The sequence below is a fragment of the Pristis pectinata genome, chromosome 8 (genome assembly GCF_009764475.1).
Source record: "Pristis pectinata isolate sPriPec2 chromosome 8, sPriPec2.1.pri, whole genome shotgun sequence".
Lineage (NCBI taxonomy): Eukaryota > Metazoa > Chordata > Chondrichthyes > Rhinopristiformes > Pristidae > Pristis > Pristis pectinata.
In genome coordinates this window covers 35,561,551-35,692,214 of record NC_067412.1, presented here as the reverse complement: position 1 = coordinate 35,692,214, position 130,664 = coordinate 35,561,551, and the positions used below count along the sequence as shown (strand labels likewise).

Sequence of the window (130,664 nt, the reverse complement as noted above, 5' to 3'; positions counted from 1 at the left end):
TACACTTTCAGTCTGCTTACTTGAGGGGGATATAATATCATTGGAGGCAGTTCAGATAAGATTCCCAAGTTTGTTTCCCAGAATGAAAGGAAGAAACGAAAGACTGAGAAGAGTTTAGAAGTGAAAGAGGTGATGTTATTGATACATATGAGTTTCTGACAGGTTTGACAGTTTAAGTGCTGAAAGGGAATTTCTCCTTGTGAGATAATGTAGAATTTAAATAAGGGGTTGCCCGTGTAAGATAGAGATAAGGAACAATTTCAATATATCCAAGGCTGAGAGAGATAGATTTTTGGAAGATCAGGACTCAAAGTTTATGAGGAAAAAGCAGGCAAATGGAATTTAGGTGAAGAACAAATCAGCCATAATCATATTGAATAGTGGAGCAGGCACAAGGAGACAAATGCCTGTCTCTGGTTCCTTTTTTCTTATATTGTTGTGTTCTTATGTAAGTCCATTTAAATTAATAACAGCTTTGGGGAAAAAAGGCTCCTTAATATTAATTTTAAAAACAATACCTTAAATCACACACAGCATCCAATTCATTAATCATGCAAGTGAATAAAATGTTTTAGCAGAATCATTGCCGTTTAAAAATGAAAGCATCAGCTTGTAGCCTACAATCATCAGACTGCATCTTTCATATCAATGGGTCTAATTTCATTCTGTATCTGCTGTTTGTTCTTCCTCTTATTGGGGACTATTTCTTCGTATTTGGCTGCAGACTTAGTTTTTTTTTGTTTTTCAAACACATGTAGTCATTTCAGGCTTGTCTGGCACAATAGTTGAGACATTTTCACTCGACTAGGCACTCATTCTGTTGTTGGAGGCTTACTCGGTGAAAGGTTATAACTAAGGTCAGTGATTGAAACAACAGCACCTGGGGCCTTGCAGATTCAAAACAGGAGGCATGCTCACCCTCAAGAACCTGTGTGCTCACTCATCCTCCTCTAGTGCCGAGAATGCTTGCCCAATATGGAAATGCTTTGCCAGGCAACAAAGAATAAATGTGGAGTGAAATGACAGCTGCAGAATCATCACTTAACCCAAAAACATCAACAGCTTGTGGACTCTCACATGGAAAAACACCACCAGACACTCAGAGAGCTGTGGCCAGCCAAGGAGAAATGAAATGGCAAAATTCTCTACGTGGCACAATGCTCCAGAAAAATATCTGAAGTCATGCAGGAACTTCCTCATGACAACACAAGTAGCCAGCACTAGTGCTGGAACCACCCACAAGGAGTTGTAGCAACCAACTTGCAGAACTTGAGGTACATAGATAGGGTAAATGCACAGTTTTTTCCCCAGGGTTAGGGAATCAAGAACTAGACGGCATATGCTTAAGGTGAGAGGGGAGAGATTTAACAGGAACCTGAGGGGCAACTTTTTCACCCAGAGGGTGGTCTGTGTATGGAGTAAGCTACCAGAGGAAGTGTTTGAGGCAGGTACATTAACAGCATTTAAAGGATACTTGGACAGGTACATTGATAAGAAAGGCTTAGAGGAATAAGGGCCAAACACAGGGAAATGGGACTGGCTTAGATGGGAATTTTGATATGGACCAGTTGGGCTGAAGGGCCTGTTTCCATGCTCTTTGGCTCTATAGCTTGACAGTGGGTCAACATGAGCAATAGGGAGACTGAGCTGCTTCCTGTGGGGGCAGAGGACCACTTGGAAGACTTGTACTAGGCACTCAGGGTTTCAATTATGGCTGATCTGATCTTAGCCTTGACTCCATCTTCTTTCCTGTTCCTTGTAACCCTCGGTTTCTCTCCAGTGCAGTCAGTCTCCATTAGCCTTGAATATGTTCAATCACTCGGCCTCCACAGATCTCTGGAGTAAAGAATTCCAAAGATGAATCACTCTCCAAAAAAAGAAATTCCTCCTCACCTTCTATTTAAAAGGACTACCTGAGATCTGCATTTGGTGAGGAGCAGACCATGCAACATTTTTTGGAGCCATAGAGAGATACAGCACAGAAACAGGCCCTTTGGCCCACCAAGTCCATGCTGACCATCAAGACCCATTTACACTAAACCTACATTAATCCCACTTTATTCTCCCTATTTGGGAATAAATTTCTCATAGATTTTACCACTCACTTACACACTGGAGCCAATTTACAGTGGCCAATTTACCTACCAACCCACACATCTTTGGGATGTAGGAGGAAACTGAAGCACCCAGAGGAAACCCACATGGTCACAGGGGGAACATGAAAACTCCACACAGACAGCACTGGAGGTCAGAATTGAATCTGAGTCACTGGTGGTGTGAGGCAGCAGCTCTGCTAGCAGCACCAGTGTGCGTCCCTTTTCATCTGCTCCCCGCCTGGGGATTGGGCCATGTACTCTTCAGAATTTGCTGAGGCCAATTCACAAGCTTTGCTTTGTACCCACAGATACAGTTGTGATTTCAGACACAAGAAGTGGAAGAAGACATTTGCTGATTCATTGTTGCTGAGGCAATGATTTTCAATTGACCCAGTTCTAAACTGTAACTGGAATTGGTCCTTCCTGATTCACTGAAGCAAGATTTAACCACCTGATTTATGACCTAGAGAAACTGAAGCTTATGATCATATTGTGGTGGATAAAGGAAATGTCACAACAAGCAGGTGCCAAAACCTCTCAGTTCAGCCTCTAAACTTTCTCTGTCCATCTGTTCATGAGATTATCTGTTTTTTTCAGTCCTTCTAAACCTTTAGCTATAGTGGATTTCAGGGCTCTAAGATCACACTCTCCCAGCACTCTTCCCCACACCCACAAATTGTGAATCTTCATATATTACTACCTAAATTGAAAGGTGGGGGGGGGGGTGTTAATAATAGAAGTATTACAAAATAAATACTTGATCTCATTAAACTTTCTCTTCCTCCAGCTCACCGAAAAACACAGCCATGCTATTATCCACCTCCTGTAGGCTTCCTGTTACAATCAGAAGCAGCATTGAAAACCCAGGCAATGGAATTGATGTATGTTCTCTAATTCCAGTTATATTTCTTCAACTTATGAAACCATTCTCATCAAGGAGCCAAATTGTCCATTCAGATTGGTCAACTGGGATCCAATAATTGGTCAAATGGACCCACACTGGCCAAAGGGTCTTGCCTTACTGGGAACAAGGAGTCATAGCCCTGGTAGTGGTTAACTGAATGAGTGAAGATTGAGTTGGAACCAAGGGAAGGTACTGGCCAAGATCCTGCAGCATATTTAACACAACATTCAGGATTGTTCACAATATTGGTGACTATATCCTGCTCACACCCATGTATCACTAAAATATTTTATGCCCCATGGTTCTGCCTGTATCTCTAGAATTTGAACTTCAGGCCACAGCTGTAACTATTCCGTGCCAAAACCACAGGGATATCATGTCAAAATAGAGAAATAAAAATAATTCTTCTTTGTTTATTTTCAGTAAAATATTTCAGTTCTGCTTTGGTCAAGGCTGCTAGGAAGACTCAGATTGTGAAACCATTGTTTTCCTCTTTTCACATCCAAATATTTTAAAACCCCCTGCATATCGGTGAGCTCCAACAGACCAGTTATCAGTCAACAGAGATCTGACTAACCCTCTCAACCATTGTCTTCTTGGCTCAGTTACTCCAAGTTCTGCTGTTTCTCTGTCACCCCTGAATGTGGCTGCAGCTGCACAGCAACTCACAAACAGCAGGTGTAGAAATGACAAAGAGACATGATGTACAGATACACAGATATCAACTCTGACACATTCCCCAGCCCTAACACACTCACTATTCCAGGCAAACTCACCACTTCTGATATACTCTCTCATCCTGACATATTCACTAGTCTTGACACACTCACTGGTCCTTGTATAATGACCCAGGCACACTTACTGTTCTGCTATACTTGTTGATGTTGACACACTAGTTTGGACAATTCATCCAGCTCTCTGAAATTCTTGACGTAAACTCTGCTCCTGACATATTCGTGGATCTTGAAATTCTCAGTGTTTCTATGATGCTCAATACTCCTCACACTGGTTCTGATGAGGTTTCAAGCCTTGCATAAAAAAGCAAACAGCTGGAGGAACTTAGCAGGTCAGGTAGCACCTGTGGAGCCAGAGGGATGGTCAACGTTTTGGGTCAAGAGCCCGCACGGGATATCTGCAGTCTCTTGTGTCTCCAACTTTGCACCCTCATTAGTTCTTGCATATTCTCTTCCCGACAGACTCTCTAGTCAGAGTCACAGAAACAGCCCCTTCAGCCCATCATGCCTCCCATCAGACAGAAGATCTCTCCCATCAAGCAGAAGATCTCTTCCATCAGGCAGAAGATACAAAAGCCTGAAAGCATGTACCACCAGCCTCAAGGAGAGCTTCTATCCCACTGTTATAAGACTATTGAATGGTTCCCTAGTACAATAAGATGGACTCTTGACCTCACAGTCTATCTTGTTATGACCTTGCACTTTATTGTCTACCTGGACTGCACTTCCCCTGTAGCTGTGACACTCTGCATTCTGTATTGTTTTACCTTGTACTACCTCAATGCACTGTGTAATGAATTGTATGCAAGACAAATTTTTCACTGTAGCTCAGTAAAAGTGACAATAATAAACCAATTCCAATGTCCATGCTAACCATTTTGCCCACTTACACTAATCCCATTTGCTTGCATTAGACTATCCTTTTATGCCTTGCCTATTTAAATGCCAGTCTAAGTGCCTCTGAAACATAGTGATTGTACCTGATTCCACCACCTCCTCAGACAACATGTTCCAGATATCAATCTCTCTCTATGTAACATAAATTTCCCCTCAGGTCCCCTTTAAAACTCCTTATCACCTTAAAACTATGTCCCCTTGTTTTTGTTAGCCCCTACTATGGGGAAAAAATTGACTAACTACCCCATCTATGCTTCTCATAATCTTATATACTTCTGTGAGGTTACCCCTTGGCCTGCTTCAGTTCATGAAAAACAAGAGCTGCTATCCAATCTCTCCTCATAACTAAAGTCCTCCAATCCAGGCAACATCCTGGTGAATTTCCTTTGCATCTTGCCAGCACAATCACATCATCCCTCTCATGTGGCAACCAGAACTGCACACTATACTCCAAGTGTAGGCTAAGTAGTGCTTTGTAAAGTTGTACAATGTCCTGTCACAATCTCTGCATCTGATACTTTCACTGGTCCTAACACTCATTAGCTGAAAGACACTGCCTTGCTCTGACATGTTTGCTAGTCCTGACATACCCATAGATTCTGACAAACCTGCTGGTCCTGGCACACTCACTAGTCCTGACACAGACTAGTTCTGACACACTTATTGGTCATGGCACACACTAGGATGCCAACAACACCCATTAGTATGAATATACTGCTCCTGACATGTTTGTTGTTGCAACTTTCTCCATGGTTCTCGACACACTCTCTGCTTTTGACATGTATACTTGCCCTGATATATTCTTGCCAGTGCAAGCATGCTATTGGTCCTGAAGCTCTCTGATTATGACACACTTACTGCATCCTGACACACCCACTGGTCCTTATACTAACAATAGTCTTAACGCTCCCAATAACTGACCCACTCACTGTTGCCAGCACACTTTCTGGTTCTACTATTCATCAGCATGAAACGTGGCAAGAACTCCTGGCTCAGTCACCATGGGACAGCAAGACTTTGGGATCCTGGGAATGGCACTAAGCAAGAAGCAGAGAATTAATCTGGACACAGGGCCTGGCCTTCAGCACAGAGTACCATTTCTTAGAATGAATTGGACCGGGAAGCTATGAACAGATTACATAGCATCTTGGTGCCTGAGAAATCCTGGAGTTTGGTAGCAGTAGTAGTTGGGAGAATGAATCAGCACAGACCTTTCCATCCTGTTGGCTGTGAGTCTGAGTCCAGACTCAAATTTGGAGCTTCACTCACTATGACTCAGTCCATGGGTAAAGCTTCCATTTCTTAGTCTGACACAGCTAAGGTTTCTGCAGAATGCAGTGTGTTGACATTAGCTGGTTAGCAGGATGTTTCCAAAACTGCAACTCAATCCAAAAATTAAAATGTATTTCACAACATGTAGACGGGAATGATTAATTCCCATCTGATCCTGTACAATGCACAAGTGCCTCAATGTCATGTCCAGTACATATAAAGCCCACAGTGCGAAAACAAAACATTCATGGCCCTTGTATGTCCCAGTGCCAGCCGCTCCACGTATATAATACATTACAAAATTAGGAAAAAAACTCTCATTTCTTTTGTGCTTTTCGTGATCTAAGAACATTTTACAGCCAATTAAGTCATTTTATTATAAAGGAAACATAGCTAATAATTTGCACACACCAAGGTTCCAAGTGACCAAATGATCTGCCTTAAGTGGTGTTGATGGGACAAATATCACCCAAGAAGGCTATGATAACTCTCATTCTTCAAAATAGAATCTTTTGTATCCAGCTCAGAAAGCAGATGGAGTCATGATTTAACATCTTACCCAAAAGGCTCCTGCAACTCGCTATCAGTTGTACCTGTTTTGATTTTGTTCCCAAAAAGCTGCAAGAGGACTTGAATCCATAAGTTACTAACTTAAAAGTGAGAGTACTACCACATTCTAGATTTCTGCCTTTTCCAGGTCTTCTGTTTCCATTGTTATGCAACTTCCCTCTGAAATTCCCTTCAAAATCTTCACCATGCTACCTGTTCATGAGCAGCTGACAAGATCTTCTTTCTGAATTTATCATTAATCTGAGTTCCCTCTAATCTTCCTTGTTGTTAATGGATGTCTTTTACTGGGCGAAATTAAGGAATCTGGCTTTAGCCTCCTCTGTGATTGATGAGGAATCCAATGGCCCAGATGAAGAGTCTCAATCCAGAACGTCGACTGTCCATTTCCCCCCACAGATGACCCGCTGAGTTCCTCCAGCATCTTGTTGTTTGCTCCAGATTCCAGCCTCTGCAGTCTCTTATGTCTCCATGTTATCCAATGGCTATTGACTAAACAGACAAACTAGTGATGTCATGTCCTTCCCGATAAGATTTGAAACCAGATTCAATGAATCTAGTGATTTGTTGTCCGAAAGCAGTATAAAAGCCATTGAGTGGGTTTGAAAACACAACTGTTAGTAGCTAGCCTATCTCCTGAGATAGAGACAGAAAGACCCAGAAATGGAAGGAAAGACTCAGAGATTGACAAGATGAGGGCAGGATGGAAATTGCCAGCAAAAGTAAGGAAACAGTTGAGTTCTGCATGAGTGCAGGAGGCAGCACCAATGCAGTCATCGATGTATTGGAAGAAGAGCTGGGAGAGTGGGCCCTGGTATCCACATATGGTTCCACACATCCCACAAGATGACAGGCATAACTTGGGTCCTTGCGACTACCCATGGCTACACCTCTGATCTGGAGAAAGTGGGTGGAGGTGGAGGAGAAGTTGTTCAATGTGAGAACAAGTTCAGTCAGTTGAATGAGAGTGGATGGGATGTGGTTGGGCCTCTGCTCCAGGAAGAAGCAGAGGGCCCTCAGACTGTCCTGATGTGGGACGGAGACGTAAAGTGATTGGACGTCCATGGTAAATCTGAGTCTGTTGGTACCAGGGAACTGGAAACTGTCAAGATAGCAGGAGGCATCAGAGATGTCACAGATATAAGTGGGGAGGGACTGGATCAGAGGAAAAAGGACAGAGTTAAGGTAGGAAGAAATAAGTTCAGTAAAATTTGAAAGCCATCCTCTCACCAAATAGAGAATTGCATCTCTTGCCTTCAGCATATTTTAACTTGAAATCAGATCTACTTGCAGACTGGGGAAAACCAGAAAAACAGGTCAGCACCCAGCTCTGTACTAAACCCCTGCATTGACTTTTGAACACACAAACAATGGAAATGACAAGTGTCTTTCAATTAAATATCCTTGTTCTTAGTTTGATGATGTATCAGTCAATCTGATTCACTTAGCATCAGAGCCGAACCCATATGCTCCATTCCTGGTCACTCCGAGCAAAAGATGAGGTTCTCTGATAATGCATCCTTGCCCAAGTATTGTACTAAATAACAGACACTTGCAAAATACATTCAGGTTAGGAATGGCCTCCACAGTCCTGCACCTCAAAGAAAAATGACAGGTGCCTAAAACAGGAGGATGGTTAGGACAGAGGGAAGCCAATGTCCCATGGAGCTTTGCCCTTTTCTTTTTCAGTGCTAATGGCCATCGAGACAGACAGACAGACAGACAGAGGTGCTCCTGAAGGCACACATCTTGTTAACTTGTTACTTGTTGTCATGCATCATGTAAATTGTTGATGTTGCAGTCAGTGAACAGAGGTGTAGAGTGTGTGGGTGCGCGTGTGTCTGTGTATGTATGTGTGTGTGCGTGCATGCACATGTGTCTGTCTGAGTATGCGCGTGTACAAATGTGCACACACGTGTGTATACATGTGTGTATGTGTAGGAGTGGGAGATGGGGAGACGTGTGTGTATATGTGTGAGACAGCAGGGTAGTGTGTGTTTCTGTATGCACATGCGTCCATGTGCATGTGTATGAAACTAGAGACAAGTGTAGGCGTTTCAGTGATGACCCTACCTGCCATTAATCTCTCTTCAACAGAGAAAATGATCTCTCATCAATTTTAAAGCAGTCAGTTTGAAACTCATTTCTCCTGTGTAGGTGAAGCAAGCAATTTGAATACACTGGTGCAGGGAAATGATACGCAGAAACCTCTCTGTATTCACAGGAACTTGGAGTTCCCCTGTTAACAGAGTCTCTGTCAGGACCCAGTACAGTGAACTGGGATAAATATGTATTTTCCCACACCAGCCAGACTTGGGCTGGCTAAGCAGCTGAATTGTGGGCAGCAAAATCCATCATTTCTTTAAAACATCTCAGGATTGTGTTAAAGAAACAGAGTGGAGTTGATAGTTATCGAGAGAAGATTATTGAAAGAGCTGCAGACTGTAGGAGGAATGGGGGAGAGCGCGAGATGAAGTGTTGTGCATTTATGAGGTCACAGGAAAATGTGAATGGTGAATGGGAGACAAACATGATGAGTTGATTCCTACAGAGAGACGAGAACGTGTAGGATGAGGGTTGAAATTGAAGCTGAACAGTAACAAAAGAAGAGGGTACACAGGAGCATGACTGCAGAAGGAGTAGCCAACTAGAAAGAGACAAGGTGGCTGTTATTTCTGCAGGAGTGGCTAAGAGATGGTAGGAATTGTGGAATCAACAGGGAGGACACGATTCTATTCATCCATTGGGTTTCAATAATCATTGACCAAACATTGGCCCTGATTTTAGTGTGCTCCTCACTTGATACACAACGTACTCCACAGTTGCAAGTGTGCAGTGCTGCCCACACAACCACAAATGTACACTCAAACACTGCTGATTCCGCAGTTGCAGATAGTTAGAACCAAGCTTATGCCTGATACAAAAATAAGCAAAAGCTCTTCGGGCAGACAAACAATCTGCTGGAGGAACTCAGTGGGTCCAGCAGCATCTGTGGGAGGAAAGGCATAGTCAACGTTTTGGGTCGAAACCCTGCATCAGGACCCTGCATCATGAGTTGACAATTCCTTTCCTCCCACAGATGCTGCTTGACCCGTTGAGTTCCTCCAGCAGATTGTTTGTTGCTCCAGATTCCAGCATCTGCAGTCTCCTGTGTCTCCAGCTCTTTAGGAAAATCCTGGAACAGCTCAGCCAAAACCTCCCTCCAGAAGGTCTGTACAAAGATAGGTGATGGATCAGCAATAATGTGACCTACTCACCAGAGCTGCTGTGCTCTTCATGGTCAGAATGAAGAGCACAGCAGCTGCTTACGATTTTTATGGTGGGAGCATTTGGTTAGCAACTGGAGGGTTGAGGGGTTGGTAGGGAGGGGTATGACTTCATTAAACGTAAGCCAAAGTCCTTAGTGATGCCCCACACCATGCAGAAGTCCCTTTATCAGTCACTCCTTACCATACTGTGACATACTGTGAAACTAAAGTGGAAATCCCGATGGGGACCCATTTAGGACTAAGGTGAAGAGATGTTACATCATTTAGTGAATGACAAACCTTTGGAATTCTTTACTTTGGAGGGCTGTGCAGGCTCAGTCGGGTTCATTCAAAACAGAGATTGATAAATTTCTGGGCATGAAGAGTGTCGAGGGATATGGGGATAACGCCAGAAGCTGGCATTGAGGTAGAAGATCAGCCATTGTCTTGATGATTAGTAGACCAGGCTGAAAGGGCCAGGTGGCCTACTCTGGTTCCAATTTCTTATGTTCATAAGAGCTTAAAGCAAAGGACCAGATGTGGCTCTGAGGCTTAATTCCAGGTCTGAGTTTTCACTTTAGCTTTTACATTAGCCTCACACTAAAGAGGTTCCCTCTGTCTTAGCGTGGCGAAGGACTGGGTAAGCTCTCTCATTTGGTTTTTGCCCAGCAAGGTGAAGTGGTCAAGACATTCATTGAACTAGTTTGTGTTTATCTCTCAGTCAGAGTGTAACCAAAAGTATCTCATTATCTTTCTTGCTCTCTGTATTAGTGCATGTTTGTCCCTGGTTTTCTCTCTACAAGTTCCTCAATTATTGGTTCTGATATGAGAATGCTGGCCCAGTGTTTTTTTTCTGCATGTGTTTGGCAGTCTGAGCCTCAGTTTATTTCACTGGCTGCTTCTGTTTTCTGTCCCCAGTGGCTGGGGCAGTCACTGTGCTAAGAGACTGGGTACTCAGCCATTGGCAAGCCCTACACAGGTAAGAAACAGAGCAAAGCCCCTCCCCATTGTCCATCAAACATTCCACAACAACTACAGCACAGATTAGCTTTTGATTCATGCTACCTCGAAATTGCACCATCAAACATTATAGGGGCAGGTACTACTATCAACTCAAGCAATTATTTCAGGGACTTCACATTAAAATAGAGGAGAAGTCATCCAAGACCTTGGTCTTGCTAACTTTCCTGGCAGCAGGGGAACTGTTTTTTCAGTAATCAGGGTAACTATTAAGCAATGAACAAAAAAATGGGAGATTGAGGCCCCCTTGTGGTAGAATGAAAGTCCACATACCTGCCATGGGAATGTTTGGGAGTTTCAAGAGAACTTTAATCTTTATCCAACACTGGAAAAGTTTGAAGGGACAACACACGGAGCTTTAGTCTGTATCCATCATGTTTTTTAATTCTCTATCTAACATGTTTTTTTCTTGGTTTTTGTCCCCAAGCCCCCATTTTGAGTGCATTTTTTGCTTCTTTAAATTTAAGTAACTTTATTTACTTAAATCACCAAAAGAAACCTTGAATAAAAATGTTCTCCTCCCTATCCAGGATGAACTCTAGCATCTACAATGCCCGCCTGGTGCCAGAAGGCCCCCTGCCAGTCACTAGATACCATGTGCTCCCTCTGCAGGGACACCCAGGCACAATCATAATCTCAGAAGAGGGTCAAGCAATCAGTTAGGATGGGGCTGAAGTGTAGCCAGAACGTGAAGAGCAGCCTCCTTAAATACTCATACCGGGGCTGCAACCTCACATCTTCCACACACCCATAGTATACGTACTTGTACAGGCTGCAGAAATGGCAGGTGGCCTGAATCTGTTTAAGAACCTGTTGCCCAGGACTGCTTTGTCCAGCAATCTCCATCCCAGATCCCCCATCTAAAGGGGAAGCATTCCCATGTGGAGAGCTCTCCACTGGGGAACTTTGTCACTGCCAGATGGCAAAATGGACTACCACTACATGTCTAGATGAGGGCTAGGAAATGGAGAGTGTCGAAGCAGCTCACGGTAGTGTAGCAGTTAGCGTAACGCTTTACAGTGCCAGTGACCCGGGTTCAATTCCAGCTGCCTTCTATAAGGAGTTTGTACGTTATCCCCGTGTCTGCGTGGGTTTCCTCTGGGTGCTCCAGTTTCCTCCCACATTCCAAAGACGTACGAGTTAGGAAGTTGTGGGCATGCTATGTTGGCGCCAGAAGCGTGGCGACACTTGTGGGCTGCCCCCAGAACACTCTACTTCACTTTGTGCTTCAATGTACTTGTGACTAATAAAGATATCTACAGGAAACCCTCCAGTGCCGATGTGGAACAGCTAAGGAGAATATTCCTGAGATACACTCAAATTATATGGGACTGGCTGGAGTTGTAACGGCCGGAGTCTGATGAGTAATTCCAGCTTGAGCAGGTGCATTAGGGTTAGGGTTATTGTATTATCTCACATTATCTCACAAAGGAAGATTTAATCTGTGCAACTAAAGAGGATGTCCTCCTTACCGGTCATGTGCAGAACCAAACCTGTCAACCTCCTCCAAAGAAGACACAGGAATGCTCCATGCATATTTAGTACAACTAGCCAGACATGAGGCAACCCTGACCCACTCCTAATCCAAAGGAAAGGGGTGCCATCAGAGTGACAACTCTCCCTACCCCCACCACCGTCCACAGGCCCAGGAGTGAGGAACTATTACCAGAATGATTATTTATAGTTTCTGCTGGGTTGGACAGCCCCTGGGTAATATGCACCCAAGTGGGAGGGCCTGACCTTTACCAGCCATGCCATCCACCTCACATTAGGAGTCTGACCCAGCAGTGAGGGAGGCGCAAAGCCAGGAGGAGGGGTTTCTGCTATCTCTCCACAAAGGCCACCATCAATCTGCCCCACAGGAAGCACTTGGTTTACCCACTCCCTCCTTTAGCCCAGCTCCAACAGGCCTTAATTCAGCCTCAGGACATGTGGCCTCCCCTGGGTCAGGCCCAGGAATAAGCTCCTCCTTGCAGGCGCAGAACTGTGCCTGTCCAAGGTCCAGAGGACGCAGTAGGCTGTCCTCTAGAACTGGACACAGAATTGTTCTTCCGTGTCCTCCTCCTGTATGAGAAGCTGTTGGCAGAAGAAGAAGATATGGTGGAGGCTGTTCTGACGAAGATGATTAAGATTGGGGTGATTCTTAACCTCACATTCCTCCAGACAGTGCAATTCTTTTTATTCATTCAAGGGATGTGGGCTTTGCAGGTTGAGCCAGCATTTAATTGGCCATGTCTAATTGTGCTTGAGAAGGTGGTGGTGAGTTGCCTTTTTGAACTGCTGCAGCCCTTGAGGTGTGGTAAACCCACAATTCTGCTAGGGAGTTCCAGGATCTTGACCCATCAACGGTGTAGTAACTGCAATATATTTCCAAGTCAGGACTTTACTGGGTCGACAGTGCAGTTTTTGCAGTTGTCGTTTCTAGTGCCTTGGACAATTCTGGGTGATTGGTCTGGATTTGTGGCTTTTTAGCAGTTTATCACAACTGAATGGCTTGCTGGGCCATTTCAGAAGGAAGTTAAGAGTCAACCACCACACTGTGGGTCCAGAGTCACGTGTAGGCCAGATCAGATAAGAATGGCAGATTTCCTCCCCAACAGAACATTAGTGAACCACATGGGTCTTTACAACAATCGATTATGGTGAGATTCAAACCCAAGTCCACAGAACCTTGCCCTGGGTATCTAGATTATTAATCCAGTGATAATACCATTGCACCATTGCCTGGAGGAGACATCTCTAGTTGTCCTGGGCCAGGCAATGAAGGAGGGAGGTTCCCTGCATACAGACTCAGAGAAAGAGCATCTCTTCAAGAGTAGGCAGCTCTTGATCTTCCAGTCGTCAGCTTGCCCCAACATTCCAAACATGTCCTTTGATGTCTAACACCCACCCCAGTTAAAAGGATTTTCTTCTCCTCCTGGCTGTATAAATTTTCTCACTTCCTCTTTCTCTCTCTCTATCCCACACGAGAATTTATGGAGGCTCCTCACTCTCCACTCTCAGCAGCAGGTTCCAGCTCACTTCTACAGGGTCAGCTCACATGCATTGATGGGACACTCTGGAAGGAAAGTTATATATAACTGTGTTGTAGCTACCTTAAGAGTATTTGGATGGGACAATTTAGAGTGTGCTTTATGCTGCATCTGACCTGCATTATCCTTGAAAGTGAAAAAAGAAATTTTATTTGGCATTGTTCCTGTAAAGCAGCTTTCATTTTGTTGTACTTGGTTCACTAACCCACATCAAGAGTGGGTGAAACAGTTGCAGTTTTTCCACTGCTACAATTGCCAGATGTCTTAACAGTTACTTGCAAAAAAAATTGTTAGCCCTTGACAATAATTCCATTTCTGATGCACTCTCAAGTGTTTTTTAAACAGCCCTTGCTCCAGTGACTAGGTCTTCTATTTATATTAATTTGTCTGCAAATAATGCAAATAGTTCCACAGGCTCCAACACCTCCACAGCAGTCTCTGATATCAGAGAACAGCACAAGTCCTGGAGTGACCAAGTCCTGCTATCAAGCTCTCTGAGTGTCACATTACTCCTCAATTCTTGAGGGGGCTCTAAAGGTAAAGGAAAATCCTGGTTCTGTTCTGATGTTAAATTTAACCTTAGCTCATGCTTTTCTGAAATAAGCTGTGGGCTCAGTTGTGTGTTTGTGAGCCCACAGTTTTTATTCTTTCAGATTTAGAAAATGTAAATCACAAATATTTTCACACTTATAGTTGTGCAATCTTTGTTAAAATTAATATACTCAATATAGTCACTCTTTAGCACAGAAATATTGATCCCTGTAAAGTCATAAACTTAGAAAATGCCAAATGTTAATACAGTGATACCAGGTCATGAGTCAAAATAATAGCTACAGTATATAACAGTTCAAAACTAAAACATGATACAAAGATCCTTGGAGACACAAGAGACTGCAAATACTGGAAATCTGGGGCAACACACAAAAAGCTGGAGGAACTCAGCAGGTCAATCAGCATCTATGGAGGGAAATGGACAGTTGACATTTCGGGTTGAGACCCTTTATCAAGACAGGAAAGAGGGGAGATAGCCAACAATAAAAAGGTGGCGGGAAGGGGTGGAGCAAGGGCTTAAGGGTGACAGGTGAGGGGGGTGAAAGGCAGGTGAGAGAAGAACCATAGAACACTACAGTACAGAAAACAGGCCATTTGGCCCTTCTAGTCTGTGCCGAAACTTTATTCCTCTAGTCCCATTTACCTGCACCCAGTCCATAACCCTCCAGACCTCTCCCGTCCATGTATCTATCCAATTTATTCTTAAAACTTAAGAGTGAGCCCGCATTTACCACATCAGATGGCAGCCCCTTCCACACTCCCACCACTCTCTGAGTGAAGAAGTTTCCCCTAATGTTCCCCCTAAACCTTTCCCCCTTCACCCTAAAGCCGTGTCCTCTCGTACTTATCTCTCCTAATCCAAGTGGAAAGAGCCTACTCGCATTTACTCTGTCTATACCCCTCATAATTTTGTAAACCTCTATCAAATCTCCCCTCATTCTCCTACGCTCCAAGGAATAAAGTACCAACCTGTTCAATCTTTCCCTGTAACTCAACTCCTGAAGACCCGGCAACATTCTAGTAAATCTTCTCTGCACTCTTTCAACCTACTTTCAAGGGGGAGAGTGGGACTGATGTAAGAAGCTGGAAGGTGATAGATGGAAGTAACAAATGGCTGCTGAAGAAGTTGGAATCTGATAGGAGAGGACAGAGAACCATGGAATAAAGGACAGGAGATGAGAGGGGAACTGGTGGCAGGAATGTGTGGATGATGGGCAGATTGAGAGGGCAGGGGGGTGATGGGGGTCAGTGGAATAACGGTAAAAAAGGGACAGAGGGGAGTGGATACCAGAAGTTAGAGAAATCAATGTTCATGCCGTCAGGTTGGATACTACCAAGGTGGAATATGAGGTGCTGTTCCTCTAACCTGTGTCTAGGGTCAACACTCCCCTCTCTCCCGTTTCCTCTTATCCCACCGGCCCCAATCATCCCATCTCTTTCCCCTCCCCCCTCCCTCACCTGCCTATCACCCCCCAGCCCTTGCTCCACCCCTTCCCCCCACTTTTTTATACTGGTTATTTCCCCTCTTTCTTCCCAGTCCTGATGAAGGATCTCAACCTGAAACGTCGACTGTCCATTTCCCTCCATAGATGCTGCCTGACCCGTTGAGTTCCTCCTTGTATGTGTTGATACAAAACTCGTTTCCCAGTTCCAAAGAAGGGTCCTCGACCTGACTTAACTCTGTTTCTTCTTACAACAGATGGCGTCTAACCTGCTGACTGTTTCCACCGTTTTCTGTTTGTAATACAAATTTCTCCACTGGCTTGATTCAAAGCAAGATGGCCTGGTTATTGGAACTTAGTCACCTGCCCCAGTACAGTGACTCAGGCCCAACCATCTTCAGCTGCTTTATTAGTGATCATCGTAAGATCAGAATGAAAAAAAGAATATTCAGTCTCATTTGAAACTCCTCAATTTCTTTAACTAACATACATGGGTCCTTAAACTTCTACATTTTTGGACTTTTAAATCTTCCTCCTTTTGAGCTCATTAACTGGGTTTGCCAGGTGCCAGTGCTATGTTGATTCCCCTGTTGTTTCAGGGTCTCAATTAGGGGCACAGGACATCTATATTTTCTTTAAACTTTGATTTAAACTCTTGTTATTACATATTCTCATGATCTCTAGAATATAGAAGATATCTCTTCCAGTACATGAACACAGCATGTTTGCAAGTCTCTCTGCATTGCAGGCTTAGTGGCACCAATGAGGTTGGTTACCTCAGTAATAATCAATTGGCCCACTAGTTCTCTTCCTATTTTAGGTTTGACCTTATCCCTTCTCGCATTCAAAATCCGTCACTCTAATTTCTCCAAACCTTTAACTAGAACACATCCAGGGAACCCCAATATTATCATTGTAACAAAGAGCTGTCAACCTCTGGCAATAACTCTTGTTCAAGATTCATGCACCAGTGGTTTTTTAATTATAGTAAATGATTTTTGCCTACTATTTATATTAAATAATATGCAAATAACACCAAACCAAAGCATTTCTGATGCCAGAAATGTGAAATGAAGTTAATAAAGGCTGGAAATAGTAAGCAATTATCAGCAGCTGAATTCTGATAAAAGGTTGTCAAAATGCTTTGCAGGGGGTGGGGAGAAGGTTTATTTGGGGACATAACAGGTCAGGATTTCATATTTAATTAGATGGAGAGGGTTTCTCACTATCCGGCTGGAGATGATTTTTCTTCTCTCTGGGGAAAAGATAACATTCTCAGTTGACTTCTTCTCAGCCAATCCCACAATATTTCTACTTGAAAGCATGACTTTATTGAGTATGTTCATTTTAATCCCCCAAGATCAAGGATGATCTGTTTCTACTCTGGCCTTATGGGGTCTGAGGCAATAGATGGGGCAAGAGATGGGTGATAAGAGCATGCAGGTGGTTAGTTTGTGAGGTAGTGCTCTCCTTCCACCGCTTCTGTGTGCTCCAGTGAATGGGCTCAAGCTTTTAAATACTATCCCAAACGCTCCTTCTCCACTTTGAGCAATCATGGGCCAGAGATTCCCAGGAGGCGGTGGGATGTCACATTTCTTCAAGGAAGCTTTAAGCACATCCTTTAATCTCTTTCTCCATGCACCTGATAATCTCCTCCTACAAGAGAGCTCGGAATAGAGTGCCCCATTTCAGGAGGCATGCATTTGATGTGGCCTGTCCAATTTAGCCTACTGAGAGTTACTAGGGCCTCAGTGTTGGCCTGGGAGAGGATGCTTTTCTTATCCTTACAGTGAATCTGGAGGATTTTATGAAAACAGCATTGATGGTATTTTTCCAGTGTCATGAGATGCTAGCTGTAGGAAGTCCAGATCTCATAAATATTTGGAGGACAAGATAACTTGCCCTTACCTGTACTAATGTAATTCATATGCTTTTTCTTTTAGCTTAATGTTATCTTCTTACCTCAAGCCATTTTTTCCTTTTTAGCAAGTAAAAAGCTCTTACCCCTTCAGGATATAAACTGGTTCTGCATCACTTTAAATGCTTTTTTAAACACCTCTCACTCATCTGCCAACCATTAAGAGATCTTCCTACTTTACCATAGACACTGACAATCTCATTACATGGTCAGCCTTACCTAATCTTAGAAGTATTTCATGGTTCTTCCATTGGAACATTACACTGAAGTATACTATGATCACTATTAGATAAATACTCAGATACTTTTTGGCTTACATCTAAGTACTAAGTTTAAGAATGCTTGCTTTCTTTAATGGTTCTGGGACATAATGCTCTACAAAGTGATACTAAACACATTCAAGAATTTCACTCACTTTTTCGTATGAGCTGATCTATAGGAAACATAAAATCTGCCATTAAAACCACACAACCTTTTTACATGCTTGTCCATTCACAGTTATCTGTATATTCTACCACTTTAAGACCACAACCTTTCCCTTGAGGTCAGCAAAACGAAAGAGCCGGTCACTGAAGGAAGCAGGGCGGAGCACATGCCCCTGTATGTATCAATGGTGCTGAAGTGGAGATGGTTGAGACCTTCAAGTTCCCAGGTATAAACATCATCAACAGCTTGTTCTGGTCCAACCATGCAGATGCTATGGCCAAGAAAGCACACTAGTGCCTCTACTTCCTCACAAGACTAAGGAAATTTGGCATGTCCCTGATAATCCCACCAATTTTTTTAGATGCACCGTACCTGGATGCATCACAGCCTGGTATGGCAACTTCTCTGCCCGAGATCGCAAGAAATTGCAGAGAATTTGGACACAGCTCAGTCCATCACGCCTCCCCTCCATGGACTCCATCTACACCTCGCTGCCTCGGGAAAGCATCAGCATAACCAAAGACCCCTCCCACCCCGGACATCCTCTCTTCTCCCCCCTTCCATCAGGCAGAAAATACAAAAGCTTGAAAACACGCACCATCAGAGGATAACTTCTACCCCGCTGTTATAAGACTCTTGAACGGACCTCTTGTATGATAAATATGAGCTCTTGACCTCACAATCTACCTTTTCATGGCCTTTGCACTTTATTGTCTACATGCACTGCACTTTCTCTGTAACTGTAACACTATATTCTGCATTTTGTTATTGCTCTTCCCTTTGTACTAGCTCGCTGTACTTATGTTTTGAAATGATCTGTATGGATGGCATGCAAGACAAAGTTTTTCACAGTATCTCAGTACATGTGACAATAATAAAGCAATTACTACCAGAGACTCCTAAATCCTTTTCTAGGTCTTAATTCTCCCCACAACGTTTTCAATGTCTTTCGCCTCTCATTGAATTCATTTCATCCTTTACCACAAAGGCTACAGAGGTACAAATGTACACCACCACAATCTATAACCTTATGGCCCAAATATCCCTCAACACCACTTACTGATTCCCCTTCACTACAAGTTTCCCATATGGCCTATCGTCCTTATCAGTTAGTACATTTACTTTCCATTCTTGTCTATTCTGCAGTAATGATTTGGTAATGGCTACCATGTCATAACCTTGAAGCTGAATTTGTAGCTACAATTCATTGAGTTCTGGTGTGGCAAATTGCTGGAGGATTAGTGTGTTTGTATTCACAATGTGGCATATTTAAAGTACTCAATCCATAACCATACCATTAATGTACCATATGATGAAACTGCCACCAGTAGTTAATGTATAGTGCAACTTCCTTATGTAACCTCCTCTGCACCATGGGCTCTTGACCTAAGTGCTTTGAGCTGAGTAAAGAAACCTGCATACCCAGTTATGGCAAGGATGAGATAGTGCTATTTATGTTCTAAGACTTCCTGTGAGGTAAACACACACAGTACATGCCTAGTTGCCACTGTACTCGCTGCCACAATGGGTCTGAACATTAGCTGTGAAGTAAAGAGCAGGCATAGGAAACTTTGGTGAAGTGACGGAGGCAGCAAAAGCAGCAGAACATGAGTGTTAGCAGCTGCATTAATGGTTAATAGACCCAGGCTAGATATTCAGCAGAGCAAGAGAACAGCACCAGAATTCAGAATCAGATTTATTATCACTTACTTGTATGACGTGAAATTTGTTGTTTTGCAGCAGCAGTACCGTGCAAAGACATAAAATTACTATAAATTACAAAAGTAAATAAATAGTACAAAAACAAAAGGAATAATAAGGTAGTGTTCATGGGTTCATGGACCGTTCAGAAATCTGATGGCGGAGGGGAAGAAGCTGTTCCTGAATCGTTGAGTGTGGGTCTTCAGGCTCCTGAACCCCCTCCCCGATGATAGTAACGAGAAGAGGGCACGTCCTGGATGGTGAGGGTCCTTAGTGATGGATGCTGCCTTCTTGAGGCACCACCTCTTGAAGATGTCCTCGATGGTGGGGAGGGTTGTGCCTGTGATGGAACTGGCTTAGTCTATAACCCTCTGCAGCCTCTTGTGATCCTGCACATTGGAGCCTCCATACCAGGCGGTGATGCAACCAGTCAGGATGCTCTCCACCGTACAACTATAGAAACTTGTAAGAGTCTTTGGTGACAAACCGAATCTCCTCAAACTCCGAATGAAGTAGAGCTGTTGGCGTGCCTTCTTTGTGATTGCATCAACCAGATAGTACCAGGGAGAGCAGTGAGGGAATAGCAGACAGATTGTTTTGGCACAAAATGCTCCTGATCAACTGATCAACTATGTGGTGGGAATAAATAGGAGATGGCAGCAGTGGCATGAGCAGCCTATATAGCAGGTTATATAGTAACTAATGAGCTTTTAATAGAGTTTCAGTGTCATTTACAGTACATCTGGAGCGGTTTGATGTCCTTCAGAGCAAATAATACGGTCAAAGTGGAAACTTGTGTAGAAGATGCATATGTATTAAATAGTGAGATAAGATTAAGGAGAATCCCAAGGCATTCTATAAGTAGGAGCACAAGGGTAGTCAGGAAAAGAGTGGGTTCCCTAAGGAGCCAGGGATGTGGGCGAGATCCTAAATTAATACTTCTTATTTGTATTCACCAAGGAGAAGGACATCAATGATAGTTTCAGGTAGGAGTACATTAATAGTTTGGATCATGTCAGTATTAAGAAGGTGGAGTTGTAAGAAGTCTTGAATTGTATAAGGGTGGATAGGTCCCCAGAGCCAGATGAGATCTATCGCAGAATGCCATAGGATGCAAGGGAGAATGGTAGGGTAAATAGTAGGGCACTAAGGAATATTGATGAACAGAGGGATCTTGGGGTTCAAGTCCATAGTTCTCTGAAAGTGGCAACACAGTTAGATAAGGTGGTGAAAAGGGGAAATGGCATGCTCGCCCTCAAAGGCCAGGGCACAGAATATAAAGGTTGGGAGGTAAATGTTGCAACTTTACAAAACAATGGTTAGAATGCATTTGGAGTATTATGTGCAGTTCTGATCACCAGACCATAGGAAGGATGTGATCCTGCTAGAGAGAGTGCATGAGATATTCACCAGGATGTTTCCTGAATTGGAGGCTGATGGGTAACCTGATGAAAGTATATAAGATTATAAGATACATGGATAGGGTAGATAATCAACATCTTTTTCCCATGGTAGGGGTACCAAACAAGAGGGCATAGGTTAAAGGTGAGAGGAAGAAGTTTTAAGAGGGATCTGAGGGGCAAGTTTTCTTTACACAGAGAAAGGTACATATCTCACTTTCCTCAGTGCCATTGGTTTAGTTAACATACACTACATCTCAGGCCCCACTTCTTATAGGCTTCTTTCAGCATATAGAGGCAGAGAATGATTGATACTTGGAACATGCTGCCAGAGGAGGTGGTGGAAGCAGATACAATTATTATGTTTAAGAGGCATTTAGACAAGCGTTTGAGTAGGCAAGGCATAGAAGGATACAAACCTAATGTAGGCAAATGGGTTAAGTGTAGATGGGCAAAAAGGTCGCCAAAGGGCCAATTTCAAACTCCGAATGAAGAAGAGCTGTTGGCATGCCTTCTTTGTGATCGCTTCAACAAGATAGTACCAGGGAGAGCAGTGAGGGAATAGCAGACAGATTGTTCTGGCACAAAATGCTCCTGATCAACTATGTGGCGGGAATAAATAGAAGATGGCGGCAGTGGCATGAACAGCCTAGATAGGTGCTGTCAGATTCTATGACTCTGTGTGCTGAAAGAAGCCTATAAGAAGTGGGGCCTGAGATGTAGTGTATGTTAACTAAACCAATGGCACTGAGGAAAGTGAGATATACACCTTTCACCAAATTTCTGCAGAAATTACAAGAACACCACAGCCCTAAGCCCATTGAAAATACAGAGAGTTTGGCACAAGAAACCAGAAAATGAGAGAGTTCATTTGTGATTTCATGAGAGCACTCAAAGAGCTGTTGAAACATTGCTTTCTTCATTCAATCCCCCTCTGTCAATATCCTAAGAGTCACCATGAAGCAGAAACCTAATTATATCATGTTCAAATGACGAGGCATCAAAGACTAGTCTAAGGTTTTGTGTGGTGCATCAAGTGGATCACCTTCTGGTTGTCCAAGGCCTTTCCACCACCACAAGCCACAAAACAGAAGTGGGTTGGAATTTTATCCACTTGTCTGGATGCTTGCAAATTCAACAACATTTAAAAATATATATTTATTTCTTTTTTTAATGTCATAGGAAGGTATTCGTTCTGCTGAGCCCAAGCCAGCTCTCAAGAATATCCCATTCCCCCACATATTTCCCTATAATCTATTTTCTAACACATGCCCATTAACAGCCCCTCACAGTATCCCAACAGACATCTACACCAGAGGTAATTTATAGTAACCAACTCACCTAAAAGCCAGGACATCTTAGGGATGTGGGAGGAAACCGGAGTATATGGGGGAAACCTATGTAGTCACAGGGAGAATGTGCAAACTCCACACAGACAGCATCAGAGATCAGGATTGAACCCAGGTCGCTGAAGCTCTGAGGCAATAGCTCTACTAGCTATGCCATCCCTAAGACTGATACCAGGTCGAGTAAAGCTGTCTGTTTGAATAGCACACCAACCACCATCAGAAACATTCATTACCTTCACATCTGCTGCATAATGGCCATATGTGCAAGGAATGCTCTCAGGTTGGCTCTCCACATTTTCCACCTGATGCTTGGCTTTTGACCAATGTTGACCAATCCCCAAATGATACTGCCACCTTACTGGGCTATTGATAGGGGTTGAGAGTACCAACCAGAAAAAAACTCATGACATCGCCATCAGCAACACTCGCATCTAATCTGTCCACTGGGTTCCATCAGGATACCTGGCTTCAGATCTCACTACAATCTTGGTTCACACATGGATGAGCCCCAAGTTCCAGATGTGAGCTAAGAGTGACTGCCGGCTTCAGATCTCACTACAATCTTGGTTCACACATGGATGAGCCCCAAGTTCCAGATGTGAGCTAAGAGTGACTGCCTCAAATGCAAAGCAACACCTGATCAAGTGAGGCATCCGGGATTCCTAGTAAGACTGAAGTTAATGAAGATCTGAGGGAAATTTCTGCGATGGGTGGAAGCATACTTAGTACAAAGTTTTTGCTGCGGTTCCTGGAGACCAAACACATCAGCCGTAGTTTATTTTGCAGGAGTTCATCAAGGATGTCCTCAGCTCAGCCGTCTTCAACATTAATGTCCTTCCTTCCATCACAAAGTCAGACAGTTCAATTCAATATGTAGTTCCTCAGATTACAAAGTAGTCCATTCTCACAGACAGAAAAACATGGAGTTAATAATTAGCAAATAGGGAATTTATGCTAAACCTATATTGAACCTTGGTTGGAATACACTCAGAGTACTCCTTACATGCCTATTATAAAAGAATGCAGAGACGCAGGAGAGGGTGCAGGGAAATATTTCCTCTTGTGAGGAAGAGTGTAACTATGAGGACTTAGTTAAGAACATAAGAAAAGGAAATAGAAGTAGGTCAGGCTTGCTCTACCATTGAATACATCTTGGATGATCTTTTACCTTGGTGCATTTTCCTGCACCATCTGAGCAACTAAACCTCCACAGCCCTTGTGAATAAAGAATTTCAAACATACACAACATTCTGGATGAAGAAATTTCTTCTCACCTTTGTCTCTGGGGCCCCTGGTTCTAGGCATGCCAGCCAGGAGGGCAAGAGGGGACTTTACAACTTTACATCTACTCTGTTAAGCCCTGTAAAAATCTTGTATGTTTCAGTGGTATCATCTCTCACTCCTCTAAACTCTGGAGAGTAAAGGCTCAGTCAAGGCTCATTCTTCCTTAACTCTCCTCGTATAACAACCCTGCCATCCTAGTAATCAATCTGATGAACCTTTGCTGCACTCCTTCATTTGCAAGTGTATGCTTCCTTAGATAAGGAGCCCAGACCTGTACACGATGATCCAGATACAAACTCACCAGGGCTCTATGTAATTAAGCACATCTCTACTCTTGTACTCAAACTTAGCCACCAAGATATCCAATAGGGAATTCAGAAGAAACCTTTTCACTCAAAGAGTGCTAAGAATATGGAAATTGCCACCACAGGGAGTAGTTGAGACGAATAGCGTAGATGGACTTAAGGGTTGGCTGGACAAACATAAAAGTGAAGAGGGAATTGATATGCTGATAGATTTAGAAGAGGAAAAACGGAAGAAGGATACAGTGGTGCAGCTAGTAGAGCCATTGCTTCACTCGCCAGAGACCCAGGTTCAATTTTGATTTCGGGTGCTGTCTGTGTGGAGTTTGTGGGACCACGTGGGATTCCTTCGGTTGCCTCCCACATCCCAAATTCGTGCAGGTTGGTAGGTTAATTGGCTGCTGTAAATTGCCCCTAGTACATAGGTGAATGGCAGAATCTGGCGGGAGTTGATAAGGATGTGGGAAAATAAAATAGGATTAATGTAAGATTAGTGTAAATAGGTGGTTAATGGTCAGTGTGGATGATGGGTCATTTTCCAAACTGTATCTCCCTATGACTATGAGTGGAGCATAAATTCTGCGCAGACAGTTTGGACCACATGGTCTCTTTCATTGCTGTATATAAAATCTAGTCCTATGTAAGCATCAGCTATTAGCTACCTCTAACCACAGAGAAGTTAATTACTTCTATAATAAACAAAAGAACAGGAAGTTGGACGTTTAGTCCCTCTCACCAGGCCTGCCATTCCAAACATTATGCCTATGCCTGTATTTTTCCCATTCCCCTTTAATATTTTTGATTGGGGAAAGTCTATCGATGCTAGATGTCGCCATTAACCAAAGAGAATCCTAAATTTGCACAACAGAGATAATTCCTAGGCACTTCTGAAAAGCCTGGTTCTAATTCTTCGGCCGTCACTCTTAGTAACATAGCTTTCTCACCATCTACCCTATCAGTTCCCCATAATAATTTGAAAACAAATCACCCTCAACATTCTAAATTCTTAGAAATTTAATGCTATTCTCTTTTATTGGTTCTCAGAGTCTGTTACCATTCTGGTAAATCTTTGCTGTGTTCTCTCCAAGTCAATGTACCTTTCCTGGAGTGTGATGCCCCACAGTCTTCCAGGTCTGATCTAACCAGGAGACACATGAAACTGCAGATGCTGGAATCTGGAATAAAAAAAAAACAAACTGCTGGAGGAACTCAGCGGGTCGGGCAGCATCTGTAGAGGGAGATGGACAGTCAAAGTTTCAGGTTGAGACCCTTCATTGGGATCAGATGAAGGGTTTCGACCCAAAACATTGACTGTCCATTTCCTTCCACAGATGCTGTCTGACCCACTTTTGAGTTCCTCCAGCAGTTTGTTTTCTGATCTAACCAGGGTTTCATGGCTGCAGCATAACTTCTAGTCATATCATTCAATAAGACATGATCATTTGTTGTACCTACATGTGATGTTTTTCAGATATTATTAAGACATGCAAATCTAACCTGTTCAGCACAACAAACACAGGCAGCAAGCACACTACCAACATAAAAAGAGAAGGATATGAAAAACAGGATATATCACACATCTGCTAGACCTGGGTCATACTTTGGGGAAACTTATCTTACTGTCCCAGGAACATGACAACGATGAAATGAAGGAAAATAGTGGAGAGATTATCAATTATCTTAAGCACTTGGATCCCTTTATTCCAGAATTAATGGCCTTTGTGCAGAAAATGCCACCAACTTATCATATATTTTATTTAGCATCATTTCATATAAGAAAATTAGAAATGAATTAGCCATTGCCAGGCAGTAAACAGAACTCCCAATCTTGCTTGTGGGGAATAAACAGGAGTTGCATTTTGGTTGGTAGTGAAAATTATTGAGAGGACTTAAACCTGCAAGATTGAGCAAGTGAAAAACATTTTCATATTTTGGAAAACATTAAGACAGTTTATCAGTTGAAAAGGAGAGTGCAATGAAAGGACTAATAAATTAAGTGGTCATGTGTAAGGGTTACAAACTGCTGTTCAAAATACACCCAGGTGTTGTTTCTACATATTGCTGGGCATATTGATGCTATTTCAACTTTGAAATTTTAATGCTGTTCCAAGTATTTTTTTGGACATTCATAATATATACATTCATCCATGCACCAGTCATCGTCACTGATGCGGGATACCGTGACACAGGCAGAAGGGACTTTGAGTGAAAGTAGTAATGAAAATAGTGGTTGAAAGTGACATTTTCAGGCATTTTACAAAGGGTGCGCTTGGTTAAGTTTAGCAGGTGAATGATGAGATGTTTTCTATTATTCAAGAAACCTTAGTCAAGATTCAGCAGAATACGACCGCATGTCAGCAAAAGAATTAATGGCATAGATGGATTTCAAATTCACAATCTGCCTTTTGTTTTTTGGATATGTTATACTGCAAACATTATGCACCCACTTCCTTGGAACAGGGAAACATTCATATAGTCTGTGCAATAAATTGAAGAGAGGGCTTGTTTAAGAATTTGAATTCCTTGAATACTTTGTAAAAGCTGGAACATCAGGGCCAATGGGCTAAACTTGTAAACATGAACTCATAGTTATCACAAGATCACAAGACAAGGGGAGCAGAAGCAGGCCATTCGGCCCATCGAGTCTGCTCCAAGGAAAAGGGAAATAAGAAATGGGGTGGAGAAAAAAAAACTATTCTAATCCCATTTTCCAGCCTTTATCCCCATATCCCTTGATACCCTGACTATTTAGATATCTGTCTATCTCCTCCTTGAACACCCCCACTGATCTGGCCTCCACTGCTGTGCATGGCAAGGAGTTCCACAATTTCACCACCCTCTGGGTAAAGAAATTTCTCCTCATCTCTGTCTTGAAACTGTACCCTCTAATTCTAAGATTGTGCCCTCTGGTCCTGGACTCGCCCACCAAGGGAAACAGGCTAGCCGCATCTACTCTATCCTTTCCTGTCAACATTTTAAATGTCGCTACGAGGTCCCCTCTCATCCTTCTGTACTCCAGTGAGTACAGTCCAAGAGCCGACAAATGCTCATCATACGTAAGCCCTTTCATTCCCGGAATCATTCTCGTAAATCTCCTCTGAACCCTCTCCAACGTCAGCACATCCTTCCTAAGATGTTGGGCCCAAAACTGCGCACAGTATTCCAAAATGAGGCCTCACTAGTGCCCCGTAGAGCCTCATCAACACTTCCTTACTTTTAGAGTTATTACTCTGGTTCATTTTGCAGGAATTGCAGAAAATCCTATATTACTGAATATTTAGGAGAGCAATTTAAAGTCAATTTCCTTTATCCTGCACTTGATGTTGCAATAGTGAAATCACAGACTAGTTAATTATAAAAGTACCAAATTACTCAAAATTGCCACCACATCACTCTGAAAGTAATGAAACCTATTAATTTAGCAAAAGGAGAAGAAACACAGTGGAACTAAAAGAAGTTGTTGAAGTCAAAGTTCCTGGAATGCAGTACAATTACTTTGTACAGCATGTTAACATTTATAAATACTGAGATATCAGGAGAGTGCAACTCTTTTCAGAAGAACATAATCTCCAACTTACGAATTTTTGATCTTTTTGTCAGACTGAGTTTTTGGCAACCTGCCTGTCTTAAATGCAAAAACAGAAAAATACTTTAGTGATAAAAGTGCATCTTTGGTGGACTTCACAGCAGCCTGGCTGATGCTCATCAACAAGAATCAAGCCTGCCCGTCATTCAATATGATCATGGCTGATATGCCCCAGACTAAATTTGAGGAAGACTGGGGGGAAAAATGGGAGTAATGTAGGATTAACGTAAGTGGGTGGTTGAAGGTTGGCACAGACTCGGTGGGCCGAAGGGCCTATTTCTATGCTGCATCTCTTTATGACTCTATGTTTCTTGAAAGAGGCACCTAAAACTAGCAGGCTACGCTCTAGCTGGAGGAGCAGGAAAGCTAGTGTGCCGGCTCCTGAAGGGGGAGGTCACACATTAGTGCTGCCCACCTTTAGGATGTGGGAGGAAAACAGGGTATCCGAGGAAACCCACGCAGTCACTGGGAGAACATGCAAACTCCACACGACAGCACTAGGTATCATGAATGAACCTGGGTCACTGGAGCTGTGAGGTAGCAGCTCTATTAGCTGCATCAATGAGCTGCCCACACATGGAATGTGGACTGCTCTTCTTCCTCAGGATATAATCCTTCCTTCTCCACCCCAGGTACTGAGGTAACACCCTTGCCTGCACCTCATAGCCACATTCCTCATTCTGCAGTCTGCATTGAGAGACACTAAAGTCAGCAGCCCACACTAGGAGGGTGAATGCTCATTGTAGTTATCCATCACAGACAAGTGCATCTCCACATGACAAGGAGCAGCCTTCCAGACCCCTACTAGCAGCTGCAATAGGACACTGTTGTAGTAGACCAAGTAAGCAGAAATGAAGCATTGAAAAAGGCAATGCTGTATGAGAGAACTACAAGGCAAGCGTAAATAATAGTATGTGTCCATAATACCTGTCTTTCCAGAAGTGGTTCAATGTAAGGTTCTTACACATGTTCCTGTGGACCACAAAGTCTTTGTGGACCTCAGATATTCAGAGTTTTTCATTATTTCTATTCAACAGTTATATCCATTTTCAAATAAGAAGAGAAAATGCTGGAAATTGCAAATCAAACAGCATTTGTAGAGAGAGAAACATGAGTTAACATTCCAGGTTAATGACCATTCTTTCTCCATGGACGCTGCCTGACCTGCTGAGTATCTCCAGCATTTATTCTTTTTATTTCAGATTTCTTGCACCTGCATTTCCTTCAATATCCTGTTATAAAACCAAACGCTAGTGATTTCACCTATCCATGCACCAAAAAACTTTTGTTCATTCACTACATTTATTAATTTTTTTATCATTTAAGTAGAAATAATGATTTCTACATTTTTGCAAACTCAGAACATCCCTGAATGTTTTACAGCTAATAAAATATTTCTGTTTAAGTGTGGAAATACAGCACCAATTTGCCCAGCAAACACGAACAACAATAATTTGATCATGGCCAAATACTCAGCTGCAGTGTTGTTGATTCAGGGTAACATTTGGCCAAGTGGCTGGGAGGGATTCTTCCGAAGAACAGCACTGTTGCAATGCTTTATCCAAAAGGTGGCAACTCCACCTGTGCAGCAGTGTTTCCATGGAGTTTCAGCCAAGGTTCTTGAGATCGAGTGTTTGGAGTGGGACTCGAACCAATATACTTCTAGAAAGACCCTAAGATATAGGAGCAGAATTAGGCCATTCAGCCCATCGGGTCTGCTCTGCTATGGATATTTTTTTTTCTCTCAACCCCATTCTCCTGCCTTCTCCCCATAACACTTAACCCCCTTACCAATCAAGAAACTGTCAATCTCTGCCTTAAATACACCCAATGACTTGGCCTCCACAACCCTCCATGGCAATGAATTCCATAGATTCGCCACCCTCTGGCTGAAGAAATTCCTTGTCTTCTCAGTTCTAAACAGACGTCCCTTTATTCTGAGGCTGTGCCCTTGGATCCTAGACTCTCCTACTAATGGAAACATCCTCCACGTCCACTCTATCCATGTCTTTCCGTAACTGAAATCAGAGAGTGGTGGATGCTTGGAATGTGTTGCCTGATAGGGTGGTGGAGGCAAATTCATTGGGGGCTTTTAAGAGGGGCTTGGATGGACACATGAATGAGAGGAAAATGGAGGGATATGGGCATTCTGTAGGTAGGAGGGAATAGCTACGTTGGCAAAACATTGTGGACCGAAGGGCCTGTTCTGTGCTGTACTGTTCTATGTTCTATGTATCTAGAAACAAGGGAGCTACCGCTAGACTTCTGGCCAATGCTTCTATCTACATTGCATGTGATGGACAATGGTGTCCCCCTGCAGGTGAATTCTAGGACTACTGTTTTTTTTGGAAATATATTAATGAAATGGATATGGATGTGCAGGGTAAAATTTCACATTTTGCAGATGACACCAACCTGAGAGATGTGGTAAATATTGAGAAGGATATTCAAGAAGACTAGAATATAAAAGCAAGGATGTAATACTGAGGCTTTATAAGGCATTGGTCAGACCACATTTGGAGTATTGTGAGCAGTTTTAGGCCCCATATCTAAGGAAGGATGTGCTGGAGCATTTGATGGCACTGGGCCTGCACTTGCTGGAGTTTAGAAGGATGAGGGGGGATCTCATTGAAGTCTACCGAATACTGAAAGGCCTGGATACAGTGGACATGGACAGGATATTTCCTGTAGTGAGAGAATCTAGGACCAGAGGACACAGTCTCAGAATAAAAGGACGTCCCTTTGGAACTGAGATGAGGAGGAATTTCTTCAGCCAGAGGGTGGTGAATCTGTGGAATACATTGCCACAGACAAGTGTGGAGGCCAACGCATTGGGTATATTTAAAGTGGAGGTTGATAGGTTCTTGATTAGTAAGGGCATCAAAGGTTACAGGGAGAAGGCAGAATGGGGTTGAGATGGAAAAATAAAGCAGCCATGATTGAATGGCAGAACAGACTCGATGGGCCAAATAGCCTAATTCTGCTCCTATGACTTATGGTCTTATGGATGGCATAAACTGCAAGAGAACAAAGATAGGCTGGCAGATGGGCAGACAAGTGGCAGATGAAATTTAACAGAAAAGTGTGAAGTGAAACATTTTGGAAGAAAGAATGCAGAAAGACAACTTTGGCTTAATGCCACAGTTCTGAAGAGTGTTCAGGAGTAGAGGACCCGCATAAATCATGGTAAGTGATGAAACGTTTAACAGAACAGTTTGCATAAATGAGAATCCAGGATTCGTAAGTGGATGCATGGAGGTTGAAGGCACGGAAAGTATGCTGAACTGATATAAAATACTGGATAAACCACATATATAGTATTGGGTCCATTTCTGATCATCACATGGGCAATGATGTGACAGTTTTAGAAAGGGTGCAGAAGAAATTTGCGAAAATTATTCTAGGACTAAGGAATTGCTGCTTCATGTTAGATTGGAGAAGTTGGGATTGTTCTTCCCTGGAGTAACAGGCTGAGATAAGATTGATTAGACATGTAGAACGTGATAATAAAGAGAGAAAAGCGGTTCCATCTGCAGGTGGTTTTAAGGGCTGGAGACAGATTTAAAGTGATGGGAAAAGGCACGTTGGGGGTATGAAGAAAACTTTTTCTGCAGATAGTGGGTGTGACCTGAAACTCGGTACCTGTAAGTGAGCTGGGAACAGAGTGAGTCTGAGCTTCCAAAAGAGAATTGGATAGTTGCACAAGGTCAAATAATTTGCAAGGCTACAGGGAACGAGCAGGGAATTGGGACTGAATAGATTGCTCCATAGCGAGCAGGCATGGACACAATCAGCCTGCATTCTATACCTTTGTGCCAGAAAATGCTGGAAATATTCAGCAAATCAGGCAACATTCATAGAAGGAGAAACATTAAATTTTCAGGTCTGAGACCCTTTGTATGAACTCTTTTCGAGTATTTTCTGTTCACCCCTTACAGGATAGGCAAGGGTGAAGGTTTACCACTGGTAAATAGGAATGAAAAGCTGAGATTACAATCAGATCCACCGGGATCTTATTATATTCCCTACTACTATTTCCTTTCACTTCCCATAGAATTTATGACTTGGTATATTTAGTTCCCAATCCTAATTGTTTTACAGTCATGTCTCAGTAATGAGTACCAGGCCATACTGTCCTAGTTGAATTTGTGCTCGCAATTCATTCAATTTGTTCCTTATATTTAGGCATGGCAGGTTTGATTTTTATTGGTAAACATTGATAAATGTCAGTTTCACCTCACACTCATGGACGATGCAAAAATATTTCTATTGTCAATAATCGGAATTCATCAATGTGTCTTCAGTGTGGAGTGGAACAGATATGTACTTCTCTGTCTAGAACTGTGAATCATTTATTCAGCACATCATTGATAGTGATAGAACGTGTTGGGGTTAAAGCTGAGAAAGATCATCCCACACATTTTTCATAGCAGGCAGATAAATGCAGTAATATCTGTTTTTTGTTATTGTCACTGTCTCAGTTCCATAATAGGTTGTGAAAGAGAATCAACAGAGGAATGCTTCAGTGAATTCCCTTCATTAGAATAATAGAACATTTCCAGAACACAATTGTAAATTTTGGAGCATCTTGGAGTATTGTGTGCGATTCTGGTTGCCCCATTACAGGAAGGATGTGGAGACTTTGGTAAGGGTACAGAAGAGGTTTACCAGGATGTCATAGAGTAATACAGCATGGAAACAGGCCTTTGGCCCAACTCATCCACGACAACCATGGTGCCCACCTAGCTAGTCCCATTTACCCATATTTGGCCAATATCCCTCTAAACCCCTCCGATCCATGTACATCCAAATATCTTTTAAATGTTGTTATTGTACCTGCCTCAACCACTTATTCTGGCAGCTCATTCCATATATGCACCACCCTCTTTGTGAAGAACTTGCCCCTCAGGTCCCTTTTAAATCTTTTACCTGTCACCTTAAACCTATGCCCTCTAGTTGTTAGTTCCCCTTCCTGGGTAAAAGACTATGTGTATTCACTTTATCTATATCCCTCATGATTTTATATGCTTCTATAAGGTCACCCCTCAATCTCCCATGTTCCAAGGCAATGAAGACTTAGCCTGCCCAACCGATGCTGCCTGGATTAGAGTGCATGAGCTATCAGCAGAGGTTGGACAAACTTGGGTCATTTTCTCTGGAGCGTTGGAGACTAAGGGGAGACCTGATGGAAGCTGATAAAATTATGAGAGGCATTGATAGAGTAGACAGAATCTTTTCCTAGGGCAGAAATATCAAATACTAGAGAACATGCATTTAAGGTGAAAGAGGGAGAAGTTTAAAGGAGGTGTGCGGGGCAAGTTTTGTTTTACACAGAGGATGGTAGGTACCTGGAACAGGCTGCCAAGTGTAATGGTGGAAGCAGATATGGTAGTGGCATTTAAGAGGCTTTCAGATAAACACATGAATATGCAGGGAATGGAGGGATATGGATCATGCACAGGCAGAAGAGATTTAGTTTAATTCAGCATTGTGTTCGGCGCAGGTATCATGGGCTGAAGGGTCTGTTCCTGTGCTGTATTGCTCGATGTTAACACAGAAGAAGGGCCAATGTTCCTATGATGACCAAAAAGGATACTTCAGGCTCATCCCACCTTTCAGCACAGGGTCTGCAACCTTGCATCTAACAGGGCTTCTCTAAGTACACATTCAAGTACTGTTTAAATGTAATGAAGATTTCTGCCTCTACCATCTATTCAGGCAGCAACTTCCAGACCTACACCATACCCCAGTGCATTGACTCACTCTTCTCTGGATGAAATTGCATTTGCCACTTTTTGATCCCAACTGACCAGACTGTCTCTATCTTCCCACAGTCTAAAGCTTTCCTCCTCAGTGTTAACCACCAACTTGTGCATATTTCTTTATCATGGCTCCTACATTTAGGCCGAAATCAATAATATTTATTACTAAAAGTAAGGGACTAAGTATTGAGCCATATGGAACTCTGCTGGTAACAGCTTTCCAGTCACAAAAAACTCATCAACCATCACCTTTTCATTCATACCACAGAGCCAGTTTTGGATCCAATTAGCCATTTTCCCTTGTCAAATGTTTTGCTGAAATCCAAGCACACTGCTTGTACCTACTCATACCTCCTCAAAGAATTGAACAAATTAATCAGACACAATGTTCCATAAAAAATCTATTCTGACTGTCCCTGATGAACCTGTGCCTCTTAATGAAGGTTTATACTGTTCTTTAGAATAGATTCCTATACTTTTCCTGCCACCGAGATGAAACTGGCTTGAACTAAAATCAAATAACCTACAGATGCTGAAAGTCTAAAATATGAAAAAACAGAAAATGCTGAGGAGCTCTGACAAAGATCTCAGACCTTAAACATTAACCCTGTTCTTCTTTCCACAGTTGCTGCCTGACCTGCTGGGTGTTTCCACAATTTTCTGGCTTGTAATTATTGGGTTCAACCATACCGTCCTTTTTAAATAAAAGTACAATGTTAACAGTCTTCTGTCATTTTGCTAGTTACTACAAGTACCTCAAACAGGTACATATCATAGTGCTAACATTATCAGATGTCTCATAGTCTTTAATCTGATGGAATAGGAAAGTCTCTGACATGTTTGCCAGAATCAGGACAGTACCGGATTATTCAAACTCCTTAGCACAGAGCAGATAATATCTGACCAACAGCTTATCACCAAGTCCCCAGTCTTGCAGTGGGACTAGACCTCTTGGGTGGCTGTTACCTCCAGAACCTATAGATACTCTTATACATTTCTCCATGAACCAATTTCCCAAAGTTACCCACAGTCAATCTATTCTGGGGCCCCATATATTTGTCCCAACATACAGTCAGTGTTTCTACAGAACCTGGGCCATACCTAGGGATGTCAAAATTATAATTCAAAAATAAGGGACAGGCTGTCAGAGAATCATACATCATGGAAATAGACCTTTCGGCACACTGTGTCTGTGATGACTATCAAGCACCATCTATACCAATCCTACACTAATCGCATTTTTGCATCCCTATCAACTTCCCCCACCCCCAATTCTCCTGCCACCTATTTATTCTAGAGGCAATTTACATTGGGTAATTTATCTATCAATCAGCACATCTTTGGGATGTGGGAGGAAACAGAGAAACTCACTCGGTCACAGGAAAAACGTGCAAACTCCACAGTGGAAGCACACGAAGTCTGCACTCAGACACGGATTTCTGGAGCTGTGAGCAAGGCTTTTTGTAGGTGGAGTTGGAAAGATTCCAGTGGTTCCTGAAGTTCCCTGGAAGGATCATTCTGAAGCAAGTTTCAATTTATTTCGGAGATCACCAGTACTCACTGCTAACTGACATATCAGGCGATTGTGTTTGTTGCATGACCCTATTTTTGAGCTATTCATTTCTGGATCTCCCAGGACGTGCGGCTTAGGTGCCTCAATGAGGAAAATAATATGGGGGAACAGAGGGCTCCTGTACAGGAATCATATGGAGCAGTCAATTCCCTGTTTGAATACAAGACTGTACTATAAAATCCCATCCAATGTGCCAACCTACTCGATCAGCAGCTGCACAAAGGAAAAATGCTTTTCATCTTATTTAGTCCAGGGAAGGGCACTCAAGTGTTTCAATGTCCATTTATTACAGGTTAATGCATTCTATTTTTTTAACCAGAGACAAATTTCAACCATTCAGATTTTCTGTTCATGAATACTTCAGTGTTATTTATTCCTTCTCCTGCTTCTTTCCAGTAGCTTTGTGATAGGCTCATGTACATTGTATTGTGCCTCATAATAACATAAGAAATAGGAGCAGGAGTAGGCCATCTGGCCCGTCTAGCCTGCTCTGCCATTCAATGAGATCATGACCAATCTAGCCATGGACTCAGATCCACCTACCTGCCTTTTCCTCATAACCCTTAGTTCCACTATTAAGCAAAAATCTATCTAACTGTGTCTTACATATATTTAATGAGGTAGTATCTACTACTTCCCTGGGCAGACAATTCCACAGATTCACTACTCTCTGGGAAAAGCAGTTTCTCCTCACCTCTGTCCTAAATCTACTCCCCCAAATTTTGAGGCTATGTTCCCTAGTTCTAGTCTCACCTACCAGTGGAAACAACATTCCTGTCTCTATCTTATCTATCACTTTCATAATTTTATATGTTTCTATAAGATCCCTCTCATTCTTCTAAATTCCAGTGACTATAGCCCCAGGTGATTTAATCTCTCCTGATAGGCTAATCCCCTCATCTCCGGAATCAACCTGGTGAACCTCCTTTGCACCAGCTCCAAAGCCAGTATATCTTTCCTCAAGTAAGGAGACCAGAACGGCACATAGTACTCCAGGTGCGGCCTCACCAGTCCCTGTATTGTGGAGGGTCATGGCTGTCACGTGACAACACTGACCCCATCTGGTTGGAAGACACACCATTGTCAATCAAGGTTTGGCTCCACCCCTGCCCCTCAGGGCACACCTGACAATTGGTCGCTTTAAGCATCTTTGTACCTGGCACACTTGACCATTGGCCCTTTTGAACTACCTGGGCTGGACCACCCCCAGCCCTCCAGCAGTATAAAGAGTGCCGCATTTGCTTGGTTCTCTCTCTTTGTTGTCTCTGAGGGATGCTGAGGTAAGCTGTGCACTGCTTAAGAGTAATTAGTTAGAATATCCCTTTAGCATAGAGCTGTGCTTGCACTGAAATCGAGGGGTGGCAGGCATCGTATTGTTTCTTCCTTGATTCGTTTGTACGCAGTTTGTTTTGTGTGTGTTTGTGTGTGTGTGTGTGTGTGTGTGCATCTCACCCTTGTTGCGATCACCCTTGTGCGTGTGTGTATGTGTGCGTTCGTTCCCGTTTATTCTGTCCCGCATTTGTCTTTTATAAATAAATCATTCTAACTCCAAAGTCTGTGTCCAGAGTCCTTGCCCTTCGGGACCTTTCGAACTTGTCCCACAACATTTGGCGCTGCGAGCAGGGTCTTGAAGGTCTTTGCTGGACACAGACGCGGGCAAGGATGTTTTGGAACAGGGTAAGAAAGCCAGTACAGGCACCAAGGATAGGATTCCTGGGTGGACCGATGAGATCGAGGGATTTGGGAGCTTAGCCAGCATGCTGGCAGACCATGGTAAACCAGTGGACTGGGCCAAGCAGTTAGACCCCCGTGGTGAGAAACTGGGGGACCACGTGGTCGCCCTCCTCCAGAGGTCAGGGTTCCTTAAGGCCAAAGGGAGTCAAAGGGGTGCCTTCTGGCTGTTTGCGTCCTTCCTGAGACGCCAGGTCAGGATTTCTAGCCAGACACAGAATACATGTCTCCAGAAAGACAAAGAGATAGAAGTGCTCCAGCAGCGCTGCTGTGTGCTGCAGGAGGCAGTCCAGGCTGCCCAGACCCAGGCCAACGATCTCAAGGCCAGAGGTACTGAGGTCGCCTGCAGGCTGATTCAACTGCAGCAGGTGCAGGCAGCCCACTGGTCTGGCTTGCAGTTGGACCTGCTCAAAATTTGAGCCCTGGTCTGGCGTGGTGACGAGCTGGATGCATGGCAGAGGGATGGGGATATATGGATGGATACTGATGAGGAGGGGATGCCTGAGGAGCCTGGGTCCCATCACACCAACCCTCCCCCCACCCACCCCGAACCCCTGCATGCTCGACCCATCACCATGCAGTCCCAGGTCCGCCACAGAGGGGAGGGGAGTCAGGATGAGGCCCCCGCAGGGGGAAGTGCCTGTGGTCCCTCCGAGACTACGGAGACGTGGGATTTCTCAGCCAAGGAGCTGACCCAGCTGGCGGATCGGTACCGCCAGCAGCCGGGCGAGCACCAGGCCGCATAGCTGCTCCGACTGTGGGACGAAGGGGCCCCCAGCGTGAGTCTCTCTCACCAGAAAGTGAGCGCCCTGGGGAGCTTGTCTGACCAACAGACCATTAACCATGCCTTGCGGGCGCCACCAGGAGGGGCTGGGAATGACACTACCCTGTGGGATCAGGTAGTGACCGCAGTGAGGGTCCGGTACCCTACCCTCCTCGAATGGAACTTATACGGGCAATCGCAGTAGAGCACAGTCAGTGAGGGCATCAGGGTCGTCAGGGAATGGGCACTGGTGAACAGCATCTGAGAGGCCCGGCGATCGCGAGTTGTTAGAAAACACCAGGGTGACCAGCACGCTAACGGGATACCTGGTCACCACCGCACACCCCAATTTGAGGCGAGTGGTCCTGCCCCTCATGAGACCGGCTAATGGGAAGACCGTGCGGTACGCCATCTCCCTCCTAGAAGGGCTAGAGTTCTTGCAGTGGGGGAAGCCCACCCAGGTCCGTAGGGCAAAGACGAGGGCTGGAGACACAACTGCTCGTTTTACATGCAAACAGCTATACTTGGACCTGCTGCGCGCAGGGGTGGACCGCGCCAGCATAGATGGGATCCCGATCTCTGCCATTTACGCGCTCTGGAAAGAGCATTGCGGGGGGAGATCTGGCCAGGGGAAAACCCACAACCACCCTGGGATCAAGCCCGACACAGGAGGAGCCCCCAACCTCCAGACCATGCAGGCTGCCCCCAACTACACTGCCTCTGTCCCTCCCCCACTCGAAACAGTCTCTCCTGCCCTCAAGCCTGAGCTCCGGGACCTGCTGAGACAGGAAATAGCCCATCTCTGCCAGCAGGAACCTTCACCCTTGGGGTGGCAGACCCCCACACCCCTCCCACCCCTCCCAGAGGTCCCAGCACATTTGTTCCACCGCCCTCTCCTGCCCGGGAGACCTGAGGCCACATATACCCATTGCTGTACATTGGGGAAGGGGGAACATACAGAGGTGGATGGCACTCGTCGACATGGGTGCCCAACACACCATCGTCCCGGGCGACCCCACTGGGTGGAAAGGGACACAGACGCAAATAGAGGGGTTAGGGGGTTCCCTTTTACCTGCGAGGGAAGTCACGATCCGCATGGCCATCAAGAACCAACCCCCTCAACCTGTAACAGTGATGATAGCAGACTCGCCTGAGTGCATCCTAGGGATCAATGTCTTAAAGGGACAGTCCCTTCATACTAACCGTGGCAAGTTTACGTTTGGGGTTGCGCGGTCTACAGTCGTGGTTGGGGCAGCCAAATGGGAACCAGTTGTTGTCTCCTTCCCCCCCCCCCCCCACCAAGGTTGTCTGTAGCCGACAGTACAGAGTGCCGGGGGGGGGGGGGACACCGAGATATCACCGAGGCCATTGTAGGGCACCCGGACAAGCCTTGGCATGCAGTGTTGGATTTAGATATTCACAGCCCCACAATCTGCCATGGCTTATCTCTCATAAGGAAGCCACATTCTTATGGGGACCCGAACAACAGGCTGCTTTTGAAACAGCAAAGCAAGCTGTGGAACAACCACTGCCACTTGCTCCCCGCCAGGCAGGTGTCCCTTTTGAATTGCAGGTCTCGGCCAGTGAGACAGTTGTCGAATGGAGCCTCTAGCAGAACATCCAAGGGCGCAGTCACTTATGAATTCACCAGCACCTCCAATAAATCAGACTGCTGGATTTGCGTCCGAATCCCAGCACATGCCGGTGAAGCTTTACCATTTACAGCGACGCCCCGGATGATCTTCAAATGAACTTCTTACATAGACTTTTCGCGCTTGTCGGGTTTGGTATATCTGTTTGGGGGGGGGGGTGCTGGATGGCAGTCCCCCACCATTCCCCTCACCACTACAGGACATCCCTTCCAGCGATTCCCAATGGGGTGGGTGTTTCAGGAGCTGGTATTTCCCTCCCTACAATTTGACCACCACCCGAGCCCCGACCCTCAGAGGCATTCCACAGCCACTGAGCAAGCCAAGAGAATGCTGGTGCAGACTCCCGAATGAGCACAGTTCCACCCATGGGGTGGCAGGCCCCCACCCCCCTCCCACAGGATGAAGAAAGACCAAGGGTCCCAGCACATTTGTTCCACCGCTGTCTCCTGCTCAGAAGACCTGAGGCCACATATACCCGTCGCTGGCCACAGTGATTGCGAGCGAAACCGGTATCCAGGTGCCTCAGTGACCACTGCCGATGGTGCCGCTAAGCTGGGGGCTCCCTGGACTTTGATCGGGACCCACTCGATTTGTGGCCACCGTGCTTACCCATGGCTCCCCACGAGCTGGTACGGTTGCTGCTTTCCAACATTTGTGATGCCCTATATCCACGCTCTTGATGACCTTAGGGAGCACCCGGCATACAGCGGCCACCAAGACAAGAGGGCCATCACGGAGGCGGAGAGGTTCTGGATGATAGCCTTTCCCGTGTATGGCACAGCCTGACTGTCCCATGAGGTCATCCAGATGACCAGCTTGCTCCAGATGCTGGCTAACGAAACGGCAGTGGCACTACAACATACCGAAGATGCCCTGGCGAGGACAGCAGCTGAGCTGACTGCTGTCAGGATGGTAGCCCTGCAGGATCGAATGGCCCTGGATTACCTACTCCAGATGCGGATGGTGGTACCTGTGCAGTGATTGGTAAGGAGTGCTGCACTTTTATCCCTGATGAGTCCAGCAACATCACCAACTTGGCTGCTCACATTCGGGCCTCGGTCGCCAAAATTCAAAAAGCAAGTGACCAGCTCCTCCAGCACGGCACTTTATGGGGAAACTGGTGGCCGTTTGGGTCTCTGGAGGGATGGTGGGCAACTGTCATCCACTGGGCCACTGCTCTTGTTCTAATTGTCATCACTATCTGTATCTTGTGCTGTGCTTGCCAGATTATTAAGACCACGTCTGCCCTTCACTAGCATTGTATACTGACATATAGTTTTAAGCTTAGAAGTAGGTATTTCCATGTAATGATTAGCGTGTGGTGTGACTTCCGAGGGGTGGATTGTATTGTGGAGGGTCGTGGCTGTCATGTGACAACACTGACCCCATCTGGTCAGAAGACACACCACTGTCAATCAAGGTTTGGCTCCACCCCTGCCCCTCAGGGCACACCTGACGATTGGTCGCTTTAAGCACCTTTGTACCTGGCACACTTGACCATTGGCCCTTTTGAACTACCTGGGCTGGATCACCCCCAGCCCTCCAGAGTATAAATGGTGCCACATGTGCTTGGTTCTCTCTCTTTGTTGTCTCCGAGGGATGCCGAGGTAAGCTGTGCACTGCTTAAGAGTAATTAGTTAGAATATCCCTGTAGCATAGAGCTGTGCTTGCACTGAAATCGAGGGGTGGCAGGCATCATATTGTTTCTTCCTTGATTTGTTTGTACCCAGTTTGTTGTGTGTGTGTGCATCTCACCCTTGTTGCGATTCCCCCCACGTTCACGATCACCCTTGTGCGTGTGCGTATGTGTGCGTTCGTTCCCGTTTATCCTGACCCGCGTTTGTCTTTTATAAATAAATCATTCTAACTCTAAAGACTGTGCCTAGAGTCCTTGCCCTTCGGGACCTTTCGAACATGTCTCACAACAGTACCCTGTACAGTTGCAGCATAACCTCCCTGCTCTTAAATTCAATCCCTCCAGCAATGAAGGCCAACATTCCATTTGCCTTCTTGATAACCTGTTGCACCTGCAAACTGACCTTTTGCGATTCATGCACCAGCACTCCCAAGTCCCTCTGCACAACAGCATGCTGCAATCTTTCACCATTTATATAATAATCTGATCTTCTATTTTTCCTTCCAAAGTGGATGACCTCACATTTACCAACATTGAACTCCACCTGCCAGACCCTTGCCCAATCACTTAACCTATCTACATCTCTCTGCAGACTCTCCGCATCCTCTGCACAATTTGTTTTTCCACTCAATTTAGTGTCATCAGCAAACTTAGATACACTACACTCGGTCCCCTCTTCCAAATCGTTATTGTATATCGTGAACAGTTGCGGGTCCAGCACCGAACCCTGTGGCACCCTACTCACCACTGATTGCCAACCAAAGAAACACCCATTTATCCCAACTGTCTGCCATCTATTGGTTAACCGATCCTCTATCCATGCTAATACATTACCCCCAACTCTATACATCCTGATCTTATGGATAAGTCTTTAATGCGGCACCTTATCGAACACCTTCTGGAAATCCAACTATACAACATCCACCTGTTCCCTTCTATCCGCTGTGCTCATTATATCCTCAAAGAACTCCAGTAAGTTTGTCAAACAGGACCTGCCCTTCCTGAATCCTTGCTGTGTCTGCCTGATGGAAACCACTTCTATCCAGATGTCTCTCTATTTCTTCCTTAATGATAGCTTCAAGCATTTTCCCAACTACGTTAAGCTAACTGGCCTATAGTTACATGCTTTTTGCCTACATCCTTTTTTAAACAGTGGCGTGCCATTTGCTGTCTTCCAATCTGCCAGGACCTGCCCAGATTCCAGAGAATTTTGGTAAATTATCACAAACGCCTCTACTATAACTTATGCCATTTCTTTCAGTACCCTGGGATGCATCCCATCAGAACCAGGGGACTTGCCTACCTTGAGGCCCACTAGTTTGCTCATCACTATCTCTTTAGTGACTGATTGTATCGAGGTCCTCATTTCTCATCGCATCCATAACATCTCTCTTTGGCATGTTAGCCGTGTCCTCCACCATAAAGACCGACACAAATTAGTCATTCAAGGCCTCGGCCATTTCCACATTACCCAATATTAATTCCCCCTTCTCATCTTCCAAGGGACCTACGTTCACTTCAACCACCCTTCTCCACTTCATATAATTATAAAAACTTTTACTATCTCTTTTAATATTTTGTGCTAATTTACTTTCATAATCTATCTTCACTTTCCTTATTGCCTGCTTAGTGGTTCTTTGCTGTTTTTTAAAGTTTTCCCAATCTTCCAGTTTCCCACTACTCTTGGCGACTTTGTATGCATGAGCTTTCAGCTTGATGCCTTCTTTTATTTCCTTAGTTATCCAAGGCTGGCTCTCTCCATACTTACTGTCCTTGCTTTTAACTGGAATATACTTTAGTTGAGCACTGTGAAAAATCTCTTTGCAAGTCTTCCACTGTTCCTCGACTGTCCCACCATGTAGCCTGTGTTTCCAGTCACTAGCCAACTCCTCCTTCATCCCATTGTAGTCTCCCTTGTTTAAGCATAAAACACTGGTTTTAGATCGAACTATTGCACCCTCCATTTGTATGAGAAGTTCAGTCATACTATGCTCACTCTTTCCAAGAGGATCCTTGATTACAAGATTGTTAGTTTTACCTGTCTTTTTGCACAGGACAAGATCTCAGATAGCATTTTCCCTTGCAGGTTCATTAACATGCTGTTCAAGAAAGCTATCACGAATACATTCTATGAAGTCCTCCTCAAGACTGCCTTGAGCACCCTGATCTGCCCAATCTATGTGGAAGTTAAAGTCCCCCATGACAACTGACATTCTGTTCCTACATGCACCAAATATTTCTTGGTTTATTGCCTGTGCCACTGTAATGTTATTATTCGGTGGCCTATAGACAATGCCCGCCAGTGATTTTTTTTTCCCTTTACTGTTCTTAATCTCTCCCCAGATGGACTCAACATTCTTCTCCTTAGATCCTATACTGTCTCTCACTATCACCCTGATCTCATTCTTAATTAAGAGCGTTACCCTACCTCCCTTACCTTCCTGCCTATCCTTCCGTATTACCTGATACCCTTGGATATTTAATTCCCACTCATCTCCACCCTGCAACAATGTTTCTGTAATAGCCACTAAATCATACCCCTTTGTACTGATTTGTGCCACAAGTTCACTGACCTTGTTTTAAATACCACAGGTATTCAGATAAAGTGCCTTACACTCATTTTCCTTTTAGAATCTAGTAACCTTTGTGTCCTTTGCATTTGACTTTTCTGTACTCCACTCTTACTTTTCTCTTTTCTAACTTTTGCTCTGGTCTCTGCTTTGCTTCCCTCTGTCTTTCTGCATGACAGCTGCTCCTCCATATTAACTGTGAACAACAAACATTTCTAAGACATATAACTATCAGTATTGGTTTATTATTGTCACTTGTACAGAGATTCAGTGAAAAACTTGTCTTGCATACCGATCGTACGGGTCAATTCATTACACAGTGCAGTTACATTCGGTTAGTACAGAGTGCATTGATGTAGTACAGGTAAAAACAATAACAGTACAGAGTGAAGTGTCACAGCTACAGAGAGAGTGCAGTGCAATAAGGTGCAAGGTCACAACAAGATAGATCGTGAGGTCATAGTCCATCTCATTGTATAAGGGAACCGTTCAATAGTCTTATCACAGTGGGGTAGAAGCTGTCCTTAAGTCTGGTGGTACGTGCCCTCAGGCTCTTGTATCTTCTACCTGATGGAAGAGGAGAAAAGAGAGAGTGACCCGGGTGGGTGGGGTCTTTGATTATGCTGACTGCTTCACCAAGATAGCGAGAGGCAAAGACAGAGTCCAAGGAGGGGAGGCTGGTGTTTGTGATGCGCTGGGCTGTGTCCACAACTCTCTGCAGGTTCTTGTGGTCCTGGGCAGAGCAGTTGCCATACCAAGCCGTGATGCATCCAGATAGGATGCTTTCTATGGTGCATCGATAAAAGTTGGTGAGAGTCAAAGGGGACAAACCGAATTTCGTTAGCCTCCTGAGGGAGTAGAGTTGCTGGTGAGCTTTCTTGGCCGTGGCATCTATGTGATTTGACCAGGACAGGCTGTTGGTGATGTTCACTCCCAGGAACTTGAAGCTGTCAACCCTCTCGACCTCAGCACCATTGATGTAGACAGGTGCATGTACACCGCCCCCTTTCCTGAAGTCAATGACCAGCTCTTTTGTTTTGTTGCTGAGGAACCACAATTACATAAGAAAATCTGAGAAGGCAACTCAGCCCCGCAAGCCTGCCCAGCCATGAAATTTGAACATGGCTTATCTGCCTCAGGCCTCATTCCCTCTTCTGTGCCCGTTCCCCATAGCCCTCAATTCCCTGATCTTTCAAAAATGTATCTACTTCCTCTTTAAATAATCCCAATAATCTAGCCTCCACACCCCTCTGGAGTATAAAATTCCAGAAATTCACCACCCTCTGCTAGAAGTTCCGACGCATTTCAATTTTAAATGACTGCTACCTAACTTGTGACTATGTCCCTTCATGTTAGATTCACCCATTAATGAAACATTGCAACATCTGCCCTGTCATGCTCCCTCAGATCTTAAATGTTTCAATAAGATCACCTCTCATTCTTCTAAACTTCAGAGGATATTGATACATTTTCTTTAGATTCTTATGACAGGACAACCCTCTCATTCCAGGAGTTAGCCTCCAATGCCGGTATATTGTCTCTTAAATAAGGGAATCAAAACTGTACATAGTACTCCAGACATGGCCTCACCAATATCCTATGCAATTATAACAATACTTCTCAATTTCTAAACTCCAACCCTCTCACAGTGAAGGCCAATATGCCATTTGCAATTGTCCACTTGGTTCAGAATGCAATCCCACAAAACTTTATGTTCACCGATGCTTCTACCCAGTGTTTGCAGCTGAGCTCTCATTATCGCCATCTGCAGGAGAACACTATTTCTCAACCAGCCATAGCTAAGCAACAGGCACAGGCAAGACATATAAAATTGAGAACATCCAGGGGAGTTCACATTAAGAACAGTGCCTCCCACCTCAGACTCCACACTCTCATGTCTTCCGTACAGAGTTGAAATTATGATGTCAAGAAATGGGTGACATCCAGAGGACAGTCCTAATCTTCACAAAGTTGAGAGAAAAAGCATGCACATACACACACACACAAGATATGCACACACACAGAAAACATAGACAGACATACACACACATTTATTATGTTAACTATTCCCAGGGCAGGTGCAGCATGGGTAAGCTGAAGAATTAGGCTACCTTTACACCCCTATGTCAAGAACCATATTGGCTGGATACAGTGTAAGTATCTCTACACTCAGACAATTAGTTCAGGTAAAACACAGGTTAAGTAGAGTATAATCCTCTCTCTAAATTGTTTTATCAAAATAAACAAACTCAGCGGCTTAGAAAAATCGCCGATTGGGTTTTGGGCCACCCACGCAGTGCTCTGCAAGTGACATTAAAAACTCAACCCTCAGCTTTTGGAGCTGTTCAGATGTCACTAACAGAATTAGTAACTGAAACAAAGAAAAGGAGACCATTATTCACAAGTTTGTGTGGGCTATGGCACAATTGTGAGCGTGTTAAATAAAATAGGTTGTTGATTAAAAGAGCTACGGTAGCAAAATCTCTCACACATGGAGATCTTTGAAATCAGTCTGAGAGATACTCCCATCTTGGTATCGTCTGCAAACTTGACACCCAAATCCCTGAGAAAAGGAACAAAGAACAAGTGTCCTGGGCGAGTCACTGCAGTGAATGTTGTGGGTTGTGTACGCTGCATCCACACTGCACTGGTGGTGGAGGGAGTGAATCTTTAGGGTGGTGAATGAGCTGCTTTCTCTTAGATGGTGATGTTGATAAGTGGACAGTATTCCATCACACTCCAGACTTGTGCCTTGTAGCTGATGTGGAAGATTTAGGCATCATGAGGTGAGTTACTTGCTGCAGGATACCCAGCCTCTGACCTGCTCTTATAGCGATGGTATTAATGTAGTTTGTCCAAATGAGTTCCTGTTCAGTGGTGGCCCCTGGGATGCTAATTGTAGGGCTCTGGGCTGTTAAATGGAATGCTGTTGAATATCATGGGTAGATGGTGCTGATCCTAACCATTGCACAGTGACAACTGTGAATGCACATGATGAATGCACACAGTTTTTTTTCCCAGGGAAAGAGAATCAAATACTAGAGGGCATAGGTTTAGGGTGAGAGGGGAAAGATTTAAAAGGGACCTGAGGGGCAACTTCTTCTTGCAGAGGTTGGTGGGTATATGGAATGAACTGCCAGAGGAAGTGGTAGAGGCAAGTGCAATAACAACATTTGAAAGACATTTGAATAAGTACATGGATAGGAAATGTTTGGAGGGAAATGGGCCAAATGTGGCCATATGGGACTAGCTTAGATGGTTATCTTGGTCAGCATAGATGCGTTGGGCTGAAGGACCTGTTTCCATGCTGTATGAATGACTCAATGTATTGTCTGTGATAGAAAAGTTGGTCATTACTATTGACAAAAGCCCCAAGAAACATGGCAATCCAGTTGTGAGGCCTATTCACATCCTATGAACATAAACAAGTATGGAAGGAATGCAATAACAGTCAATAGGAGATATAGTTGTGGACGGAATCTGCGAACTACATGATAAAACTGCCTGAAGTCTACTTACCCTGATCAGGGAGGAACATGTGTATTGGATCACTGACACCAATATCTGATGATAAAACCTGGCCTTAATTCTGTCGCTTTTAAAGATATAGTGGATTTTCTCATTCATACTGGTGGTTGATTCTGGGAAATGCATGGGGATTGAAGTGAATCTACACTGCAGTCTGTCAAAAAATGGATTTTACAAAGAAAATCATAAAATGTTAAAATGACTTGCCTTGTTCTCTTTTTCCGTAATTAGAAAGAGCAATACAGCCTCTGAATTGAGGAGCCTCACACAGAACAAATTGATCAGTTCTGAATTTGTCCACTTAAGTTCGTGGCAGAAAATGTCATCTCTCTTACCAATTCAGAGATGACGAAAATTAACCCACATTTAACATATTTATGCTTTTCTGCAAAACTGACAAAAGAAAACAAAAAGTTTTAATGATGATAGACCTGAAATCTGTCCTCTGCTAATTTTCATAGGTAGAGTCTTTTTCCCAGGGTAAGGGAGTCTAGTGCTAGAGTGTGCAGGTTTAAGGTGAGAGGGTAGAAATTTAAAGGAGATCTGAGGGGTACATTTCTCTACACAAAGTGTGATGAATTTCTGGAACGAACTGTCAGAGCATACACCAGTCCTTATTGAGGGGTCAGCGATGGAAAGGGTGAGCAGCTTCAGGTTCCTGGGTGTCAGCATCTCAGAGGATCTATCCTGGGCCCAACACATTGACGCAATCACGAAGAAGGCACGCCAGAGGCTTTACTTCATTAGGAGTTTGAGAAGATTTGGTATGTCACCAAAGCCTCTTACAAATTTCTGTAGAATTCAGATGGAGAGCATTCTGATTGATTGCATCACAGCCTGGTATGGAGGCCCCAGTGCACAGGATCGCAAGAAGCTGCAGACGGTTGTAGGACTCAGCTAGCTCAATCACTGGCACAACCCTCCCCACCACTGAGGACATTTTCAAGAGGCAGAGCCTCAAAGAGGCAGCATCCATCACATAAGACCCTCACCATCCGGGACATGCCCGCTTCTCGTTACTACCATCATGGAGGAGGTACAGGAGCCTGAAGACCCACACTCAACAATTCAGAAATCCACCATCAGATTTCTGAACGATTATGAACCCATGAACGCTACCTCGTTATTCCTTTTTTTTTTGCACTATTTGTTTATTTTTGTAATTTATGGTAATTTTATGTCTTGCACTGTACTGCTGCCACAAAACAACAAATTTCATGTCATATGTCAGTGATAATAAATCTGATCCTGATTCAGAGTGGGTAGTGGAGGCAGATACAATTACTTTGTTTAAAAGGTGTTTAGCTAGGAAAGGTGTAGAGGCCTAACGCGGGCAAATGGGAATAGCTTAGCTATCATGGTTGGCATGGCCGAGGTGGGCCAAAAGGGCCCATTTCTGTGCTGTATAATTCTATGATTCAACTGTCCAACAAATATAAAAGGTTTAAAGAAAGTGGCAGGCAAAAATGAGGCACTTGTTTTTTTTTGATTTTGGTTTAATTTTGTTTGAGGGGGGATTCTTTTTTTCGATGATAGTAACTGAAGAACACTCGCCAACTAAACCTTAGGTAAGAGCTAGCTTTCATGTAAACTCAGCATTATATCAAGGGCTGGGCCTTGCAAGCAAATTATTAATGAGAGTTTGAAAAGCAGAGAAAACTACTGTATTAAAATAGACAAATAAAGCAATCTATCTATGTTTAATGGTGTATATGTTAGAAGGATCATCAAATGAGGTCATATTGATTGAAAAAAAAATTTAAGAAGTGGTATTTGCATTGCTGGAGATTAACTAAGATCTCCAAGCAGTCTGAGCAAGACAGCAGACTGGACTTGTAAACAGATTTCAGCCAAGATCAAAAAGTGAAACAATGATGTTAGATTGAGCATACATACAGAAAAGGCCAAACACAGTTATAAATAGAGTAAGGCCAATTTTTCTGGGCTGAGAAGTGATCTAACAAAGTGGATTAGAAACAGCAACTTGATGGTAAAACAATGGGGCACACTTAGAAAGGGAAAACACATTGGGTTCAGAGAAGAGATGTTCTCACAAATGAAAGGACCACAAAATTTAGAGAAACAAAGGACTGCAGATGCTGGAATATCTAGATGAAAAACACTATGATGCTGGGGGAACTCAGCAGGCCAGGCAGCATCCATAGAGAAAAGCAGGCAGTCAACGTTTCAGGTGGTGGTGGCACAAAGTGGTGGACCCACCTCGCCTCCCCTATTTTGTCCACCTATCACTGCTCTGCTTTTCCCTCCTATATATTGGGCTTTCCCTTTTCCTATCTTCAGTCCTGAAGAAGGGTCCTGACCCGAAACGTTGACTGTCTGCTTTTCTCCACGGATGCTGCCTGGCCAGCTGAGTTCCTCCAGCATCATAGTGTTTTTCACCACAAAATCTAGAGCCCCCTGAATGACAAGGTACAAAAAGAATAGGATAAGACAGAAGATGGAAGGCTGCTCTAGAATACCACAAGGTTAATACTGAGAAAACTAAACAGTATAGAAAGGAACGAAATTAGAAGAGAAATTAGCAAAGGAAAGAAGAGGTATGAAAAAATATCGGCGTAAAGTGAAAACAAAATATCGACAGTTGTTTTACAACTATACAAAGATCAAAAGGATAACTACCAATAGATAATCTATGTGGGAAAGTGGAGGATGTAGGTGAGATTCTTAATGAACACTTTGTGAATGTCCGTATAAGAGAGGGAAATGATGCCAATGTTGTAGTTAATGTGAAATATTAAAGGAATAAATGGAATAAAGGCAATACAAGAGGAGGTATTAAGGAGTTTACCATCTTTGGAATTGGATAAACCACCAGATATAGATTAAATACATCCCAGGCTGTTTCAAAAGCAAGAACAGAAATGGTGCATGAAAGTAGTCACTGATACAGGCTGTCCCCAGGTTATGAAGGCCTGATTATGGTCACCCTTATATACAAACCAGCTCCCATATCTTTAATATAAAAGTCCAATGTGTGTGTGTATTGTGGAGGGTCGTGGCTGTCACGTGACAGCACTGCCCCCTACCTGTTCAGAAGACACACCACTGCCAATCAAGGTTTGGCCCCACCCCACCCATCAGCGCACAGCTGATCGTTGGCCTTTGTAATCAATTAGTCCTTGCTGGCCCAGGCTATTGGCCTTTGTAAATTACCTGGGCTGGACCCCCCAGCCCTCCAGCACTATAAAGAGTGCCACATATGCTTGGCTCTTCCTCTTTTATCTTCAAGGGATCACCCTGCTTCACTCCAGGCCGAGGACTGTGGGACGGCACTGGAGAAATCATTGGCGAGGTGTGCACTGTTAGAGGGTTGGAAGCATTTTAGTTAGTGTCCCTAGTAGCATAGAGCTGTGCCTGCACTGTCAAGGGGTGGCGGGTATCGTATTGCTTTTCCTCGATTGTATGTACCTAGTCTGTTGTGTGTGTGTGTGTGTGTGTATACGTACTTTAGCCCCGTTGCGATTTTCCCACGCTTGCTATAAACAATGAGCTTGTGTGTGTTATTCCCGTTACCATTTTCCCTTGTTTGTCTTTTGTAAATAAAACATTTACTGCCAGAGTCCTTGCCTTCTGAGACCCCAAATCTGTTTCACAACATTTGGCACTGCGAGCAGGGTCTCAAAGGTCTTGGTTGAACACAGACGCGGGGAGGGGTGTTCTGGAACGGGCAAGAAAGCCAGTGCAGGCACTGAGGATAGGATTTCCGGGTGGACCCACAAGAGGGAGGGATTTGGGAGCTTGGCCAGCATGCTGGCAAACCACAGCAAACCAGTGGACTGGGCCGAGCAGTTAGACCAGTATGGTGAGAAAATGGGGCACCACGTGGTCTCCCTCCTCCAGAAGTCGGGGTTCCCCAAGGCTAAGGGGAGTCAAAAGGGTGGCTTCTGGCTGTTTGCGTCCCTCCTGAGACGTCAGTTCGGGATTACTGACCAAATACAAGATATGTGTCACCAAAAAGACAGAGATAGAGGTGCTCCAGAAGCGCTGCAGGAGGCAGTCCAGGCTGCTTAGACCCGAGCCAACAACCTCGAGGCCACAGGTACCAAGGTCGCCTGCAGGCTGATCCAAATGCAGCAGGTGCAGGCAGCCCGCCGGTCTGGCTGGCAGACAGACACACTCAAAATTCGAGCTCTGGTCCGGTGTGGCAACAAGCTGGACGCATGGCTGGGGGATGGGGATATATGGATGGATAATGATGAGGAGGGGGTGCCCGAGGAGCCTAGGTCCCATCATACCTGCCCTCCCCCCGACCCACCCGAACCTCTGCATGCTCGACCTGTCACCAAGCGGTCCCAGGTCCAACACTGAAGGGAGGGGCGTAAGGATGAGGACCCCGCAGGGGAACGTGCCCGTGTCCCTCCGAGACTACAGAGACCCGGGATTTCTCAGCCAAGGAGCCGACCCAGCTGGCGGATCGGTACCGCCAGTGGCTGGGCGAGCACCTGGCTGCATGGCTGCTCTGACTGTGGGATGAGGGGGCCCCCAACATGAGCCTCTCTCACCAGGAAGCAAGCAATCTGGGGAGCCTGTCCAACCAGCAGAGCGTCAACAATGCCCTACGGGCACCACAGGAAGGGATCCGGGTGACCGCAGTGAGGGTCCAGTACCCTACCCTTCTCGAGTGGGATTTATACAGGCGACCGCAATAGAACCCGGTCAGTGAGGGCACCAGGGTCATTAGGGAGTGGGCAATGGTGAATGGCATTTACGAGGGAGCCCGTGATCGCAACTTTTTAGAAAATACCAGGGTGACCAGTGCGCCAGCGGGACACCTGGTCACCACTGCACGCCCCGATTTGAGGCCAGTTGTCCTGCCCTTCATGGGACCAGCTAATCGGAAGACCGTGCGGGACGCCATCACCCTCCCGGAAGGGCTAGAGTACTTGCAGCAGGGTGCGCCCACCCAGGTCCGTAGGGCAAAGACGAAGGCTGGAGACACAACCCCTCATTTTACGCTCAAACAGCTATACTTGGACCTGTTGCGTGCAGGGGTCGACCGCGCCAGCATAGATGGGATCCCAACCTCCGCCATTTACGCGCTCTGGAAAGAGCTTTGCGGGGGGAAATCAGCCAGGGGAAAACCCACAACCACCCTGGGAGCAAGTCCAACAAAGGGAGCGCCCCCAACCTCCGGACCACGCGGGCTGCCCCCGCTGTCACTGACACTGCCCCTCCCCCACTCAAAATAGTCTCTGTTGCCCTCAAGGCTGAGCTCCGGGACCTGCTGAGACAGGAAATGTCCTGTTTCCGCCAGCAGGAACCTCCACCCACGGGGTGGCAGACCTCCACCCCCTCCCACAGGATGAAGGCCAGGGCCCCCGGCGCATTTGTTCCATCGCCCTCTCCCACCCGGGAGACCTGAGGCCACATATACCCGTCTCTGTACATTGGGGAAGGGGGAACATACAGAGGTGGATGGCACTCATCGACATGGGTGCCCAACACACCATCATCCCGGGCAACCCTGCTGGGTGGAAAGTGACACAGATGCAAATAGAGGGATTAGGGGGTTCCCTATTACCTGCGAGGGAAGCCACAATCCGCATGGTCATCGGGAACCAACCTCCTTGACCCATAACAGTTTTGATAGCAGCTTCGCCTGAGTGCATTCTGGGAATCAACGTTTTAGAGGTGTTATGTACCAGCAACAAAAGAAACACACCGAGTCATGTATAAGTGTTAGAAACTATTTTATTAATAACTACTTATGATAATAAGAAAAATAAAAGTAAAAATGTTAGAATGTTAGAAGTAAAAATGTTAGATATTAAACATTAACCCCCAAAAAAACTAAACTCGAAGTGTGTTTGTGGCAAATTCCCAAATTCCAAGTCCAGGAATAGTTCTCAAAGTTCAGTTCAGCAAGCCATAAGGTGAAACACGAGCAAAGGCTTTTGCAAAACCACCGTTGACTGAAGAGAAAATGTAGAGAGGACATAGAGAGAAATTACGAAATCCAAATGTTCCATGATGGAACCCATACGACACCTCAGACACTGATGATGTCCACTGCTTTGTTCCGAAGTATCTGCCACCCCGAAAGGCATTCGAGACGTGGCCATTCACACAAATACCTGTTTCCCACTACAGGTTAACGACAAAGTGGACTCCATTGGATTATTCCAAAAATCCATACGTGGATTGTAGTGACAGACACAGTCATTGTTTTTCATCCATCGATACAGAGACCAGAAGACAGTGTCTCCCTCCTCCTCTCTCTCCTTCTGACTCTGACTGAACCAAAACGTCAGCATGTTGTTATCTTCTGTTGTTGTCGCAATAACACCACACATACACACACAGACTACTGTACTATGTCTTAAAGGGACATTTACCAAATAGTACCTTAATCCGTAACAGAGGGACAGTCCCTCCATACTAACAGGGGCAAGTTTACATTCGGGGTTGCACAGGCTACAGTTGTAGTTGGGGCAGCCAAATAGGAACCAGTTGTTGCCCCCCTCCCTCCAAGGTCATCTGTAGCCGACAGTACAGAGTGCCAGGGGGACACCAAGATATCACTGAGGCCGTCCAAGCCCCACTGCAGGAGGGTGTCATTAGACCCACAGCCTCTCCCTTCAACAGTCCCGTCTGGCCCGTCCACGAAAAGAATGGGACGTGGCACATGACGATGGACTACTGACACCTCAACACATCTGCCCCCACTCTTGCTGCCGCCGTGCCCGACATAGTCAGCCTAGTGGAGGATATTCATAGCCCCACTATCTGCCACGGTTTAATCTCCTGTAAGAAAGTCACATTCTTACGGGGACCTGAACAACAGGCTGCTTTTGGAACAGCAAAGCACTGTTGAACAAGCACTGCCACTCGCTCCCCGCCAGGCAGGTGTCCCTTTTGAATTATGGGTCTCGGCCAGTGAGACGGTCGCCGAATGGAGCCTCTGGCAGAAGATCCAAGGACACAGAGTCCTGCTCGGTTTCTGAACCAAAGCTCTGCCACTTACTCCAATCCCGCTGGCTTTCAGGTGAACTGTTTGCATAGACTTTTCGCTCCTGTGGGTTTTGGCATATCTGTTTGGGGGGGCCCGAATGGCAGTCCCCCACCACTCCCCTCACCACTACATAACATCTCTTCCAGCGATCCCCGATGGGGTGGGCGTTTCGGGAACTAGCATTTACCTCCCTACAATTTGACCTCCACCCGAGTCCCGAATCTCAGGGTCATTCCGCAGTCGGTGAGCAGACCTAAGGAATGCTGGTGCAGGCTCCCAAATGAGCACCATTCCACCCTTTCAGTTGGTCACAGTGACTGCGAGTGAGACTGGTACCCGGGTGCCCCAGTGACCACTGCCGATGGTGCCGCTAAGCTGGGGGCTCCCTGGACTTTGAATGGGACCCACTGGATTTGTGGCCACCGTGCCTACCCATGGCTCCCCACGAGCTGGTACGGTTGCTGCTATCCAGTGTTTGTGGTGCCCTACATCCACTCCCTCGACAACCTTGGGGAGCACCTGGCATACAGCGGCCACTGGGACAAAAGGGCCATTATGGAGGCAGAGGGGTTTTGAATGATAGCCTTTCCCAGGTATGGCAAGGCCCGATTGTCCCGTGAGGTCATCCAGATGGCCCGCGTGCACGAGACGCCGGCCATCAAAATGGCAGTGGCACTACAACACACCAAAGATGCCCTGACTCGAACAGTGGCAGAGCTGATGGCCGTCAGGATGGTCGCCCTGCAGAATTGTATGGCCCTGGACTACCTAGTCACTGCTGATGGTGGTACCTGTGCAGTGATTGGTAAGGAGGGCTGCACATTTATCCCTGATGAGTCAAGGAACATCAGCCACTTGGTTGCTCACATTCGGGACTCGGTGGCTAAAATTCAAAAATCAAGGGACCAGTTCCTCCAGCACGACACCTCATGGGGAAACTGGTGGCTGCCTGGGTCTCTGGGGGGATGGTGGTCAACTGTCATCCACTGGGTGAGTGCTCTTATTCTCGTTGTTATTCCTGTCTGTATATTATGTTGTGCTTGCCAGATTATCAAGAGCACATCTGCCTTTCATTAGTGCTGTGTATTAATCTAAAGCTTTAAGTTTAGAAATAGTTGTTACCATGATTTATCAGTCTGTTAAGGGTAAGACTTCCATTACGATATATGGGTTTTCTTTTCACTGTATTCCATGTAATGATTGGTGAATGGTGTGACTTCTGAGGGGTGGATTGTATTGTGGAGGTCATGGCTGTCACGTGACAGCACTGCCCCCTACCTGGTCGGAAGACACACCACTGCCAATCAAGGTTTGGTGCTGCCCCACCCATCAGCGCACACCTGACCTTTGGCCTTTGTAATTGATTAGTCCTTGCTGGCACCAGACCATTGGCCTTTGTAAATTACCTGGGCTGGACCCCCCAGCCCTCCAGCACTATAAAGAGTGCCACATATGCTCAGCTCTTCCTCTTTTGTCTTCAAGGGATTACCCTGCTTCACTGCAGGCTGAGGACTGTGGGACGGCACTGGAGAAATCATTGGTGAGGTGTGCACTGTTAAAGGGTTGGGAGTGTTTTAGTTAGTGTCCCTAGTAGCATAGAGCTGTGCCTGCACTGAGTCAAGGGGTGGAGGGTATCGTATTGCTTTTCCTTGATTGTATGTACCTGGTCTGTTGTGTGTATGTGTGTATTTTACCCCTGTTGCAATTTTCCCATGCTTGCTATAAACTGTGTGTGTGTTATTCCTGTTACTACTTTCCCTTGTTTGTCTTTTGTAAATAAAACATTTACTGCCAGACTGTGTTCAGAGTCCTTGCCTTCTGAGACCCCGATTCTGTTTCACAACATTTTATACATGTTATATATGTATGTATATTATATATACATAATGTATAGATAAATATGTATGTATATATACATACATACACGTATTCGTTCCTACAAACAGCAAAACTTGTTTCCTCTCTCTCTCTCTCGCTCCACTCTCGGTAACTGTTCTTCCTTATCAGTCTTGCATGCTTGCAATGCTATTCGCTACAATAATGTGGAGGTCTGTTACCATATTGAATGATTTTTGTGTCTTTCCCAACTTACGGACAAAATTGACTTATGGATGTCTGTAAAAACAGAACCCATTTGTTACCTGGGGATGGCCTGTATTATAATCTCCACTGTTCTCTGAAGCCATGCTATATGCAGTAACAGAAAAGTGAGTCAAAGGCAATAAGTGGAGGGATCACAATCAGAAGGGATCAAGGAAGTGGTGGCAGGAAGTACTCTCTTGATATTTAATAAGTAACTAGACGAGCACTGAATCACCAAAGCATAGAAGGCTGTAAACCAAATGCAAGTAAATGAGACTGGTAATGGATAAGCTTCGACATAGTGGGCTGAAAGACCCGTTTCTAGGATTCCATCAGCTGAGTTGAACTGCTGACCTTGAATTCCTGGGAAAGAATAATAAGACTGAGCAGAGTCAGCACGGACACGACAAGCACATCATATTTTATTAATCGACTGGAGTTCATGAAGGCTACTAATAACAAGATAGATAAGTGGGAACCAGTGGATCTGATGTACTCAGATCTTCAGAAGCTTTTGATAAGGTCTGAGAGAGGAGATTGGGCAACAAGGTTAGAGCAAATGGGATTGTGGGTAATGTACTAGTATGGATTTAGAATTAATTAACTAGTTAATATACAGAAAGCACAGAGTGGGAATAAACAGTCTTTCTTTGGGTTCATCTGTGACCAGTGGGGTGCTACAGGGTTGGGTTCCAGCTTTGTCAACAATTTGGCCGAAGGGACCAAATATCATACTTCCAAATTTATTCATAAAACAAAACTAAGTGGAATTGTGAGAAGGGAAGAGGATATAAAGAGGCTTCAAGCTAAGTGAGTATATAGACAAGCTAAGCTAAGCGAATCGGTGAAAACATCGTAGGTGGAACATAATGTGGAAAAATGTGACGTCGTCCACTTTGGTGCACAAACCAGATGCCAACCGCATAACACTTTTGCCTTAAAATTTCTAGGCTGTAATATTCCCAACAGCTCACAGGATTGTCCTAGATTGCTACAAAATCACAGGATCACATTTAATAAAGTAGGTTTTCCACTCTTTGCGTACTCTGTTCGGTCCAGCTGATGTTGTGTATAGTAAACATAGCTTGAAAATATCCAGGTCTGTGTTTAAACATTATATATAAACGTAAACTGTTTTTGAAAACCTAAACAGCTGGAAACACTCAATAAGCCAGGCAGCGCCTGTGGGGAGAGGCAGAGTTAACTATTCAGCCTGACAACCTGCTGAATAACATCAACACTTTCTCCTTTTATTTCAGATTGCCAGCAGCTGCAGTTTTGTGATGTACTTACACTGCTGTAGTTGTGTTTGTACCGAGAGCCAGAGCTGCAAAATCCCAGCTCCAAACTCAGACGTCGAATTTAGGGCTGAGACGCGGTGCGTGCCGGGAAGTGGGGCGTGTAGCGCGCTGCGCGCTGGGAGGGAGGGAGGGTGGGCGTGTGGAACGGAGCGTGCCGGGAGGTGGGGCGTGCGGCGTGCGGCGCGCTGCGTGCCGGGAGGTTTGGCTGTGGTGGCGGGCGGTTGGTGAACGGTCGCCAGTATGGCGGCAGGGAATGGGTCGCTCTCGGATTTTCCCGAGAGCTTCAATGATTCGTTTTGTCCGAAGTGCTCCGGCATGGAGTACGCGGCCGCTGCCAAGTGGGTTCGGTTGAATGTAGGCGGCACTCGATTCCTGAGCACCCGGCAGACCCTGTGCCGCGATCCCAAGTCATTCCTGTACCGACTGTGCCAAGCCGACCCGGACCTGGACTCGGACAAGGTGCCGGGGAAAGCGTGGGGAGAGGGGACGAACGGGGGCAGGGTGTAGGGTACGGGGGTACAGTGGCACCAGGATCTAAGGAGGGAGTAGTGAGGCTGAGGGAGTTGGTGTGGGAGCCTGTGGGCAGAATGGGTGTGATCAGGGAGGGGTAACGAGGTGTGTTGTAGAGAGGAGACGACAGGAGTTTGTGGATTATTGTGAGCAGTAGAATCTGGGGTAGAAGAAGTGGGATGCAAAAGCGCGAGGTTGCCAGCTGCTGCAGTGTGGAAATGTAGTTGCCTATTTATTTTGCAGTAGGGGTATGAGGTATATGGGAAGTTGATACGGAGGTAGTGGACATTGGGGTCCAGTGGGGTGAGGGGGGTGATTAATGAGGTGATGCTATCAGACAACAGTGGCGAGGGAATGGTTGGGTTGCTGAGGGTTTCTGATCGAAAGCTTGAACAATCAATAATTGAGCTCTGAGCAAAATCCAAAGTGCTTATTGAAGCATCTTTTGTCTTTAGTGTAAATATTTACTTTGCACATCTGATGTAATAATTTAGTGTGGCACTGGATAATTAAATGTAGTCCTGTAACCCCTCTGACAGCTTTATTTCCAGGAAATATAGTAAATCTGAATTTTGTCAAAATGTATTATAACATTACGGAGAGGAGAGTTATGGCCTTACGGATTAACAATTTTAGTTGAATTGATGAATGCAATGCCCAGTGGCACCTTTCAAGTTTCCGTTAGTGGTACAACATGGGGGAAGTTGATGAAAATGTGGGGAGAATAGCTTTTAGGGAAAATTAATGAGGATTGGGATTGCTCTGTGAGCTGCATAGACTCAGGAGGCTGAAATGGACACCTATGTGGAAAGAAAATGTGGAAGCTGGCCCTTAATATCCCTAAAGCTTGTATCCAAATTTCGTCTTCTGTTTCTTTAGCTGGATATGAAGGCGATGGTTTTCCTAGTGTTTATAAAGCTTGTGTAGATACCGCCAGTCATAAGGTATCATTGTTGTTGGTTTCTTACTTAGATGAATGTGGTAAGTTGCCTGCAAGATGGAAACAGTACTGCTTAAGCCAACTTATTTTGAGATGAGCAGAAAGGGAACTGGTATGTGTCTTGGTTTGCAGAGTGCTTTGTTTTTTGTACAGCAGGGAGAGAGAATTATTTTGATAATAAAATGGACCCATACATTTGAATCAGCAGGTTCAGACTGTTGTCCCTGTGAGCCCTAGACCACGCCAAGTCATACAGATGGAAAGATTCTGATATCAGCCCTATGCCCTGCTTATTAATTGAGCTTGGATAAGGTGATGCAGATATTGTCATTGCAGCCTAGAGTATTCCACTCCGTCTGTCTATAGATATGTCTGCAAGGGAAGGTGTGGGCTGAACAAGACTATTAGACTTTTTCTGATATCTGTATGACAATCTGGACGTGAGAGAAATGATAAAATACAAGAACACTGCACCCCATCATAAGGCAGGACCTCAGCTCCTTTGATAGTAGTTTTGTAAAAGTTGCAAGCATGAGCTCCTTGGTGCAGTAGAAGCCTGGTATTTTACTACGTTAATAGCTACATTATTTTTTAGTTCTAACCTGAGCACAGTTCCCCTTTTGTTGTTGATATCTCTGCTCATTGACCAATGAACGCAGTGTTAAAAGGGCAGTGTTTTAGCTGACCCCAGGAGGCTGAATGTTTGTATGCCATTTTCTGAAAAATGCTGTAATGCTAGGCATTATGAAATAGGGAGAAACATTTTTTTGTGGCAGTTGGATGGTGAAAGACGGGAGAACTGTACTGAAGTATGTGCAAGAGAATATTTTAACTGGTAAAGAGCACAATCTGGTTAGACTCTGTGGCTGAGATGAAAGATGGATCTGGTGCTAGATGAAAGATGGATCTGGTGCTAGATGAATCTTCCTGGTAATTGCTAATTCTGGTTCAGGTAGTTTCCTTTACTTTGCTTCCCATTAACAGCTGCAAATAGTATTTGCTGCTGTCAGGAGCCAGAAGGAAAAGCTCAGCTTACTGAATCAGAATTGTCAAATCCACTCGGGCAAAGAGCCGAGCAGAGACCAGTAGAGCATTGATGAAACATCCTGGAGTTTAGTAGTCGTGTTCGACTCCCTCACCATGAATACAACCATTCTTTTTTCGGCATGAACACCCCAAACTCAGTACTGTAACCATAGCAATGCAGTAACACTGTACAGTTGTCGATACTATTTGGTGGGTCTGGAAAATGTTAAATTCCTTGAAACGGAAAATATTCATATCTTGACCAACAGACAACGTGGCAGTTTAACCACCATCTTATGTTTATTTTTGGGGTTAATTTTCCTTCTCATATTCTGTCTTTTTTTTCGCTCTAACAAATTTCAGACCTGTAAAGAGCTGCTGCTTCAATACAGATTGTTTGGTATCCTAAGGTTAGCAGTTTCCAAGTCTTTAATCTCCACTGTTGCATTGTATATGCTGGTGCACCACTCCAACTTTCTGAATAGTGAGCTTTCTGTGCTCTCATTATATGGCATGGAAACTCTTCCCTGGCACTCACCTCAGGAACAACCTAAAATAAATTCAGAAAAATCTAGCCAAGAATGTATCATGTGCACTGATGCTCTGATACTTCAACTGGAAACATCATGCCATATGTAGAGTTTCTAATGACACCTTCCTAGATGTCAAGGGGGAAATTTTAAGGAGTGTTTGAACTAACACATTCTGAAGAAAGAAGTGGCATGTATTCCGGGCAGGTTCCAGCAAAGACTTGGGAGAAAACTCAGTTACTGGTTCAAGTTGTTGTGTGCTCTTAAGTGATCATTATTTAAAGAGATGATCTGGTTGCTTATTGAATTGCTAGTTAGTGAAGCAGTTTTACATATCTTTTGGTACTTTCCTTCCAAGTCCAAGCAGTTGATAAGCAAGTCTACAGGAAAGAAATCTCTAATGTGTGTGCCAAATTGTCAATGGATATCAAATTATTTTTAAATCTCTATTGGGCAGCAAACTCTTGTTTTCCTCCACTTTGAACTTAGTTGGTTTGTACCTCAGAGCTTCAGGCAATTGATGAAGCAACAGAATTTCCCTAGCTTTTCTCAGTAGCTGGGACCCTGTCTGATTTATTTAGCAATGGACTGAACAAAGTCAACTGAAACAAGATAATATGGAGGCTGTTGTGGAGAGCATTGGCTACTACATTTACTTGGGTCAGGCAAAATCTGTAAAGTGAAGAGAAAGTTTGAAATGTCGGTTTGTGCACTGTGCTTGCCATCAAGTTCAAGCACTTCACCATAACCACAGATCTACTTGGACAGTAGTTGTTGGTAAAGATTCCATCTAAAAAATGGATAAAACCAGAAAGAAACTAGCATCAATCCAGACACCAAACTTGGGCACTGCAGCATCTCTCCCACTTGATCTTTCAAGTACCTCCTCACAAATATCTAGGGATTGGTATCTAACTTCAGAGAGCAGGCCCACAGACTGGCCAAGTGACTCTCAATTTTTGCTGTTGCCTCACAGCTCCAGAGACCTGGGTTCAATCCTGACCTCAGTACATCCTGTCACATAAGCAGGACAGATCCAGAAGGGAGTTGCCCTGGCAGTCTGCAATGTTGATTCCAGATCCCATGAAATATTTTGGCACCTGGTCAAACATGAGTAAGGAAACTTCCTTGTTACCACCAACCATCCTCCCTCAGCTGCTGAATGTGCTACTCCATGTTGAACAGCATTTGATGATGATATCTTTATTAGTTACATATACATCGAAACACACAGTAAAATGCATCTTTTACGTAGAGTGTCCTGGGGGCAGCCTGTAAGTGTCGCTACTGTTCTGGCACCAACATAGCATGCCCACAACTCCTAATCCATACATCTTTGGAATGTGGGAGGAAACCAGAGCACCCGGAGGAAACTCACAGACATTGGGAGAACATGCAAACTCCTTACAGACAGCGGGAATGGAACCCAGGTTGCTGGCGCTGTAACAGTTATGCTAACTGCTACACTACTGTGCCTTGAAAGTTGCAAGGGTACAGAATGTACTCTGGATGTGGGACTGCAATGTCTGTGAACAGGATTGGCTTGGTTGCATGTTCACTGAGTGAGCTGGTCAAGTCCTGAAGGACACAGCTGCAGCAGGCAGTGAGCAAACCAATAGGAGGGATAAACCTACTTGGCATCATCCTCACAAATCTAACTCTGGCAGATGCATTTGTAAAAGTGATCACCACACTGTCCTTGTGGAGACAAGCTCCCAGTTTCACACTCAGTGTGCTCTCCTATTGTGTTTGGCACTACTGTCAGGCTAAATGGGATATGGATTTGCCAGCTGAAAACTGGTCATCTATGAGGTGCTATGGATCATCATCAGCAGCAGAAATGTACACTGCAATAATTTGTAACTTCAATTATCATTACAATTAACTGGCTCAATGAGGAGCATAGGCAGGCATACTGGGAGCAGCTGCATGCAAAAGTAAGGTGCCTATCTAGTGAAGCTACAAAACAAGGCTACAAGTGTGATAAACAGAAAACATACAGTAGAGCAAACAGAGCAGTGATTTTGCAAACAAAGATTTAGTTCAAACTTTAGTTCACAACTTCTCTACTCCTGCCAGCACCAGACCATTGCTACAGGAGTTCCACAAGGCAGTGTCCAAAGTTTAACTTTCTTCATCCATTTTATCATTGAATTTGTTTCTAATGTGTCAGGGTATTCACTAATGATTGAACAATTCCTTTTGCAACTCCTCAACAAATAAAGCCATCTACCCCCTCGTGGGAATACCTTCACCAGAAAGATCACAATCTTATAAGAAGGTACCTCACCATCTTTAGTGAAGTATAGGCTGTATATCGAGCTTGCCATTGACGGCCATGGCCGGAAAAATGAATAACAAAAAAAACTCTCCTTCCTTCCACATTAATCATGATCTTTTATTAATTCTCCCCTTTTTTTCCACAACTTTAAACCTATTGCTTCTCTCACTTATTCCAGTTAGGAGGAACAGTTATCAGTCTCAACCAATCTGGTTCTTTCTCCACAGTTGTTGAATATTTCCAGCACATTTTACCCTCCTTTCATTAGCACACAAGACGTTCGTATTACCTGCAACACCACCATGCAGCGTCCAGCCATAATCTATCATCTTAAGATGAACTATCATCTTAAACCACAGCAGCCCATGTATTGAAGATGAATCAGATGTTGCTTGGTTGGAAGTTCCAGAGGTTACATGTAGTAATAATGAGGAAACCACATTAGGATTTGCACAACTTGGAGGGAAGCTTGCAAATAGGGGTGTACCAACATGCTTGCTATATTTATCCAAGGCAGTGGAGTTTAAGGTAAATTCGATTATCCAGAAATAGCCCCCGTGTGTGCAGGAAATAAGCCATCTGTGCATCATGTTGATCTGAAGTTGGCTTGGTAGTGCACAGCCTCGGCTGCCTGATACTCCATTAGACCTCACTGAAACACCGTTGGATGTCCATGTAAGCGGAACTACAGTTATCGACAATTTTCAACAATTATCCAGATTTAATCTTTGTTTAGATATAAACAGAAGACCTGTATGCACCCTCCATCTGTTCATGGAAAGGTTAAATCAGCTCTCCAGGTGTTGGATGATCTGCTTTGCACACTGGAGAATTTGTTCTCAGCTGCACCCAGCTGTTGCTTAGTTAAAGGCATCTCCTTCTGTGGGCTTGTAGTGTCTCTCAAGTAGGGTGCCTGTTGAATAGATTAATTACTGCCTGCATTTGGGGAAATCAAACAGGAGGGGAAACGTTGCTCTTGATGTTTGTGACAATGCATTTGAGAGACTGCAATAGTGCTGATATGAGATCTGTTTGTAAAATTCTGATTATTACTGTCATGATTTATAAGAGATCTTGTATGGAAATATTGTTAAATGCTTTGAAGTTCAAAACAAAAATATTCTTTTATTTCAGTAGTTCCAGTGACATGAACTGCAAAATGTGACTAATCAGGAAAAACATTTGGGAGATGGAAAGGGCCATGACAGATGGAGAGCTACATAACCAGAGGAATGTAGACTGTCTGATTTTGGCATTTGAGTCCTGAGATAATCTGAACCAGTTTTCTCTCTCATATGCTGGAAATTGTACATGGGATTTTAGTGTTATTTGTTGGGTGGGTGGATTTTTAAAATTACTTTTTCTTTACCTTTCATTCAAATCACTGGTTTTGTGATTTACAAAGGGGAGAGTGCCAAAGTGTTTTATTCTATGAAGGAGTAAAGAATACAGGTACAGAGAATGGAACACTGTGGTGACTGATAGGCTGCTTGTACCTCATCCTATGTATAGACTCAGTTCATTACCTAGAACAAAGTAGTTTTTTGCAGGCCAGCAGAGCTGTAGGTTTTCATTTTGTGGCTTAGTTGAATTATTGTCGCATCTGGGTTCAATTCGGGCAGATGTATTGAGACTCGATCCTTCAAGTGCAGATAAGGACCACATGACTGTGTGTTTCTGTTGTCACGGGAAGGGAAGGTGGGGGGTGATGCTGGAATGAAATAAAAGCCACAGCTGGGCTGTGAACAGGAATAATTTTATATCAACAATAAGTAGACTTGTTTGTGCAGTTTAGCAGCCTGTTGCTCAGGTCTTTATGGTTTCCATTGTCAGGAAACAAAAACTGAAGACAAGAATGTGCTTGATCGAGCAGTAAAATTGCATGCTGCCTCATGGAGGAAATGGTAAAACTATGGTAACCACGTCTTCAGCAGTTTAAAAATATATTGTGTTCTTGTGAATTCTGCATGAATGTATACATGGAACACATCAAGCATTGCTCTGTAAATCAGCAAATTTTTCAATGTTGGTATTAAGGAATTTTGATCTCCTATGCACCCAAAATACAGTTAACGTGCAGATGCAGTGAACAATTAAGGGAACAATCAAGTTTGGGAACGTAACAGAAAGGAAGTCTTGCAGTCATTGCACTTGGGTGTGGTCACACCTGGAGTGCTGTATACAGAGGATATGCATGCCTTGGAGAAGCACAGTGCACACTGATGAAATTGATTCCTGGATGAAGGTGTTCCCATGAGAGGAAAATGAGTAGGAGATTCCCCAGAGTTTAAGAGTTAGTATTCTCATTGAAACCTATAAGATTTTGAGGGTTTGACAGTAGTTCCTGAGAGCTTATTTCCCTGGTTAGGAGGTCACATGAACTGGGGTCAAAATGAGTGATTGCCCATTTTGGTTTTGAACAAGGATAAATCCTTGGGAATCACTGGAATTTTCTATGCAATCTGTAGCTGCTTAATCATAAGGTGTATTCAGGGCTAAGATCCATTGATTTTTGAAAATTGAATGATAGAGATGGGATGGGAGAGCGGAACTGAGTCAGGATTATTTATGATATTGAATGGCAGAGCAAGTTTATGTAGCTCTATGGTCTATACTTATTTCTTATGTGTAAGTGAGTAGGAATGCCCTTAGGCTTTTATCCAGATATTTAGCTTGCCTTTCCTAGGGCCAGACACCAACAAACCTATCCTCTGCAATAAGAGTGGTGCCTCTGTTTAAGGTTCTAAGTTGCAGAAGTTAGTTCAGACCTGAGAGCTGTGTCGTTTTCTGGGAGAAAGATGGTTCTCTTGCTCGAGCTTGTGCTTAACGCTGTCTGAAAATGGTCTGAGGAAATTTGTGATCACATGGATAGAGTGGAGAGGTGCAGATGAGATCATACTTAAAGCAGAAGAGATGACATGCCTGTCTGGTGAAAGTATTTCTAAACCTTGCATTTAAGCAGTGTTGTTGGCACCAGAGAGTGAAGAGGTGAATAGATAACTCTGCTTGCAAGATAGAACCTGATGTTATGGGTGTTGGAATTTTATTGTAAATGGTGGAAGATATTTGGCAAATATTAAAGTGAGTTGATGAAACATGATCAACATCTGCTATCTCATGACTTTTTAAACTTTTAAGATTCACAGTTTAATTCCTGCTCTTGTTCTTGGCTCTTGCTTTCTGATTCTTCACTTTGTTCTGTAAAACTTTCAGTTTGAACATATTACCTTTTTTGGTTTAGTGATGCATCTTGCAGCTGAGTTAACTTTCCATCTAGTTCATTGTCCACACCTGTTGGTCCTCTATTCCTTGAAGGAATGATCTGTTTGTGTCACTGATACTGTGAGAAGCGTGCAGAAGAGATTTACTGAAATGGTCTCAGGATGAGGAACTTCATTAACATGGATGCTCTAGAAAAGCTCCATTGGAACAGAAGAGGTTGCAGGAAGTTTGAGATTGAATTCGAGCTTGCTGCACTTTTCAAAGTAAATGTGTCAACTCTGGTCTTGATGTCCTGTCCTGCTGGGCATGTCTTCCTGCTCTTCATTTCACAACACATTTGTCTATGTTCTCACTCTCTAGCTGCTCCCATTCACTCATTAAACAGATAACATTGTTTATAGCTTAATGAGCTTCCCAGTTCTGACAAAGGGCAATCTACCTGAAACATTAGCTCTGTTTTTCTTCTCACAGATGCAGCCTGACCTGCTGAGTATTATCAGGATTTTCTGTTTTTATTTCATATTTCTGGCATTTGCTGTTTTTTAAATTTTTCACCCTGTTTCAATCAGTCAGAGAAATGTCTATTCAGGAATACCAGTGGTCAGACTGGTTTTATCCAATGAAGAAAGTTCTTGGTCAGTGCTATTTCTCATCAGATCTTTTAAGTAACTAAAATATGAGCAGAAATAGGAATTTGAAAGTAGCTTTAAAAATCAAGAATTATCTTGGACGCAGCTATTCACTTAAACAATCTTTATTTTCTAAAGTAAATGATGCTCTGTATAATATCGTTCTGTGGTGGAACAGGTTATGTGTTGTGCATTACTCCCCAGCTCCACAAATATGGTGCTCAATTATTTTTAAGTTTATCATCCAAGTAAGTGTTAACTACTTATTCCACTTAATCCACCTATTTCTCTGTATTGTTTTATCCACTTGTTTATACATACTTGTGCATATATTTGTGTTGTTTCATATCTTTCTCACCATTAAAGGTCATTGTATAGTTATGTAAGTTTAAGGGAGATTTTGGGTATGAAGGAAATCAAGAAACATGTGGAATAAGTGGGCAAATGTTGAGCTGGTAGATCCACCATGATGTTGTTGACTGGTGGAACGACCTTAATGGGCTGTAAGGCTTGCACATCCTCCTAATAACAATTTTTGTATTGGTGGTAGCATACTCCACCATGCAGCAGCATCATTTTAACCAGCCTATGGATTTAAAACTTAAATTTGTCTGCTCAGTCTTTCATTTTTTGAACATTGTTTCAGTGGCTCAGAATAAAAGTTGATCTTTATTGCCATGGTACTAAAGTTTCATCCGGTGTAAATGATATGATTGTACAATAAGATGAAGAGCTACAGATTTCAAATCTTTGTGGGTATTGATATTTCTGAGATTCCAGAAGAAAAGCCAAGCTAGTACTTGGAGAGGAGAATAGTTGTAATGAGCTATTCTTTGTTTACCTGAAGGTACTGTACAAATCACAGAAGTTGCGTGGCTTTGGGATTTGACTGTTGTTGCTATGAGCAGTGACATAATTGTTTTTATCCTTAATGATGAATTAATCTGATATCCGTGGTGCCTATGGGTTAACTGAACCATCAGCTTTCCTGAGCAGAATGAAGATGCATAGGAAATCTGAACTATATAATTGGGCTGGAGGAGGAAAATCGCAAAATTATTTGGGATTTAGCTTTCAAATCCTCTCAAATGCAGTTTTACTATTGCATCCAATATAGGTTTAACTGAAGTGTAATCGATAGTGTATAAAATGCCACAATCAAAGTCCTGCAAACAGTAATGAGATGAATTACAACATTATCTGATTGTATTGGTGATCTCAGTTGAGAAAAGTGATGGGCAGAGACTTGGAATAAAATGTGCTGGGATGGTTGAGTGAAAAGTATTTTTCTAGGAAGTTATTAGAGAACAGGATTTCTAAAATTATGCCATTGTCCATTCAGGTCTCATTCCAGAAACGGGCCCTCCCCAGGTTACAAATGTTGGACTAATGGACACCCTGTACATATGAACAAACATTTGGGAGACCAGTAGGATAGATGGGGATAGATTTGCTGACTGCTCTGGGGCTGTGGACGTATTCTGTTGGGTGGGAATGGGACATTTCTGTGTAACCACCTCCACCCCCCCCCCCTCCCCAAGCCACAACAACTGGGGGCTGGGTCGAGCCAAGCTGGGAGTGCTGAGCACTCACCGAGTTAGTGAGGCTGGCTGGTGGCACTTTTCCCATGCTTGTTCTCCAGTCACAGGAGTTTCTGTGACCTTCTGCCACACAATTTTTGTTCATTTCTGATTTACAGACAGTTCTCAGGAACTGAGCCCTGTCGTAACTTGGAACTGGCTGTACTTAATTGCATCATTCCAATAGTAATTGTTGCTGAGCAGATGCTGCACTTTGTCATTTTCCAGATCTGGTGTTAAACCAAAGCCATATCTGCCTTCTCAGATGGATGTGAAAGATCCCATCCCCCGTGAAGAGCAGGTATCCTGCCCAACAGTTATCCTTCTATTTCATCAGAACTCTTAAGAATTGTAGACTTCAGTTGTATCAAATCTTTTTAACAGATTTCTGCTGATTCAGTAGTGATTCCTCCTAAAACCCAGTTGCTCAGAACTTTTCAGTGGGCTCCTGATATAATCTTTCTGTTCCTTGTCTTGCCTTGGTGTCCCTGTCCTTGTTTACAAAGGTCTCCCTAAAGAAGACCCCATCTTTCTATGGTTGTTTTTTTTTACATCTAGCAAAATTTGGAGTCCTCCACAAGTGTCAATTGATGTTCAGGCAATTGATAATTTTAAATAAAATTTTTGTTGGTGAAATCTGAGGGATATGAGGAAAAGGCAGATGTTGGAGGCAGGTAGTTGATTATTCGTGATCTCAGTGAGTAGTACTTTCGGGCCGAGAACTGAATTTTCATCTCCTGTTCCTTTATTGGTGACAGCTTGCTTAACTAAGCTGACTTTGTGTCAGCAGTAAACTTGGATATTACCCAGTTGTTCCTCTGATTTAAAGAGATTGTAAGTGGCTAGGGCTTCAGCACAGATTGTGTGGCACCCTGCTAATTACAAACTGTCACACTGAAAATGACCTGCTTATTCCTGCACCTGCTTTTTATGGTATTTCTTGACCAGTTAATGTTTCTTGCATGGATTGTGAATATCTGCCAACTATATCTAGTTCTAGTTTGGGCGATGTGCTCAATCCTGTATCACTCTGTCCCCTCATTCCAAGAAGTGCCCTTCAGACTTTCAATCCATGACTTCCATTGAGATTAAATTAAAATGGCAAATTATGTAGCATATTTCATTATTACCCTGCATCATGTTCTAGTACAGAGTTAATTATAATGTTGCTGTTGGCACAGATGCTTTACTTCTGGAGGTGTTGGATTCTGATGACATTTCAGAGCCTGCAAGAACAAAACTACACAAGCATTTTTCATCAGAAACCCCATTCTTTCTTCATAATACGCAGCATATGGCTTCTCTGCGGTGCTGCCTATTCAGCATGTATATACATTACATAATAAATGCTTTGCAAGCCATTTGCAAGTGAAGTATTCATGCAACCTATCCTTACTATTGTGTAGGACAAAAGTGCCTCTCCCCTCCTTTCCACCCCCCCCATCCTCCTCATAATTACAACACCCACCTTTTTCTTCACTCATTTTTTGAATTTTTATTCTGTTGCCTTGTATGCAAGTCAATTTCATGTGTTGGTCTCATGCTGAAATGGTTGATGACTTCACTAGTTTAAAGCTGTGCTGCCTTATCACATTTGGCAATTTTGTTAGTTTTCTCAATTGACATTCCTTTCTAGTTTGTTATTTGGGTTTCCTCTGCCTGTTCAAGTTTAATTACCTCCAATTTGAAAGAGTTTTGCATTTCTGTAAAACTTTAATGACTGATGTTGCAAAATTGTTTACAGTCTGTGAAGAACTATTGAGGCGTACTGAGGCACTGCTGCAATGTAGGAAACGCACCAACTGATCTTTGATAATACTTTAATGCAGCATCTTTGGACATTTTGAACATAAGAGGTACCATATAAATGTTGTTTTAAATCAGAAAAATCTTTGATTTTACTTCCCTTGAGGTCAGAATAAGAATCAAGTTTATTATCACTGACATATGTTGTGAAATTTGTTGTTTTGTGGCAGCAGTACAGTGCAAGACATAAAAATAACCAAGTTACAAAAATAGTGCAAAAAGAGGAATATTAAGGTAGTGTTCATGGACAGTTCAGAAATCTGATGACAGTGGGGAAGAAGCTGTTTCTAAAACATTGAGCATGAGTCTACAGGCTCCTGTGCCACCTCCCTGATGGTAGTAATGTGGAGAAAGCATGTCCCAGATGGTGAGGGTCCTTAATGATGGATGCCACCTTCTTGAGGCACTGCCTCTTGAAAATGTCATCGATGGCAGGGATGGTTGTGTCCATGATGGAGTTGGCTGAGTCCATAACTCTCTGCAGCCTCTTGTAATCCTCTGCATTGGAGCCTCCATACCAGGCAGTGATGCAATCAGTTAGAATGTTCTCCACTGTACATCTGTAGAAATCTGCAAGAGTCTTTGGTGACATACCAAATCTCCTCAAACTCCTAATGAAGTAGAGCTGCTAGCGTGCCGCCTTTGTGATTGCATCAATGTGTTGAGCCCACAATAGGTCCCCTGAGATATTAACACCCAGGAACTTGAAGCTTTTTTTTACAACTGGTGTTGATATCAGAAACTTAGTATCTTAGTTATCATGTTCAGTGCAAATATGGTTATTTATCTTCATGTGATTTATTCAATGAATAATCCTGTGTGCATTGCTAAGAAATGATATTCCACACATGTTACCAAGAATTATCCAGTCATATTCCTCAACGAAAGGAATAAGTAGCTAGCTTGTCACCACAACTAGGAATTGATAAAGACTCTGGGAAGAAAATTCACAGCAAGTCTGAATGAGAAACTCAGCTATTGTAGAATGTAGTCATCTTGTAATAGGAAGCAATATCTTTTTGGTCTGGTCCTGTGTCATGACTCATAGCACCAGCAGTTAGGCTGAAAATCCACGTACTTCTGTCACAGGGCAAGTAATGTGGGAATATTTTACCAATTTAGTCAAAAGTAACAGCTACTTTATAATGCCAATGACAGTACCGTAAGGCTTGTTCGCTAGTTCCTTTCATGGTCATGCCTTTTCTTGTGGTAGTCATCCTCTTCTCCATGACATTGAACTTCAAAGCTGCATTGTTTGGTCTGGGATTTTCGGTATCAAATCTCCCTCTGGCACCAATGATTTGAAGTCACACGTAATGATAGCAAACCTGCTGACATGTTGATCTGAATGATTCCCTTACTTCATCGTGGTCTTTTATATTTCCCAGAAATTTTGCCACTCGCCCTTCTGGCACAGTCCTCACCTAATGGTCACCTTGCACTATCTCATCTGAGAAAGAATACTCTTACGCTTAGCAGTAATCAAGCCACTTTATAATGTGAACTGAACTGCCATGGGTGGATATGAGATTAAGGAAGCTGAAGAGAGACAAAATGGATGTTTGAGCATAAGGATGTGAATTTTGAATTACATCAAAATTCCACCATTGGACTACTCAAAACTATGCATAATATTTTATTGTTTAACAGTGTAATTAAACCTGCATTTGTTTTTTTCTTGTTTTCAAACTTAACATATCTAGATATAGCCTCTAAATTATAAAGAACTTTACTTGCTAATGGTATGATTTTTCACAAAGATAATGGCATTGTCCAGGGGAATAGTTTTAAGCTGTCATTGTTTCATTGAGTCATTTGTCCATTCATAGAACAGTTTCACCAGCCTTACACTGGATTGGGATCTTATCATTCTGAAAGCTTTTAATAAATGGCCTTCAATTTATCGGAAATGTTCAGGAAGAATTTGAATGGGTGATGGGCAGAGTGGAAGAAGGTAACGCTGAGATTCAATAAATGGCTCAGTCTTGTATAAAAATAGTACTTAATGTGAAAAGTGTTCCATACAGTTTCACCGAGGGGAAAATTCACCAGGGTACAACCTTAGAACATAAAAAAAATAGGAGCAGGTGTAAGCTACTCGGCCCCTCAAGCCTGTCCCCACCATCCAATATGATCATGGCTGATCTGCCTCAGGGCCTCATCTCCTCTCCTGTGCTAGTTCCTCATAATCCACAACTTCCTGATCTTTCAGAAATGTATCTATTTCATCTTTAACTGTAACTAATGATCTAGCCTCCACAATCCTCCAGGGTAAAGAATTCTAGAGATACCCCACCTTTTGCTAAAATATATCATCAGCTGCATGATATTTGGGCTATTGTAGTCTTCAAAGCAAATGTGGGAATGGGACACAGCAATTTAGGGACATTAAGCATACCCAGATTAGATGCAGTAGGATTAGATGACTTTCACCAGTCATGAGCATTCCATTACTGCACCTGTTCAACATTTTCCAATTTGTGCACGAACCACCCTGCCAGGTTGGCATTTACTGCTAGCTTTGTGCATTGGATGTAATTTATGCAGTGGCTTTTTTAATGCCTGTGTCCACCCTGCTGCTCTGTTCCTCTGCTAGAATTTGAACAGTAGTGTGGGTTCTTGCTTTGAATTTTGTGACCCCCCCCCCCCCACCCAGTAAAATAATCAACAAATGAGTAAAATTGTTTGCATTGTATAACTATCTTCTTCCTGCTGGTCACAATTTCCCTTTGTTTGCATCTTGCTTATGGGAAGAAAAAAGTACCAGAGATTCTGCAACTGGTAATCTTTCACAATCATTGTGATATCACTCCCCTCATAGTGTGTATTAGAGAGTATATACAGTAAAACTCCGTTAATCTGGCATGCTTGCGACTTTGGTGGTGCCAGACTGGCAGATTTTCAAGACTACTGAATGATGTTCCAATTAATAATATAATGTATAGTTTATAATCTTCAGTGAATACAGTGAGTTTCAAGGGAATGCAAGAAAGAAAACCAGGTGAATTTAAAGGTGTATGGGAACTGGTGCCCCAGTTTAAAGGAAGCACAAGATTTCGGGGGCCAACTGAGTTGGAGTAAGTATGGGAACTGGGATGCCAATGAGTTTAAATTGAGTGCAGTATCCGGAGCCCTGGTGGGTTAAAGGAAGCTTGAAAATCAGCACCTAGAGAGCCAGATGCCAAACCATCAGGATTTCCAAACAATTGGATGGCAAATTATTGGAGTTTTACTGGCCTGATGAGGATAAGCTACATTCCATCTCTTTCGTATTTATTCAGAAAAGAAATGGATTTAGATTTTAAGTGAATATTTACTTTGATTAAACAGTATTAACCTGACCAAGTCCCCCTTATGTAGAGTGAAGGATATGTTCCATTTCATTTGCCTAAACTGGTTTGGATATGAGCTTTCAATAGGCAACATGTTTTATATGCCACATGCTTAAAAAAAAAACTATGCCCATTTAGTTGAGCAGTACTGCTACGATTACTGTGTTGGTATTGATCTATGATCACAGTGAATCACCTGAGGAATTTTGCAGTTATGACTGTTCCAATTGTATTCTGTTAACATCCACGTCTATACTTGCCCATGTCAGAATGTAAATGTTGTAAAACTGTATCAATATATAACTAAGAACATCCATTTGTCGATGGCTAGCTGTAGTAAAATACTGTCAAAGAGATCCTTACATTGTTCTGATGGCAGTCTGTGCAACAACTGGTTAACTTTACAATTGGACTAGACTTTCAGTATTCTGTGTATAGTGTTGCCTGATTCTTTGAGTGCCACTTCTATGGAGAAAAAATTAACTAGTATTTATTTTGAACCTTTGTTAGAATACTCAAGAAGGTTATTCTGAGGTGTAGTTATGGGTTTTAATGTAGATACCAGCATATGAACAATTATACAGTTACTTTTGAGTGAGATTATAGAACCATAGAACAATAGAGCACAATACAGGCCCTTTGGCCCACCATGTCATGCTGACTTTTAAACCACTCCTAAGACTATTTAACCCGTTACTCCCACATCTCTCTATTTTAAATTCCTCCATGTGCTTATCTAACAATCTCTTGAAGTTGACCAATGTATCTGCCTCCACCATTACCCCAGGCAGAGCATTCCATGCACCAACCACTCTCTGGGTGAAAAACCTCCCTTGAACTTCCCATCCATTACCTTAAAGCCATGCCCTCTTGTATTGAGCATTGGTGCCCTGGGAAAGAGTTGCTGGCTGTCTACTCTATTCCTCTTAATATTTTGTACACTTCTATCATGTCTCCCTTCATCCTCCTTCCCTCCAATGAGTAAAGCCCTAGCTCCCTTAGTCTCTCCTCATAATCCATACTCTCTAATCCAGGCAGCATCCTGGTAAATCTCCTCTGCACCCTTTCCAATGCTTCCACATCCTTCCTATAATGAGGTGACCAGAACTGGACACAGTACTCCAAGTGTGGTCTAACCAGAGTTTTGTGGAGCTGCATCATTACCTCGCAGCTCTTAAACGCGATCGCACAACTTATGAAAGCTAACATCCCATAAGCTTTCTTAACTACCCTATCCACCTGAGAGGCAACTTTCAGGGATCTGTGGATATGAACCCCCAGATCCCTCTGCCCCTCCACACTACCCAGAATCCTGCCATTAACCTTGTACTCTGCCTTGGAGTTTGTCCTTCCAAAGTGTACCACCTCACACTTCTCCAGATTGAACTCCATCCGCTACTTCTCAGCCCAGCTCTGCATCCTATCAATATCCGTCTGTAAGCTTCAACAGCTCTCCACACTATCCACAACACCGACCGTTGTGTCGTCTGCAAACTTGCTAACCCACCCTTCTACCCCCTCATCCAAGTCATTAATAAATATCATGAAAAGTAGAGGTCCCAGAATCGATCCCTGTGGGACACCACTAGTCACAGCCCTCCAATCTGAATACACTCCCTCCACCACAACCCTCTGCTTTCTACAGGCAAGCCAATTCTGAATACACACAGCCAAGCCTCCCTGGATCCCATGCCCTCTGACCTTCTGAAGAAGCCTACCATGTGGAACCTTGTCAAACACCTTACTAAAATCCATGTAGACCACATCTACTGCACTACCCTCATCAATCTTCCTGGTCACTACCTCAAAGAACCCTATCAGGCTTGTGAGACAAGATCTTCCCTTCACAAAGCCATGCTGGCTGTCCCTAATTAGTCCATGATTCTCTAAATGCTCATAGATTCTATCTCTTAGAATCCTTTCCAACAGCTTGCCCATCAGATGTAAGGCTCACTGGTCTGTAATTCCCTGGACTATCCCTACTACCTATTTTGAATAAGGGGACAACATTTGCCATCCTCCAGTCCTCCGGTACCATTCCTGTGGACAATGAGGACTCAAAGATCCTAGCCAACAGTTCAGCAATCTCCTCCCTCCCTTATATAAAAGGTAAACAGATTGGAAACTGAAGCAAATTTTTACCAATTTACTTAAAGAACTTGCAGGTCCTATGAACTATGTTGTGAGATCTTCCACAGTCCACCTGAGGGAAAGATGAAAGCTTGGTTTAAATATCTCATCCAAACAATGACATTCATCCAATTTAAAGCCAGTTGATTATTCATGGAATAATCTCTCCCAAATTCAGTCCACTGTGTGTATTTGTTCCTCTTTAGAATGGTTGACATCCTTCCAAAAACCAACTGTTCATATATTTTATGGTCATAGGCTTACCAGAAGCAACAACATTTTGAGCAAAAATAAAGTTTTGATTGTGCATTTCACTAAAACAAAATCGAGTCAAAAGCCTATATGGTGCAGTCAGAAATGTTTTAATGATTTGCTGATGTGGTATTTAGAGATGTTTTATGTCCAGTGAAGAATCAGTGAAAATGCTTTCTAGCTTTTCCTATTTTCCACTTCTTGTCATACAGTGCACTTATCATAAAAGCCACATTTATATTTTGTAGTCTCAATAATTCCATCAGTGGATAGTTTTACTGTTATTTTGCATTATTCATATTGGTTCCATTACAGCTGCAGATTGAGGTTTGTTGCAATTTTTTCTGTTACTCCTATTTCTTATATTCTTATACATAAGCACTCACATGAAACTGGGTGTGCTCTGTGTTAAATTATCTAACAACATAAACACTCATGTTCAGATACTTGTCACACAACCCCTCCCCACTGACCAGCTTTCTCATCACACAAGTCACACTACTTGGCACTGCAAGAATGCAACCATCTGTGAAAATGAACTTGTCATACAATTGCTTGGGAATTTCTTTTTAGAAAAAGTGGTGATCTGGGTGCCTGTGTTAACTAGAGCAACTGAGGCTTGTTCTTAATAATTGATGTTGTAATCAACAATTCTCTTGCATAATTAATCTTCCCAACTGAGTCTGAGTCCTATTTTTCCTCCCTGAAGGATGCAAACTACAGTATTTATATGGGAATACCAAAAGGCTGCTACGCTTTCTTTTCCTCCAAATTTGCTTTTCCAGTGAGGCCATTTGTTATGCCCCATTCTAGTGCATCAGCTGCAAACCTTGCAATGTAGTTAACACAGAAAAGTCTGTACCCTGAAGCATCCTTTAAAAGGTCATTTCCTTATATTTATGAAAAGCAGATGGAGCTGACAATGGCTATTAAAAGATTATTTGCTAAAATAATTCCTCTGAAGCCAAGCCAATTATTGATCCATTTTCTCCTCTTTGTCCATTCAGTTTTAATTGGTTTCAGAAGACTAAACAAATCACAAGTATTACAGGAGCTTTCTCTTCCAAACAAGTTGAAGACATAGCACTCAAAATGATAGAGACCAACATCATCATAGTACTTTAAATACTTAATCCAATTATTTTATGCTCTATAGAATAAATAACCATCCTTGCATTTATAGAAATCCAAAAATTATTTCAAGCCTTAAGTGTATTTGTTGTATGATAAGCCTGATGTGAAAACTTTTTATTTCAAAATCAGACTTTATTCATAAAAATGTACACTAGAAATACAAAACAGTACAGGGCTTTCTTTGCATTCATAATGTTGTCAAGTTGATGCATTTGTAGTGTCATCAAGTTAGTACAACACCGTTTAAATAGCCTCCTTGAGCTATAGCCCCTTTAAATTGTTTGCAGAGCTGTTACATGGGACCCAGCCCCTCATTGTCCAGTGGAGGCTAGACTTTAGATGGCAGACCTTCCCCTGAAAGCCTTTGCATTGGCTGCACCAAGCTTCAGTGCATGCCTTAGCAGGTGCTTCTGCACGCTGGAATATGCCAGACAGCATTATTCACTTGCGAGCAGCTCATACTGGAAGACCATCAAATTTTGGGGAGACCAAAGTACCGCTTTCACCAAGTCAATGATCTTCCAGCAGCACTTGATGTTTGTCTTGGTTTGTGACCCTGGGAACAGCACATAGATCAGAGAGTCTTCTGTTGTGCAGCTGTTTGGGACAAACCTCAACAAGGACCCTTGCATTCTTTTCCAGAAATTCTTTGTAAAGGCACAGTTCCAAAGGGATGGACAGTTGTCTTATCCTCATCACAGCTGTCTTGAGGGCATGATGTATTAGGAGTGAAGCTCCAATGTGAAGGAAAGATATGACAGGGAAGGCCTCTCACTGCCAGCCAAGTGAGGTGTTGGTGCTTTTTTGAGAGTTATGATGAGGCATCTGCCAAATGGTGTTGACTGTCTACTCGGGAGACAATCCTGCATGATCCATAGTGTCCTTTTCCCACAGGGCCTTCAGTATATTCCATGTTGATCACTGCCAGATGGACTTGTGGTCAAGTGCTTTTCTGCAGAAACTTTTCTATTAAGGAAAGGTAATGTGGCCAAGTCCAGCTGAGTGGAAAATAAGGACACCAGATACCAGCATCTGCAGTCTCTTGAGCAACAAACAATCTGCTGGAGGAACTCAGCGGGTCAAACAGGATCTGTGGGGGAGGGGAAGGAACTGTCGACGTTTCTGGTTGGAAACCCTGCATCAGGATATGAAATGTAAGCCTGATGTGAATGAATTGAACTTGACAAAGTTGTGACTGATCACATCTAAAAGTGAGGGACGTGTGATGGTTTTGTGATGTTTAATATATGCAGTTGTAATCATATTTCAAAGGTCCAGCTCAGTTTGCAAGTTTTTTTTAGATCTTAACTCACAATGATCAGTATTCTGACCCTTTATGTATGTTTTGTGACTTGCAAAATTAAAGGAAACAAGATATTTGGTCTGAAAAACAAGTCTGACAAGGTAAAGTTTAATCTCTACAAAATCTCTCCTGTGGGAGAAGCTCATCATAATTTTGCAACTTAAGTCACTGTAGGTAAAGGAAGAGTGAAAATCTTGATCCACTCCTTTCACTTTGAAAGGAATTGGTCACTAGCAGATAATGCTGCTAATTCTTGACTTCCTTTTTTTTTATGGTGGTAGTGAAATCAGGCAAGCTAACTTTGCCTTTGGCCAGTTGTCTTGCAGGTGCCTGCTTCAACCAGTCTGTGTATATAGTCCATTCATCTTGATGTAATAACTCCTCGGCTGCATTATGAATTCTGGAATAGAGCCAGCAAACAGCATTGTTGCTCTGCAAAAAAGCCCAGGGGACAAAAATAATTTGCAATGATTCAGACCCTAGTGAAAACTAATATTCATCTGGCCTCCTGCTGGATTCAATCTGATCCCAATTCACCTGAATGTGTAAGACTAAAAACCTCACTCTGTTCACAAGGGACTGATTGTGTCCAAAATAGGCGGTAACCTGCTGAATGGTGTTAACTTGCAGTTGTGCTAGGGAAGTCAAGTTCAGAAGAATCCACATCTGAACCTTTAACTAAGTCGTGCTTTCTAAAGGTGTTGTCGGGCCTAAGAGTTGGTTTTGGACTTATGTAGCCATTTAAATTTGATGTTTAATGGAGTTTGGAGTAGGTTTGGGAGTAGAGAAAGACATGGAAAAGTAATCACCACTTCGCTTTACCATTTTTATTTCAAACATTCCACCTTCCTCTGGTAATTTTAGATAATTATTCTGCATTTACACCTCCTGCTGACTGATTCTTTGTTCCTATACTTGTCCTGTTACCTCCTCATCTTGCCTTGCAGTATTCTCCTTTAGTTATTTAATTTATTCTACTTTCCATCCCATCATTTGTTTTCCTCTTCCCTATAACACCATTTCACTGCCCCCACTCCAGCTGAACTTCTGTCACACTGTTCTTGAATGAAGTATATGAATTCTATTGTCTATGGTCAGGTGCCTAAATTATTTAACAGGTTCTGGTTTTTGTTCTTCCCTCCCCTCTTTTTTTTATTCTGATACTAAATTGAACAAAAAACAGGCATTTTTTGGTTCTCTAGCCGGGTCTTATATGAAACATTGACGTTGTACTCCTCCACTGATGCTGCCTATCCAGTATGGCTCCAATATTTTCTTGTTTTGATTCTCATCTGCAGTCTCCTAATTGTCATTGATGGCTGTGATGCCAGATTGCTTAGCTAGCTTTCTGCTTTATAAGGTCCTGAATATCTCCTAAGGCAGACTTCCCTGCTCATTAAAGAATTTACCTTGTTTGAAAGTGAATGAGGAAAAGTGTGTCTGGGCATTTCGGCCATTTTCATAGAGAAGTTTACAGATTATTTATTGCATTTCAACTAGTGTCCTTTTTCCACTGCATGTTGTGTTAAGAGCTGCAAATAGTTTGTGGACTTGCATTGGAAAGAAATGGATCTTTTAAACAGTTGTACCTTGGTATGAAAGAACAAATGGTGTTGTGTTAAGTAATTCCTTCTGGGGCTGTAATGCTTGGATTTTAGTTTCCTGCCCTTCAATACTGTCTCCAGGAGGAAAGGGTTGCTGTAACTTCACCCTGTGACCAGCTTTCTGCCTTTGGCTCCTAAAGGCATTGATTCACCATTTGGGGTTTGGCTCCAAGTGTGCAGGCTCATTAGTGATGCCTCAGTTATGACCTGAGAGTATGAAAACTGGATTTGTGTGGAGAATTTTACAATGTAGATTACTTTTCCAGAAATGGCGCTGAAGCAGAATTCATAGCAGGACTTAATTCCCAATCACTTCTACATTCTTTTTAAGAAAACTTAATAGCTGTGGGGGAAAGGCACAGACTAAGTGAACAACTTTCAGAAAACTGGTGTTAGTACAGAAAGCAGCCTGACCACTTCCTGCTTTTCTCTTACTGCAAAATATATTTTAATAAAAGTTCAGAAGTGTGTAATGCTGAACGTTTGACATTTTCATAATGTCATGTTTTTCCTGTTACTTGAACAATAACACATCAGTTATTGTTCATTTATAACCCTAAATCAAATAGATCTTGGGGTTTTAATACAGATTTCAATCAATTTAAAACTCTGGCCCTTGCCCATGGATCCTCTGTAGAGTCGGTATCCAACTTTAGCATGCCCCTTAGAACACAGTTCTGGACCTTTTGAGTGTGCTAGTTTGTGGCATTTCGTCGTGGACAACACATCGGACTGGGAGACTAATGAGTTTGGGCATGCCAGAGGATGTCTTTTACTGCATTGATGGTTTCCCAGCAGTGGCTGATGTTTGTCTCTCTGGGAACAGACCACATAGTACAGAGATCTGTTATGTGGCTGTTCGGGTTGAATCTTAACAAATACCCTTGCATCTCTTGGGCATTCCTGGCAGAGATGCATTCTCAAAGGAGATGGGCAGTGGTCGTTTCCAGTGCAACTATCACAAAGGCAGTGCGTTGTGCCAGTATTCCAACTAAGAAAGATCTGATGGGTTGAGCCTTTCTCACTACCACAGCAATACAAAGCAACATCTGATGCTTGTTTGAAAGCTTTGCTGATGAGGCATACTGCAAAAAACAAACTTTGACAGTCTATTAGGGGAACCACCTATTGGATGCATTCTCTCTTTTTCCTGTAGAAATCTGATAACATTATGTGCAGACCCCTGAGTAATTGATTCATAATCTAAGGTTCTTCTGGATAAAGTATCGTACTAGGGACAGGTGGTGTGGAACAGTCCAATTAAATTGAAAGTTTCGAGACAAAATGGCCAGACCCATCCTGTGCAATGCTGAGAATAAATAGAATTTCTACACGTTATGAAACTTGGTGTTTGCATATTCAAGGTCCATGCAGAGCTTGATGTAGTCACATGTGAAGTTAGCAGTAAGAACAAGGGTACCTTTTGTGCCTCTGTTTCTGGAGATTTATTCATCAAGGTTCTGCAAACTTGCTTTACTGTTGAGCCCCTGATGAAACAAAAAAGAATGGACTTGGGTGATTTGCTATTGCACAATTGTAGAATATAGCCAAACCTGTACCAGGTACAGCAACACTAAGAGCCTCCATACCTGAGGACTAGGTTCTTTTCTGTCATTGACAGGGAGTGCTGTTACCAATGTACTTGTTCTTTTTCCACTTCCTGACCTGTAAAATTCCATGGTCTTGAAATACCAAGGGCCAGGTGCTGTTGTAGCTCAATTTACTACTAGATAAGCTCATTGTGCTTTAGGTGAGAGAGAGACAAATGGATTTTTTTAATGGAATGAACAAAGCTGGCTTTTACAAAAATCCACTAGAGCAGGGGATGTTGTGTGTCTCTATTTTTGTGTGATGGAAATCCATGAAATCCTCATGATCACTTTCTAGCTTATTTCATAGTAAAACCTACCTGCCAACCATCTGGTTATATGCAACAATCTTGTCACTGTTGCAACAATACATTAATTCAGTGTAAACCTTGTGATTTAAGGAATCTCCTGAAGCATATTACTACCAGGGGGTTGTGGCTATGTTTTATCTGATGGTGTAATGCATTTTTGGGATTTGACCAAGACACAGCATAGCTAAGTATTTCTGCATGTTTTGGAATGGACAGCTAATGAAAGCTTGTGATTCCTACTCTGTCTACTTTATGTATAGTCATACTCAGCACTACTAGAACAATGTTGTTCCACCCATGACCTCCTTGCTATTTTTCATACTGTTCTTTAGATTAATATTGCAACAATCCAGAGGGAATCAATGCTAGAAGGAGATTAGAATCCTTCAGTAATGGGAGAGGAGCCAATCATGATGAAAGTATGAGCACTTTGACTAGATTGTGACTGTTAAAATGGAAAATGTTGTCAAATTGTTATCATTGAGGGGTCAGCGGTCGAAAGGGTGAGCAGCTTCAAGTTCCTGGGCGTCAACATCTCAGACAATCTATCCTGGGCCTAACACGTTGATGCAATCGTGAAGAAGGTGTGGCAGCAGCTCTACTTCATTAGGAGTTTGAGGAGATTTGGTATGTCACCAAAGGCGATTACAAATTTCTATAGATGTACGGTGGAGAGCATCCTGACTGGTTGCATCACAGCCTGCTATGGAGGCTCCAATGCACAGGATTACAAGAGGCTGCAGAGGGTTATAGACTCAGCCAGCTTCATCACAGACACATCAAGGACATCTTCAAGAGGCGGTGCCTCAAGAAGGCGGCATCTGCCGTTAAAGATCCTCACCATCCAGGATGTGCCCTCTTCTCGTTACTGCCATCAGGGAAGTGGTACAGGAGCGTGAAGACCAAAACTCAACGATACAGGAACAACTTCTTCCCCTCCACCATCAGGTTTCTGAATGATCCATGAACACCACCTCGTTATTCTTTATTTGGCACTATTTATTTATTTTTGTAATTTATAGATGTTATGTCTTTGCACTGTACTGCTGTCACAAAACGGCGAATTTCATGCCATATGTTGGTGATAATAAATCTGATTCTGAGCATCATTTCACAAATAGTATACACCTGCCTCTTCAACCACCTACTTTGAGTTTCTAGTTGGAGGCTAAGTGAAGCATGTGTAATGCTGACCTGGCAAACATCAGAGCAGAATTTAATTCAACTGAGCATCTACTTTCCAAATCTAAGCTCACTGTTTGGTTTTTGGATGCAACTTAATGCAGATATGGAAATACTCAGCAGACAAAGAAATCTCGGCAAGGAGAGAAACAGTTGACCTTACCATTTAGAGCTCCTGTTCTTTCCACAGATGCTACCTGGTGGTCTTTAATTCCATTTTCAAATGCATTTTAAGTGTGTTTGGATGCCATATGCAAGTCCAAGGTTTCAGGCTTTGTTATTGGTGATGTTTCAGGCTCCCAGTGCAGAATGCTTTCCTGCGCATGAGATCTTTAAAGTGAACTCACTATTTTCCAAAAAAAAGGCATGGTCTTATGATGGCTCTGGGAATTGCAGAAGGTTATTCTGGATTTACTACAAAAAAAATGAATCCATGGGCATATTCATTTCCTAATACTAGGCTATATTCTAATGAATCTATTCTCCCAATATCCTTTGTATGGTATGGATCTCAATACTGCTTAAAGTACTCCAACTCCTAAAGGTTTGTACAGGCTCATTATTTCATTCTGGCTTTTATCTTCCATACCTCTTGTAAAGCTTAGAATTTCAGTAATTTTCTTTTTTACGACCTTATTAACCTCACCCTCAATCTTTCACAACACTGAACATAATTCCATTCACAATAAATTTTCTCATGCATTTTTAACAAAATGCCATTCCTCATACTCATTGACTTTCATCTGACACTTTTTAGCTCATTCCCCTGTCTTACTTTTAGATCAATGTAACTCAGTCGACATTGTGTTTGCTGGAGCTATCTAGTGATCTGCTGGAAAGTATGGAGTTTGGATGATAGAGTTCAACTGAAATTTGCTCAAATCACATTGTTTGGCAACACTCAGATTGCCTGCTTATATGGAGAACTTGGGTACCATAGAACTTTTCAAGTAGAGATGGATGGAAACAGACTCTTTCCAATAATTGGTGGGTGAAGAAAAGCCACAGAAGCAAGTTAGAATGCAAAAGCTGAGAAGCAGAAACCTTCCTTGAGCTCTGTCTCAATCAAAATTTAATATTTTATAGGAAAGTAGAGTAAAATACATTTAATCTGGCAGGCCAGGGACTTTGGTACCAGACTTTTTTGGACTATTAGATGTTATTTCAATTAAACGTTCTTTTAATTCTTTGTTTAGATGTTACACAATACAGTAATATAATAAATCTTCTAGTGAACTTAGTGAGTTTCAAGAGTGCAGGAATCAGAGCACCAGTAAATTAGAAGGAGCATGGGAGTGAGGCCTCAGTGGGTTTAACGGGAATGCGAGAACCAGGACCCCACTGAACTTACCAGGAGTCCAATGTGTTAGAGAGAACATGGACTCAGCATCTAGTGAGCCAGATGCTGAACCATCACAATTTCCAAACAATTGGATAGTGGATTATAGGACTTGTACTATACTTGCATTCCAAAATAGCTTATGGGTCATTACTGCCATTGTGTTAACTTTTTAATGTGTTAAAATGCAATTATGATACTCCACAGAGAACAGAAAACAAACTGCAGCTTTTTGATAGCCCGGGCTTCTAACTGTTCCATTTTCTAATTAGTCACTGGCTCTTTTGAGTCTAGTCGGCTTTTCATTCTTTGTAGGTAACAACTCCCATTGTTCCTTTAATTTGGGAACTAGATGGTGCAGTTGCCTCCTGGTTCCCCATTCATTCATCCTTAACTGGGGTGAAAAGTACTGCCCCTGCTACGAAGTGGTCCCTGGCTGCTGTGAGAAACAACAAAAAGTAAACTGACATGAAGCATTGAATTCATGATCTTGTCACTCTGCAATATTGGATATTTATACTCAATACCCAATAGCACCTCCACAGCTATATTCCATTTTTCTTTTGATTTTCAACATTCAGCAGATGCATCAGAGTTGGAAAGATTTCAGATCTCATGTCTTCATATTCCATTTGCATTCAGTGTTTACTTGTATTGTACAGACTCTAAATTGGACCGTGACCAAATTAATACATTAATCAAGTCGTGGTTATGGGTAATACTCCACGTAAGTAAGCTATACTATTCCCATGTGTGCCACATGGGAGCAGAGGATGGATAGGAAGAAAATCAAATACAAGTCCTCCCCTAGTTATGACAGGGTTCTGTTCCTGTGAACTGTACGTAATCCAGACAGTTGCAAGTCAGAAATGTGGCTGCAAACTAAGTTCCCATATAGCAGAAGATGCCTGCAGCAGCCGGCAAATCAATCCCACCGATCTCCCAAACATTCTTTCATATGTATGGGCTATACCTAAATTGGGCGTTCATAACCTGGTGAGGACCTGTAGTTTTAAAAAATGAATTGGTATATGAAAAACATGTTTGAATGTACTTGCAGAGTAAAATATTTTTGTAACCAGATAACTGTGTTTGAATTGCAGGATGATACTGGTGCCTATCTAATAGACCGAGATCCCACCTATTTTGGCCCAATCCTGAACTACCTGCGGCATGGAAAGCTGGTTATTAATAAAGATTTAGCAGAGGAAGGCAAGTCGTCTTGGTGCATCTTCAGCTTTTATTTAATTTGTGATTGACCAAGCTCATTAAGCTTTGGTTTGAGTTTGACTAAATTCTCACTTTCTCTGCCTGTGACATTATTCCTGACGCAGCTTTCAGATATGACATAATTACATAACTAGTGTATCAGTAAAAGAGCAGCATTTTAAAACTGTCTTCACCCTAAGAGTTGAGAATTGAGTAGTGATTAAGGAACCTTTCAAATTCTACACAGGTTATGGTTTAAAATATTTCATTATTGTTTTGCTCCTTTCAGGTGTACTGGAGGAAGCAGAGTTTTACAACATCACATCACTAATAAAGTTAGTGAAAGACAGGATAAGAGAGAGAGACACCAAAACATCACAGGTGAGTGAAAAGAGACCTGATCCAAAGACATGAAATTATCCTTGAGGACTGGTGGGGTGAGGTTGGGAACAAGAAATTCAAGTGGTTAAAGAAAAACTTGTATTTTTGTAGTAATCTTCATGCACATTTCAGGGCATACCAAGGTATTTTATAGTTCCAATTTTGGGGATTAGAGTCCCACATTTGGCACATGGGTTCTCACATTCCCTTTAAACCCACTGAGGCCTCACTCCCATGCTCCTTCTAATTTACTGATGCCCCGATTCCTGCACTCCCTTGAAACTCACTAAGTTCACTAGAAAATTTATATTACTGTAGTGTGTAACATCTAAACAAAGAATTAAAAGAATGTTTAATTGGAATAACATCTAATAGTCCAAAAAAAGTCTGTCAGTCTGGTACCAAAGTCCCTGGCCTGCCAGATTAAATGTGTTTCAATCTACTTTCCTAGTTTGAGGGGGGTGGGAACCAGAGGGGTAGGTCAGAGGAAGAAGTAGATGGGGAGAAGTCAGATCTAACATGTAGAGAGGCTTTGAGGAAGGAGAAGCAGAGTACGGGGTATAAAGGTGGAAAGATGGATGGGCTAAAGTGCATTTACTTAAATGCAAGAAGTATCAGGAATAAGGGTGAACTGAGAGCTTGGATAAGTACATGGGACTATGATATTGTGGCTCTTGCAGAGACTTGGCTGTCACCAGAGGAGGAATGGATATTGAATATTCCTGGTTTTCAGTGTTTTAAAAGGTATGGGGGGGGGGGGGGGTTGGTGGGAGGGAGGGGAGAAGAGGAGGAGGGGTGGTGATACTGGTCAGGGAAACCATTACAGCTGCAGAAAGAGTGGATAATGTAGAAGGATCCTCTCTAGAGTCAGTATGGGTGGAAGTTAGGAACAAGAAAAGAGCAGTTACTCTACTGGGAGTATTCTATAGGTCCCTGGCTCTCTTCCCCCCCCCCCCCACTGGCAGCAGCAGGGATACTGAGGAGCAGATTGGGAGGCAGATTTTGGAAAGGTGCAAGAATAACAGGGTTGTTATGGGAGACTTCAACTTCCCAAATATTGATTGGCACCTACTTAGTGCCAAAAGTTTAGATGGGGCAGAGTTTGAGTGTGTCCAGGACGGATTCTTGTCACAGTATGTTGACAGGCCGACTAGAGGGAATGCCATATTAGATCTAGTATTAGGTAACGAACTGGATCAGGTGACAGATCTCTCTGTTGGTGAGCATTTGGGGGACAGTGACCACCACTCCATAACCTTTAGCATTGTCATGGACAAGGATAGGAGCAAAGAGGACAGGAAGATATTTAATTGGGGAAGGGCAAATTATGAGCCTATTAGGCTAGAACTTGAGAGTGTAAATTGGGATGACACTTTTGAAGGGAAATGTACTATGGAGATGTGTTCGATGTTCAGGGATCTCTTGCAGGATGCTAGGGATAAATTTGTCCCGGTGAGGCAGAGAAAGAATGGCAGGGTGAAGGAACCATAGGTGACAAGAGAGGTGGAACAACTAGTTAGAAAGAAGGCAGCATACATAAGGTGTAAGCAGCAAGGATCAGATAGGGTTCGTGAGGAGTACAGAGTAGCAAGGAAGGAACTTAAGAAGGGGACATGAAAAGGTTTGGCAAGTAGGGTTCAGGAGAATCCCAAGGCTTTTTTCTAGTACGTGAAGAGCAGAAGGATGACGAGAGTAAAGGTAGATCCGATTAGAGACAAAGATGGGAAGATGTGCCTGGAAGCTGTAGAAGTGGGTGGGGTTCTCAATGAATACTTCTCTTCAGTATTCACCAAGGAGAGTGGTCTTGATGACGCTGAGGACAGTGTTGGTAAGGTTAATGTTCTAGAGCATGTAGATATCAAGAGTGGATGTATTGGAGCTGTTAAAAAATATTAGGACAGATAAGTCCCCAGGGCCTGACAGAATATTCCCCAGGCTGCTTTGCAAGGCAAGGGAGGAGATTGCTGAACCGTTGGCTAGGATCTTTGAGTCCTTGTTGTCCACGGGAATGGTACCAGGGGATTAGAGGGTGGCAAATGTTGTCCCCTTATTCAAGAAAAGGTAGTAGGGATAGTCCAGGGAATTACAGACCAGTGAGCCTTGCCTCTGTGGTGGGCAAGCTGTTGGAAAGGATTCTAAGAGATAGGATCTATGAGCATTTAGAGAATTATGGACTAATTAGGGACAGCCAGCATGGCTTTGTGAAGGGAAGATCTTGCCTCACAAGCCTGATAGGGTTCTTTGAGGTGGTGACCAGGAAGATTGAGTGTGGTGCAGTGATGTGGTCTAATGGATTTTAGTAAGACGTTTGACAAGGTTCCACATGTAGGCTTCTTCAGAAGGTCAGAGGGCAAGGGATCCAGGGAGGCTTGGGCTGTGTGTATTCAGAATTGGCTTGCCTGTAGAAAGCAGAGGGATGTGGTGGAGGGAGTGTATTTGGATTGGAGGGCTGTGACTAGTGGTGTCCCATAGGGATCGGTTCTGGGACCTCTACTTTTCATGATATTAATGACTTGGATGAGGGGGTAGAAGGGTGGGTTAGCAAGTTTGCAGAGGACACAAAGCTCGGTGTTGTGGATAGTGTGGAGAGCTGTTGAAGCTTACAGACGGATATTGATAGGATGCAGAGCTGGGCTGAGAAGTAGCAGATGGAGTTCAATCCGGAGAAGTGTGAGGTGGTACACTTTGGAAGGACAAACTCCAAGGCAGAGTTCAAGGTTAATGGCAGGATTCTGGGTAGTGTGGAGGAGCAGAGGGATCTGGGGTTGATATCCACAGATCCCTGAAAGTTGCCTCTCAGGTGGATAGGGTAGTTAAGAAAGCTTATGGGATGTTAGCTTTCATAAGTCGTGGGATCACGTTTAAGAGCTGTGAGGTAATGATGCAGCTCTACAAAACTCTGGTTAGACCACACTTGGAGTACTGTGTCCAGTTCTGGTCGCCTCATTATAGGAAGGATGTGGAAGCGTTGGAAAGGGTGCAGGGGAGATTTACCAGGATGCTGCCTGCATTGGAGAGTATGGATTATGAGGAGAGACTAAGGGTGCTAGGGCTTTACTCATTGGAGAGGAGGAGGATGAGAGGAGACATGATAGAGGTATACAAAATATTAAGAGGAATAGATAGTGGACAGCCAGCACCTCTTTCCTAGGGCACCAATGCTCAATATAAGAGGGCATGGCTTTAAGGTAATGGGTGGGAAGTTCAGAAGGTTTTTAACCCAGGGAGTGGTTAGTGCATGGAATGTGCTGCCTGGGGTGGTGGTGGAGGCTGATATGTTGGTCAAGTTCAAAAGATTGCTAGATAAGCATATGGAGGAATTTAAAATGGGGGGATATGTGGGAGGAAGTGGTTAGATAGTCTTAGGCGTGGTTTAAAGTTTAGCACAACATGGAGGGCTGAGGGGCCTGTATTGTGCTGTATTGTTCTATGGTTCTATAACCCAGGCATCCTGGCCAATATGGAACTCTCAAGCCATATAGCTGAAAATAAAAATCCTGCCGTTATCCTTGCTGTGTGCAAAATAGCTACTGCAATTTCAATATTGCAACACTGACTAGATTTTCAGCCTTCTGACTCAGTAAGAGTATTACCCACTGGGCATGGCTGACACTAATCTTGAAGATTACTGACACTGTATTCCCAATAATGGCAAGTTTGTTCTCTAGATGGATGCCGGGAGCTCCCTCAGCACTGCCACTTCTAAAGAGTGGTCAAATTTAGTCTCTTGTTATTGGTCTTCTAAAGTTGTTTTACAATATTGCATTTTCATACAGAACATTGGAACAAATGAAGACTATCGTTCCCTGTGCCAGTTTAGGTTTTTATATTATGGCTAATCTGTATCTTGCTGCCTTTTGCCCCTGTAAACCATCCCCCTTCCCCACCCCAAACCTTGATTTCAATCCCTTCAGAGCTTTGCCCAACAAAAAACAATCTATCCACCTCTGTCTTATTGGCTTCAATTTACAGGCTGTTGGGGAAGGGGCTCCTGAATATCTCTACTGTTCATGTGAAAAGTGCTTCTTTATTTCACTCACAAATAGTCCAGCATTGCTTTTATGATTCAGGCTGCTGGCGCTAAATGATTCTATCTGATTTTTAGGTTGCATTTTGTACTTGCATACCAGCTTCTAATTTGTGTTCAGGGCACTTGTATTTCTATGCTTTTCCGCAGCCCCAAGTTTCACAGAATGAGTAGACACTCCAGCTGTTCGTACCAAGATGTATTCATAATAGCAGTAATTCTGTGTGACTATTATTTTTGTTTATATTCATTCAAGGGATGTGGACTTAACAGGCTGAGCTAGCATTTAATTTCCCATCCCTTGTTGCCCTTTAAAAGGTGGTGGTGAACTGCCGCCTTGAACAGCTGTAGTCCTTGAACAGTGAGTATAACCATAAAGCTGTTGGGGAGAGAGTTCCAGGATTTTGACCCAAAACACAGTGAAGGAACAGCAACCAATTGTGAAAAATAAAGTGTAATTGCTTGAAATATAGAAAGTCCTGTAGCAATTTCATGCCCCTGCCATGCCGAGCTTGCTGATCTAAGCTGGAACTTTGTAGGTCTTGCCATCATAATTCAGTAGATAAATATTAACCTCCGTTTCTGAATTTGTTTCCTACACAACACTGGAAAAATATAAGTGCGAACTGCCAGGGAGTAGCTAGGTTACCAATACCCAGTCACCTTCTACCAGCAACTTTCCATGCAACCACAGAGATGCAGCATCTACTCTTTTATGTCTTCCCTGCCTCCCATCCATGAATCAAATCTTCTTTTCAAGCAAAGCATCAATTCACTTGTACCACATGCAATCTGGTGTACTGCATTTGGTGCTCTTGATGGCATCTCTTCTACACTGGAGAACCCAAACACTGCCGAATGTCAATCCTCAAGTTGCATTGAAGCCCAACATAAGTCTGAGGAGTAGAATCTCATCTTCATACTTGGCACAATCAAGCCTATTGAATCCAATGTAGCTGTCCCCCAACAATCGAACATTCACTATAACAAGGAGTTTTATTTAATATAATTCTTCGCTTCACGAAGATGTCACTCTCAACAATGAAGGGTGGGTTGCATGTTTCACAACTCGCTGTACAATCTCAAACAAAATAAAGTAGGCCTGATGACCAGTCCCACTGGGATATCTTCACTGGTTTCACTAACTTGGAACAACTGGACCTGAAGAAACTCGTTGTACACCACCACCCAGCAATGGACCACCATCTTGAGAACAATAGGCATAAGTACAGTGACATCAGGCTGTAAGCTGTGTACTTGGGAATAGGCATTTGTGCAACGACATCACTGCATGGGGAGCAACTCCAGGGGGAGAGCAGCAAGTTCCCACTGACAAACCAGCAGGGCAGAACCGACCAGCAATCACGAGTCACTGAACCAGATCCACTCTGATCCTGATCTGAAAACATGGGTCAGTGAGCAACTTCTGCTGCTGCTTCTCCACCACTTGTCCACTGCTCACACTACCAACTTCTTAGCACTGAGTACCAAAATGCATTTTTTTTTTCAAAAGCAATCATGGGAAGGCTGCCAGCCCTTTAAGAAATTTTCACATAATGCAGGATTCTTTAGGCACAAAAGCCTATAGTTAAATGTGAAAAATTTGTCAACCTGTAATGTTAATTTTATTTTTCTCCCCACGGTTGCTGTCCAACCTGCTGAGTATTTCCAGCATTGTTTTATTTCATATTTCCAACATCTGTGGTGTTTCATATTTTTTAATTTTTGTTTTTTTTCTCCTTTGTTCTCTATTTTCATTCGCCTTCTTATAACACCTCCAGACTGATCAGCTACAATTAACAAACCTTCACTATTCTCTCGCAGTCACCTCTTTCTTGGTCTCCACCCTATTACAGAATTCCCTTTGGTTGTCTCCCTTCTCTCTTCCCCTTCTCTGCAACCTTTAAGTTTACTTCCAAAATGTCATCAACCTGAATCACTAACTGAATTTCTGTCTCCAAATGTGCTGCCTGATGGCTGAGTATTTCCATCATTTACAGTTTGTGTTTATAGTAAATGGGGTAAAACAATGTTGTAGCCCAAAATTTAATATTAAATATCAGCAATTTTCCCTGGAAAGATCAGATTTAGAGAACTTAAAGAATTAAAAAAACGTATTTCCACCATATATTCCAAATTTTCTTCATGACTAAATATCTAACCCATGTTTCCGGCCCTTTCATGCAAAGAATAGACAGTGAGAAGTAGAAAGCAAAGTAGCAAAAGGTTATGTAGATATTGAACACCACTTTGTCTTTAATGAGTTGTATTTGGGATTTCAACCCTGGATAGAGGAGTTTTTGTTGTGTAAATTAGTATGCAAATAAATATCAATTTGTTGAATGTTTTTAGCTTAAGTGTGGTCATTTAAGTATGAAGGCCGTAGCAACATTTTGAATTCATTTGTAAAATGCCACAGTGAATATGTTCACAAAATGTTACTCAAGGAGATTAATGCAGTTGATATGAGTGCTGATTACAGTACTAAAGAAGTGACTTTACTCAGGAACTGCCAAGTCAGCCTAGAGCACAGGAAAAGCTGCAGCCTGCCTTCTGCAGAGCCTGCTCAACTCCACTCTTTAATAGAGGTATTGTGCTGCATATTTGGTGAGATTAAGTGCTGAGTTCAGCCTGTGTCAGGGTTTCTCAGCAAACCTCTTGCAGATATTTAAATATTAAGTAGTCTTCTGTTCTTGCATTAGACAGTGGAAAATTGGGCAGGATTTCCTGCTCAGTTTATCTATCCACGCTTCCCTGGTGGAAATCTACATCTAGCTGAAATTAGAATAACATAATGGTCTTTGTTTAGTCATATGTGATAATGACCATCCTGAAAGGAACTAGAATATGGCAGAAAATTTACAACCAAAAATGTTCTTTCAGGGCATTGGACAGTCTTGTTAGGTAATACACCTATTTGACAGTTTCACTTTACATTGGAAAAACAGTTATTTTCAAGGATACAAAATGAACTCATTCAGTGAAAATATATGTACTATCCCTGTTTAATAATTAGCCACTCGAGAATGACCATTGACATGAAAAGTATGCCTTCTGCACAAGTCTAGTGAACCCAAACATCAAATCCAATCCATTCCACCATGCATCTGAGCTATCAGGGCAATTCAATTTACACCTAACAGGAATCTAATGCACTCACACTTTCCTCCCTGTTGGTAGCTTTTTTTTAAATTGCCTTACTGCTTGCATAGAGAACTTTTGGAAATTAAGGGTTGAATGTACAGGGATTGGTGGGGAGGAAGACAGAGGCTTGGGATAGAAAGGAAGTTGAGGATGGGTGGGAAGAGGTTCTGAAGGGGATCAAATGGATATCAGGCCTTGTCAACAGTGCAAATAGAGACAAACTTGGTGTAATTTGTACCTGGTGAGTTTATCTTCATTTCAGTTATGTTTTTAATAATCTTGTCCCAGCTGAAGATTAAATGAACATTATTCCCATTATTGGAAGTTGCCAGTGTTCATTGTATTCCATAACATTTTGTTTTAATGGCTCTGAGGTAATTCAATTCTTCCTGCCTGTAATCCTCAGATCCCAATGAAACATGTCTACAGAGTGCTACAGTGCCAAGAAGAGGAACTCACCCAGATGGTGTCGACAATGTCTGACGGATGGAAGTTTGAACAGGTGAAAATGTTAAAATATTCAGTGGAACTGAAAATCAATCAAAAAAATTGTGTTGTAGTTGAGAATAATCAAGAGCCTCTTTCATTTAGGTCCTCCACACAATACTGTTAGAAATGGGTAGCTGTGTCTTTAGTAGTAGTTGGCTGCATCAAACACAGATTAAAAGCATGCCATTTTCTTGAACTACTTCTTGATTCATTATTTTAGCTGGGAAACTAACATTTCTGACTTGGAGTTGAATATTTAAAATGAATCTGGTCAGAAACTGTTTGTAAATCTTGTGATACAAACAAAGGCAGTGCTCAGAAACTACAGTTGCTGCAGAATGATTCCTTCCCAACTTTTTTATTGTGATTAAAGTGGGGACATAGTTGATCTTCCATTCCATGACAAGATTCTTTACTAAAATATTTCCACTACTGCAGTTCTCACTCCCGTGATTAGAAGTATATCTGGACAATGCATTTATGATTGCATAATTTCAATCTTCTTACCTGTAATTTAGGTCTCTCATGTTAAGGCTAAACCCTAAAAAAAAAACTCTTCTCATTGGAAATCATAACTAAGTTGCTGCATTATTTCACTGTCTAGTTTTGGAGAAGAGGTATAAAAACAATACGAGCTGTATCCACATTTTCCATTTGTAATCTTTCATACCCATGTTTATAATGGACCAGCAGCGCTAATACTGGCAGGAAAGTGCAATTACAGCAATACCTATTAACACAAACAATGTGCAAATTACAGTATAAGGAGAATAGTCAATGTGTTGGACTGTCATCTCAGACTGTTACCCTTGCTCAATTTTCTTCCTCTCTCCATCTCAGTCTACTGCACCTAAATGCAATGCTGGTTTTGACTCTCATGAGCCCCACAGGAGATCAGGCAACTCTTTTTATATTTACAGAAAACAAGGCTTGCATTTACATGTTGTCCAGTTGCATTTCTCAGAAACCCTTGGTGTGTCTCATGCACGTGTTGCTTTGACTTTTTTTTAGGAAAATAGCCTGACAAGTGAGAGAGTACCTTATCTGAGCAAGCGTAATACTACACATTCCCTGTCAGTAGAGTTTCTGGCTTTGTTTACATCACTTGGTCTCTGACCAAGTGTGCCAAAGATGATTGTTTAAATCTTCCAAATCCAAGAATTTTCTCCTGGCAGCTGCTGTTTCCTGCTCCCCAGAATCTCTTGAACAATTCAAGCTTTGAGCTGGTTTTATATAACCAAATGTAACTAAAGTTACTTAATCTGCTGATTTTCCATTTGCTTCATGAGAAAATAATTTCAGATAATTCAATTAAAGATTGAGGTCAATATTTCTGAGCCAGCTAAGCAAACTCTAATGGTTTGGTTGGAAAACTATAATTTTTTAGGGTTGAATTCTGACTTCATTTCAAATAATGATTTTAAATCTTGGAGTTGTTCATTTTACAAATATTGTACTGTATATCCCAGAGTGTGGTAATGTTTGATCTGTTTTCCCTTCCGCCAACTTAATTCTGCTCTTTTGAAGTAGCAACTCTTATGAGGAAATACTTCTCAGTGTCTCACCCAGATCCCCACCCCGCATGTTTCTCCACAGTTATTTGCACCCCACCTTCAATCCCTCCACCCTGTTTCATTCTCTTCACGACTGCTGGATGACACTCCTTCCTCATTCTTGCAACATGTCATCCCTTGGTGGCCATGTTATGAAAGTGGTGTTTACAATCTGTTCGTCTACATGTGGCATGACTCAAACCCCATCCTGTCCTTTTCCGTTTTTTCCAGTTGATGGAAGGCTAATTTCCTAATCCTAAAAAGACTTGATTAATCTGATTTAGTACAAACCAGGAATTGACCCTGCAACATGAGTCATTGTGGCCTTGTACTATTTTGGTTTGAATGGAGGCCCTTCTGTCTTCTCCTCCCCCCACATGCTCCCACTCCTTCCAACACCACCACCTGAGCTTTAGCTCCCTCATTCCTGAATTCTCACAATCCAATTGAATAGCTGTAGATATCAACACTGCAATAATCATCCATTAATGCTTTGTTACCGTGGACCAGGTGGTTCTCTATTCTTATCCTGTAACCTGTGGTCATTTGCTATTTTGTAGCACACAGCATTCTGTAACCTAAATAAAGAGGACTTGTTTATGGTTCAATATTTCTGCTGTATAGTTTAACTAATTACCACTCTTTTTCGCTTTGAAAACTTGTGTCACTGAAACTGTAATTGAAATGTTGATAATCACAAGATGTTTTTAATTTATACCGTTTGAAAACTTGAAATGAAAGAACTCTTTTAATTCACCCAGTGTTGCAAATTCTCTGCTCTGGTTGTTACAGCTGGTCAGTATAGGATCCCCCTATGGCTATGGGCGGGGCCATCAGTCAGAGTTTCTGCTGATTGTGTCGCGGGAAGTGAAGGGGGAGGAGACCAGTTTCCACAGCAGCGGCAGTGAGGTCTGTCCCTGTAATACCCTCCATGCTCATCCTAACAATGCACGACCTGTCTCCCAGCTTCTTACCATTACCTGCTTTACATTCCATCTTCCATTCTTTGAAAGGTCAATTTTCATCACTGTTTCGGTTCTGTGCTGTGCTGATATCAATTGTATGTGTTCATGTGTAGGTGTTGATATCAGTATCTTTAGTCTACACCCATTTTTCTCACTTTTTTTTAAACGGTAGTTATGTGCAATGCTCAATGCATTGTGCTATTGCTTTCTGTAATATTTTTTAACAGTTATCAAAGGTATGTAGATCTAAAATAACAAGTTATGAAATCAGATTTGGAAACAACCTTTGATATGGCAAGTTTATTATCACTGGTAATCCTGACTTTGCATGGTGTTGGTGAAACCTGCAGCAGGCTTGGGTAACACTAGGGGTAAGGGCTAATCTTTCAGCTGCTGACTTCTTTTTGCATGATTGCTTTTTCTCTGAGCTGTCTGCAAGATTTTGGAATTTCATTTTTCAAGTTGGCAATAAGACCCTTTAGAGAACATTTACGAGTTGTCCTTGGGCAGCATGCCGAAGCTCTGGTATTAAATCAAGAAATTAACAACACTCACCAGGGCAGGCTGTGTCTGTGTAGAGTACTACAGAAGACTGATATTAAAATCAATGGCATTTTGGCAGAATTGGTGTAATCTCCAGAAATATTGTCTGACCTACTGATGGATTGCAATATCTGCAGTCTTTTGCTGTTCGGCATAATGAAGCATTGTCTCTGGACTTCAGATTGGTCCTGATGGTTTTGAAGATGTACCAGCACAGGTCACAACACAATTTTCATAAACAGTTGATGCCTGTTTATAATTTAAAGAAAATTGTAATTGCTACTCATTTTAGTATTATTTCAAAGGGAGATATAATTTTCTTTCTTGAAAGTGTATGTTGTTAGTTAAGTAGTGTAGAAAGTATCCAAAGTGTTTCTGTTTCTTACAATCTGTCAGCTGATGGATCTAGACAGCATCCTTCTGCTTTGTGACATGTAACTGGATTCTAACACCTGGAGATAATGGAGCTGGAAGTTCCTGGATTCAGTTCCCCTTCTCTGCCCATTTATCTAATCTTGGCCAGTGCCACATTATGGTCCAGAGAGAAAAATAAAATTCTCCAAATTGGTACAAATGAACTCCATTGGATGTGTGATTGGGAACATTTGAGTCAGGATATCTATATTCCACCCCAAATTGCTGGTCACTAGATGAATGGATACTTGAACAAGGTATTGGGATGTTTTCAGCATCATCAAACAAAGATGAATTAAAACTGTATGTCAAGGAATGTCCTCACTTGTATCTTGTTTGACATCCATTAATCAACAATACTCCTCCCATTCTCATGTCCTACATGAGTTGCCTCCTTGGATTCTCTTCATTTTTCCAAATACTTGGATAGCACCTAGTTGGTGAAATGATTCAGTTTAAAGTTGTCCCTGTCTTGGCTGGGTCATCAGCATGGGACAAAGTACAGGACATAAAATATCTTGGAGACAGCCAAGGTAACAGTATAAAGGGAGATGTTCAGCATACTGTATGTCCTACTACAGTTGCATTCCATCTTATTCATACCAGTGTTCCTTGGATTAGTTGGGTGCAGAGCTGAACAATACGTTGATTTCTTCAGTGTTCATATAATTGCTGGTAATAGTAGAAAAATGTAGTCTTTCTCTGTTGGAAAGATTTACTGCATTATTTGTTGTCTTCAGGAGATTAAAAGAGCTGTTGGGAGAGAACATAACTGCTTGTGTGGCTTAAGTGGTCTTAACATTTCATGTCTCTGTTGAATAAGATGAACTTTACAAAAACTTGAAAGTTGGAAGCAAAGACAAAATGCACAGAAGTGCACTATGATTTCTGACATGTTGCCAGAGCACTTTGATTAACTTAATATGCATATTTCATCCAATTAACTCTAAATATATTTCTGAACTGTGTATCGTCTGAAATCAAGCTTTTACAATATTGCATGTCACAAAGGCCAGCAGCCATCAAAGACAATGTCAACATGTGTATTAATAGACAGTCCACTGGGAAGTGGAAATATAAGCTTTAAGTTTAGGTATAGGCCTTTATAATTGCAGAAATATTGGAAGTTTATAATTCAATGTAGAGACATTTGTTTCAAGTGGTTTGCAGTGTTCTTAATTTATAAATCAGCAGTCTCAAGTCTAGACTAATGAGAATGAAACTGGGGAGAAAACCCAAAAGCAAGAAAATGTCCATACAGATTTGAAAGAAATTACATTTGCAATTCATAATTAAAAGATAGCAGACATGAATTTAGTTTAAGAACAGCAATTCCTAACATTCTAGCACTTTTTTTGGGAAGCAAGTTTCAAAGGGGTTAAGGCTGATCATAAAGAATAATCCTATGGTCCTCTAACCTGCTATTTAGACTCCATTACACAAAAGAGAATTACATCAGGACCCAGGGTTGCTTGTGCCGAGTGGAGATCAGTTTGAGAATTGTTGGATCCTAAGAAACCATATCAATGATTCAGAAGAGAGGGAGAAATTGATGGGGCTAAAGATGGAAGGGGGAAACATAAGACTGCAGGTGCTGGGATTTGGAGCAAAAAAACAAACTGCTGGAGGAACTCAGCAGGTTGGGCAGCATCTGTAGAGGCAAAGGGATAGCCAATGTTTTTGGTCAAGACCCTGCATCAGGACTGAGAGCATAAGGGGGAGATAGGCATTGTAAAGCCCTCAGAACACTGCACAAAAGATGCATTTCACTGTGTGTTGTGATGTACATGTGACTAATAAAGATATCTTTGTCTTATCTAAAGAGGTGAAGGGGAGGGATGAGATGGGAGCTAGTAAGCAATAAATGGATCCAGGTGCAGAAGTGTTGATGGGCAAGTGGGGGAGAGATGGGTGGAGATAGCAACAGAGACTGAGGGATGACAGTGGAGACAATAAAGAGCTCCAGATAATAGAATCTGATAAGAGAGGAAGGTGGTGAGTGGAACTGGGCAAGGGAGGGATGCTGGGGAACAATGGGGAGGGGGTGGAATTGGTGGAGCTATGGGTTTTCTAATATTCCAGAAAATTTCATTACAGTTGTCTAGTCAATCTGTCAGTTTAAGTGCAAGGAGTATTTATATTTTATTAGTTATTTTTTTCCAGAAAATGATCAGCTGGGCGCTTTGTCTTATTTTGGCCATGCCTGCCTTTTTTCTGAATGACAAACAGCACCATGTCCTCAACCATGGTTGGTCTTTGAGACTTTGGCTTTATCTAACCTTCCTTGTCCACTTCTTTTTCATCATGCACTTCATAAGATTTTACCAACATGTAATTTTTCATAGGGAGCTCTCAAGATGTAATCCTTCCAGTCTTGATCCTAGTTATTTCAATATGTAGGCAAACTTTGGACTATAGATGATCTTGTCAGTTATTAGAGCACAAAAGAAGTCATTTGGCCCATCTAGTCAATACCAGCTCTCTTCAGAACAATCCCATCATTCCTATTCCTCACTTTCTCCATAGCCCTGCAAATTATTCGTCCTCAACCTAACTAATTCCCTTTATGTTGACTACTTCCAGCAGTTTCTCTTTACATCCCTTTTGAAGGCAGTGATTGATTCTTTCTCCACCATTCTTGTAATCAGAAGATGAATAAGTTTTCCCTTGCATTCCCTTTGTATCTTTTGTCCAAATTTTGAAAACTATATCTCTTGGACTTTGAACCATCCAATCATGGGAACAACATTCCTCTATTCATCTCTATCATATTTCCTCTCAACCTTGCTTGCTCCAAGGAGAGCAACTCCAGCTTCTCCACTCTAACCTTAGAGTCATGGAGAGATACGGTATGGGAATAACCGTTTTGCCCACTGAGTCTGTGCTGACCATCGACCACCCATTTACACTAATCCTAGATTAATTTTTTTTTAGATTCTCTTCACATTCATATCATTTCCCCCAGATTCTACCCTCCTCACCTACACACTGGGGGCAATTTACAGTGGCCAATTAATCTACTCCAACCTGCATGTCTTTGAAAAGAGAAGCCTAATAGACACAAATGTATAAAATTATGAGGGATTTACTTAGAATAAATGGAAAGGACCTATTACTCTCAGCAGAGGTTCAAAAGAGGCATAGATTTTTAGTGGTTGGAACATAAACACAAATAGAAGCAGGCGAAAGCAATTCAGTCCCTCGTTCCTACTCCACTATTCAATAAGATCACCTGTTCTCTTAACACATCACTATTTTCCTGCACTATCTAAAAATCTATCACTTTCTTCAATAAACTCAGTGACTGAGCAATAATGGCCCTGTGGAGAGTGCATTCCAAAGGCTTACCATCCTTTTGGTGAAGAAATTTCTTCTAAGTATCCTCTGAATAGCTAACTCTTTATTTTGAGGTTGTCTGGACAGTCTAGATGTGAGTTGCTGCTTCCCCTGGTTCTCAACAACCCACCCAGGGGAAGCATCACCTTGTATCTAGACTGTCAAGCCCCTTAAAATTGTTGTATGTTTTAGTAAATTTAGTGAAACTCAGAGCACAAGCTAGTCCATCTCTCCTCATGTGACAAATCCACCATCCCAGCAATCAATCTGGTGAAACTTTGCTGCAATTCCTCTACTACAACTATATCCTTCCTAAGGTAGAGAGACCAGATGTAGCCTCACCAGGGCTCTATATAAATGGAGCAAAGCGCCTCTGCTCTTGTACTCAAATCCTCCTGATAGAAGGGAAAATGAGGGATTTTCGTTTCACTCAAAAGGGTGGTGGGAGTCCAGAACTCACTGTTTGAAAGGAAGGTTAAGGCAGAAATCCTCAACACATTTAAACGGTACTTGAACCTTGACCTGCAGAGGTACAGACTAAGCGCTGGCAGGTGGGATTAAGATAGCTCTTGACCAGCGTGGATGTGATAGGTTGTATAGTCTCTTGTTGTAAATTTTCTGATGCTGTTCAATGAAGACCGGTCTTTTCCCTAGCCTGTTACTGATTTGAATTTATTTGCAGTGATTCATCCAAGATACTTCAAGAGTACCAGGCCTAACAGTACTTCTGAGGTCAGATATAGAAGCACTTTGGGACACATTACTTTGTTAAAGCTGCTATATAAATGCAGATTGCCATGCACTAATTTGAAATATTAGAGCTCCAAAACAAAACAGAATCCATCATACTCATCTCCAGATGAGAGAAGATGTAATTTCTGTAGCCCCTTCAATTTAAATGCGGATGAAGACAAGTGAAAGAAAATACTCCCCCACCCTTGTTTTATCTCTGGCCCCAGACCTAATGGGCTGAATCTAAGATATCTTTATTAGTCAAATGTACATCAAAACATGCAGTGAAATGCATCTTTTGCATAGTGTTCTGGGGCAGCCCGGAAGTGTTGCCATGCTTCCGCCACCAACATAGCATGCCCACAGCTTCCTAACCTGTATGTCTTTAGAACGTGGGAGGAAACTGGAGCACCTGGAGGAAACTTATGCAGACGTGGGGAGAACATACAAACTCCTTACAGACAGTGGCTGGAATTGAACCCGGGTCACTGGCGCTGTAATAGTGTTATGCTAACTGCTACCAAGAGAAACTGCCAGCATAGGCTCCAATTCCAGGACTTGGTGACAGTTTTGGGAGGCTAAGTCTGCCACTGTACTTAACATGGAATCCAAGGAGGCCCAGTCCTGCTGGGATTCTGAACAATGAGCTGGGATGTCACCTCTTCATGACCTGTGCCAGTTAAACCTGTTGAAAGATCTGAAATCCCAGTGCTGATTCATGGCTTATGGGAAGGTAAAGCTTTTTAAATAACTTTTTTGTTGAATTATTTATTTCAAATTTAATAGCTTTTAAATTTTGCAATGTCAGAATCATGTAAAAGCTTAAGATACGTGTCAGCTTTGACAGAAGCTAGAGCTCTGTCCAAGCTTTGCTTTCTGTTAAAGTGGACCTGGGGGCAGCATCTCTGTACTGATGTCCAATCACTCCACACCCCTCTGCCAGATTGGAGGGAAAGGAAGGCCAGCAACTGCTGCCTTCCACAACTGTCCTAAGTAAACAAGATTAATGTCAGCAGAGAAGAAATTAGTGAATAAAACTAAAACAAAAACCTGCTGAAAATCTGAAATAAGAATATAAAATTCTGGAAATACTTAGCCGGGGAGGCAGATTATACGGAAACAGAAACAGTTAACATTTCAAGTCATCAGAAAAAGCTTCTTCAGACATTATTTGTTTTCACAAATATTGTCTAACGTGCTGAGTGCTTCTGGTATTTTCTGTTTTTACTTGAGAAATTAGGGAACCAGAATGCTGGGTCATTTGGGCATTTAATTCCATCCAGTTCTGAAGAGAATTTCTGGATGGAAAGACTTCATAAGATCAGCATCCCACTTGAAACACCTGGCTTCCTTCCTCTTGAAGTACTTAGGATTGCTATGTACATCCATGTGAAAACTTCCTTCTCTCAGTAATGTGCCTGAGTTCCCTCTTCCAATGCTGATCCTGTTTGAGTTAAACTGGCCTTTTCCACCTTAATGAATACCAACATCCTTGAACCTGAAGCATGGCTGCTGTGGGGTTAATGTTGTTCTCAATAGAAAGGGTGGTTTGTGAACTCTGCTTGATCTGTCTCTGGGGAAAATAGCTTGGCAATAGTTTCTGCATTTTTCTGTTATGTCAGAACCTGTTTAGTCATTGTGCACCTGGCATGCCCTTGGCTGTTTACTGTTTTGCTGTTTTTGTAAAGCTGTTCTCAATTATTAGGAAAGAACTAAGTTGTATGTTGGCCCAATCATGCAAGGAAATGTCATGAAGGGCAAGACAGTACTGCTGCTTACAGTGCTTTAGACTGCTTCTGTGTACTCTCCAGTGACCAAATATCTAAACTAACACTTCTCATGATATTCCTTGCAAACTAAGATTATGGGATTCCAAATGGTTTATCTAATACAAAGCTATTTCAAATATTTCCTGGCATATGGATATGAAATATGGTAGGATTTGCTGGTAGTGGTGTAGTCTGTTTGAATAAGATGGATGCTGTTTTGTTTTTACATTCTTGCTGCTGACCTTTGGTGGAGAGTTGCAACAGCTGTATGTACCCAGATGGCAGACCAGGCATGTCTAATCATGTACTGGTTGGAAAATAAAGACTTGAATTTTGTTGGGATGTACACCTCACCAAGTCTCTTGAACTCGTACGCTGGCCAGAATGAAACTTAAAGCTTGTCTAATGATGGTATATGGAAGTTTTTTATTATCTCATTGCATTGGAAAATAGAGGCTAGTTATCCCACTGTAGTGGAGACCACGGTGTTCAATAGAACTTCAATAATCTAGCACGCTCAGGACTTTGCAGGATTAGTCAATTTTTCTGGACAATTGGATGTTATTTCTGTTAATACCTCAACACACTTTAAATTCCATTTTTAAAAAATGTGACAGAATATGGTAATAAATTGTCCAGAGAATGAGGCAAGTTAAAAGGGAGAGCAGCAACTATGGTTCAGGCGAGTGTAAAGGGAGCATGGGATCTGGGGCCCCAAAGTGTCAAAAGGAAACACAGGAACCAGATCCCTGGTGATTTCAGTGGAATGCAGGAACCCGGGCCCAAGACAGTTAAAGGGAGCTTAGCAAACATTACTTGGTGAGCCAGTTGCTGAACTATCGGGATTTCCAAATAGCCAGATAGCGGATTATTGGAGTTTTACTGTACATCCAGAGTAGAATGCTGCAGGTTCAGTCCCCAGCTGATTGTTAACTAATGTCACAAGTGATGATGGATGCTGCACTCATCCTCAGGAGGGGAAAATCAGCCATCATCATGCACCTGATTTCAGTCCAGCACAATGGGCATGATCTGTTTCGACGTCACTCTGATGCATCCTATGAAGGAATAGTCAGTCAGCACTGACTGAGGTTTGCAAGGAGTAATGGCACTTGGATTTCCTACTGGAGCAGCCATAGACCTGAATGAGTCTGCTCATTCAAAACTCACTTGTCCTCACTAGGTCACATTTGATGCTATTCTGATCTAATCAGTCTGTGGAGGGGTGGGACAGAAGTGTTTATTATTTTGTCCCAAATACACTACACAGAACCCAAATCTTTTTTTTAAATCAAACTTCTGTGAATACTCAGATCAGGCAGAGAAATGGTCCAAATTTCAGATCAATGACCTTTCTTTAGAACTAGGGAAAAAAAAATGAATTCAGTATGGTTGCGGAATAGGGATAAAAGTAGAAAGAATAAGGGGAGGGGGAGATGTTTGTGATAAGGTGGAGACTGAGGGTGGGTGGGTTGGGGGGAGGGGGGGGGGAAGAGAGACTGAGTGTCACGTATAGTGATGGCTGACTGAGGGTGGTGAAGACTTGTTAATCACAACTGATCTGACCAAATAAAAAGTAAATCAAGAAAGATGAATGAGAATAGAGGAGAGAAGGGAAAATTGCTGAAACTGAAAGATGCAAAGAACTCCAGATGCTGGAAATCTGGAACAGAGCAGATTGCTGAAATACCCAATGGGTCAGGCAATATCTGTAGAGGGGTGAAAAAAGCTGAAGGTACATGTTGATGCCCCTTCATGAAAACTTAACCAGTCTCTTCAGCTTGTATCAAGACTGGTGTCTGAAGTTGTTGAATTCAAGGTTTTGTCTTGGAGGCTGTATTATGCCTAGTTAGAAGATGAGATGATATTCCTCAAACTTGCATTGTGCTGCTTTGGAATAGTGCAAGAGGTCATAGTGGATTGAAGAATTAAAGTCACAGATAACTGAAAGCTCAGGATCATTCTTGCAGACTGAATGAAGACCACCGTTCTGCATTTGCTTTCTCCACTGTGGTGGAGACCATAATGTAAGTGCCTAGTGCAGTATACTTAATTGGAAGTTTGTGATGTTGCTTCAGCTTGTTTTTATTCACTGGACCTACTACCCTTTGAACTTGTGGAACTCAGTAAGCATCAATCTCAATAGTGTCATCAAACCTGCCAAAGATAATGCTTTGTTTGGCAAACTAGCCCCAATGTCAGATCCCCCACACTGCTTCGTACCTTTGGACTGTGATTCCACCACTGAATGTCGTCATTGTCTCTGACATTGTCCTGGTCCCAACTGGTTCAATTTCACCATGTACATCTAGTCTCTCTAAATCAGGAAGGCTATCGCTTCTTCTTTGAACAGATGTTGAACTTGCCTCCTCCATCACCATTTCCTTCAACTTATTGAACTTGTTCTCACATGTAACAACTTTAAATCCATTCATCTCTTCCAAATGAAAGATGTGGCTATGGGAACCCACACAGATCGGAGCTATGCCTCTCATTTGTGGGATATATTTAATGATACTTGTTTCAATCCGGTTCAGGGCCCTCTCTTTCACTTCGTTATCCAGTACATTATTAACTCTATTGGTGCTGCTTCCTGCTGCCATACAGAACAATTTTCATAATCTTTGCAGCTGATTTCCACCCCATTCTCTTCTTTGCATGGTTCATCTCTAATTCTTCCTACCTTTTTCTTAATTTCTCTACTCCTATCTTGGGGAATAGGCTAGTGACCAATATCCATTGCAAGTCAACAGATTCTCGCAACTATCTGACTGCACCTCCTCCTGCCCTGCTTGCTGTAACTTGCTCCAGTTTCATTGTATCTGTTCATATGACCATGTGTTCTATGCTAATGTTACTGAGATCTTCTTTTCTCTTTAACCCTCCATGGTTGATAGGACCCTCAACTGCATCTATTCCTTTGCTACTGCTGCTCTCGCCCCACCAGCCCCCACATTCAATGGATCATGCTTCATAGCTTCTACTGTCAACGAGATGCCTCTAGCAGACAGCTGTATTTCTCCTCTCGCTTCTCAGCATTCCATAGGGACTGTTCCTGTTGTGACTTGACTCACTCTTCCATCTCCACCAACACCCACTCTCTTCTTGGCACATTCCCATGTAACCAAAGGAGATGTACCATCTGCCCTACACTTCATCCCTTCGCAACGTCAGGACCCAACACTACTTCCAAGTGAAGCAGCAATTCATTTGCACTTATTCAAATTTAGTATATTCCATTTGGTGCTCATGATATGGTCTCCTCCAGATTAGAAAAGCCAAATGCTGTTTAGGTGACCACTTTGGTGACCAGCTCTATTCCAACCACAGAGTAACACTGAGCTTTGTCACCTGCCAGTTTGTATTGACAGTATCACCCCATTTTCTTAAAAACCATTACCTGAGGTGACGCTGACTAGGTGGGACCAGAGCTGAGTGTTGGTGTCATGGGTGCAAAAACAAGCAGTACCTAGTTGTTATTTTTGGGGTAAACCTGTTTACAATAATCATCATTCCTGGTCCCAGGGGTATCTTCCCTTGGGACCTTGTTACAAAAACATTCCGTGCACTTTGTTCTCCTTTTTGTTTTGCGAGAGACACAGCAATTAAACAACTGGTTTTTAAAATCTACCTTTCAGTTAATTAATTGTTGATTTTTTTATAGGTCCAAATCTCCATTGAACTATTGTAGTGTAAGCAAAGAGTGTAAGCTGTTGTGAGGAATGGATGGTATGATGGGCTCTGTGGGATGTGACCCAGAGACCAGTTTGCCACATTGCTCTCACCCTTTGCTGCATTAGATATTAAAAAGTTGGAGATGAATAGACTGGTTGCTTTAGTTTGTTCCATAAAGTACTGATGCCTTACAGATCAAGCCCAGGGCTGATCTGGAAGATGCAAAAAACCAGTGGAAAAACTCAGGTCATTTTTAGGAGACAGGAGCATTGGAATCTGCAAAGTTCTTCTTTAACCTCCTCAGATTTCCAGAACTTGCAGTTTTTGATTTTCATCCAGGTGATCATTCTGGCTGATTAATAGAGAAAAGTACCTTCTTCTTGTACTGTGTGATCTCTGCCTTGTACAGAAACAACTGCAACTGTTGAAGGATTTCAAAGAATCACACTCCTGATCTCAGGCCTGCCCTGCAGGACAGATATTCAATCTATATCACAGATGTTGGCTGTAGGAGGTGTTTGCCCACAGTGCCAACTCCAGATCATGGGCCAGTCATTACCCAAGGAAGATGAGCCAGGATTCCCACTGCTACTCACAAACCAGTCCTTGCATGGATTGATATGCCAGGGTCCTCACTCCTGACCACTGGCTTGCTCCTGAGAATAGGAAGCTGTTGGTTATAGCACACACCAACCCTTGCATAGGAGAGATGGGTCATTCGTGAACAAAGGACAGCACCTGTTGCAGGGGAGATGGGTCAGAGCATCCATTCATAATTGGACAGGACCTGCTGTGGGAGGTGAGCTGGGCCTGACCAGTTTTTGTTGCTCTTCACAGTGAAGTAGAGTAGGCTGCACCTGCCTTCAAAGGATTGTTAAGGAATCCTATCTCAGCCTTTGTGTAGCTGTGGGAAAGTCTGGACTAAAATAGTCGTTGTATTAATGAATCCTATTCGGGGAAAAATGATCTGAGGCAGATATCTCTGGAACGATGGGAGAAGCAACAAAAGGCTGTGTAATCATAGGTCCGATCTGAGACTGAAGCATTTTCTTAGACTTTTCAATTGTGGTTTAACAAACTGTAACTTTGCATTTCCCGAATAGGATGTTTGTCCAGTGTGGTGCCATCACTCTCCTCATTGACTCCATTCAGCTGCATCAACCTCTGTCAGTCACTGCTGCCTTTAACTACAGGATCCTGTCTCTCTACAGCTGCAGAGGATGTTTGCAGAATCACTAAAAGCTGTGGTTCTGATCTCATCGCAAAGGCAGTCACATCTGAGCCTGGCTTAGTTCATTCTGCCCTCTGCCACAATTAGAACACTTTCTGGTGTGACAGTAACCAAATTCACAAATCATTGCTTGCACTGATCATATCACATATCTTGGCATTTTTTAGAGAAGGTAGTTAATGTATACACTTTGTCAGAACTTGGACCCTGACCTTCTGCCTCCGTTGGCCTGTGACAACAATGAGCAATTTAAGTGCACTGAGCTGAAGTCTGTGGCTTTGTTGTCTTATCTGAGGCATTGTAGTGAGACTGATGCGAGACTGAAGAGAAGCAGGTAATAAAGGGAGCAAGAGTCTGCAGGGGAGAATGGGCAAGGAAAGATAAAGAAATATGAGGAACTGGACGGACTGTGCTCTCGGTAAGGACCAGTGTTTGTTCAGGATTAGCTAGTGTTCTGTTTGCATTTATTAGAGTGGTCTATGGACATGTTATGAAAGTGAATTGGTGAAATATTCTTTTGCTCCAGCACTTCAACGTTCTCTAAACAAAACCAGCTGTGCCTACCCAGGTACAACTAATATCAAAGTTATACCCACTTCTACTGTTCATTGTACATTTAGTAAATTGATGATGTTTGTGCCTGTTGAAACTTTCACCACTTATAACCCTAGAAAGTGAGAGCATCAACCACCACATCTCTCTCTCCCTTCTGCTTTCATATTGCTCGTGCTGTTTGTCCCTCTTGTAAGCACAGCCTATCTATATCTTATTTAAAGTGATGAAAGCTGAAGGTGGTTATTCATAATTTGGGGAAGTTGGGAAACATTTGTCTAAGTTTGTCACTCTATTTTCCTGATTGCATGTCTCAGTGTATGCTTGGATGCCAATTCTTTGATATATTAAACACACTCTCTTCTCTCTTCTCAGCTGGTCAGTATGGGTTCTTCCTACAACTATGGAAATGAAGATCAGGCTGAATTTCTTTGTGTGGTCTCCAGAGAATTGCATAATACACCTTATGGCACAAATTCTGAACCCAGTGAAAAAGCCAAGGTGAGTGAAATTATACAGAGACCATACACAGCTTCCTGAATGCTTGCTTTTGTGGTTCTTATCCCAGTCTGTTGTTGTAACTCTTCAATCCTAACCAAAATGAGTTTGGAGAAATGTCAAATGGTCTGAATTATCAGCACAGAATGGCTACCATTGTACAGCTCACTCTTGATCAAGCATGGGGCACTAAGAGGACCCAATGTTAGTTAGATTGGGTTAAATCATGTGACTGGGCAGTATAGCTCAGTCTTCAACTGAGAGTACATTATGGAGGCATTAAATGCAGGGGATGGAATGCTCCAACTTTCATCGTGAACAGAAAACAAGTCATTAATTACTTTATACTTGCCAAAAAAATGAGCATTCCACATTATTTTGCCAGGTCTATTCCTGGTGTACCCAGGTGAGAGTCCTCTAACAAAGGTCATTCTTGCACTGTTGCCGATGTTGCTACTGATAGTTTTCATACAGTAACAGTGCAGAGCTCTGCATATTCCAATGCTGGATTAGCAATGACCATGAAGGCATTTTGTCTGCAGAAATTCTTAAACATGCTATTGTTTCTTTTGCCAAACCAGGCACTGATATGGGTACAACTTATGACCTGATGAACATCTTAAAGCCATGTTAGTTTAGAATCATGGAGTCATAGAGAGATACAGCACGAAAACAGGTCCTTCGGCCCACCAAGTCTTCGCCAACCATCAATAGCATTTGTAGACTCTATTTACCATTGATTCTAACTGGTGGTTAAAAATAGAAAAGCTCTATCCAAATCAAATCCTTACGGACAGAAGAGATAGTGATCCCTGTTACGTTTGTTCTTCATCAAGAGACAAACTTCGCGTGGGTTTAACATCTGAACATTTTATTAACCAACACCAGACAGGCTGCTTTCCCTCTCTTTTTACAGCCACTTCCTGTTCCCCCATGTGACCCCTTGCATTGCCTACTGGGAACTGTAGTTCTTTATAATAACTACATAATAACACAATCCCCACTCCAATCATTCCCTGTGACTAAGTGAATGATGGTGTATTATTATATGAACACATTTAAGCATTCAGTCACTAACTAATTCACCAGCTCGCACTGCTTCCTGTTTCGATTATTTCTGCACAACTTCGCAAATCAGTGGTCAGCGTTAGTCCATTCACTTATAGAATTATTGTGCCTTGTCTTTTTTGTTGCAGCAGTTTTAACATAGATTCCAAGTGAATAATTAAAGTAACTTTCAGAGTCATAGAATCCTAGAGTTATACAATGCCAAACAAGATGCTTATCTAAGCTAATCCAATTTGCCTGTGTTGGCTCATATCCCTCTTAACCTTTCATGTCCATGTACCTATCCAAACATTTTATCACCGTGCACTTTTTTAATCTTGAATGGCTAGCTCTCAGTATAGCCACAGCCTTAGTTCAGTAATGTACATTTAATTTGGTATATAATTACATATCTGATGTCCTGAAAGAGTTTGCTTTTACCTCACAGTAGAGTATTTAATATTTCACTTTCGGGAAGTGGATGACGGTGCAGTGCTCAGAGAAGCAGCAAGTGCCTTCACAGTGTGACCTCTCCATATTTCCTTATAGCATGGTAGGAGGTCATTCACCTGACTTGGAGCAACCCCATTCTCCCACTAATTTTCCCTGTGATCTATTCTACCACTAGGGCAATTTACAGTGGCCAATTAACCCACCAACTCATATACCTTCAGCATGTGGGAGAAATCAGGGGCATCCGGAGGAAATCCACAAGGTCACAGAACATGTGAACACATAGACAGGATTTTATCTGGGACATGGGAACTGAGAGACAGTAGATTGACTAACTGTGCCACTCATTTGGAGTAGGAGGGAAGGGGAGTGTTTTCATGTCAACCCACCCAAGGCAGTTCTGTAGGAAGTAGTTCATTTTCCAGCTTGATGTCTCTAACAGTGAACAGATACAATGTCAGCCATCATTCCAGTTTTGGGTTGTGACTCAAGTTTCAAGCTCAAGTCAACAATCTGCTCCAGTGTGGTTTGTGTGTTTTGGGATTGGTGTTTAAGTAAAATGGTACACAGGAATTTATGCTACCTGATGTCCCACTGAACTAATCTCAACAAAGGTGTTCATTGAACAAGGAGTGAGGAAAATCAGACATTGCTCTCATCCTACTCAGTCCCTGGTGAAGTTTATAAACACCTGAGCTCAGCTTGGTGCTGGGTGAACTGTGAGTAGTGAGGGGCTTGCTAATGCTCCATCTGGGCACACTTGGGTGCAGCCACCTCCCTTAGCATCCCACTATGGGTCCATAATTCCAGAACAAGATAGCTGTAAAAGATGGTTTTGGATTATTAGAGTTCAAGTTTGTGAAAATAGTGGATGAGGTAACCTTTTGCTAATCTTTTTCCACTATTTTATTTGAGCACATTTATTTTTACATTTCCTGTTGCTGACATTCTCAACTAGAGTTTGGAAACGATTGCCTACAACAATGTCTTCCTTCCTGTTTACATTTCTGCATGCTGCATGCTGAATCCAGAGCGGCGATGAAGAAACGGATTACGATATGATTGACTCAGATTAATTTGAAATAAAATGTACCGGTGAGCACGAGTGATCCGTTGGAAAAAGCACAGATCCTCTCAGTTCCCCTCAGTTTGCCCTTGCCTCTGTAGAGTTGCCATCAGTGACCCTAACTGTCATTTGCCTTGCTCTGCTCTGCCCTGCCCTTGACCAGCCTGGATGCTTGCTGCCTGGTAGTACAGTATCGTGCTGTGTGTTACCCTGCTGTTGTATGCTCTGCTGTACTATGAGCAGAGATATTTGATACATTCAACCTTAGAGCATTCTTTGATTTGGAGATCTTCTGTAAAATACCAAAAGTGCCCTGTTGTCAACTGTATCAGACTGAGTACCAGGTGTTGCTGAAATGTTGACAATTACAAGCATTGTGTTGCCTAGTCACTATGGGCCCCACACAGCAACTCCAGAACCTGAATTGCATCCACTCGTGCTTGTTAAGGGCCTTTAGTTTGTGTTGCTGCCTGTGACTCAGTGTTTCAGAATTGAAGGAATATGAAAAACCCTATATTTCACACTGGAAGCAGAAAGTGAGGAGAACTGATGCCATTTTATCTCTGATGTGGCCAGACTAAAAGACATGGCCTAACTCCAACTCCAGTCCATCAATTTGTTCACATGTTCAGTGTCACCAAGAATTCCTCACTTTTCAGAGTTAGTAAGTCTGTTAATCCTCCTAGCACCTGCTGCTTGGGCCCATGGCATTCACCCTGTACTTGCCTTCTGACCACAACAGCTTCCCTTTATAGGGTGTCTTTAAAAATAAATTCCTTTGCATGTCTTCTTTATCAAACAAAAATTGAGGTTGTTGCTTAAGGAACTTAGGACAAATGACCAAAAGCTTGACCATTGCTTGGTTTAAGAAGTGCCTCAAGTGAAGAGAGATGGAGGTTTATGGAGGGAATTCCAGAGCTAAGAGTTTAGGCAAGCACTTGAAGAGGAGCATAAGAATTTTAATATTAGTGCTTTACCTGGAATCATTGTAGCTGAGTGAGCACAAGTGTATGGTGCATGGAACTTGGTGTGATATAGGACATAGGGAGCAATGTTTGGATGATTTCAAGTTTGAGGAATAGAGGGGGAGGTGAATGGAGAAGTGATGGGATAGTCAAGTCTAGAGGGAATAAAGATTGGGATGAGGGGACTAGGGGAGGGATGGATTAGGTGATGGTAGAGGTGGGAAAAGAACATTTGTGAACATAAGGATATGTGTTTAGTCAAGTTTATTATCTGCACAAGTACAGTACAATGAAAAACTTGCAACAGCATTACAGGCATGTAGGTACAGAAAATGCACAGACTATGAATTATACACAAATTATACATAAATTATACCATACAGTGGGGAAAACAGACTGCATCACCTCGATCAGCTTAAACAAATATGCCAAACTTGCGAATAGACTGGGTCAGAGAGGGAAGGACTCCCATGAGAAAGACAGCTTTTAACATTTTTTATGACAGCATGTCCTATTTCAGCCAAGGCTTCCCTTAATAATGGGATACCATGCTAACCTAACTCATTCTGCTTGACATGGAAAGAAACTGAGCGGAGAAGCATCCTTGATTGGTTCCTTACACTCTCTTCCTTAATGTCTTATTTTCTTTATGGGTCCCAAAAAGGAAGACCGACTTTTGGAACATTAGTTTCACTGTTGTGAGTTGCATGACTTCAACTCCATAAATTTAGTCTATAGAAATGTGGAACTATGGGGAGAAAACATAAGCAGAACTGTCCATTGCACATGAGTTCACTGTTTACTCCCAATGCTGTCAGTGTGCTCATGTCTGTTCCTTATAGGAAATATGGTTCGGTTAACAAATGTAGAAGGTAGAGTCCATTGCATCGCAAGAGCCAGACTTGCCCTTCACCCTTGGATCTGAGTTAGCTGAGCTGAGGGTAACTGTGTAACAATTAGCTTCAGGCCCAGAATTCATCTTGCCTCAATTGTGTACTGGAAATGTAGTGCAGCTTTGCTCTTACAGTTGGATTGCTTGGCAATACCTAATATTCCATCTCGTGTTTGGAAAATGGCATCTTGACTAAGGCATGTCAAAAACCACACTAGTTCAGTTTCAACATCTTTGGAGAAGGTCAGATGAAATCCCTGTCTGTCCTGGTTTGAATCTGTTGCATTTCTATGTTTCAAGCACTTGCACAATGTTATCCAAACCAAATGCAGTAATAACTGATCAGTTGGATTGCCACAGCCATTCCATGGACAGTGACTAGGCCTCAGGCAGCAGATACTGAGGTTGCATGAAATGTCCTGATGGTCATCAAATGCATTTTAACCACTTTTAAATGCTCTGATCAAAGATATTTAAAAACTGTTCAAATGGATTTTTAAGAATTACAAAAAAAGTCTTTAATTTTACTTGAAATGTTTCGGTTCTAGAAATTAATTAAAAATAGTGAAGGCAGAAAAGGCTTGCATCTAGGCTATTTGATGCAGGTCAGCAACCCCATTCAAATAAATAGGGTTGTCCTGCATAGTTGGCATGAAGCTGAGGGGCTTGCACCCAATACTTGCACTGCATTGCGCATGGATAGAGGTCAGGAACAAGCCAGCATGTGCGCTGCAACTAACCAGAGGTTCTCTTTAGCTGAAGATCAAAACAATTTTGTCTGTCTGTCAGTCAGAATATACTGCAGAAACAGAAATAGTCCAAGTGCAATTACCTCACCTCCACTGCAATGTCCTGCTCCTGTGGTGTTAAGAAATATACTGAATCTACAGGTAAATGTATAAGCTACAAGTTTTTGGGAGCCCTGTCCAGACTAGCAAGACCTGTCCTTGCCCTATGTGTTGCCTGCATATTCATGCAACACTCAGTATGGATCCCTGATTCTTGTTAACAAGGTAGTTTTGTCCCTTGTTACAATTTTAAGCTAGGGAGAGACAGGGTGAGGGACCAACCTTTTAGATGAAAGCTGCTCCATCATTCTGTTGCATTCTTTGCTTTTAATCCTACCAGTGAGGTACTGATTCTTGAGTCACACTTGGGGAATAATTATGTCACAGTTCTTTGTTGGCAGTGGTAATATTGCCAGAGAAAACATTATTAGAGATGGGCAGCCATCAACTATTGAGCCCAATCCTCATGTCAAGAGAGGTCACTGGATTCCATTGAGAAGCAGAAATCTTGGCTGATGATCTTTATTTCATCTGAAGAGTGTTAAATTGTAGGGAGACTAAGAATCATCCTGTATGCCTTCTCCACAAGACAGGAAGTTGTACAAAGTAGTTTCAGCTTTGTAAATGGATAAACAAGCTAGCTCAAAATGTTACCATATTGACTGTGTTATATTATGGGCTGTTGCCCAAGGTAATATAAGCAGCTGTGATGCTGGGGTTATCACAATTGATTTATTTTCTCTTACAGATTCTGCAAGAACGTGGATCGCGGATGTGAAGTCAGTATTGACCTTGACCATGGAAGGAGCTTTAAGTTATTGTACTGTCAGAGAAATGCAAATGGAAACAGAGACAAACATAAGTGCTCTGTGACATGAACATTTCTTGCGAAATGTTTAAACATGGATTGATTTTTCTTTCTGTCTCCGTCTCACTTTCTCCCCCTCGCACTTTCACGCCCTCGCCCTTTCTCGTCCCCTCGCCTGTCCCCGTCCTCTCGCCCTCACCCATCCCCCCTTGCCACAATCACCCCCCCCCCCCCCCCCCCCCCCCCCGCACCAAGTTTTCTAACTGACAGTGAACACTTCAAGGGTTTAGAAATGTTTATGCATTATAAAGACGGCCATATATTGAAGCCTGTCTGTGCTAGCTGGGAGCAGCATTGATACCTCCATATCAGGGACTCATCTGGCCAGAGGGCTGCTCTGATGCTTCCTTTCCCTCCTGGGATTAGACCAATGAACTCCTGTTTACAAAAGAATTAGCTTGTTATTTTACAAAGAAACCTGGAGCCTGAATCAAGTGTATAACTGAGGTACAGTTTATCAATTACAGAACGGAGGCTGTGCCTCATTCAACAGATGCACAATTCCACCCAGAGCCACTTTGATTACACTAGTTCCTTTATAAATGGTTATGTATGTGGCAAGAAGAAACATGTTTAGTGGCTGGGTCATCATCACTCACTGTACCTTGTAAATAGGCTGTTTTAGTTGGCTGGGTGCTCTGGAAGGGACTGGGAGATGGGCATAAAAAGTTTGATTAAGGAATTCAGCACCTGCTGTCAACTAAAAGTAGTTTCAATTAAAGCTCATTGTTCAGGGAAATAAATGAGTTAAAGAAACCATTAAATTCTGATGGGGTATTTTCAATCTGATTGCCTGGTTTACTGCTTTTTATTTCACTAATTGCTGTTTGAAGTGGTTTGTATGCTTTAGAATTCCTTTGTATATATTTTTTAGGGTTCTTGTGGATTATTAAAGATGAACTACCTATAGGTTAAGCTGCTAAACTTTTTCCATATGTTTTAAACCTTTATATAAAAATTGTCCAAACAAATCCAACCCTTGGACTTGCTGAAATGACACCATTTCAGAACCATACTTCAATAATGTTTAAGCACATTTCTTGCTGTCAGAAACTACAGTGCTATTGTCCACAATCATGATTTGAGCAAAAAAAAGCTCAACAAAACAAGTTAGCTACCATCTGCATTGAGTTTATGCTACATAGGGAACTCATTTTAAGCCTGTAACTGAAGTTGAGTGTTCCTTCTCCCTCTCCCTTACTCAATGAAAATATGGTTTTCACTCTCCCTCTCTCTTTATTGAGACATACGAACAGAATGTGAGGGCATTTACTATCCAGGCCTCCTTCCCATATTAAAATAGCTTCCTTAACAATTCCTGATCTGACTTGCCACAGGAAAATTAGTCATTTGAGTGAAGGTGCCAGCTGGCCATGAAATGATACCCTTCAAAAAGACAAAGTAAGTGTTTGGGGGGGTGGGTGGGGGGGGAAATGAATTGATAGGCAGGCAACACCTACACCTGCCAAAACATGATTACAAAATGTTACCTCTGGTTATGGTTTTCCAAACCCTCTTATCCTTGTTTACACAGCCTGAAACCCTTTACATTGGTATTTAAGCAGACCTGCAACACTTTCCCTCATAAGAACAAAGTGCTGGAAATGCTCAAGAGGTCTGGTAGAATATGCTGAAAGTTTACATTTGGGATCAATTGACATGAAACTTTAGTTGTTTCTCTCTCCATAGATGCTGCCTGTGCCTGACCTCAGTATTCCTGGCATTTTCAGTTTTATTTCCGAATTCTAGTATCTGCAGTTTTTTTGTCCTTCTACTCATGTTTTTATTGCGATACGCCACACTCTGTGTTGCTGCCACATCATTCAACAGACTCTGGTTTGATCCTGACCTTGAGTGCTGTCTGTGTTTGCATGTTCTCGCTCCAGCTGCATGGACTTCCTCCAGGCACTCCAGTTTCCTCCTGCATCCCAAAGTCATGCTGACAGATTAATTGACTTGTGTAAACTACCTCTAAGTGTGGGTTAATAGCAAGAAGAATCAAAAAGGAGTTGATGGGTATTTGAGAGAGAGAATAAGTTATGGGTTAACTGACAATGGGGGAGTGGGACTAATGGAATTGCTCCCCTGGGAGCTGACATGGAGATAATGGGTTAACTGGCCTCCTTTTGTGTCATTATAATTTGAAATTATTTCGAATCAAAGGGGTCCTTGCACAGCTCAAATTACAATCTCGCTGAGCGGTGAATGTTCAAGTGCCTATCAGAATGCTACTCTCTCCATTTCAATTGTGAAAATCCTCAGCAGAGTGCTTCTAGAGCCTCTCACTTGTCATTTGGGTTTATCTAACCTCTAGACAGTTGCTATCACCCTTCCAAAGCTACAGTATGTTCACTAAGTGGAGGGATTGATGTGGATGCAGTGTGCATCAAGGAACTGCATCCTGCTCCCAAACTGAATTACTTAAAACCATGTACACTGAATACACCATAACTGCTGGTTGGAATCCAGGCTCCCTTCTTTGTATAGGGGTCTGCAAAATCTGCATTCCTTTGTGCAGTCTCTACCTGTGGTGAACCCTTCACGTTCTGGGCCAAGTCCCAGCTGTTCAAATGTAAAATAGTACAGATGCCATAAATCCAATTAAAAACGGAGCATGGTAGAAATGGTCGGCAGCACCTATGGTGAGAGAAATAGTTAATGTTTAAATGAATAACCTTCTGTCAAAACTGAGGAAATAGAAGATGGCAGTGTTGAGGTGGAGACACAGACCAGAGAAAAAACATCTATGATGGATGGGTGACGGGAGATTAAAGAGCAGAGGGACTAAGAATTCAAGATGTAAAGATGTACAGAAATGATGGTCTGGATGGAAGAAGCAGAATCATTTTGAATTACTATTAGAAAGTATTTTGGTTGCTTTAGAAATGGAAACAGAGAATGTTGTAAATACTCATTATCTGGGCCAAATGTATTTCTGTAGGTACTTATAGTTAATGGGTAAATTAATTGTAATTTTGGTGGAAGAGAAGATAAATAAGTCTGAGCCACAAGGACAGCAGGAGGCTACAATTTGAATCTAGATTGGGAAGTGTGTAGCCAGGCTAGAATCTGATTCTGATCACTGTTTCATGGATGTCTCTTCCTTCAAATAATCCACCAGAGATGAATTACCACTGAGTATTGGAGACTGACTGGCTTTGCGAACTGTGCTCCACCACACAATTACCAGCAGAGGAGAGGAGAAAATTGGTTAATAACTTGCTTTATTTATGTTTCCACTTGAGGGCAGTGCAATGCAGAGCTCAGTTCCTGTTCTCCAAAAATAGTCCAGGGCTGCAGCCGATGCATCATTAATCTTTTAAGGGCTATGTGCATGTCCAAGGGGGTCCCTTTCTCGTTACGGTAGCAAAAGTATAGTTGCTTTTTTTTTGTTTGTGGAATCCATATAAACTGTTATCAAGAATTACTGATCATTCTTCCAAAGTTTGCTTCATTTTCTTGTGATAAATTTGAATAAGCTGAAAGTTTTTATGTAAATTTCTGGATTTGGCTGAACAAAATAAAATCCCATCCCTTGGTCTGAGTGTAATGGTATCTAATGTGTTCACACTGCCTGATAATGCTGCATTTGCCCCAGAGCCCTTCACACAATTACTGAAAGTATAATGACATCTGGGTAAGTGCAGGTACAGTTCCATGTTTGCTTCCCAGCTCCAAAAACAAGCCAGCAGACTGGAGCCTGACAGTACCATTCGACTGAGACAAAAAAAAACACGTGAAGTGGACAACTCTGCTTGATTGTAAGCCCAAATCCAGAATGAGCAATCTAGATGACGTGGTACATAGAGGGTAAGAGAATGCAACAAAGGGAATATCAGAAATTAATAACTTAATACAGCAGAGCATCAGTATAGTGTAAAAAATATAGGAATGAAACTAAAAAGGAAAGCAAGAAAACTGTCCATGGGGGGAAAAAACACACTAGCAAGTAAAATAAGAAAATCCAGAGCTATTTTAAGTACATTAAAGAGCAAAAGGGTAACAATGGAAAGTGGGGGATGTAATAGTGACCATAAAGATGCAAAGATGGGCTATAAGGGTAAGGTGAATAGTATGCAAATGTCTTCACAATAGGAGGAGATGATGTTGATGTGAATGAGTATAGAATATGGGATGGAAAAATATTGTAAAAAGTATGAATGTGTTTGGCATCTTTGAAAATGGATACATTGCTAGGTCCAGATGAAATATATCCCAAGCTGTTAAAAGAAGCAAGGTTGGAAATTGTGGAGGTTCTATTTACAATTTTTTCATCCTCCTTTACAATAGGGGTTGAGCCAGTGGATTGGGAGATTGAAGAGAGAGGCAGAGACAGCAAAGTAACTAGTTTGTTTGATTTTGGTTGTAGGCAGATTATTTGGAATCAATTCTAAGGGGCAGCATAAAAAGTCAAATTAATTGGGAATAGGTGCATGGACTTACTAAGTGAAGGTCATGTCTAATGAGCCTGATTAAAATTTTTTGAGGAGGTAACAAGGAAGGCCAATGAAGGCAATGTGTTTGATGTAGTCAACATTGATTTCAGCAAGACTTTTGAGAAGGACCCACATAACAGCTTGGTCAAAAAAAGCCCATGGGATCCAAGGCTGAATGGCAAATTCAAATCAAAAATATGTCAGACAGCATCCACAGAGAGAGGAAAACAGCATCTGAGTCAGTGACATTTCATCAGATTATAAATTTGTTCAGAGGCATGGAAAGGTTAAAGGTTTAGCAGGTCTTTGTGATGGGAAAGCTGTTACCAGTGGGATTGCACAGGGCTCTATACGTAGTCCCTTTTTGTATTAAATATTGTTGGACCTAAATGTAGGAGGTATGATTAAAAAAAAAATCAAGTGATGCAAAAAAAATTGGCTGTGGTTGACACTAAGGAGAGCTTTGGACTGGAGAAAATATAAATGGTCTGGTCATTTGGGTGGAATGGAATTTGATCCCGAGAAGTGTGAGGTACAAAAAGGGCAAAGGGATATCTCATAAATGGGAGGCTATTGAGTAATGCGAGGGATCAAAGGGACTTGCAGATCCTTAAAGGAAGCAGGACAGGTCAATAAGGTGATTATAGAGATGTATGGCAGGCTTTTCTTCATTAGCTGAGAGAGAAGGGAGGTTATGTTAGAACTGTATACATTAGTTAGGCCACAGCTTGAATGCTACATGCAGTTCTGGTCACCAGATTACAGGAAAGAAGTTGATTTCACTGGAGAGAGTGCAGAGGAGATTTAAAAGGACATTACAGTGATGGATAATTGTAATGGAGGAAAGACTGGATGAGCTCTTCGGATCAGAGAAAGCTGAGTTAAATTAATTGTATAAGATTATGATGAGCATAGACACTGAACTTCACAATGTGCCAAGACCTGACATGTACCAGATGTAAGTCGTGCTAGACCAAGCAAGTGTGCACAACGGGTGAGGATATGAACAAATTAAACCCAGACTCTATCGCTTAAGTACAAGAATGTGGGAGAGGTGGTGGGTACAAGACTGCAGGAACAGAACACGGCAGTGTTGATTGCATTGCAGGGTGGGTGTGAAAGCGTGAGGATTGGTATTGGTTTATTATTGTCACTTGTACCGAGATAGAGTGAAAAGCTCGTCTTACAAACCTATCCTACAGGTCAATTCATTACACAGTGCGGTTACATTGAGTCAGTACAGAGTGCATTGATGTAGTATAGGTAAAAACAATAACAGTACAGAGATAACCATTACAATTATCCATCACTTTAACGTCCTTTTAAATCTCCTCTGCACTCTCTCCAGTGAAATCAACTTCTTTCCTGTAATCTGGTGACCAGAACTGCATGTAGCATTCAAGCTGTGGCCTAACTAATGTATACGGTTCTAGCATAACTCTGTAACTGTCACAGCTACAGAGAAAGTGCAGGATAGAAGATCAGCAAACACTGGAACTTGCAGAAGTTTCTGTTTCCAAATATTTCCTTATTTTAATTATTTTTAGGAAGAAATTTCTTCTGTGTATTTATGGCAGAAATCTGAGTCCGGACCAAGGCGATTCCAGCAGAGAAAATCCCCAGAGTCGCTTTACAACTTCTTCCGTCATAACCCTATGTTGTCCTCTGCCCGAGGACCGTAAATCGCTTGGGGCGGAGCGGCCCTGGGGTGCGGGCGGTGGGGGAAATGGAGCGGCCCTGGGGTGCGGGGGAAACGGAGCGGCCCTGGGGTGCGGGCGGGAGGGTGGCGGAGCGGCCCTGGGGCGGGGGGAACGGGGCAGGCGGGGCCACGGCATGGGGCGGGGCAGCTCAGGCGGGGTCTCTGTCGCCAACCACTTACGTGGGGAAAGCACTCACGGCACAGCAAGATCCCAGCGGGTGGCTTTGGGCCGGGGGGGGAGAATTTGGAACGGTGGTCAAAGGTCACGGTGTTGGTTTAAAGGTCACAAGGACCGGAAGTTACCGCGGTGCGTTCCGGGCGGTTATCGCGGTGCGGGGAGGCCGGGCTCGGTCCGGGCTCCGACCAGGCGGGGGAAGAGTGGGGGAGCAGGAGCATCGGCGGCAGGTGAGGGGGGGGGGGGTCCGGGACTTCGGCTGTGAGCCGGGACCGGGCTCAGGCCCGTGTGTGTGAGGGTGGCGCTCCCGGCCTGGGCTTCCGGCGGCGGCGGCGGCCTGGGAGCCGGGGGTCTGGGTTAGCGAGAGGCGATGGCGGAGAGGACGTGGGACCCCCCCCCCCCCGCCGGTCTGGACTCGGGCCTCAGTGTCCTGATTTGTGCCCCTGCCGTCCGGCTCTGAGGCCTCGGCAGCTCGTTGAATGGCCGCTCCATCTCCAGAGCGAGGTGCATTGGACGTTGGCGGCCTCTTCCCCCCCCCCCCCCCCCCCCGGCCCGGGGTCTCGCCGAGTTGTCAGTACTGGACGGATTGTCTGGGACCATGGTCCTTGGTGCTGAGGGCGCGACTTCCTGCAGTTTATTCGGCAGTGGGGTGCATCACCAGGCTTGCTCTCTCTCCCACCGGTCAGCTGCTGACGAACGGCTGTCGAGGATTTTCAGGGGCTTTAGGATATCCTTCCCCCTTCCAGCCTGTTCACTGTGATCCAGTCCGAGCTGTAGCTCCACGAACACTGGAACTGTCTTCCCATCCGCCCAGCAAGAGCTATTGCAATGGCTTACGACTTCTGATTTACCGTGACAACCTGCCCGAGTTCCCTGATTATTTTATCCACAGCTTTTGTGCACGTTGGAGTATGGGGGAAGATTGAAGTGGGAGCATGGGGATGGGGGGGGGGGGGCATTGAAAGATTGTTTAATGTACCATAATATAAATGTTGGTCAGTCTACCCACTTTTCTCCCCGTTCCCAGGGATTCAGACAAAATGTCAGGAATAGCCCTGAATCGCCTTTCCCAGGAAAGGAAGGCATGGCGCAAGGACCATCCATTTGTATGTATTCTTATACCAGTGCTGAAACTTATGTTCCTGTGTATATTAGAAATGTTTTCAAACTACAGGTATTTGGCGTGGGGGTGGCAGAGACTTATAGATACTGATGTATAAGCAAAAGTGTTATTGGGCATGGAAGTGCTGCTTCAATATGTAAGTGAGAAATTAAAACAATGGCACCTGATTGCTCATTGTCCTTGGGGTAAGAAATTTGTAATGAGGGTTGTTGGTGGACTTGACAAGCTTTAACAGGCCCTTCAGCCCAAATCATCCAATGTGTCTGGCTGAGCTAGTCCCGTTGCCTGCAATTGGCCCATATCCCTTGAAACCTTTCCTATCCATGTACATGTCCAAATGTCTTTAAATCTTGTAATTGTACCTACCTCTACCATTTCCTCTGGCAGCTTGTTCCATATACCCAACACTCTGTGGGTGGGGGGTGGGGAGAACCTGCCCTTCAGGTCCCCTTTGAATCTTTCCCCTCTCACCTTATACCTATGCCCTCTAGTTTTAGACTCCCCTACCCTGGGAGTTGGGGATGACTGTCCACATTATCTATGACCCTTATGATTTTATAATTCTCCATAAGGTCTCCCCACAGCCTCCTTTGCTCCAGAGAAAATGTTCCTGGCCTATCCAGTCTCTCCTGTCCCAGCAACCTCCTTGTGAATCTTTTCTGCACATTCTAGCTTAATCACATTCTTCCTGCACACAGCATTCTAGATGCAGTCTCACCAATGACTTGTACAGTTCTAACATGCTGCCCCAACTCTTCTACTCAACACAAGTGTGTAATACACCACCTTGTCTGTCTGTGTCGTCACTTTCAAGGAGCTTTGCGCTTGTACCTCTAGATGTCTCTGTTCTACAACACTACCCCAAGCTCTGTCATTCACTGTGTATGTCTTGCCCTGGTTTAACTTCCCGAAATGCATGACTTTGCACTTGTCTGAGTTAAATTCCATCTGCCATTCCTTCACCCACTTTCCCAGTTGATTTGGGTTCTGTTGAAACTTCAGACAATCTTCACTGTCTGCCACGCCACCAATTTTAGTGTCATCTGCAAAGTCATCATGCCACCTACATTCTCATTCAAATGACAAACACCAGTGGACCCAGCACCAATCCCTGCAGCGCACCAGTGGTCATAGGCCCCCAAATTGAGAAACAGCCCTCCTCTACCACCCTCTGACTCCTTCCACAAAGCAAATTTTGTTTTCAATTGACTTGCTCACCCTGGATCCCATGTGATCTCGCCCTCAGGACCAGCATTCCGTGTGGGACCCTGTTAAAGTCCACGTATTCAATGTCTACTGCCCTGGCCTCGTCAATCCTCTTGGTCACCTCTTCAAAAAAAAATTTCAATCAAATACGTGAGACATTATTTCCTGTGCACAAAGCCTTGCTGACTATCCCTAATCACTCCTTGCCTTTCCAAATGCCGATACATCCATGTTATTGAGGCATATGGTTGTCGTTGATTATGAGTCCTGTGGATGGATCTTGTGACTACTGTTGCATTTAATTCTGGGAGCAATGTAGGGCTGAATGGCCAGACCATCTCCTGTAACCATGGACATTATATGAAATATTTGATAATTGGAAAAAGCCTGAAGAAAATATCCCAGGATCTGCCAGTTAGTTGTTGAAATGTGAATATTAAAAGCAACATTCCAGTCCTTTCTGGGAAAATACATAAAATCTAAGTTCTTTTCATCAAAAAGCCAGCTGTTTTCATCTGATCTTAGGACAAACATTTCCCACTCCCCCAAATCATGTGAACACATTTCCTGCTCACCCTTAAAAGCCACTGCATTATCTGGGAATTTCTCAACTGTGTCCAACAAGGGTAAAATCCAGTAAGTGTAGGGATGGTAATTCAAAGAATCTTGCAGCTCATCGAGCCTGTAGCAGCTTTTTAAAAGAGCTCTTTTGATTACGTCAGTCAGTGACTGCTCTAGGCTCATGCCCAAGCCTGAACAATCATGATAGGGATGGGGGAATCAAGTTCTTATTTTGTCTTCAGGTACAGACTCCTCAACTTCAAGGGACCAGGTGATTCAGGATTTCAGGGTAAACTATATAATGACATCACCAACCACTCTTAAGGAGTTGTAGATGTTCTGGGCATTCCTGGCTCTGCCTCTATGTCCTTCATTGGATTTGTGGGTAAATTGGCAACCTGTATTACTGTCAGAGGGGGCTGATAACATGTAGATGTAAGTTGTATTTACTACAGGATTGATGGCAACTCTGCTGAGGGGTTTCCTGGTATCTTGGGTATTGCTGTCTTTTGGGACAATGTATTTGTTGGCACCTTGGGGGTCCTCTGAGGGATTTTGCAGTGTGGGAAGAGTTTTCAGTGCAGCCATCCTTTGAAGGAGTACCACTGAGTCCTGTCAGCTCTTGTGTCCTTCCTGCAGGGCTTTGTGGCTGTGCCTGTGAAGAATCCAGATGGCACAATGAACCTGATGAATTGGGAGTGTGCAATTCCAGGCAAAAAAGGGGTAAGTAAACTAGCCAAGGCCACACTCCACATATTAAGTGCAATAAATTCTTGTGTAAAACTGCCTTGCCTTATGCCTCAACAGACAACTTGGGAAGGAGGCCTGTTTAAGCTGCGGCTGCTTTTCAAGGATGATTATCCCTCATCACCACCAAAATGTAAGTCCCTTTGCCAGTACTTCTGTAAAAGCTAAAAATATATTTTTTAAAAATCCTAAGGATCCCACATGAGATGAACTTGAATGATAGAACAGTACAGCACAATACAGGCCCTTTGGCCCACAATGTTGTGCCGAACTTTAAACCCTGCCTGACTATCTAACCCCTTCCTCCCACATATCCCTCTATTTTAAATTCCTCCATATGCTTATCTAGCAATCTCTTGAATTTGACCAATGTACCTGCCTCCATCACCGCCCCAAGCAGCGCATTCCACCCCCCAACCACTCTCTGGGTTTAAAAAAAAGCCTTCCTCTGATATCTCCCTTTAACTTCCCACCCATTACTTTAAAGCCACGCCCTCTCGTATTGAGCATTGGTGCCCTGGGAAAGAGGTGCTGGCTGTCTACTCTATCTGTTCCCCCTAATATTTTGTACACTTGCTGTGAGCATAGGATGTATATTCCTGGATATCTGCTGGAGCAGCTTGAGAGCAGTCAGTAATGTCCCTTTTACACTTAGGAAATGGAAATGTTATTTTCTCCTTGTGTTTCTCTTTGCTTTGCATGAAGTGCTGGTGGAAAATTTAACCATTCAAGTGAGAGAACAGGCAGGACCATTACTTTAAATTGAAAATCAAAAAAAAAAACTGCAGATGCTAGAAATCCTGAAATAAAAGCAGAATACTGGAAATACTCAGCAGGTCAGGCAACATTCTGTGGAGGGAGAAATAAAGTTGATGCTTGGGGTCAATGGCCCTATAGACACTAAAAGGCCATTGACCTAAAACATTAACTGCCTGACCTGCTGAGTATTTGGAGCATTCTAATTTCATTGTAGCAAGGTAATGTGCCTTAATAACTACTGCCCACTGGCTCTAACATCCACCATCATGAAGTGCTTAGAGAAGGTGGTCATGGCACACACTAACTCCAGCCTCCCAGACAACCTCAATCCACTGCAATTTGCCTACTGCCAAAACAGCTCTACGGCAGGTGCCATCTCCCTGTCCCAACACTCATCTCTAAAGCATCTGGGCAGTAAAGACACTTGTGTTAGACTATTGTTTATTGACTACAGCTCTGCTTCCAATACAATAATTCCAAGAAAACTCATCTCCGAACTCCTAAACCTGGGACTCAACGCCTCCCTTTGCAACTGGATCCTTGACTTCCTGACTAACTGACCACAATCAGTAAGGACAGACAGCAACATCTCTGCCACGATTATTCTCAACATTGGCGCCACGCAAGGTTGCGTCCTCAGCCCCCTTCTCTACTCCCTATACACACGTGACTGTGTGGGCAGATTCTGCTCTAACTCCATCTACAAGTTTGCAGATGATACCACTGTAGTGGGCAGTATCTCAAATAATGATAAGTCAAGAGTTCTGGAAGGAGATAGAGCTTAGTGATGTGGTGTCATGACAACAACCTTTCCCTCAATGTCAGCAAAGCAAAAGAGCTGGCCATTGACTTCAGGAAGGGTGGTGGTGCACATGCTCCTGTTTACGTCAATGGTGCTGAGGTCAAGAGGGTTGAGAGTTTCAAGTTCCTAGGAGTGAACATTACCAAAAGCCTATCCTGGTTCAACCACATTGATGCAATGGTCAAGAAAGCTCACTAACGCCTCTACTTCCTCAGGAGGCTAAAGAAATTTGGCATGCCCCCTTTGACCCTTACCAATTTTTATCAATGCATCCTATGTGGACGCATCACGGCTTGGTATGGTAACTGCTCTGCCTGTGACCACAAGAAACTGCGAGAGTTGTGGACACAGCTCAGCACATTACAGAAGCCAGCCTTCCCTCAGTGGACAATGTCTACACTTCTCACTGCCTCGGTAAAGCAGCCAGCATAATCAAAGATTCCACTCTGGACTTCCTTGTTCTTCCCCCGCTCCCATCAGGCAGAATATACAAAAGCCTGAAAGCACATGCCATCAGGCTCAAGGACAGCTTCTATCCCGCTGTTATAAGACTATTGAATGGTTCCCTCGTACAATAAGATGGACTCTTGATCTCATAGTCTACCTCGTGACCTTGGTGTGTACTTGCACTGCCTTTTTCTGTCACTTTATTTTTCACTCTGTTATTGTTTTACCTTGTACTCCCTCAATGCACTGTTGTAATGAATTGATCTGTATGCAAGACAAGTTTTTTTCACTCTACCTTGGTAGATGTGACAATAATAAACCAATTTACCATTTTTTTTGAAGGCTATTGTGTATATGCCAGTTTCTAAAAGAAGTCTTGTCAGACTCTTCTGCTGTAGTATGGGTTGTTCTCAGTTACTTATGCCATTGCCCTTTAAAAGTTCAGATTGATTCAGTTTGCAGAAAGTGAATTAATGTGTACTAGGTGTTTGAACCATCCAGTAAAGGGATTAGCATGCTTCTCCTCACTCTATCTAAACATTATCTTGTACATCTGTTAAATCTCTTCTCAACATTCTTTGCAAGGAGAAACTAGGGTTGCTCTCCACTCTAAACTGAGCTGAAATCCCTCATCCCTGGAACCATTTTGTTAAATCTTTTCTGCACCCTCTTGAGGACCCTCAAATCCTTTCTAATATCACCAAAACTCAACCCAGTATTCTATTTATGGTTGGGCAAGTACTTGATATAGGTTCAACATAACTTCCCTGCCTCTGTAAATTACACTTCTGTTTATGAATGTCAAGATCCTATATTTGATTGAATTGTAATTTGCAACTTTTGAATGATGGTGCGAGAGTTCAGTGCTGTGGTTGCAGATCTATTCATGTACTGTATACATTGTGTCTATGTGGACAGAAGAATTAATGGTAATAGAGCCACACTGTTTGTGGGTGCTGAATGACTGGTCTGTATTTGACATCCTCCTTTTCAATGTGCAACTTTTAACTTTTGCTTTTTTTTAAAAGGCAAGTTTGAACCACCAATATTCCACCCAAATGTATATCCATCAGGAACTGTTTGCCTTTCAATTCTAGAAGAGGAAAAGGACTGGAGGCCAGCAATCACCATCAAACAGGTTAGATGTGGAGTAGGGCAGGATGGTATTATGTCATAATATCTGTCAGTTGTCCCAGTGCAGGGCTTACCATTTTCTGATAGTGACATTTCAGGGATTTTATTTGCCTCATTTTCCCTGGTCCAACTCTAATTTGGCCATCTGGGAAGGTAGCACAAAGTGGCCATTATCCATTACCAATGGGGTAGTTTGTGAATGAGGGTTGCAACAAATCACACCTTGACCAGCATGTACTTGGTAGGAACTGCTACTGCACGGCAATCTTAATTGGGCTCTTTCCCTACCTGATGACTCTCAAGAATTCTTGCTCTGCTCAGATTGTCTAACTTGATCATAATGGATTTGCTGACATCAAGAAAGGGGAGATCTCCTAATTTCCTGGCTGATAATCTTCTGGCAAATAACTTGACAGCAAACAGGTTAATCACCCCAATTACTGATTGGAAACCCATTCTTTTGACTTGCAAGGTTCAGGGATGTGGTCAAGACATTCAGTGCATGGTCTCTTTCTTTCCTTGTGCTGAGTTGTATTCCAATCTGCCAGGTGTTTGTCAGTTTAATGCTTTGAAGCCTGTGATTATGGTATTATTAGCATAAATTAAGTTCCAGTAAATTTAGCTGACCTTTAGAGCCCTTGACTTCCTCGCCCACCCACTCTAGGAGAACTGTCATTGAGTTGTCTTATTGCATTGAGCTATGAAGGTTGCACACAGTGTTTACATTTTCTGTTTTCCTTCAGATATTATTAGGGATTCAAGAACTTTTAAATGAACCAAATGTTCAGGACCCAGCTCAAGCAGAAGCATACACAATCTACTGGTAAGCATCAGCTCCTATATTGTCCAATGTCACTAACATTTTGCAAACTTGGTAGTGCAGAGATTCGACAAGGACGACATCTGATCTAACCTGAAAGCTAGTTATTTTCTAAGGAAAACAATGGATTAGTATGCTGGTGTTCTTTTCCAAATGGAATCTTTTTAAGGGGGGGTGGGGTTGAGTTGGCACTTCATGAAATCTTTGGGGACCACAGGATCCAAGGGAAGGTGGATTTGGAAGTTTGAGATGGTGTTTTCTTTTTCCTGAGTTGCTGCTGACTCAGCTGCATCTTCAGTGGTCTCACACGGAGCCTTTATTCCATTTATAGTTGTACAGGACAGAAATGAGCCTGGCAGCCCATCATGGCCATGTCATTCCAACCATCCTTAGTAATCTTCTTCACCAGTCTGCAACCTTCTAATCCTTGACAATTCAAGTGCTTTAGATTGAATCCTTACCATGTCAGAACACAATCATAGAATGCAAGTTTTTGCTAGAGCAGGCTCAGTTGTTGCATGGAATAAGTGATCACTTCTTCAAGCAGGTTACAATGAATATTTGATTAGCCCTTCTCTCTGGCATGAATCTAGGAGGCTTCTACTGAAATGCAGTTTTGTCCATGGTGCATTAGGTTTGGGTTGTAATGCAGTGATCTGTTGTGAATTTTTGGGTTCAAAAGTGAATGTATGTGTTCGAGCTTAATATCAGGCTGAACATGAACTCCTGGGGCCAAGCTGGAGTTCTTATCTAGTGATTCACAGGGGGAAGCCTAGCCCTTTGTATGGATAAATCAAAATGCAGATCATCAGCAATTAAATGTTTTATGTACTGGGATCCAGTCAGCTTTAAATTACATTCACTCTTGTTTTGACTTGAGGTGGGCTTACTCAGTCATGTTTTTCTAAGAAAAATTTCAAAGCCCTGTTAGTAGGGATGTAGTTGTGAGAAGGCAACCCAGCAGAAGTGTACTACCAGTGAGGTTTGGGATGTGCAGTCCAGAGGAATTTTTCTTTCCCATCTTTCAGAGTTGCCAAGGACCAGACCATGTTCACTTAACTGGGGAAATCTGGCCAGAACCTTTGTCCAATTGAGGTGATTGGGTGGTTTTGTATAAATTGTGGCTTCATTTATGCAATGCCCCATGGGTAATGGTGTGTATGTGTTCCTTTTACAGCCAAAACAGCATGGAATATGATAAGAGGATTCGAGAACAGGCCCAACGGTTTACACCAACATAAATGTGCCAGAGTGGATTGTGCAATGGAGAGGACACTTTAGGGAAGTGACCATGTTTTAAAGTGGACTTTTGTTTTTATAAAGTCCCACAGTGTTCTTTCCACCAGGAACCATCTGAAGCCTGACAGTTTGTTTTCCCCTTCCTCCACACCTGGTTTTCTATTTGCTTCTTGTCATTGGCACCTGCTGCAGAAATGAGCATTGGTCACTTCAAGCCAGGTACTTGCTGACTCTGCTTGATCCAAACCAGTTTTGGGGTCTCCCCATCAATTTGTATTTTTAATGGTTGAATTATAAAGAAATAAACACTTATTTTAATAAGGAGTAAACTGATATTCCAAGTGCTGTAAAATGCTGAAACTTTTATATTTCCAAAATGCACGAGTCTGGATGGTAATACCATTGGTGTCCATCTGCATTTAAAGAAAAAATATTGTGCATGGCTCTGTTGATACAGATATAGAGTCTTTATTTGGGAGTCCTGTGACTCCACTAGGAAATGGGCTGGGCTCTCCTTCATAGGCTGTGGAATATTATCATTGTTTGCACAGTCTTCTGTCCCTATGTGTCTATAAAGGGTAATAAAGGATTTGTACAAAAACATTCTTGATGTTTCTGCTGGTTACTTTCTTGGGCCACACTGTTTTCCTTAAGCGACCTGCTGAGTTGAGCATGATTGCTCCAATCAGAGCTGCTTTTTGCAGAGGGAATGACTATTTGCAGATTTCCTTGAAACTATGACAGGGGAATGTGCTTTGCGTGTGCTTGCTACTTCTCAATTTATAGCTTTGGATCAATCATTGGTGTTTTTTTTAAACTGACAACTAGCCAGATGTTTGACCACCTACATTTTAGTTCCTTGCCTTCTCATCTGATGGCAGCTTCAATGGATATTTGCATTCAAGGGAGCACTACTGG

General features: G+C 42.8%; 2 protein-coding genes across 5 annotated transcripts; both read left to right on the top strand.

Moving 5' to 3' along the window:
- The first annotated feature begins 57,480 nt into the window (after positions 1-57,480).
- LOC127573615 (BTB/POZ domain-containing protein KCTD5-like) lies at positions 57,481-118,146 on the top strand. 2 transcript variants are annotated; one of them, XM_052021993.1, is made up of 7 exons: positions 57,481-57,760; positions 85,105-85,213; positions 85,500-85,591; positions 93,169-93,264; positions 95,597-95,713; positions 108,397-108,522; positions 114,479-114,771. In XM_052021993.1, exons 1-7 carry the CDS (start codon positions 57,542-57,544, stop codon positions 114,506-114,508), a joined length of 789 nt encoding a protein of 262 aa, XP_051877953.1. In that variant the 5' UTR covers positions 57,481-57,541; the 3' UTR covers positions 114,509-114,771. The 2 variants fall into 2 exon arrangements, with proteins under 2 accessions (XP_051877953.1, XP_051877954.1); XM_052021994.1 differs by lacking the exon at positions 95,597-95,713 and having other exon boundaries at positions 114,479-118,146.
- Positions 118,147-120,908: 2,762 nt separating this feature from the next.
- ube2ia (ubiquitin-conjugating enzyme E2Ia) lies at positions 120,909-130,347 on the top strand. Of its 3 annotated transcripts, none has more exons than XM_052021328.1 (7): positions 120,909-121,040; positions 121,936-122,014; positions 124,438-124,521; positions 124,606-124,678; positions 127,582-127,691; positions 128,431-128,510; positions 129,685-130,347. In XM_052021328.1, exons 2-7 carry the CDS (start codon positions 121,949-121,951, stop codon positions 129,746-129,748), a joined length of 477 nt encoding a protein of 158 aa, XP_051877288.1. In that variant the 5' UTR covers positions 120,909-121,040; positions 121,936-121,948; the 3' UTR covers positions 129,749-130,347. The 3 variants fall into 3 exon arrangements, with proteins under 3 accessions (XP_051877288.1, XP_051877289.1, XP_051877287.1); XM_052021329.1 differs by having other exon boundaries at positions 120,991-121,015; XM_052021327.1 differs by having other exon boundaries at positions 120,998-121,138.
- The last annotated feature ends 317 nt before the right edge of the window (positions 130,348-130,664 follow it).

Excerpts from the sequence above, each read along its gene's own strand:
- ube2ia (XM_052021328.1), top strand. The coding sequence starts at position 121,949 with ATGTCAGGAATAGCCCTGAATCGCCTTTCCCAGGAAAGGAAGGCATGG. Across the intron at positions 124,679-127,581 it reads TCCCTCATCACCACCAAAAT|GCAAGTTTGAACCACCAATA; the intron begins GTAAGTCCCTTT and ends TTTTTTTAAAAG. Across the intron at positions 127,692-128,430 it reads CAGCAATCACCATCAAACAG|ATATTATTAGGGATTCAAGA; the intron begins GTTAGATGTGGA and ends GTTTTCCTTCAG.
- LOC127573615 (XM_052021993.1), top strand. The coding sequence starts at position 57,542 with ATGGCGGCAGGGAATGGGTCGCTCTCGGATTTTCCCGAGAGCTTCAAT. Across the intron at positions 85,592-93,168 it reads GAGACACCAAAACATCACAG|ATCCCAATGAAACATGTCTA; the intron begins GTGAGTGAAAAG and ends TGTAATCCTCAG. Across the intron at positions 108,523-114,478 it reads AACCCAGTGAAAAAGCCAAG|ATTCTGCAAGAACGTGGATC; the intron begins GTGAGTGAAATT and ends TTTCTCTTACAG.